Here is a 126,534-nt window from a genome sequence, read left to right on the forward strand (position 1 = left end):
CTCCTGAATTTTAAAAAACGGACAACCACCAGGATATTTACCACCAGGATGAAGAATTTTAAACCAAGCACACTTACATGCTGGTGTGTGTCCCATCTGGCAGGTTGCCCTTGTTTTTAAGAGAAAAATGCTTTCAAAATAATGTAAATGAACCTGAGGGTCTTCAGGCTCCATTAATATATATATCTTTATAAAAAAAAAGAGCAGATCCTGTAGAGGGGGCACACATCAGCATGTAAGTGTGCTTGGTTTACAATCATTGATCCTGGTGGTAGATTTCCTTTAAGGTGAACATGAGTTGGGTCATTAAAGGGTTAAATTCTTGTTAATATTTTTTTATAAATCCATCTGGGTCAGGGGCTTTTCTAGGTATAAGTCTATTTATGGCGGATTTAACTTTGTATAAGGAAATATCCACTTTTAAGATATTATTCTCTACTTAAACGGGGAAGATTCAGGACTGCCATTTCTGCTAGTTTTGATTTTGTTGCTTTGATTACACTGCCCTTTTATGATAAATTGTAGAGATTAGAATAAAGTAATTTAGAATTCTCTGAGGATCATAGACCTCTTTACCGTCCATATCAATAATTTGACAGCTGTTTTACCATCATGCCTCTGGTAACAACCCCAGAAGCCAGTCAGGCTCATTAGCATAATTGTACATGTTAATTTTAGAAGGAAGGAGACCAACAAATATAAGAAGATTACCACAGTCACAGTAAGTGTCCCTGGTTTATCATGCTTGATTTTGATGGTAGATTTCCCTTTATAGCTTTCAAAGAGAGTTTTGGTTTACCACATTTCCCACATTCCTGAATTGGATTCTCAGGAATCCTGGAATTCTAGTGCCTGATGATTTTATTTTTATGTCTATTTTTGCATCTTGCAAGAATCCAAGTTCCGCAGATACTAAGATAAATAATAAGTCCCTAGACAACAGATGGAGCCTCTTCTAGAAGGCAACAGGGGACAGCATGTTACCAAAATACCAGGTGCAGTGGAAAATTTTAGGAATGTCTTCCCTTCTAGGTAATGATACATAACTAACACATAAAACTTGTTTTGGATAAGTAGTTTTTCATATTTATTGATTTCACTATTTGTTCTTATGCTTAAAATGCAGTGGAAAGTGTAATATTGGTCAATTTATTTATCCAAGTGGTTTTCCGAGTTCTAAAAATATTAGCTAAAGTGCAGGAAATGATTAAAAATAATTAATCCAGCTCTGGCCTTCAGCTTTAGAATATTTTCACAGGGTTGCATGGGGTTTTGTGTTCCTATACACATATTACACTACAGGTAGTGGTGAAGGACACAAGACCTCTGACACCTCCCTGGAGATCCTGGAAGTGGCCACTGGCATGACAAGTAAACTAGTTGTATTATTTTAAATCAGTCCTTGCACAAAATATTTATATTACTAATATTTATATAACAACCCCTTTAATGATTAAAATATATTTTTTATTCTATGAAAACCAAGTACCGTATATTCCGGCTTATAAGACGACCTGGTGTATAAGACGACCCCCCTACTTTCCTGTTAAAATATAGAGTTTAAGATATATTCGCCGTATAAGACTACCCCTTTTCCAACGCATACAAAACACCGGTAAAAATTAAAATTATGCCCCCCTCCCAGAAGCCATAATTAATGTCCTGCCCCCCCTCAGTAGCTATAATTAATGTCCAGCCCCCCCCAGTAGCCATAATTAATGTCCTGCCCCCCAGTAGCCATAATTAATGTCCTGCCCCCCCAGTAGCTATAATTAATGTCCTGCCCCCCAGTAGCTATAATTACTGTCCTGCCCCCCAGTAGCTATAATTACTGTCCTGCCCCCCAGTAGCTATAATTACTGTCCTGCCCCCCAGTAGCTATAATTACTGTCCTGCACCCCCAGTAGCCATAAATAATGTCCCCCACCACCAAACAGGGCCCTATATATTTAAGCTAAATAAAAAACATAATTCTTACCTTATCCCGCTCCTCTTCGTCCTGCCTCTCATCAGGGGATCCGGCGCAGGCGACGGCTGATGACGCGTCTGCAGGTCAGGTGCCGGGTCATAGACCTCAGCAGACCCGGCGCAGGCAGACGCGTCACATAGCCTGCGTCAGCGAAAGTGATGGTTGTCGACGGTGGGTAAGTAGTGTGAGGTGGGTGCGGCGATTGCGGATCGGGGGCCCGTTCTAATTTTGAATTATGACAGCTCCGGGCCCTCCCTGATCCAGCGCACGGACCAGATGCAGAACAGTCCGTGCGCTGTAACAGGCAGGCCCGCGGCTGTCACAATTCAAAACATCTGCCCGCTGTGCTGCGCCGAGTTATCAGCGCAGCGCAGGGGTCAGGTGCGGGCCTCTGACTGACTGGCAGCGGAGCTTCGGTGGATCGCGGGAAAGGTGAGAAACATTACCGGCGTATAAGACGACCCCAGACCAGACAGAAGATTTTTAAGTCTTTAAAAGTCGTCTTATATGCCGGTATATACGGTACTTCCCTGCTGCTTCATGAGCCCATATTCCTATTACCAACTTCGGATCACATTGTAGCAGAAGGCAAATAGTTATCAGATATCAGAAACTTTTCTTCTTCCTATTTTTATTTTAAGTTAGTCATGTCAGCAACAAATGCATCCTTTCGTCTTTATCAATCCAAAACAGCACTTCCATGTCTAGCTATTTTGGTTATCTGTCAAAAAATAGCCAGCAAAGATAGTTCTATTGTAATGTGTAGAAATACATTATTATGTGCAAATTTAAAGGGAACCTGTCATCAGAAATTGCCCTGATAAACCACTACCAGTATGTTGTCAAGCATCTGAGAAGTTTCTAGATCATGTCTCTTTCATGGCCTGGTGTGGTGGAATCATCCGGATAATCAACTTTGAAGTTAGATGTAAATTGGTTTTTATGAAGTCAAGGAGAGTTTAACACTGAAGTCACACTTTCCCTGTCTTAGAATGTCCCTTCACTGTAATTGATGGTCCTGCCTCCAGGGAGATCATTGATCAGATCTCCTGAAGTCTGGCACATGATGTCAATCACATGATAGGAGGTTTTAGAGGCAGGGAGAGCTTGACTTCAATGTTAAACTCTCCGCCTCCGTGACTTCAAAGTTGATTTTTTTGGATGATGCCACCAAGATGGGCCATGAAATAGACATGATCTAGAAGCTGTTCAACTGCTTGACAACATACTGGCAGTGGTTTATTAAGCCAATTTCTGATGGCTTTAAAGGGAACCTACCACCATGATTCTACCTATAAAATAAGATAAGATAATCCTTTATTAGTCCCACAGTGGGGAAATTCACAGCGTTACAGCAGCAGAGAGGGTACAGAGAGTGAAGTACAAACTATGACAACAATAATATTAGGGATAAAAAGACAAAAAAGAGACAAGCAATGATCGGCAGTTTGATGTTTAGTCTGTGGATGGGACTTGCAGGGACTGGTTAGGAGGGGGGCGCAGGTTACTTCTGTTTGGGCCTTGTTTGTTGAACAGCCTGATGGCAGTGGGGAGGAATGACTTACGATAACGATCCTGGGCCGTGGAGTAGCCGGACATGAGGCTACACTTCGCGGCTACTCCACGCCCCAATAGCCTCTTTTCTCCTCCTACCCTGACATCTTCGGCGCGCAGCTCTAGTAGCCGCTTTAGAAAATTTACATATTAGGGCAGTGGTGGCGAACCTATGGCACGGGTGCCAGAGGCGGCACTCTGAGCCCTTTCTGTGGGCACCCAGGCCATCACCCCAGAATGAAGTTCACCAGACAGAACTCAAAGAATCTGCCTGCAGAATCTTCCTACAATGATAGATGAATTTGCCCTCCTCCTTTCAGCTGCGTTGGTGTCCTTGGGAGGCTGAAGGATTGAAAGTTGTCAATGAACAAGGAGAAATAAATTACTGCTTAAAGTGCTGCGCTGGCACTTTGCAATAAATAAGTGGCTTTTGGTTGAAGTTAGCTCTAAAAAGGGCTATCCTCACGTCCCATACATCCACCTACCACCCGTTCTACCTTTATAGGTAGAATTGTGGTGGTAGGTTCCCTTTAAGCAGGTCTTACATTGTAGGCCAACCCACTGACATCAACCACATAATAGTCTAAACATATACTTAACATCAACTGCATGAATAATCGTAAAGTGGACTGGTCACCAAGGACAAATTGTGGAATGTCATTACAGATGTATCTCGGATCAGTTTGGATACATATTCATTTCCTACCTATCCACCTGTTCAAAAGATTTGGCCCCTGGAAGTTTATATGTAAACTAGCTCATACTAGACAATAATGTTAAACTTTTTTTTTCATACAGCAAACAGAGAAACCCCCCTAGGGAAAGGAAAAGGTTACCACTTCTTACACTAGTAGGAGCTCATTCAGATATAAATTTCCTGGGGCCATATCTTTTAAACAGGTGGATTTTAAAAAGAAGAAATTATTATAGGCCATCAATTATAATTCCTGCACATTATTTTAAGTGATCTACTGTTAAGATGAACTTTGCTCATCTATTAAAGATAATTTGGACGATGTATTAAGACTGGTGTGTTCTGCATGTGACATGCCTGAATTTATAGGCTCCCACCTCCCACATCTACCATCAGAATGCATTATGATAAACCAGGGACACTTATAGATCCAGGAACTGTGACTTTGGTAATCTTCCTTCCTTCTAAAATCAACTTTTAAAATGATGCTTATGCAGCAGCTTCACGGGCTGTTACACTGTGTAGGAATACTTCTTCCTTACACTGTGTGCTAAAACTCACTACTGCCTTGAGCACGCAGAGGGAGGTGGGATTGTAACAGTCTGTGAAGCCAGAGAATGAGCGGCTCTGGTAATACCCCCAGAGTCCTCCAGGTTTTTTAGCATATTTTTAAAGTTGATTTTAGAAGGAAGGAGGCCCACAGTCATGGCGCCTGGATCTATGAGTAAGTGTCCCCAGTTTATCATGCTTGGCTTTGATGGTAAATTAAAGGGGTTATCCGACGGTTCAAAAAAACCCTTTGGGGGCCAAGACGACGCGGGTTAAAAAAATAAACATGTACTTACCTCCCGGCGCCTTCCGGCCTGCAGCACTGTGATCTCTACGGTCCGGGCCTTGTGTAGACAAACAGGGGCATGGAAGCCGCGTTGCGCTCAGATTATGGCCAGCCAAGGTTCCCATGCTCCTGTGCTGGGAGGAAAATACATGTTTATTTTTTTTAACTTGCCCTATCCTGGCCACCAATGGGTTTTTATACCCTTGGATAACCCCTTTAGGGTTGCAGTGCAAGAAGGCAGAAGCCTATGGTTTAGGGAATCTATTTTCTACTTTAGATCTTGAGAGATAGGTGGCTATTAGGGAGGAGATTGCACCCCAGATTTTGTATGATAAATACCATCATTGTACTGTGAACTGTTATATGTACCACTGGAAGTTTCCTTTCTGGATCATAGACTGTAAGCTCTGGCGAGCAGGGCCCTCACTCCTATTGTTTCATCTGACTATGTTATTACTCTGTAACGTCATTTATTTGTACCCCATGATCAATACAACGCTGCAGAATATGATGGCGCTATATAACTAAAGCTTTCTTCTTCTTATTATTATTTATAACCAATGTTTTACTTCTTTTTTTCAGGTTCACTTTAAGCTTTGGGATTCCTTGCATCATGCATCATTGCTAGTCCTTCTGTATTGCTGTAAGGATTGGGGTATCTAATATTCCAGAGCCTGGTTATAAAAAAAAAATGAGGTTTAGATTATCTTCCACTGTTTTACTGCAGATTGGCTTCTGAGTTCATGAAAATGTAGACTTTGGTTGTTTTTGAAGACACTTAGCAAGTCAAACCCAGACGGCATATTCTGAATACTTGGGGAGCACATCAGCTGTCAAGCAGCATTATGTCCCACTACTCTGATACTGGACGTAGTCTGTATGGGTCCTAACATGAAGCTTACTAATGCCAGCAATGTCAATGAGAAGACAGCTGGAGGAACTAAACTTGACACATTTTTTTTGCCTTTTTAATCACTGACATAATATCAGATTTTCTGTATTATGTATATCATGTAAGTATGACATGTGTACAACATGTGCATCCACAGATGATCTGAAAATAGCAGCACCCACATTATCCCTACATGGAAGTGAAAATAAGAATACGGGCCGTAAAGCAGAAGTCCGATTATGTAACAATAAATGCGGTATAACATACATGGAGACCGCTGTAGAAAATAGGCATTTCACAATTGTAATATTTTGTGTCTAAAGCAGTATGTAGGAAAATAAAGTGTCATAATTCTTGTCTGCCCTTACATAATGATAATATATCTTTATTTATATAGCGTCATCATATACCGCATTGCTTTATAAATCATGGGGACTTATACAAACTAAAAAGACACTACAGGGCAGTAACATACGGTAATACAGTAGGAATGAGCGCCCTATTTGCAAGAGCTTACAATCTATGAGGATGAAGGGGTGATACATGAGGTGACAGTGCTCATCCATTCTTTAATATGGGATAAAATAATCAAATTAAAAATATCGCTGAATGAGCCAGTCTCCAGTAGCAATCCATATACAGAAACCAGGTGCATTGTGGGCAGAGTAACCTGTTTAACCTGTTAGTTGAGGATGTATTTAGTGGCTCATGGGTTGAGCCTGCTCCATACATAGCGGGGTCATACAGTCCTAAAAATTGTATCAATGAAAATGCCAGCTTTTCCAATAAACACGTCTATACACAAAAGTATGAAAAATGATTAGCCCCAGAATATGGTGAAATTAAGAAACGTAGAAAAGGTTTTAATTTTTATAAAATACACCCAAATAAGACCTATATTAATTTGGAATTCCGGTGCAGTAACCCAAAGAATAAAGTAAAGGTGTCATATGGAGTGCACAGTGAAAGCCGAAAAAAACAGAGCCCACAAGAATATGTCGTAAATGCTTTTTCTCGTCAATTTCACAGCATATGGAATTTTTTTTCCAGGTTCCAAGTAAACGGCATGAAATACAGCCACTAGGAAGTACACAGAAAAATAATAAAATTGTGGATATTTGAAGGTGGGGAATGAAAAACAGAAACTTAAAATGGAAACGGTAAGGGGTTAATGGTATCAATGGTGAGCAATACATAGACAGCGGAAGTACACAGTGTAGGTTAGTGAAAATAGAGTGAAAGTTACTCTCTGTCCGAAGAGTTGGTTCTTTATTCTTTATGCTTCTTTCTTTACTTGAAACTTTGGTAAGTTTGATGGTACAAAATAGGACATTCCAGAGAATTGGTGCAGCTTGAGAGAAGTCCCGGAGACATGACTGGGAGGTTCAAATTAAAGAAGAGAATAATCTTAGATCATTGGAAGATGAGTCAAACAGCACAGGGTGAGTGATAGACTGAGATGAAGAAGGGGAGGTAGGGAGCTGCAACACAGCGCAGAGCTTTGTGGATGAGATAATATTAAATTACAAAATCAAAATTGGAGGATTGGTGAACTCCAGAAAATAAATGTACCTGCTTTTTTCTGCAGGAATTAAATGCTGCTGTACAAGTACCAAATATTGCATGTACATACAGTACAGGAGATCCTCAAAAAAGCCTTAAAGGGCTACATCAGATGAAAGATATATAAATCATAAACTGACTGCTAGACTTGCAATGGTTTCTGTATGGGTGAGTGCAGTGGGATAGGAGGGAGCGCTGGTCCACCCTCTGCTGCCTGGTGAGCTCAGCCTTTCTGTGGAGCCGCCTCTGTAATTGTGTTAATCTAATAAAGACTATTGGTGGGGGATCCCTGGAGAATGATGTAAGTGCAGACAGCATCTGCTGCTCAGTAGTGTCCCGCTCTGTGATGTCATCTAGTATTAAGGGGGAAGGGGATTTACACAATAGGGATGAATAAACTTCACATATAGGGATTAGACTAGTATAAATAGATCACACTTATTGCCCATCTCCGGGCAGTTTGTATTTCTCAGCAGTTTATTGCCCCCTTTACACAGAGAGATGTGCTGCCAACAATCTGATGTGATGGTCTGATAACTAAGGTGAATTTGTTCTGACAAATTTGCCCCATGGCACATGCTGGACTGAACCTTGAACCGCTGAACTGAAGCATATCTGGTAAATCTGGTACCTGCACGAAGCAGGTTTGGCGGAACAAATTCGCTAGGGGGCAATTGGCCTTTGGAGAGAGAACGATATAATCCACACATTATAAAGTGATCTATTGCCGTTACAATAACAAAACGAACTCAATGTTCTTAGTTCCATTTTGATGACATTATATAAACCACTAACCACGTCACGGTGACCTTGTTATAGTGGGTCTCTACGCTATTGGGTGCAGCTTTACATGGTGTCCAACACTGCTGAAACACAGCACCAGCAAGGACCATGACCCGGGAGCCCCCAGTACCCATATTGGTAAGATAAACCCCCACAGCTCTGGGTCCCCCCATGCAGTATGGCAACCGGGCTAAGGCCCTTCTCATGCTAGTCAGTGTAATGCGTCCAACTTGCATCACACTCACAGTACATGCTGGTTGGAACGTCTGGCCCGAATGCTGAGCAACCAAAAGTAAATTCAAGCATGTCAGTCCAGTTCGGGTTGTCAGCGTTCAGGCCAGATGTTTCAGCCAGCACATGCAGCGTGTGTGGTGCAAGCCCTGAAATTATAGCAACTACTTGCGAAACGCCAATAATTGTGATTATTTTTCCCTTCACGCCATCTCCACACCAAGTGGCCGGTCCTGCACCATGCCTGCTCACTACTTAGAACATACAAACGTTCTCCTAAAACATCAGCTTGATGGTTTTGCTTAAAACTATGGCAGCCTAAGGCCCCTTTAACACTTGCGTTTTTCACGCGCGTGTTCTGCCCATGTTTTTCATGCGCAGAACTTGCATTGCACTCTGACTCATTGTAATCAATGGGCTTTTTCAGACTTCAGAATGCTCTACTTTTGCAAGTCACGTGCATAAAAAAGTCTATAGAGACGCATCAATGCGTTTTTCACGCATCAATTGCCATAGGATAGAGCTCAGTCCTGAGTCCTTTCCACGTGCGTTATCTGTGCATGAAAAACTGAAAAACGCATTGAAAATGCATTAAAATGCGTGTGAAAAAGACACTGAACAAACTCTGACTGAAAACTGATTGAACTCTGATGCAAAATTTCAGTTTTTCACTGACCAAACCCTGATCAGACTCTGACGTGATCTGCAACGCAAGTGTGGAAGGGGCCTTATGCCCATTCTACAATTGCGAGTGTGATGCAATGAACTCACATCACACCCGCAACGCATGCTGCCGGGATCTCACGGCCCAAACGCTGCAAACCAGAACTGAACTCAGCATGTCAGTGTGAACTCAGCATGTCAGTTCAGTTCCGGTGTGCAGCATTTGGGCCGTGAGATCCCGGCAGCATGCGTTGCGGGTGTGATGTGAGTTCATTGCATCACACTCGCAAGTGTAGAATGGGCCTCAGTCTCTTGATGTATGCGGTGGTGCTGGAGGGGCGAGGCTTCTGTGTATGAGCTCCCTCATTATCTATATGATTAATTAATAATTATTATTATTATTATTAATAACTAAATTAGGAAACTGCTAGTTATGTAGTTCCCTAGTGTTTTTATTGGAGTAATTGCAGCCTCCTTGCCCATTTTTGGCCGCCCTAAGAGTGGTCATATCTGCGATGCTGCGTTCGCACAGTGTGCTTGAGGCCTTTGGATCAAAATGCAACATGTGAACGTGACCTCAGTGACTGATGACAGTAATGGGGTCCTGACTATGTCCTCACAGCTGTGCGCTTATTCATTTATAGAAATATCCGATTATGCATTTTCTAGAAGATCCAGTTGATGTTGAATTGAGGCTTCTTCTCCTGTGCTGATGTGTAATAATGGTATAATGTACAGAGCACAAGAGGAGCCTATATAACACTCCATAGGGACAGCCAGGAATGTCACCTACATAACACTCCATGGGGACAGCCGGGAATGTCACCTATATAACAATCCATAGGGACAGCTGGGAATGTCACCTACATAACACTCCATAGGGACAGCCGGGAATGTCACCTACATAACAATCCATGGGGACAGCCGGGAATGTCACCTATATAACAATCCATAGGGACAGCCGGGAATGTCACCTACATAACACTCCATGGGGACAGCCGGGAAAGTCACCTACATAACAATCCATAGGGACAGCCGGGAATGTCACCTACATAACACTCCATGGGGACAGCCGGGAATGTCACCTACATAACACTCCATGGGGACAGCCGGGAATGTCACCTACATAACACTCCATGGGGACAGCCGGGAATGTCACCTATGTAACAATCCATAGGGACAGCCGGGAATGTCACCTATATAACAATCCATAGGGACAGCCGGGAATGTCACCTACATAACACTCCATGGGGACAGCCGGGAATGTCACCTACATAACAATCCATAGGGACAGCCGGGAATGTCACCTACATAACACTCCATGGGGACAGCCGGGAATGTCACCTACATAACACTCCATGGGGACAGCCGGGAATGTCACCTACATAACACTCCATGGGGACAGCCGGGAATGTCACCTATGTAACAATCCATAGGGACAGCCGGGAATGTCACCTACATAACAATCCATAGGGACAGCCGGGAATGTCACCTACATAACAATCCATAGGGACAGCCGGGAATGTCACCTACATAACAATCCATAGAGACAGCCGGGAATGTCACATATATAACACTCCATAGGGACAGCCAGGAATGTCACCTACATAACAATCCATAGGGACAGCTGGGAATGTCACCTACATAACAATCCATAGGGACAGCCGGGAATGTCACATATATAACAATCTATAGGGACAGCCGGGAATGTCACATATATAACAATCCATATGGACAGCCAGGAATGTCACCTACATAACACTCCATGGGGACAGCCAGAAATGTCACCTATATAACAATCCATAGGGACAGCCGGGAATGTCACCTACATAACAATGCATAGGGACAGCCGGGAATGTCACCTACATAACACTCCATAGGGACAGCCGGGAATGTCACCTACATAACAATGCATAGGGACAGCCGGGAATGTCACCTACATAACAATCCATAGGGACAGCCGGGAATGTCACCTACATAACAATCCATAGGGACAGCCGGGAATGTCACCTACATAACAATCCATAGGGACAGCCGGGAATGTCACCTACATAACAATCCATAGGGACAGCCGGGAATGTCACCTACACAACAATCCATAGGGACAGCCGGGAATGTCACCTACATAACAATCCATAGGGACAGCCGGGAATGTCACATATATAACAATCTATAGGGACAGCTGGGAATGTCACATATATAACAATCCATAGGGACAGCCAGGAATGTCACCTACATAACACTCCATGGGGACAGCCAGAAATGTCACCTATATAACAATCCATAGGGACAGCCGGGAATGTCACCTACATAACAATCCATAGGGACAGCCAGGAATGTCACCTACATAACACTCCATGGGGACAGCCGGGAATGTCACCTACATAACAATCCATAGGGACAGCCGGGAATGTCACCTACATAACAATCCATAGGGACAGCCAGGAATGTCACCTATATAACAATCCATAGGGACAGCCGGGAATGTCACCTACATAACAGTCCATGGGGACAGCCGGGAATGTCACCTATATAACAATCCATAGGGACAGCGGGGAATGTCACCTACATAACAATCCATAGGGACAGCCGGGAATGTCACCTACATAACAATCCATAGGGACAGCCGGGAATGTCACATATATAACAATCTATAGGGACAGCCGGGAATGTCACCTATATAACAATCCATAGGGACAGCCGGGAATGTCACCTACATAACAATCCATAGGGACAGCAGGGAATGTCACCTACATAACACTCCATGGGGACAGCCGGGAATGTCACCTATATAACAATCCATAGGGACAGCCGGGAATGTCACCTATATAACAATCCATAGGGACAGCCGGGAATGTCACCTACATAACAATCCATAGGGACAGCCGGGAATGTCACCTACATAACAATCCATAGGGACAGCCGGGAATGTCACCTACATAACAATCCATAGGGACAGCCGGGAATGTCACCTACATAACAATCCATAGGGACAGCCGGGAATGTCACCTACATAACAATCCATAGGGACAGCCGGGAATGTCACCTACATAACAATCCATAGGGACAGCCGGGAATGTCACATATATAACAATCTATAGGGACAGCCGGGAATGTCACATATATAACAATCCATAGGGACAGCCGGGAATGTCACCTACATAACAATCCATAGGGACAGCCGGGAATGTCACCTACATAACAATCCATAGGGACAGCCGGGAATGTCACCTACATAACAATCCATAGGGACAGCCGGGAATGTCACATATATAACAATCTATAGGGACAGCCGGGAATGTCACATATATAACAATCCATAGGGACAGCCGGGAATGTCACCTACATAACAATCCATAGGGACAGTCGGGATTGTCCTGTGAGCTGGCACCTCTGCTGTGCTGGGGCTGGAGCTGCAGTTCCCGGGTTTCCACACTAGGTGACTGCAGCTGCAGGCAGAGCAGGACAGGACACTGCCCCTTTAAGAGGAGAGAAAGGCCGGAGAGGAGGAGGAGGAGGAGGCGTCTTCTCAGCCTCAGTCTGTACACATCACAAGGAGGGAAACCTTCCTGGAAGGAGCTGGGACGTGACTGTCACTGAAGGACGCAGCCCCTCACCTGCTGCCACCACCGGAGGACTGCCATAGGGGAGGCGGGGGCCATGTACCGGGAGACCCCCCAGCCCTGCACCCCAGCGCCCGCTGCCTGATACACAAAGACCTCCATAGACAGCGCAGCATCCTCCTCCCTGCCCATTGTGCCCGGCCAGGTACATGCCCTGCAGTGCCCGTCATCTCCCATCACACTGCACATGCATCGTGTCATGTATGTATGTATGTATGTATGTATGTATGTATGTATGATGTATGTATGTATCATGTCATGTATTGTGTCATGTATGTATGTATCGTGTCATGTATGTGTGTATCATGTCATGTATGTGTGTATCGTGTCATGTATGTGTGTATCATGTCATGTATGTATGTATCGTATCATGTCATGTATGTATGACATCATCATCAGTATTACACATTGGAAATCCATGTATGTATATGTGTATGTATGAGATAACCACCACCATCATCACACATTGGAGATCCATCTATGTATGTATGAGGTAACCATCATCATCATCAGAACACATTGTAGGTCCATGTATGTATGTATGTATGTATGTATGTATGACATCACATGTGTATGTATGGGATAACAACCATCATCATCATGCATTGAAAATCCATGTATCCATGAGATCAGCATAGTCTTCATTACACATTAGAGCACTATGTATGTATGTATGTATGTGTGTATACAATTATGTACTGACCAGTCCATATACTGAGCCTGACTGTGTCCTTTTGGGATCCTACATTTTGGAGTTTGGATATGATAGCAGGGCCCTTAAAAGTTATCCAGCACTGAAAACAATATTTTTTTATGATTATTATTATTATGGCTGACCATAATACCATTGGATTATCTCCTTGCTATATGTATTGAATGTGTGACCAGAGGCTTATTATACATGTATATAGATGGAGCATTAGATAGCTGGGGCTCTGGTCCAGGATAAGCTGGAAGGACACTTATCTGGGCAATATGAAGATGTTATTGGTCGTGTACACACCAGGACTACATGTGTGTATGAATCAGTAAGTCGCCGCTCCAGTATTGGCCTGTCATGTTGGGGTGAGATCTGCGATGATGATGGTTGTGTTGTTAATGCTGCTGTATACACACATCCCCCATGTATACAGTATATGAGTATATCGCCGGGATGCTGGTTCAGAATAGATTTGAAAAGGGGACTTCTTCCTTCTTATGATTATGATGTACACATTATATTTGGTTTTATTTATTTTTTTTAATTGCTACCATTATTATTATTATTATTATTGCACATATGTATGAAGTATATGGATGTTCTATCAACATAAAATCGTTAAGATGCATGTCCAGTGTATTTGGAAGGGTGATGTTGTATTTATTTCCCATACTTATTATTATTATTATTATTATTATTATTATGACTGATGTTCGACATGTAAGACCTCATGTATACAATATATAGATGCCATATAAGTGCTGGACAGCTGGGGGCGCTGGTCTGGATGTAAGTTGGGGGGTGATGTTACATTAATTTCATGCCTGATTGTGATGATGTGTTGTATAAGCACACATGTATACAGTATATAGATGCCATATGAGCCCTGGACAGCTGGGGGCGCTGGTCTGGATGTAAGTTGGGGGGTGATGTTACATTCATTTCATGCCTGATTGTGATGATGTGTTGTATAAGCACACATGTATATAGATGCCATATAAGTGCTGGACTGCTGGGGGCGCTGGTCCAGTTATAAGTTGGAAGAGCCGCTATCATGAGTCCATGAGGATGTTTGTCAGGAAGAGTGAGGGGATAACCTCAGGAAAAGCCAGTTATTGTCACACTCGCTGCCTGTCCTTGCATTGTTTACTGGATGTGTAGTCACCTGTCCAGATGTGACATGTCCCCATATCCTGGAGGCCGCTTATTTATATAATAGTTTCCTGGCTAAGACGATCCATGTAAATATTAACCTTAAGTTGTTTGATAAGTGTGTCGCTGGAATGATATTAAGCTGAGAAAACTCGCCACGAAAGATGCCCGGGATCCCTGGTGTGTAAACAAAGCGCTGAGCCGACTTCTTCTTCTCTAGTTCTTATTCAGGATCCCATTGGAGCTGGCGGCTTATATGTAGGGACCATGCACCTACCTAAAATGTACTTTTCCCACATTTCAAAATTATTTGCACATTTTTGTCAGAATTAGTCAGTAGATATTATCCATTGCAGTGCAATGGATTCAATCTGCTGCAGACGCCCCCATCACATCAGATTTTTGTGTACACGACTTTTAAGTGTCCTGTATGCAATGGCGAATAGGGTGAGTTGTGGGGCCACTAACTAAACCCCTGTAATGTAAATGTATGGGACAGTAGGAAGTGATTTATCATAAAGTATTAAAGGGAACCTGTCATCAGGAGCCCCTTTTCTGGCTCCTCCCATGTCCCCATAGAGAATAGTGGGCACATTGCCAAAGTGTTTTTATAATAAAACATGCATTTTCCGATACAAAGAAAGTTGTACAGAGAAAGTGCTACAGAGCAGTTTCCCGTGTCTCATGGGAGTTGCCAGTGAGGAATGGTTCCCCCCTCACCCTCAGGAAACCGCCCCATCATGCGTTTATTTAAAATTTTACAAAACACCCATCTCCATCCTATTTGAAATGGACGCCTGACGTAGAGGTTTCCCGAGGTTGTGGGGGAAGCCCCCACTCTTTTGTGGCCATGCTGGGGTAGTGCAGCTGCGATCCTAATGAAGTGAGGGTGATGGCAGTCAACTGATATTTGAATTGAGGACCTGTCAGTGTAATATGGGACACTAAACCATGTCCTTATGGACCGGTGTTTTAATGTTCCAAATCACACTTTAGAAAGTCCCCAGGTGCCTGCTATTAAAATAAAAAACATTGATACTTACCTGGTTCTGGTGCTCCCCACACTTGCGCCGTTGAGCAGTGAAGCCGGCGTACTATACCCCTTGCACAATGAAGTCGGGGTGTAAATCTCCGGCTTCATTGAAGTACTGCACAGACGTGGGGAACACAAGAGATGGGTCACATGTGCTTCATCAGACCCATCTCTAGGTAAGTATGAATGTTTTATTTTTTATACCGCCAAAGGAGGGACTTGCTTAAGGGCGATTTGGGACACTAAACAATCACTCCCTAAGGACCTGTTGGTGGGTCAATGTCCCAAATCACCTTGACAGGTCCTCTTTAATTCCTGCAAAAAGTAACAGATGTCTTGATGAAACCATGGACGGGGCAGAACCTAAGGTTCCTACTAACTATGCTATACATGCTCTCATGGGCCACATGGGACTATGGTTTTACGTGACAAGTCCAATTTTCCTTTGACCGGCACAAATAAATGCTTAGGCAAATTTAAGGGCAAGCCAGTTCACATTCCTGGATATTTGTACTCTGTTGGGAAAAAAATGGGCTTTCCAAAGGAAACCTGCACAAAGGGAAGGGGATTTACTGAAACGTCACCAGGTCCTGCTCTGTTTGGTATTTAAATTCATGTATAACATGAGACATTTGTTCTCTTATGTTCTCAGGATAAACAATGGGTCATACTCCGCTGGAATTCAGTGAATGCTACCTGGACAGCCCGGTGTTCAGAGAGAGTCTGAAGGGTTATGAGCAAGAGCTGGAGAGGACCAATAAATTCATTAAGGATGTGATCAAGGATGGAAATGCCCTTATCAGTGCCATTAAAGGTAAGGTGTTGGGCCTAGGACCAGATCCTAAGGATCCTGGGGGCCTTTCTTTAAAGCAAAAAAAAAAAAAATCTATGAAGTGTAATGAAAGCTAGAGTCTTGTGGTGGGATGGTGATCCCGGGCTTTACTTTGTAATATTTGGAATTTATTGCCAATTATCTTCACCCTTATGGGTTTTTTGCGTTGGTCTGGATCAACACTAGGAGTATAGGTCTTGCCTGGACTGGAAGACAACAAATTCTGTTGGTGAAAGGGGGGGGGGGGGGATGAATTGATCAAATCTGATATCTTGAGACTATGTCCTTCCACTAAGCACCACCACCTTTTCAGGAAAGTGGACATTGTAGCGTAAAAGATAACACTACACACAATTTGTGATATGCTTTCTAGGCTTGGATTCCTTAATGAATTCTTCCTATTTTGCACGTACTCTAATACAAATACATTGGAGATTGAGGCAATTGCCAAAGTTTCCCATCAACATCTGTTAGAGCGGAACAAAGGCTGCAGTGTTTGTATCCTGCAACCTTCAAATAACACGGTTTGAGTTGGCACTAGACACAGATCATTCAACCTGGCCACAGCGAGGATTTCTCCCATTTACCTATGTACACACTGGATATGGGCATCAGCGGCTGTAGGAGAGATGGTGTCTTTGTTTGGCTGGAATCACAAATCCAGTTTTTGATGCAGATTTATTTGGGCCATACACATCAGTGAATCTAAGGCTACATAAACACATTGGGGTATATGTACTAAGCCTTGTCCTCCAAGTTTCTGCAAATTTTTTTTGTGGTTAGTCCCCCATTCTACTTTGGGAGTGATGGGAGGTAAACTGGTGGGGGCATGAAGTGGGGCAGGTGTTGACTTTAAGTCCCCATTCCCCAAAGTTACTTAAGCCTGCCTAAAAAAAGCAGAGAAAACATCAGGGGAGAGCGGTGAACCACCATGCCGGATTCAAACAGTGTAAACGAGGTGTAGTCAGCTCACCTGGGAAGCAGTCGCCACAAGGATAGAGATCCCGAGCTTTGGCTATCTCCAGCTTCCATGGAGTAAACAATGCAAGTCCAACACACCGTCTCAAGGGAAAAGGCTCCACTCCAAGTATTGCAATAAAATGTAGTATTCTTTATTGGAATCTTCAATCACATCATACAAAAGGTAAAAAGTGGACACGGATGGCACGGAGTCAAAAATAATGCCTACACGTCTCGGATGAAAACTACATCCTTTTTCATGAGCCTCTTAGTAAATCCAGTGTGCGGTATGCTGATGAGGGAAGGCAATGAAGGCTGGCGTTTAAAATGCCAGTCTTGGTACATTCCCCCCCCTCCCCCGTTGCTTTTGACCATTTGGTAGTTGTTGTTGTAATGGACAACACACGACCCCATGTATTTTAATGGGCTCATGCACACGGCCAAGGTTTCCATGTCCTTGCAGTCCTTTCCTATTATTGTTGTGTGAGCCGACCACACAGGTCCGTTGTTTGCTTGCCCGATATTGCACGTGTTCTCGTACAGGTAGCCTTATGGTGGTGAAGAGGTGATCAACACTTCATTTTACCTTTTATTACTTTATGGAACAACCTTTTTGTCTTTGGCTTTGTAAGAAATGACATAAGAAATGATATGTTCGATTGGTGCTCTAAAACATACCTTAACATAACAACAAAAGCTGCTTTAATGAATTGTACAATGTGTGTGGTTGACCAAATGTCACTCTAGGGGGAGGAGGAAAAAAGCCAGATAAGTAAAGAAAGAAGCATTGTTCTCTGATAAGATATATTACACAGCTTATCATAGTCACTTGATTTATGCACACAAATAAAATTTTTTCACACGTTATCAATTCTTCCTATATAATATATGCAATTTTCAGGAATAAAAAGACAAATTAAGCCTCATATCAGGGAAAATATCATGACTCTGATGCAGTCATGTTGGGTTCTACCTCCTTGTCATTACCGACCATACCTGGGAATGTGCCTGAGGTATGTCTGGAAACAACATGTAGGTGTGTTGAAATATCTGGAACAGTGTACACAGTAAGGACTGACAGAAAGTAGGTCAGATGACTGCTCATATTTCACGTAAAAACAGCAACAATATCCATGCTCCTAGATGACTTGTGACTGTTCTGTCAGTCCTCTATGACTTTCTTTTAGATTTATTTTACCTTTTTCCATTCTTCTCAATAGTTTCTGCCGCAAACATTAGAGGATGACCTTCCCTGTTTTCTTCAGCTCATTTCTTGGCCTTTCTGGAAAGTCTGTGATATGATTAAAAATTTGCCAGCTTTTAACAGGATTTAAAGGGTATTATTACATAAGACATGTATATAATATTATTTCCTTAGGAAATCAACCATCAAAATCAAGATACACTTCCCTCCTCCCACTGTGTGCTGAAACTCTCTCTTCTGCAGTGACATTAATATTAGATTACCCCCGTCATGGTGCAAGGATCTAGGAGGAGGTGTCTCTGGTTTATCATACTTGATTTTTGATGATAGATTTTCTTTAAAGGACACCTGTCATCAGGTCTCTGCCACTAGTCCTGTCACCTCTACCTGTGGGAGCAGCTCACAAGGATCCCATCCCAGCCTTTATCTAGTTATTTCATACATTATTCATTGTAAAATCATCTATTCTTTATCATGTAAATGAGGCTGGTCACATGGTCAGAGGCAGCGATGTCACCCCTGTTCCCCCTCCCCTCTCCTCCCCCTGCTCATGTCTGTGTGTAATGTATAGTAAAGCATGGCTAGTGTGTGTGCTGCATCTGCTGACATGCTGCATCCTCCTAATATACAGGTGAGACACAGACATCAGCTACACATGAATCTGACATGTTCTGCTGTAACATGGCTGCCTGGAGCTGCTGTATCTCTCCCATATACACACACACACAGGCTGCAGGGGGCGTGGCCACCAGCACCAGGAAGCACATCATTATACAGCCTCACACCATTATACAGGCTGTCAGTCAAGCACTGGGGGTGTGGCTGTGCCTCCCACTCATGAATAAGGTGGACAGCTTGAATATGCTAATGCTTCATTGGACATTTCACAGGTCATTTGCATACAGCTTTAGGACCTCATTGCTTAGGTTTACAGGCATGTAGAGGGACAATGAAGGGATAGAGGCAATGCTCTCTAATGGCAGTTTATGAAAATCTATTTAGTTTAGGGGGTTATTTTGCATGACGGGTTCTCTTTAAGACTTCTAAGAACCCCAGTGATCGACATATACGGAAGTCCCCTTAACCTGTCCCGAATTCCGTCCATCAGTTAGTGAGAACTGGACCCCATTCTCTCGATTGGTAGGGGTTTGTTCTGTGATTTCTGGGAGCCTCAGCAGTTTTACCTCAGCCAATCAGATTGTCGTCCACTATCCTGTGGATAGGGGTTAAAGATCAGACTTGATATCAGACTTGATACAACCCCTTTAAGCCCCTTTAAGGATGATTTCCAGGCTAACAAAATCATAACTTTTCTTCTACAAACAGCGCCACACCTCTTCATTGGTTGTCTCTGGTATTTCAACTTACCTTTTTAACCGTAAAGTAACTAAGTTGCCATGCTAGACAGGATCCTTAGATGTGCTTTAGAAGAAAGCGGCCATATTTTTGTAATCCTCTACAACCTGTTCAATCTCTGTACTGTACATTGCTGCTTAATAAGATAGCGATGTGCGAAAAAGAGCAGACGGAGAGAAAAGTCAGAAGTTTGCTGTTTGGTACGACTTATAAATAGTCTATCAATCCATCCGGCTGTAGAGGAAGCCTATCAGTCTGTCACATGGCTGGGGCTGCGTATGTTACACAGCTCCGCCGCTCTCGTGTCGTGTGGGGGCTGCCGAGCAGGTGGAATGAGACACATTTTTCCATCTGGCTTTTGCATTTCTTCTTTTTTTTTATATTTTGCACAATCTAATTATACAACATAGAGAACATTGCGCAGCCAATAGGAGCCAAGATGTCATCTGCTATTTTAGATCTGGAAGCAGTTGTTGCCATGGATATTTGTACATTGCAGGTAAGTTGGAGTGATGTCTATGGAGCTGCACTGCAGTGGATTCTCACGCCTTGCGAATGTCTACAGAAATATCGGATTAAGTAACTTTGCAGTATTGATCCCACAGCTCCTCTACAGATCTATCCATGGTTACAGTCCATCCTGTTTTCGTATGGGAGCCGAATTCTAAGACATTATGCACACATAGTGGGTACGGATAGTCTTCAGACCTCTTTAAATTTTTGTCTGCTACCATATAGTATGGTACAACAGTATGGCAGGATATCGGGATTTTACTTCTCATTTATTTTAATGTGCCACTGGCACATTGTAACAAATGGCCAGATAATATACAGCCTCAGGTCTTACGAAGACCCGAGGGTGTCATGGAGACGAGGAGTCATTTACCAGTGATTTACCGTGGCTGGCAGCTTTGCCGCTGGCGAACGATAAACCCCCGCAATCAGTTCCAGCAACTTGTATTGAGAGGGCTCAGCCTGTGATACGTCACATGTCGATTAGTGTACACTCTGCACCCCATCTTGAAAGAAAAAAATCTAGAAATGTAGTTATTTTTGCTACATTTATCAAATAAGAAAAACTGAAATATCACATGGTCATAAGTATGCTGTGACACTCTAATATTGTTCATTTCTTTCTGATCCACGTTGAGATGGTTCTACTCCTTCATTGGAGTGCGGTTGTGTGGTATGTGTGGAGAAAACCAGGCACTGCTCATCACCTGCCAAATACAAACCAAACAGTGACACATGGTGGTGGCAGCATCATGCTATGGGGGAGTTTTTCAACTGCAGGAACAGGACCACTGGTTGCACTTGAAGGAAAGATGAATGCGGCCAAGTACACAGATATCCTGGATAAAAACCTCTTTTAGTGCTTTTCAAGTGCTCTGAGCCTCAGACTGGGCCAAAGCCTCACCTTCCAACAAGACAATGGGGCATATTTTTCATACGCTGGTGCTTGTGCGCCAACGTATGATAGCCCCGCCGCTGCATGTTCGGAGCCCGATACATCAAGAGGCTTCCGCCTCTTGATGTATCGGGGCAGCCGGCTGCACAGTGATTATCCTGCGCTAGGCATGGCCTGGCGTAGAAAAAAGTACAGCCGGCAACTTATGAAAAGTCACCGACAGCAGCTAGTGCACAGGCGCGGGGACAGTAACGCCCGGTGCCGGCCCACTCCTGGCCGGCCGCGCCCCTCCCCTTCACGCCCCACTGGCGTGAAGGTGGCGGATCGGGGCAAATAATCGCAAAAGCTAGCAATAAGCTAGCATTTACGATTATTTCAGGGCCTTCAGAACATCTCTGTGACCATTCCTGACTGGTGCAGCCAGAGCCCTGACCTAAACCCAATGGAGCATCTCTGGAGAGACTTGAAAATGGCTTCCACCAACGTTCTCCATCCAACCTGAGGGAACTGGAGAGGATCTGCAAGGAAGAGGCAGAGGATCCCCAAATCCTGGTGTGAAAAACTTGTTGCATCATAATAATAATCTTTATTTATATAGTGCCATCAAATTCTGCAGCTCTTCCTAAGAAGACTCATGGCTGTACTAGCTCAAAAGCTGCTGCTACTCAATACTGAGCCAAGGGTCTAATTACTTATGACCATGTGATATTCCATGTGGTTTTCTTGTTTAATAAATTAGAAAAATATCTAAATATCTTTCTATCAGGATGGGGTGCAGAGTGTACATTAATGAGCAAAAAAAGAGCCTTTTGGATCTTACCAATTGACTGCAATGTATCAAAGAATAATACATTTAAATGGGTCTGAATACTTTCTGTATCCACTGTACACACATAATTTGTCTGTGTGCCATCCGTGGATTCAATGATCAGCTCGTGAACAAATGCTTTTCCATGGGCTCGCACACACGGCCGTGTAATCTAGAAATAGTTAATCTCCCAGATGACGTCTTACCCAAGGGACACATCAGACCTTATTTGGGCACCAAAGATGATCCTTATTGCACACATCAGTGGCTTCCGATTTTCCCTTGTTCTGCTCCACTGTTTTGCAGATTTTTTTAAATGTATTACTAGACAAAGGGTTAAACAACATTCTATTCTACAAAGTTAGTAATCGGTGAGGGGTTGTGACTACCTCTTGCTTATACGCATATTAGCAGATAAGTAATGGATGAAGATAGGTACATGCAGTGAGGGTAGATTTTAGTATAAAAACCTCTAGGACTCAGAAAATGCTCACTCATTGTATTGTATATAGCGTATCTGTTTGGTCTGTTTAAAACAAATATTATTCATTACTGATACAGACGACCTGCTGCATGTTTATCTAGAAGGCGTCCAGGGCCGAAAAATTCCTGCACAGAACACTGACACTTCCCTTTGTAGGAGGCCTCGTGTGGGAATAACTTAGTTACATGTGTTCAGTACTGGGTGTAAGGATGTTCCTTTCTGCAAAGGCTGATTTCCACTCCTGCCGTGCCCAAAATCACCCCATTGTACGCTTCATTTTGGTTGGTGTCTGATGTGTGATACCATAAGCCTTTCTAACCAGTTCCTTACTGTGCTACAGTGTATATAGTGAATATACATTTTTTATAATAATAGTATATTCTATCAGTTGTCTAATTTACCTAGTAAGAAGGTTCTATCTTCCATGAAGTGTGATTCCGTTACTTCACAAAACTGCCTTAGAGAACAGATCTTTGTATGGCCATATCATCATGTCAGGGGGCAGATTCACACATAAGATTAGGGCAAATAATGACATTTTGTGTGACACAGGACGCTTGTGTCTGAACATTTCTGCTTCCTGCAATTAAGGGACACATCAATAGGCTTATGATAGAGTTACTACATATAACTGAGTAGCTGGCCGAGTACATTCTGATCGGTGGGGGTGTCAATGATGGGATCCCAACGGATCACAAGAATGGGGGTCCATTGCCTCTGGTTGCACCTGGTGGTAATCGGTCTCACATGTAGGCTGCCCCTCCATTCACCATGTAGGGAACTGACGGAGATGGCTAAGCAGGGTGCTCGTCCCAGCCATAGATTTCTAGAGCAGCTAAAATGTCACTTAAAAAGACTTTCAGTATTAGACTGATTATAATAATAATCATAATTCCTTTATTTATATAGGGAACACAGATTACGCAGCGCTGCACAGAGCTTGTCAAAATCAGTCATTGTCCAAATGGGGTTCACAATCTAATCAACCTACCAGTATGTTTTGGAGTGTGGGAGGAAACCGGAGGACCCATAGGAAACCCACACAAACACGGAGAGAACATACAAACTCTTTGCAAATGTTGAGCCTGAGACTTGAACCCAGATCCCCAGCGCTGCAAGGCTGTAATGCTAACCACTAAGCCACCATGCCGCCCTAATTAAGGGACTTGAGGCCTCCATATTGCCTCAGGTTGGCTGTCACTAGAGTGACTCAAATAATCTGATTGCAGGGGTCTGACCACTGAAAAAGTGTCACAAGTACCTTGAATTGTTCTATTCCTGCTCTGGTAGTGCCTCGGAAGTGATAGGAACAAGGGTCTGGCATGCACCCCTGTGTTCATATGTGTGTAGAGGATAACCTTATTTGTATGTAACCACTTGATATAGACTTTTATTGTTTCCAGTTATATTATTATTATTATTATTATTATTATTTAGCATCTTCTTACAGAAAATGTGTTTTTGATCACTTTGGCAGGGAGCTAAAACTTTGTAGATTTAACGCAATAAGCAACGTGGATGTCCTTCTTGAACATGTGATGGACAATGGAATTAGGCAGCAGTTCTTTCTCTTTCATGCTTTATACTGACTATTGTGTACGTGTTATGTAGACACCAATACATTACAAGAGTAATAGATTAGAACGTGATAAGACGGAAAACTAGTAGTAACAAAGTGAGATCCTGGATACCGTAATCTCGTAATCTAGTGGTGTCCTTTCCTTGTACTTTGTGTAGTATATGCAGTACATGTATGTAGTAGCATTGATGTCACATGTGTGAAGCCCGAACCTCCAGACATTACACATAAAAATTCGGCTTATATTCACTGTCAGCAAAAACACAAAGTACTTTTACTTCCTCCTTCCAGATTTCAGGCAGTTTCTGACCAATTCATGGAAATTTCAATATGTATATGTAAAGTGTTGAAAGATGCATCATATGTGGAAGGACATTGTATAGCATGCTGCACATAGAGACTTGCATGTTTATTGTAAAAGTTAGAAAAGAGTTCGGTGTTCACCTCTGTGACCCATGTTTATTGTGAGTTTTGCTGTTTTGAAATACACAAATTGTTAAGTTAGACTTGCCTATTGTACGGTGCTGTCCTTTACCTGTGCTACAGTACATGAATGGTTCTGTTCTCTACCTGTGCTACAGTACATGAATGGAGCTGTTCTCTACCTGTGCTGCAGTACATGAATGGTTCTGTTCTCTACCTGTGCTACAGTACATGAATGGTGCTGTCCTTTACCTGTGCTACAGTACATGAATGGAGCTGTTCTCTACCTGTGCTGCAGTACATGAATGGTTCTGTTCTCTACCTGTGCTACAGTACATGAATGGTGCTGTCCTTTACCTGTGCTACAGTACATGAATGGTGCTGTTCTCTACCTGTGCTACAGTACATGAATGGTTCTGTTCTCTACCTGTGCTACAGTACATGAATGGCGCTCTTCTCTACCTGTGCTACAGTACATGAATGGCGCTGTTCTCTACCTGTGCTACAGTACATGAATGGCGCTCTTCTCTACCTGTGCTACAGTACATGAATGGCGCTGTTCTCTACCTGTGCTACAGTACATGAATGGTTCTGTTCTATACCTGTGCTACAGTACATGAATGGCGCTCTTCTCTACCTGTGCTACAGTACATGAATGGCGCTGTTCTCTACCTGTGCTACAGTACATGAATGGTTCTGTTCTCTACCTGTGCTACAGTACATGAATGGCGCTCTTCTCTACCTGTGCTACAGTACATGAATGGCGCTGTTCTCTACCTGTGCTACAGTACATGAATGGCGCTGTTCTCTACCTGTGCTACAGTACATGAATGGCGCTGTTCTCTACCTGTGCTACAGTACATGAATGGTTCTGTTCTATACCTGTGCTACAGTACATGAATGGTTCTGTTCTATACCTGTGCTACTGTACATGAATGGCGCTGATCTCTACCTGTGCTACAGTACATGAATGGTTCTGTTCTCTACCTGTGCTACAGTACATGAATGGTTCTGTTCTCTACCTGTGCTACAGTACATGAATGGTTCTGTTCTCTACCTGTGCTACAGTACATGAATGGTTCTGTTCTCTACCTGTGCTACAGTACATGAATGGCGCTGTTCTCTACCTGTGCTACAGTACATGAATGGCGCTGTTCTCTACCTGTGCTACAGTACATGAATGGCGCTGTTCTCTACCTGTGCTATAGTACATGAATGGTTCTGTTCTCTACCTGTGCTACAGTACATGAATGGCGCTCTTCTCTACCTGTGCTACAGCACATGAATGGCGCTCTTCTTTACCTGTGCTACAGTAAATAAATGGTGCTATTCTCCATTTTACTTTTATTTACTTTTATAGAAGAGAACTTGCTTTGTGTCTTTATTGTGTACAACCAGCTTCTTCTCAGCTGGTAGTAGACTTTGACGCCTTTAATGCCCAATGAAGTGATGACTGTAGTCAATGAAGTATTTAGGAGGAAGTACAGAACTGTCTTCCTCAACTCAAAAGTGTTTTGCAATAAGATCTAGGGTTACAGAAGTACAAGACCAATGCTGTTAATATATTTGTTGCATTTTTTTGCTGTGCGGTTATAGAAGGGATAGGCATCGTGGCTCTTGCTTTCAGTTAATAATAATAATAATCTGTGTGTATATAGCGCCATCATATTCTGTAGCGCTTTACAAATCATTTTGTCAGATACTAGGAAAATTTCTACCATTGTGGAAAAAAACAGATACAAAAAGGTTTATAAAGGCAGATTTACTGTTAACAAAATGTTGTAACATGCAATTAGGAATATTATAATAAATTATTAACACAATGTGCCATTAATGTTCTCCTGCAGTATAAACCGCTAATACTAAGACTATAAATGGCCATTAAGAGAAAATACACAGATAATTACTAGAAATCTTTTTCACAAAAAATGCATTGGCCCAGATTTACTAAAGCCCCTGCGCCAGTTTTCTGTCGGACTTTGCACATTCTTTTTATGTGATCACCCACCCAACATAAAATATCACCTCCAAATTCATGTTAAAATGAGCTGAAAAGGGTTTTATATTTTGTCAGAGTCAAGCTCAGAGGCTGGAGGGGCTAGTTCTAGTTCTAGATTACAGGAGAGAATTTCTTCTTTCATATTGCATCTGATTGCCCTTTTAACTGCTGTATTTCCGGTTCCGTAGTTTACAGAACGACTGATGTTTTTTGAAAAAGAAAATCTCCTTTCATCTGATACCATGGTTTTGGCTGCTACAGAACCCAAGGTATAGGCATCTAAAGTGATGCTTCCTCTCCAACATCTGAATCTCTGGCAAAAAATTACTTTTCTTTATTCATTTTCGCATGAATTTGGAGAAGTTTTTTATAGGTAAAGAGGAAAGATTTTGCATAAAAAAGGTTACGTGCGGTAAAAGCTGGTGATCGGTATGTCTTAGGCTACATTCAGACGAATGTATGGGGGACGTGTATACGCCCAATATACGCCCCCCATAGACAGCAATGGGCGCACACCGCCCAAAGGGAGCTGCACGGTGCAGCACACGTGCGCCATATATTCCTATGGAGAGGGGCGGGGGTGACCGGCGCTCATTTCCTTCTCCTCTCCCCGTGCACCGCCGTGCTACGGTACGGTCGTCTGAATGTAGCCTTAGACTTGAGTTAACCCCCAGAGCTATGCCATTCCGCTGGGGCTGAGGTCTAAGGTCTAAGTTTCCTTCCATTTTTTTTTTTTTCATTTTCAAGAAAAAATATTCATGTGCCCCCCTCCCTTTTCTATTGAAGCCAGCCCAGTAATATGCTGATTGAAGAGCAATTACAATGCTATTTGGAAGCTATTCATGTATGTACGGCACATTAATAGGAATGAGTCAATAAGTGAAGCTCTACCCCTTCTATAATCCTACTCTGAATCATAGATGGGGGAGGGCTGTACTCGGAGCATATATCCACAAAGGGTATATGGACCTGTATTATTATGTGTGGGTGGCGAGTACCTATAGTTTCATAAATGTTTTAATGTAGGCAGATGAAGTGTTGATCATTGAGGTAGTGGATACACATCTAAGGGTATAGAAGTGCTCCACTGAGTGATTGGATTTTCTTACTATTGACCTGAATGTTGCACACTTATCTCTCCTAGGGGATTCCAACAGAATCTCTGCTCACACCTGCATTCAGGTTCCATGACAGAATCCGAATGTATATACAGGCAGATTGCGTATAAGATAGGTTAAGTTGGATTTGTATGTAAGTAGGAGCAGGTATGTTTTATATTTGTAGCTTGCCATAGGAACAAAGATTATCAATAAAACACCTTACAGCTAATCATTACAGCCTGGGACTAAAGTAATAGCATCTATAGAGCTTCACCAGAGGTCACAGGGGGCAGAGGGGTCCGTCTGTACCTAGGGGTCCGCCTGTACCTAGGGGTCCGTCTTTAAGTCGGGGACCACCTGTAGTTTGACTAAAGCTTTCACTTTCATTTCAGTGAACTTTAACAAAATTCAAACATCACAATAAGACAGATGTGTTTTTTTTTTATTATGGATGAAGGATTTTTTTTAGCTTTGAAAACCCCTGGGGGGTGGACAAAGGGAAAAGATGAAAAATGAGTCGTCTGCTCTGACTCCCACGCCCTAGTGTCCGTTCTATCTCACACTCCTGGCTGAGTCTGAAATGCTCCACCAATCACTGTCTGTGGCAGTTAAAGTAGTTATAAAGTGTGCAATCCCTTTAAAAGTTTCCTTAGGCCTTTTTATTTTATAACAATATTATCTCGGTATACAGCGACATCTCTGCCCCAACATAGTCACTGTTATAATTGCAAATTTTTGCATTGCACAAGAATATGCGATTATTTCACTGCTTCTTCACCAGAAAACTGGCATAGAAACCGTGGCCAATATCTCCCAGTGACTGGTAAGAATCATGGTATAGCTGGAGGCTTATAATATCACAAAGAGCGTATACAGAGTTTACTGAGTTTTGCACATGTTGCAGCAGATCAGTATTGACATATGATAAGCTTTCTGATAATTCTGTTACCGTATATACTCGAGTATAAGACGACCCGAGTATAAGCAGAGACCCCCTAATTTTACCTCCAAAAACTGGGAAAACCTATTGACTCGAGTATAAGCCGAGGGTGGGAAATGCATTGGTCACAGCCCCAGTAGTATACAGCCAGACAGCCCCCAGTAGTATACAGCCAGCCAGACAGCCCCCAGTAGTATACAGCCAGCCAGAGAGCCCCTAGTAGTATACAGCCAGCCAGTCTGCCCCCAGTAGCACACAAAACATACTTCAGGCAGGCAGGCGCATACTATGACGCGGCCACTGCTGACGTCATAGTATGCGCCTGCGGCCGGGAGATAACATGGCTGCGCCCTGCAGGCTTTTAAAGAAGACAGAAGAGGAGCTGCGAGGAAGAAAAAAACGGAGCCGCTCGGACATTGGGGGAGCCATTTTTTGTGCTGAAAAACTCGGCTTATACACAAGTATATACGGTATATGGAAAACTTCCTTTAACTACAACAAGAAAAAAGAACTTATAAGGATTAAAGGTGATAGGGAAGAATTGGGGTGGGGGTGCACCATTTAATATTTATTTAAACTGTCCTACAAATACAGTCTGTAATATGTCCAGTTTGGGAATGTTTTCTGAAACCTGTCCAGCTATATATTTCATGGTGGCTGAGCTGTTGGCAATAAACATGGTCACTACAAAGGTATAGGATTGGGACGTGATAGGCTCTTACGAAGATCATCCTGATCCATGTGTACAGAGTACAACGCAACTCAGATGGCGCCAGCAGTGAAGACGTTGTAGATGGGAAAGCAGCAGGGTAGTTCTTGCTGGTGGCAGCCCAGCGGAAGTGAAAACAGACTCTCAGCTTCACACTCAGAAAAGTAAGGTCTCATTGAAGTGGCAGAAAAAAAGGGTCCACACAAAGAAGATGTTGTATGTAGGACAGGCTGAGTCTGCTGAACAAGTATGCCCTTGTTTACCTTCGCCAAGAAAAAAAAAGTTTTGGAGGCAGCAGGGTCTGCAGGGCCAGATGTGTCCTGACATGAGCCGGGGCGCTGGCCGGTATCACACAGAGCAATGACTGACCCATCCATGGAGCTTCACAGTCACCTATACAGGATGTACTAAACCTATTACTGCAAAAGCTTTATATTATATGGTCACTACAGTTGCAGGAATAGTCCATGGATAGTATATAAGGAACACCACTATTTCTGGCCTTATATACTTAGCCACTTTACATGATCAAGATATGTCATTAACCTCTGTGGTTCTGCCCCAGACCTGGTCCTGGCAGCACCATGAGTCTCGGCGCTCCACATCACATGGAGTCACAGCCTTTGGATAGGGATTAGGTTACATTGATGCAATAACGGAATAAGCCCTTTTTTTATACAGGTTGAAAATTTTGTGACCCTTCATCTCTGACAAGTACAAGAATATCTTCCCAAATTCCTTTTTCCATTATAAGGTCAAGCAAGTTTGCTCCACACGTGTGCAGTATTAACCAGTCTGAAGTAGACCTCCTGGACTCGGCATGTCAAGTCAGCAGTTCTACCTTCGGGCTAGTAGGTCCACCAGACACTTGTCTATGTAGTCACTCTAAGGCTTACGTGATACAATATTATCTCATTGCATTTCCAAATTTTATTAGCCCAAAGCCAAAGAATTGCACCACTCTTGATAATTCCATAGAAATTATAATAGTCATAGGAAAAAAACACTGCCTGCAACATTAATCCAAGTCCCAACCCCGACCAGGGGAGCACCTGCAACACAAGAGAACTTCATGGGGAACTGAACGTTTGTGTGTGTTCACACATGGGTGCTTCATGATCAATGACTAAAGCTCACACTTTAGATGAAAACAATTTGTATTCTGTGTACGCAGAAACCAGCAGTTCTTAATAGAAATAAGATGTTATCAGCCGCAAGCAGCCAAGAGCCCTGTGCGGTGACTGTAAAGAAAGAACATGGCAAGAGAAAGTGGATATAATTTCCATGTCACAGCTTTCTTAAATCCTTTTTGGCCACCATAAAAGATAATTTTTTTTTTCCCAATAAATGAATTGTGTTAAGAAATAAAAATTTAGAAAAATACCACCTACCTTACTTCCCCTTCCATTCTGCACTGATCACTCTCTCTGTCTTAAATCACAAGTAATTTGCTGTTCAGTGCTGCTGTATAATGTCCTCCATGCTGCTATTGATGTTATGGAGAATTGAGTGGTATCTCCTTTTTCTCTGTGTGCAGTGCATGGAAGTCATCATAGCAGCTAGAATACTATATATACAGATTTTAGAATGCTTTTCCAAGTCTTTTGGAGGATATATATGGGTATATACATATGTATAGTAGTATATACATTCTGGTGTCAGTTACTTTTATGAAATAGCTTTGATGAGGTAAAACGACATAGGGTTAATGTTAAGGATGTTGTAGAGGGAACATGAATTTCCACCCTGGCCAGTTGCAGATCACGAGGTGTTACTGGAAAATCCAAATGTATTGTTCCTGTGTTAAGCCAAAGACTGCTATATACATAGTAACACCAGCTGATGTGGAAAATTGTAGGTTTATCAAGGTTAACATTTTGCTCATTTACTGTTCGAAAAACAAAATTCACCCCCCCCCTAAAAGGACATCAGAAATTCAGGAGAATCTTAAGGGAAATTAGCAATTCCTTCCTGTCTGCAGTTAATGGTTTTTCTTCAGATTTCCTTGCCCCTTGAGCCAGTTTGATACATCCTTGTAAAAGTCCCTATTCATAATGTGTTTTTCTTCTTTCCCTTTCAGTTCTGATGGTAGTTGTCTCCTAGTTATGGCCACACATGCTAGCTTGTCTTCACATGCCACCACATGCTACAGCTTCTACTAGTAAATGATACCGTTCTAGGAATAAGTTGTCCATTTTATAAAAAAACCCCCTTTCTTTCCTACCACCGGGTCTTGGAAACAGTTAAAGGGGTTTTCCCACAAAGGAAAGTTAGGCCCTATCCATGGGATATGGCCTAACTTGCTGATCAGTGGGGGTCTCATTGTGAGACCCCTGCAGATCACAAAAATAAGCAGTCCATCTGACCCATCGCCGTTCCTCAGACTAATGGAGCAGAATGGTCACGCACGCATGTCTGCTCTATTAGTCTGAGGAGCAGTGGCGTAACTTAAAGCTTTTGGGCCCTGGTGCGAAGTCTGTGCCAGGCCCCCGACTATAATGTATGGTTTATAGTACTAGTCTTCTCATATGGGAAAGTGTCACCTTATGGGCCCCCTAAGCTTCTTGGGCCCGGTTGCGACCGCACCCTCTGCACCTCCTCTAGTTATTCCCCTGCTGAGGAGCGACGAGGAGTCTGACGGACCGCTTGTTCTCGCGATATACAGGGTTCTCAGCACTGAGACCCTCACTGATCAGCAAGTTAGAACTTTCCTTCATGGGAAAACCCCTTTAAGTTACCTCTGAACTTTTGAGGGAAAATCATTAAACTACTTAGCCGATTAAATCTGCTTCCTAGTGTTTTGAGACCTTTGTGCGTCTTTGGGAAGTAATGGAAAGTCCAGACTAACTAGATGAACAGGAATTTGGAATTTCGCCTTTGATCATTTGGACACCAGGGGGTTAAACTAGTTGCTAGCATTGACATTGACTTTGCTTTTTTTTTAATGCTGCCAATAGCTAACTATAGTGCTATTCCTTATGTTCACACATGGAGGCTTATCCTAAAAGGTTATCAGAAAGGTTAGGTACACCTTAATTGTGATATGTGTTATTACTGTATATTTTCTTCCTCTTATGTATACACTGTAGAAAGTTATTTATTACTCCTTTATGGTCAATTTCAGCAGAATCTAGTACATCTGCAGGTACGTAGTATAGGAACGAAATAAGCACCGTCTTCAGCAGTTCCATAGGCAGTGAATGGATCTGCATATTATAATTTATTATTTTTATTAATAGAGCAGCATTAATTCCATGGTGCTGTACAAACAGAAAGGGGTTCACATACATTACATTAAGACAAGTGTCAGGGCTGGGAGTCTGTGGACTTTCTGGACCACCACGGGAGATGGTACTAGCCGACACCTGGGACCAGAGTCTAAGTGGTACCAGGTCTTCACCAGAGCCCGCCACAAAGCGGGATGGTCTTGCTGCGGCGGGATACCACCAGGTCGTTCCACAGGTGCAACTTGCCCGTGGTGGCTGCTAAGGCAGTAATGCAGGAGACCGTCTGTACCCGGGGTGACAGTGGGAGAACAGCACAGGAAGGCACACTAGGACTCATGTCAGGAAACACAGGAGCTGGCACACGGACCAGGAACACAGGAACGGACCGGCACACGTATCAGGAACACAGGGACGAACTGGCACACAGGACAGGAATGCAGGATACACAGGAGGGCTTCCACTTCAGGGAAATGGCTTGAAGATCCGGCGGATTATGATGGGAGCCACCGGATTAAATGCAGCCCTGGAAGTGGCCAGCGGCAATCACCTGTGCTCTGGCCCTTTAAATCTTGCAGTACCGATGCGAGGGGCCTAGTCCGGACGAGAGCGGGAGCATTGAGAGATAAGTCCATGGGAGCAAGGCCGGGGCAGCGGAAAGAGGCATGGATGCACCAGCGATCCGCGGCATGGATTGCGGAGGTGCCCGTGACAACAAGAACACATACAAAACTACAGTGATCAGGAGACAAGCAGAAGGAGGAACCTCCCTGTGAGGGCTCACAATCTATATGGGAGGGAAGATGGAGACATGAGGACACAGGCTCATTCTATTTACACAGATGAATGGGACTTCTTAGAATTACAGGCAGTCCCCGGGTTACGCACAAGATAGGGTCTGGAGGTTTGTTCTTAAGTTGAATTTGTATGTAAGTCGAAACTGTATACTTTATAATTGTAGATCCAGACAAAAAAAAAATTGGCCCCAGTGAAAATTGGAGTTTAAACATTTTTTGCTGTAATGGAACAAGGATTATCAATAAATCTTCATTACAGAAACTCTACAGCTGATTATTGCAGTCTGGGACTATAGTAAAGCATTCAGAAAGCTTCACCAGAGGTCAGAGGGGTCTGTCTGTAACTATGGGTTGTCTTTAAGTCGGGTGTCCTTAAGTAGGGGACCGCCTGTATAGATAACTTCTAGCCCTTGGCCCAACCCCTTTAACTATGGAAGCAAATTATGATCATAGATCTCTTTTAATAGAGCACTAGGGGAACATGTGACTGTGTATTCTTTCGATGACTATCCTTTCATCATTATTCATATTCATACAATTGCACTTTTTTCCAGCTGTATAAATTGTATAGTTCCAAATTTCTGGAATGTTTCTATAATAAATCACATGATGTTAAACAGAAATGAAATAGGTTTAACAGATTTTGCATCTGACCTTTGATGTTTCTTGACCGGGTTGAGGAAGCCCCAGTGTGTTCCCTCTGTTCTGCTAGGACTTGGAAGATCTTTCAGTACAAGCACTAAATGAGAACCAGGTTTCCTAATTTAGTATTTTGAGTTCTTGCTCTTTTGCAATACTTTTGGTAGACCCTTTGCCTTTCTGCTATTTGGAGAGATCACTATCAGACCAATGTTCACTGATGATGATGATGCCTGACTTTCTTATTTGGACGCTTGTCAGGGAAAGTACCACCCACACTTCTCACCGGAGACCGCAGGCGAAGCACGTGCCCCTTCATCGTTCATGGCTACATCATAGCATGTGCTCTCCACATGTAGAAATCCAGCAGCATTCCAGCGTGGATGGGCGTTTGTAATTGTGTATTTGGAGTTCATGGTAGCACAGTTTCATTGTCCTGAGAACAAGACCATATTAATTAATTTTTATCCAGGGTTTCCTAAAGAACATAATGTGACGGCTCTTTTTGGAACGTTATGTTGCTACCTTTTCCAAATTGATCTTGCGCAACTAAGTAATCAATCTGGCGGTATAATAATTGCGTACTACACCTAATAACTATTTATGGGATAACATAATTAGGAACTTCTGAAATAAGCTTAGCATTCCGGGGAAAGTGATTCAGTATTTGTGAGCCTGCCCTAATATTTAGGTGTATCAAGTAAGTAGCAGTTTCATCATATATTCTCTATAATTATAAAGGATCATGTTCGCCGTTGTATTATAGCTTTGTACAACCATGATGTACGTAAAGGCTATATGTTGCTTACTCTACTTCTATATTTATCCAGCGGAACAAAAAAACCTGCAAAAAACCTGCCACATGTTCCATCTGATACCACTAATCTAGTGGAGAATCGTTCATTCTACTATAGTTCTATGTCGCCATTCATTGCCACTCAAAGATCCTATGGCACCAGAGGCTTATAAAGGCATGTATATGAGACCAACGCCGACTCTTCCCAGCCATGAAACTTTCAGATTACCTGTTCTTGCCCTGTGTGTGGAGTCTATATTTCTCTACAAAGGCGGTCTCCAACCAACAGGCCGCGGCTCAAGACCAGGCTATGGAACTCCGACGGCAAAAGAACTTAAAACCAACAAAAATACTTTGGCACTTGCACTTTCCGCAGCTCCTCTTCTGGTCTACTTCCTGGCAGAGTGGGCAGAAGCACCCACGCACACATTATGATGATGCGGTATGTGCGCGCAGGCAGAGGTCATAGACGTGCCTCTGCAAGAAAGCTGCGAGAGTCATGAGAAGAAAAATCGGAGGTAATTTTTGAGTTTATTATTTTTAAGGGGGCTCTGCTGCAGACATTTCATTAATGGGGGGACTAAGCTGTGGACATTTCATAAGTGAGGAGGCACTGTTGGACATTTTAATAATGAGGAGCTCTGCTGTGGATATTTCATTAGTGAGGGGAGACTGCTGCTAGACATTTCATTGAAGAGGAGAGGCTCCTGGACAGTTTATTAAAGAGCACTGGCTGCATTCCCACCCTAGTCTTAATCGTGAGTCAATAAGTTTTCCCAGTTTGTTTTTGTGGTAATATTATTGGCTTATAGATGCCTGGGCTTATGCTCTGGTCAGCTTATACTCTAGTATATAAAGTATGTATATTCTATTACTACACAGTGAAAGGCTAAAGACAAGTGGATGTTATACCTGTGTGGGGGAAGCTATAGAAAAAGGGGTATTATAATGTCCTCTTTTCTGTAGCCCCACTTCTTGTAAATACAGACAAAATAAAAAGGGGGCTACAGAAAAGGGGCAGCTGTAAGAAAGGGAGCATTTTAGATTGGGGGAAATGGCACATTACAGGCGGTCCCCTACTTAAGAACACTCGACTTACATACGACCCCTAGTTACAAACGGACCTCTGGATATTGGTAATTTATTGTGCTTTAGTCCTAGGCCACAATCATCAGCTGTAACAGTTATCAATGGTGTCTGTAATGAAGCTTTAGTGTTAATATTGATTCTTATGACAACCCAACATTTTTAAAATCCAATTGTCACAGAGACCAAAAAAGTTCTGGCTGGGATTACAATGACAAAGTAACAGGTAGGTGGAAGGTCCTTAAAAATGATTTCAGAGATTTAGGCCATAAGCTCAGGGCAAGGACCTCAAAGGTAATTTTCTCCGAAATACTGCCTGTACCACGTGCCACACCAGAAAGGCAGCGGGAGATCAAGGAGGTAAATAAGTGGCTCAAAAGTTGGTGTAGGAAGGAGGGGTTTGGGTTCATGGAGAACTGGGCTGACTTTTCTGTGGGCTACAGGCTCTACAGTAGGGATGGGCTGCACCTCAATGGGGAGGGGGCTGCTGTTTTAGGGGAAAAAATGGCTAGAAGGTTGGAGGAGTGTTTAAACTAGAGACCTGGGGGGAGGGCAACTACACTTGTGCAGGGCAAATAGACGGTGTACATAGAGAGCTGGGAAGAGCCATAGTCCATGGGGGAGGAAGGGGGGCTGGAATGAGATTGGGGAATAAGGACAAAAGGAATACGGACAGGGAAAACCATATAAAGTGTATGTACACAAATGCCAGAAGCCTCACAAACAAAATGGAGGAACTGGAACTCTTGATGTTGGAGCGGAAATATGATATAGTGGGTATCAGCGAGACATGGCTGGACAGTAGCTATGACTGGGCTGTTACTATAGATGGTTATAGTCTTTTTAGAAAGGATCGTATAAATAAAAAAGGGGGAGGGGTTTGTTTATATGTGAATTCTTGCCTCAAGCCCGTCTTGCGAGATGACATCAGTAACGCAAATGTGGAGTCCCTATGGGTGGAGATAAGAGGAGGGAAAAATAAAAATAATTATTTAATTACTAGGGGTTTGTTATAAGGCTCCAAATATAATGGAGGCAGCAGAGGAAATGCTGATAAGTGAAATGGATGCGGCTTCAAAGCATGGTGAAGTACTTATCATGGGGGACTTCAATTACCCAGATATTGACTGGGTGGCAGAAACCTGCAGGTCCTTCAAAGGTAGCAGGTTCTTGTCAACAACAAAAGACAATTACCTGTCACAACTAGTCCTGGAGCCAACAAGAGGGGGGGCACTGCTGGACCTTATCCTTACCAACAGACCTGATAGGGTATCAAAACTACAGGTTGGGGGGAACCTGGGGAATAGTGATCATAATATCATTGATTTTGTATTACGCTTTACTAAGCACGTTAGTGAAGGGGCAACCAACACTCTAAACTTCAGGAGGGCAAATTTTCATCAACTAAGGGAAGACCTTAAAGGCATAGACTGGGATAATGCTCTCAAAGACAAAAGCCCCCCCCCAAAAATGGGACTTTTTCTCATATATTCTGAAAAAGTCCTGTGAGAAACACATACCTTATGGGAAAAAGCATAAAAGGAACAACAAAAAGCCTATGTGGCTAACTAGTCTTGTAAGGAAAGCAATAAGCGAGAAAGATAAAGCGTTTAAGGTGCTAAAACGTGAAGGTAGCGATGAGGCATTACAGGATTATAGAGAGAAAAATAAATCCTGTAAAAAGCAGATAAAGGCCGCAAAAATAGAGACTGAAAGAAATATTGCCAGGGAGAGCAAAAATAATCCCAAATTATTTTTCAAGTATATAAATGATAAGAAACTATAAACAGAGAGTGTGGGTCCCCTTAGAAATAACATGGGGGTCATGGTGGAAGGAGATGAGGAAAGGGCCAATCTACTGAATGTCGCCTTCTCAACTGTCTTTACCCAGGAAAATCCCCTGGTGGAAGACACAATGAGGAATAATGTAAATTCTTTTTATAATGTCAACAGTTTAACCCAGGAAGAGGTACACCCCCGGGTTCTGCATGAATTATGTACGGTGATAGACAGACCGTTATTTTTAATATTTGAAGATTCACTGAGGACTGGTTATGTTCCACAGGACTGGCGCATAGCAAATGTGGTACCAATATACAAAAAAGGATCAAATAGCGATCCTGGAAACTACAGACCCGTAAGTCTAACTGCTGTGGTGGGGAAAATATTTGAGGGGTTTATTAGAGATGCTATCCTGGAGTATCTCACTGTGCACAACCTTATAACCCAGCGTCAGCATGGGTTTATGAGAGATCGGTCCTGTCAGACTAATCTGATTGGTTTCTACGAGGAGGTAAGTTCAAGACTGGATCTGGGGGACGCTGTGGATGTTGTATATCTGGACTTTTCAAAGGCATTTGACACCGTGCCACATAAAAGGTTGGTATATAAAATGAGACTGCTGGGAATAGGAGAAAATCTGTGTATCTGGGTAAGTAATTGGCTTAGTGATAGAAAACAGAGGGTGGTCATTAATGGCGCATTCTCAGATTGGGTTGATGTTACCAGTGGAGTGCCACAGGGGTCAGTATTGGGGCCACTTCTTTTTAATATTTTTATTAATGACCTTGTAGTGGGTTTACACAGTCAAGTTTCAATATTTGCAGATGATACTAAGCTGTGTAAAGTAATAAATACTGAGGTCGATAGTTTAGCATTACAGAGGGATTTGTGGAAGCTTGAGGGATGGGCAGAGAAATGGTTGATGAGGTTTAATGTAGATAAATGTAAAGTTATGCACTTGGGCCATGGAAACAAAAAGTATAATTATGTTCTAAACGGTCAATTACTTAGTAAAACTGAAGCTGAAAAGGACTTGGGGGTATTGGTGGATGGTAAACTTAATTTTAGTGACCAGAGCCAGGCGGCTGCTGCTAAAGCAAATAAAATAATGGGATGTATCAAGAGAGGAATAGATTCTCATGATAAAGACATAGTTCTGCCCTTATACAAATCCCTGGTCAGACCACACATGGAATATTGTGTACAGTTTTGGGCACCAGTATATAAAAAGGATATAGTAGAGCTGGAACGGGTGCAGAGGAGAGCAACCAGGATTATTAGGGGAATGGGGGGACTAGAATACAATGACAGATTACAAAATTTGGGATTATTCAGTTTAGAAAAAAGACGACTGAGGGGAGACCTCATTACAATGTACAAATACCTGAACGGACAGTACAAGGATCTCTCCAAAGATCTTTTTATACCTAGGCCTGTGACCAGGACAAGGGGGCATCCTCTACGCCTAGAGGAGAGGCGATTCTACCATCACCATAGACAAAGGTTCTTTACTGTAAGAGCAGTGAGACTGTGGAACTCTCTGCCGCAGGAGGTTGTTATGGCCGACTCTATGTACATGTTCAAGAAAGGCCTGGATGACTTTCTGGAGAGAAAAAATATCACGGGTTATGGGGATAAAACATTTATTTAATTCTTGAAGGTTGGACTTGATGGACTTGCGTCTCCTTCCAGCCTTATATACTATGATACTATGATAAAATATACAGTTCCGACTTACAAGATAGGGTCTGTAGGTTTGTTCTTAAGTTGAATTTGTATGTATGTAACCCGGGGACTGCCTGTATATGGGTTAGAGTTGGATATGGAGCATTTGCAGGGCACACAATTTTTTTCCAGGGACCGTGGTAAGGGAGTTACTTGACCACCTATTTTGGGTGTAGCTGAATACAAAACTGTTGGGTGCTGCTTGACACCTGTGCTGTAAAGGGTTTTTTTTAAAATAGCAAAAAAAAAGTTTAATATAGGGCGTACATTAGTGAATTTGCAACATTATAGTAATAAGGACAACAAATCCTAACATGAAGTCCATATTATAAGGAACTAGAATCTAAATTTTGCAGCAAAATATCATAGCAAAATAAAACATTGTAGTCATTCACTGACGGAAAACTGCTCTCTTGATATGAGGCGAGGAATCGAAAAACAAGCTTTATCAGACTGTTGTAAGATTTTTATTGTAAAACTATTAAATGTAGTTTTCTCAATTTAAACTATTATTTAATAACGCAGTCCAGTAACCCCTCTGCACTTAGTAATGTAGCCCAGCATAGCCCCTCTCCACTTAGTAATGTAGCCCAGCATATCCCCTCCCCACTTAGTAATGTAGCCCAGCATAGCCCCTCTCCACTCAGTAATGTAGCCCAGCATAGCCCCTCTGCACTTAGTAATGTAGCCCAGCATAGCCCCTCTCCACTTAGTAATGTAGCCCAGCATATCCCCTCCCCACTTAGTAATGTAGCCCAGCATAGCCCCTCTCCACTTAGTAATGTAGCCCAGCATAGCCCCTCTCCACTTAGTAATGTAGCCCAGCATAGCCCTTCTCCACTTAGTAATGTAGCCCAGCATAGCCCCTCTCCACTCAGTAATGTAGCCCAGCATAGCCCTTCTCCACTTAGTAATGTAGGCCAGCATAGCCCTTCTCCACTTAGTAATGTAGCCCAGCATAGCCCCTCTCCACTCAGTAATGTAGCCCAGCATAGCCCTCTCCACTTAGTAATGTAGCCCAGCATAGCCCCTCTCCACTTGGTAATGTAGCCCAGCATAGCCCCTCTCCACTTGGTAATGTAGCCCAGCATAGCCCCTCTCCACTTAGTAATGTAGCCCAGCATAGCCCTTCTCCACTTAGTAATGTAGCCCAGCATAGCCCCCTCCACTTAGTAATGTAGCCCAGCATAGCCCCCTCCACTTAGTAATGTAGCCCAGCATAGCCCCTCTCCACTTAGTAATGTAGTCCAGCATAGCCCCTCTCCACTTAGTAATGTAGCCCAGCATAGCCCCCTCCACTTAGTAATGTAGCCCAGCATAGCCCCCTCCACTTAATACTGTAGCCCAGCATAGCCCCCTCCATTTAGTAATGTAGCCCAGAATAGCCCCTCTCCATTTAATACTGTAGCCAAGCATAGCCCCCTCCACTTAGTAATGTAGCCCAGCATAGCCCCTCTCCACTTAATACTGTAGCCAAGCATAGCCCCCTCCACTTAGTACTGTAGCCCAGCATAGCCCCTATCCACTTAGTACTGTAGCCCAGCATAGCCCCTCTCCACTTAGCACTGTAGCCCACATAGCCCCTCTCCACTTAGTAATGTAGTCCAGCATAGCCCTTCTCCACTTAGTAATGTAGCCCAGCATAGCCCCCCTCCACTTAGTAATGTAGCCCAGCATAGCCCCACTCCACATAGCACTGTAGCCCAGCATAGCCCCTCTCCACTTAGCACTGTAGCCCAGCATAGCCCCTCTCCACTTAGCACTGTAGCCCAGCATAGACCCTCTCCACTTAGCACTGTAGCCCAGCATAGACCCTCTCCATTTAGCACTGTAGCCCAGCATAGACCCTCTCCATTTAGCACTGTAGCCCAGCATAGCCACATGCGCATTTCAGGACCAAGTAGTGTGATGTCACCCCTGTCGGTCCCCTCTCTATGACAGAGGCGACACCAATGGCATCATTGTGTAGTCGATGGCGCCACCTGTCATACAGAGGGCGCATACTGCAGTGACATCATGCTGCTGGGTCCTGAATGAGAAGCTTGGGGTTGCGGAAAGAGGAAGAAGTTGCAGGGAGCTCTGGAAGGTAACCATGTTTTGTTAGCAGCGCCTTCTAATTTGCAGGGCCTGATGGCGTCCACGGCGATCACCTACCCATCTTCCTATGGTTTCATGCCATTTTGGAGGAATGAAGAATCAGGCTGTTGCATTACGACATGTCCAGACCTTTTATTCCTTAGGGAGACAATTTACTAGTAGGTGTCTAGTAGTCACTTCTACCTCATCTCTTTGGAGAATGCAGGCACACTGGGCACACTGTGTGTGTATAAGGGCATTACAAGGGTAGACCTTCAGGGAAATCTACCAGCTCTACCCGCACATAATACACATTAACAGCACTTAATATGTTTCCTGTTTCCCAGTGATCTGTCCTTTAAGAGATACATTCAGATTTTATCTTTATGCAAATTGCATTCTCAGAGTCGGTGGTTGGTGCCTGTTATTACCAGTTTTCTAACTTCTCCACCACCTGATGTCTCATAGGGAAACCAGGCTCAAATATATATACCTTGACTCTAGTAAGATGACCCAACAAGCGACTTGTCCTAGATTTCTGTGCCCCTAGAAACCATCTTTGTATGGATTTTCTATGCTGAACAGTATGTGTCCCCAGTGCATTCTGGATCTCCATGAATTTGCTCCTGCTAGCAGCTTGTCCTCTGCTCCATCATGTCTAGGAAGCAGTTCTTTATTTAGATATGTAAAATTCCTATGAATGCTCCAATTCATGGCTCTGTGTCCGGGGGCTGCTGCTCAATGAAGCCTTTCATTGCTGTGCTGTGGACATAACTGAGGGGTGTCCCCCATGTAGAGGAGGCACGGTCCTCATATTGATTTTGTCTGTATGAGGCTCGGTGCCCCCTCACCCCAATTACCCTGTGCATGTAAAGGTCCCTGTAACCCATTCTTTTCTTTATATATCTCCACATATTGTAAGCAATTATATCATATAACACATAAAACATCTTATTTTATATACAAGTATTTTTGCAGTATTTTGTTGTAACCTCTGCCTATATAGAAAATTTAGTTTTTAAGTTTTTTGTTGATCCAAGGATGAGTTGATCTCTCATCCTATGGGAAATATACAGTGGGAGAATTTATGAATAGTGTCTAAAGATAAGACAGACAATGTTCTACTGCAACCGATTTTATCATGGTGACTGACGCAGATTAATAAATTCTACACGCTATAAGTCTGTCTGGTCTGACTTTATACCTAATCTTAGTTGGCAGCACGGTGGCTTAGTGGTTAGCATTACAGCCTTGCAGCGCTGGGGACCTGGGTTCAAGTTCCAGGGTCAACATTTGCAAAGAATTTGTATGTTCTCCCCGTGTTTTGCGTGGATTTCCTCCCACACTCCAAAACATACTGGTAGGTTGATTAGATTGTGAGCTCCATGGGGACAGGGACTGATTTGGTAAGCTCTGTGCAGTGCTGTGTAATTTGTGTGCGCTCTATAAATAAAGGAATTATCATTAATATTATTATTAGTTTACACCAGAAAATCCAACAAAATTCTGATGCATGTGCATTCTTTTTCATGCACGCCTTTTTTTCTGATGAAGCTATGGCCCCTTTCTAAGGCCAAATCATTTTATCATACAGGTCTTAAAACAGTTTAAAAACAGGGCTAGTGATCCGTGAGCGAATTCAGTCCGAAAAAAAAATGCTCCATACATTAGAGGTATTTCCTGTACTGAATCTCATATCATTGGACTCGTCTAAGCAGGTCAGTCCAGTTGGTCAAGGTTTGGTCTGGGAAATCAGCACATTGAATGTTTTCTCAGGCATTTTAGTTAGTTTTAATGTTTATTTTCTGGTTCTACACAGGACACATAGTGTAGGAGTATCTGAGGTTAAAGGCTCTCTGAAGTTACCACTGCTCTGCCTTGTTGACCGGGTGGATATATTGCTCACAAATGTTTAAGAGCCCGGGAAAAAAAAGCCAATGTAAGCAAAATTCCTGATTCAAATTTAGGTTGAAGAGGATTTAGACCAATTAGCCACCCAGATAAACTACATGTTAACATCTGAACCACTTCTACTTTCAGAAGAACCACCCATAACTGTTAAACTGCGATGGGGAAATTTGCTTTCTCCATTAAAGGCAAAAAACCTACAAACAGCACTTTTATAACTCTGTGCTTGACTCTGCAATCCTCAGTTTTCTACTTTTCTTTGAGGGTTTTCCCGAGACTAATAGGGTAGAAAGATCAAATTTTGTTACATATCACCAACAAAGGAAGGACTTCTTTGTATAGTGTCTAACAAGGGAGTGTCTATAATAGTTTAAGGAGATTCACAGTTTATGTTTCTGTTCCCCAGTGGGGTATGCAGTCTAATTTCTTGAGGAATTTCATTTCTGAAAATGTTCTTTTTCTTGAGCCTTGAGCTGGTGATGGAAGGGGCCCTGGTTGGGATAAAACCATCAGTGCATCTTTCTTACATTTCACCCTTTTTGTCTCAGTGGTGAGCACTCCTAGTTATATACAGGGTTGGCACCAGGTTTCAGTAGGCCCCTGGGGGAGAGAGAGCCTCAGTGGGCCCCTTTGCAGTGCTCACATGGCGGCATTTAGAAACTAAAACAGTCTCCTGTTCCCTAAAATATTACCTATTTTATCAGACCAAACAGCCCCTCATGGTAATTTTATATAAAGCCCCCCTCACTACCAATGGATTTATTAGATACAGCTCACCTCACTACTATGGATTCCATATGTACAGCCTTATATACCCCCCTGACCCAGCAGCTCTGGGCCTGGGACTTGCCCAGGTATACCCAGTCCTGGCCCCAACTCTGGATATATAAGTCAACCATAACCATGAGGCTGAGGTAGAGGCGACCATTTATTTTGGAGACATTGATACTGACACCCTGTTTATCCTGGATAAACATATTCATGGGTGTGGGACCTATTGCTAGAAGAGATCACTAGAGTAAAGGTCCTGTGTATCCCACCGCACACATTGATGCTGAGAAGAGAAGGACCTGGAGAAAATTGCCTTTTCTCCTGTGGGGAATATATCCCTCTGATATTCCTGTGTCTCCTGAGGACTTCCTGTAGGTGCATGATGCTCCTCCTCACTGGTGTAAGGCACTGCCCTGAGCACCAATGACCAACATAATTGCTTATGGTGCAGCATATCCCATTACTTATGTCCATTAACTACCTTCTACATTATGTACCTTTCAGCTTTTTTTTTACTATATACTATATTGTTAATTGTATAATCTGCTTTTAAAAAAATAAGCCATGAAATGCTTGTTCTTCCTGCTCCAGGCAGGTTTGTGACACCTGTCAAGCTATACATAGGACAAAAACTTCCTGTTACTATGACACAGCCATGTAAATAGACTACATGTTCTCAATGCAAATATCCCTCGCTGACTCATCCGTTGACCTCCCTATGAATTGTCTAAACTTTGTGCAGCCCAAGATGCCTTAGCTATAAGGGCCGCTAGAGTGGCCTTGTTTTTTTAATGCTGTCCTATAAATGTATATCCTTGGGGCTACATTAGTAACTACAAAGAGTTTGTATGTTCTCTCCATGTTTGTGTGGGTTTCCTCTGGTTTCCTCCCACACTCCAAAACATACTGGTAGGTTGTTTAGATTGTGAGCCCCATTGGGGACAGGGACTAATTTGTGCTCTGTGCAGCACTGTGTAATCTGTGTGCCCTATATAAATAAAGGAATTATTATTATTAATTATTATTATCTGCCATTGCAACTTTTCCCTGGAAACAGATATACATAATGACTGATTTATCAGTTCATCCCCTTATACTTTTGATTTTTGCAGTTATTACCATTGTGTATGAAATCTGCTTCTAAGACAGTCCTAATTTACCCAGTATTTCTATTTGTTTCTTTTCAGGCTACTCCAGTGCCATCCAGAAATTTTCCCAAACTTTGCAGAGCTTCCAGTTTGACTTCATTGGTGATACCATGACGGATGATGAAATAAATATTGGTAAGGATTTCTGGGATGTGTCCTGTTATTGACTGAAGTTTTTTTTTAAATTTCTTTATATTAAATATTTATAAGCACAAAAACATATATAAAAAACAACTACATCCTTTACAAACAAAAAAATTAATAATGAAAACAACTCCCCCCAGACAAAAACAACAAAGAAGGGAAAAAATCTGTAAAGTATCAGTGTTCCCTAACTTCTCAGTATAAAAAGATTAATCTTTTTCCCCTAACTCTTGCCAAGACCAGATTTCCTATTTCCTATTTAATTATGAGGTTTTCTCTAGGTTCTAATAAAGGACCCCTTCCAAGATTGATTTTTATTAACCTGTTTTCTCCATAAAATCAAGTTAGGAGTGGAATTACACATCCATGTTCTAAAGACAACTGCTCGTTCTACCATGAATAATTCCTTCAATAATGCCAATTGGTCAGTAGAAAGAGCCCCTGAAAGACTACCCCCATCTTCCACCCAGGGACTCGCCACACAGTGCTGGCAGGGAGCCAAGTAATGTTAAAGAAACAATTAAAAAGCTGTGGAATTATTCAGATGCACAACAAAGGCATATTTGAAATCAACATGCTGGAGGCTATTGAAACCTGTCATCATGTAAAATTGACCTTTCTGATGACAGGTTCCCTTTAAAGGAAATCCATCAACAAAATCCTGGACACTTACTCATAGATCGAGGTACCCTAACTGTGATTATCTTCTTATATTTTTTCTCCACAGTCTCTTTCCTTCTAAAATCAACTATTAAAATTATCCAGAAGCACTTCCCCCTCCCACCATGTGCTGAGACTTCCTCTGCTATAGTAAGATTACATAAGGCAGATCATGCTTGATTTTGATGGTAGATTTCCTTTAAAAAGACATTGTGGCACTGTGCCCAACCAAAGAGCCCATCACTTAAATTGACTTTCATCACCATAGATATTTCTATTCTTTTAACTGTAGATTTATATTGATGAGCAGGTAAGATTGATAAGGATCAGCTGATCAGAAGGCAAAAACATGGTTTTCAGACTTAGTGGCAGATGGCTCTATACACCGAGTAGTGGCTGAAGCAAGGAACTGCAGCTTGGCTACCGTGCATATAAATGGGTATCTGAGCTGAAGTAACCCAGTCTGTTTCCAGCTCAATGCACTGTGTATTTGCTGGCACCGTGGCTATTAATATCAGCTGATTGTTATGGGGTGACAGTAACTGACCCTACCCTACCTCTTATAATGAGTACATCCACTCACCGGCCACTTTATTAGGTACACCTGTCCAACTGCTCGTTAACACTTAATTTCTAATCAGCCAATCACATGACGGCAACTCAGTGCATTTAGGCATGTAGACATGGTCAAGACAATCTCCTGCAGTTCAAACCGAGCATCAGTATGGGGAAGAAAGGTGATTTGAGTGCCTTTGAACGTGGCATGGTTGTTGGTGCCAGAAGGGCTGGTCTAAGTATTTCAGAAACTGCTGATCTACTGGGATTTTCACGCACAACCATCTCTAGGGTTTACAGAGAATGGTCCGAAAAAGAAAAAACATACAGTGAGCGGCAGTTCTGTGGGTGGAAATGCCTTGTTGATGCCAGAGGTCAGAGGAGAATGGGCAGACTGGTTCGAGCTGATAGAAAGGCAACAGTGACTCAAATCGCCACCCGTTACAACCAAGGTAGGCAGAAGAGCATCTCTGAACGCACAGTACGTCGAACTTTGAGGCAGATGGGCTACAGCAGCAGAAGACCACACCGGGTGCCACTCCTTTCAGCTAAGAACAGGAAACTGAGGCTACAATTTGCACAAGCTCATCGAAATTGGACAGTAGAAGATTGGAAAAACGTTGCCTGGTCTGATGAGTCTCGATTTCTGCTGCGACATTCGGATGGTAGGGTCAGAATTTGGCGTCAACAACATGAAAGCAAGGATCCATCCTGCCTTGTATCAACGGTTCAGGCTGGTGGTGGTGGTGTCATGGTGTGGGGAATATTTTCTTGGCACTCTTTGGGCCCCTTGGTACCAATTGAGCATCGTTGCAATGCCACAGCCTACCTGAGTATTGCTGCTGACCATGTCCTTCCCTTTATGACCACAATGTACCCAACATCTGATGGCTACTTTCAGCAGGATAATGCGCCATGTCATAAAGCTGGAATCATCTCAGACTGGTTTCTTGAACATGACAATGAGTTCACTGTACTCAAATGGCCTCCACAGTCACCAGATCTCAATCCAATAGAGCATCTTTGGGATGTGGTGGAACGGGAGATTCGCATTATGGATGTGCAGCCGACAAATCTGCGGCAACTGTGTGATGCCATCATGTCAATATGGACCAAAATCTCTGAGGAGCTTCCAGCACCTTGTTGAATCTATGCCACGAAGAATTGAGGCAGTTCTGAAGGCAAAAGGGGGTCCAACCCGTTACTAGCATGGTGTACCTAATAAAGTGGCCGGTGAGTGTATATCCTGGAAAACCCCTTCAAATGAGAATTGCTTTTCTCATATGATAAATGAGATTAACAGAATTTTTGGATTCACCAGTAAAGACGTTGGTATAATTTAGGGGTTAACAACAGATGTTTCAGCGCTGGTCCCTCTGTACCTGAGCCAAACAGTGACTCACCCTCAGTGATCAGCTGCAGCACAGCTCACTCCCAATAAGAGGCCCTGCCTGGGTGCCTGTAGCGGGGTCCTCCCTAGTCAGTGTGGAACACATTTAGAAACCTAAAGGGGCTTTTCCATTGAAAGAAAGTTAGGGGACATACACAGAATGTCCCATAAATCTGTAATGCATGTTCTCCCTTAAAAGACCAGCCCATGAATTTACCCCATAATTTGTAACCAAGTTAGGACACTTTTATACATTTATACGCATAATAAGAGTCATGTGTAGGCAGTTTTCTTGCATTAAACTTGGAACACATGGTTTTCCAACTCATTTGCTGAGCTCGTACTACACTAGAATCTAGTTTTTGGGAGTGAGCTGTTGTATTGCAGAACCTTCCCTACATGGAAAGCACCATTAAAATTATACAGTATGTGAAATGATGAGATTGTATCTCTGATACTGAACTGCTACTTGGCTGGGGAGGTAAGGAATGAGCTGTGCTTCAACCACTGTATTTGGGCTTTAGGTGCAGGACAGGTATATGTGTACTTACAAACTGACCAGCCATGTGCCCATCACAAGGTAAGATTGTACAGGCAGTCCCCGGGTTACGTACAAGATAGGGACAGTAGGTTTGTACTTAAGTCGAATTTGTATGTAAGTCGGATCTAAGATCGTGGTCCCGTTATAACAGTGGCTTGTAAAGCGCTTCCGTGCGCATAAAGAACAAGCCGCTGGTATATTGCGATTGCGATCTTAGTGATGCAAGTGGATCGGAGGTAACTAAGGACGCTGTTGCGCGATACCAGCGGCTTGTAAAGTGCTTCCGTGCGCATAAAGAACAAGCTGCTGGTATCGTGCGATGGCGTCCTTAGATACCTCCCACTCCACTTGTATCACTAAGATCGCGGTCCCATTATAACAATGGCTTGTAAAGCGCTTCCATGCGCATAGTTCAAGCCACTGGTATGACACAACCGCGATCTTAGTGATGAAAGCGGAGGGAGAGGTAACTAAGGACGCAGTCACACGATACCAGCGGCTTGTTCTTTATGCGCACAGAAGCGCTTTACAAGCCGCTGGTATCGCGCAACAGTGCCCTTAGTTACCTCCCCCTCCGCTTTCATCACTAAGGAGGCAGCGGCACACACAAGAGCAAGATAAGTGCAACTGCGATCTGAGGAATGGGTCAACCCTAGATACAAACGGGGTCATCGGCCGCGCATGCGCGGGTGAGGACCCCATTCGTAATTAGGGGTTGTTCATAACTCGGATCATCGTAAGTCGGGGACTGCCTGTATCTACTATTTCATGACATTTAATACATTAAGTAACCAGTTTCCTCTCCAATATATAAATAAACCATAACGATCATTCATGGTCCTTTGTGATGACTGTACAGGTAGAAGTTGTTTATAGGGTAAGTAGATGTTTCATTGTTTATGACCTGCAGTAATACATTGATGTAACCATCTTTTGTGAGAGCAATAAATTCACACATGTCTTTCCTTTCTCTTAGCGGAGTCCTTTAGAGAGTTTGCTGACTTGTTGCAGGAAGTGGAGGATGAGAAAATGATGATGGTAAGACCTGTTTTTCCTATAATGGCCTACTAGGGGTGTAAATGTGTCTTCATCCTTTTGTGTTACATTCATGAGAACATCTCATACCTGTCACTTGAAAGATCAAGATACTGTACAGGAATCCTGGGCCTGTTTGACATCTATGTGAATGATATAAAAGTGTATTAATGTCAGAAACAATTATATAAACCCACATGCACAGTCTGGGGTTTATTATAGGCTTGTGCTAAGTAACTGTATGACGATATTTTATGAGCATAATGCAATGCTTACTTCGTAGCCAAGTACAGTATGTACACTCATTCTTCTTTATAATACTGAATATCTTCCCACGCTCTTTTTTTTTCGATTTACAAAAACATCAGTTTCCTTTTGTATTTCTTTTACATTTGTACATGATTGTGAGGGGAACAATCTTGTTATATGTAACCTATACATATTAGTACATGGTAGCTAGTACGATGGCGGAAACTCCAAGCTCATGAGTACAGCGGACTCATAATCCAGGTCTACATACTCCTTATTTTACAAAAATTGCAAACTGTTTCCCTTTAGGATTTGATCCACTGCAATTGCATCCTTGTATCTGTAATATGCTGTCCTTGGAATAGACAGTACGTTAAAGGGGTTTTCCACAAGAGGTTTGTCTCTAAATTGAGACCCTCCAGACCCCATCCTGGGGTTTACCTCTTACTGGTTGAACAGTGTTGATTAAATGTGAACAGGATCTACATACACAGCACAGAATAATGATCTGCACACATATTACTTGTGAGACGCAGAAGTTCTACATGGTACAGGCGGTCCCCTACTTAAGGACACCCGACTTACAGACGACTTATAGTTACAAACGGTCCCCTCTGCCCACTGTGATCTCTGGTGAAGCTCTCTGAATGCTTTACTATAGTCCCAGATTGCAATAATCAGCTTAAAAGTGTCTGCAACGAAGCTTTATTGATAATCCTTGGTCCAATTACATCAAAACATTTTTAAACTCCAATTGTCACTTGGGCAAAAAAAAAAATTGTCTGGAGCTACAATTATAAAATATACAGTTTCGACTTGCATACAAATGCAACTTAAGAACAAACCTACGGTCCCTATCTTGTACGTAACCCGGGGACTGCCTGTATTCGGAATTCTAACTAATTTTAATGTGAGTTCCGGAATATATAGCTATACATAGTGATCTTAGAGAGAGAGATCTTTAGAGATTTTGGCCGTTTCCATTATCTGACCAGCACTTACAATCTGGATTTCAGCTACGGGACAGCAAAAGGAGACATTCTCCGATGGTTGTGGGTCCTGTGGGTTACATTTGTGTTGGAGGCTCCATCCAACCTGACAGATCACATTGTAGCCTATGGGGCTATCAAGTAACGTTTTCAGTTACATCAGGGGTCCATCACACTATTATTTTCATTGTTCTACTACTATGATAGATTAGGGCAATAGAAATAACCATTGCACATGTCAAGAAAACCTACGAAAAGGTAACATAGATGGACATTACATTTCCAATTAGAAAATGAAGTGATGATTGTGTATGGTATATGATGTTTGTGTATGAATTTTATAACCTCATGTTTTCATGAGGTTCTTGATTCTTTTAAGACTTTTCATAAAAAAAACCTGAAGAACGATATGCAGATTCTACTAAACAGCTAAAAGTGATGCTTTGATTATTTATGACATAAGTTTAAATTGGTTAATTCTGCACAGTTCTCTATGAGGATGTATGCTGTGCTGTATAATACAAGCAAACTGGAAACATTCTTACAGAATTTCTACTCAATGGACACTGTTTTACCTTTTTTTTTAGTGTTGTTTTTCCTATAGTGACTGTTTTCTCTGTGTTTCCACCGCAGCTTCAGAATGCAGATGAACTGCTGATCAAACCCCTGGAGGCTTTCCGCAAGGATCAAATTGGGCTCACTAAGGTACTTCCACATCCTGCCCGTGGGCTGCAAAGAACTCCTACAGTTCTGACAGTCTGTGTACACAGGGACTATAAATGGTGCTTCCTCTGCTTTAATCTCCACCACGACTTCTATAGAAGTACTATTTTCAAAAACATAGACGTCCAAAGAATAGAAATAAGATGACACATAAGTAGTAAATAAAAATGTTCACCGAGTTGCAGAGTAAAAGCATATTTCTATATTAGTACCTCTGTCTTCATACACTTGTGAGCAGTAAAAATACACAGTGAACAAGTCTACTCACTATACTTATTTTCACTGGAACCCAAGTAATAGAAGTCAATTACTTCCCTCCATGATGTTGCCATATCCCTCTAAAATGCCTTGTTTAAGAATCAACAGGGATAATAATATAGTCCCTTGTATAGTTAAAGGAAATCTACCACATGGATGCAGTTCTCCAAAACCAAGCGCACTTACACGCTGGTATGTGCCTCCTGAAACACAATCTGTTCTTCTTTTTGCTTCTAATAGCTTACTTTTTAAGAAAGCCGTCTCAAATGAGCATCTGGGGCTCCTGGCTACATCACAGAAGCCCCTTCTGGCTCCATTGTCTTCTAATTATTCGCGTCTCTATTCTGCGACTCTGCCAGACTCCTCCTTCCCCAGCCAGAGAGCAAATGGAAGTGTGAAGAGCTTTCTGTGATGTAACCAGGAGCCCGTGAGGCTCATTTGCGTAATTGTTTTCTCAAAACCTATTGGAATCAAAAAGAAGAACAGATTGTGTATGTGCACCTAGTCTGAGGGGCTGGAATTATGTGACTAGATTAGATGTGATTTAGATGAAAATAACCCCATGATCAGATGAAAATCGAATACTTGTTTCTGAAACAGAGTACATTGAGTGAGTGACTGCATGTGAGAGTCTAGAGGTTTTCATGTTTGCCTCGAGGTACACCTAAAATCCTAAGTTTAACTATTTCCTACCTCCTTTTTTTATGAGATCCTGATGAAGATCAGTTGATCACAATGGCCTGGTGACTTTGTATCCTGCCTGACTAGATACGTTTAAAAACTGAATTGTGTAGAAGTAGTCTCCCGAAAAAATCGAACTACTTTATTTCTCGGGCGTTGGTCAGCAAAATGGTCTAGCATAGTGGTCCTTAGACGGGACAGATAGGTTATGTTCACTGTCCCGGCTAGCGAGCCAAATGATCGGTCTAGTGGAACACAGTATTCATAGTACCACTAGACTGGATTAGAGGCACTGATGGTGTCAGTAGCCTATTCTGCATATTGTTAATAACACCTAGGTTCCTCTAGACCAGTGGTTCTCAACCTTTCTAATGCTGTGACCCCGCAATACAGTTCCCCATGTTGCGGTGACCCCAAACCATGTACAAGAATGTTGTATTTGCACCCAAAACGCAATAAAATCGAGGCTCCGATGGCGTTAGGCGACCCCTGTGTTTTGGTCGTTCCACCCCTGCCGGGGTCGCGACCCACAGGTTGAGAACCCCTGCTCTAGACCGATCATTTGGCTCGCTAGCCGGGACAGTGCACATAACTGCAATAACTAATCTGTCCCATCTAAGGACCACTATACTAGTCCAATGCCATTTGGGAGACTAGTTCTACACAATTTTAATGAAATTATTAATAAAGTTTATTTCAGATTTTTAACCTTTCTAGTCAGGCAGGATACAAAGTTACAATTTAAAGTGAAACATTAACCTAACATTATCAGTAGTGTGTGTCTGGTGTAATTTGTAGCAAAAACTGTCTGATAAGCTTTGTACCACATACACCAAGTGCTTAAGAAATTAGAGAGACTTCACTGAAAAAGGGATGTGGCTTTGGTAAAAAAATCAGTGGCATGAATTAGGACATAATTCACAAGCTTTTCAGTCCACGTTTCTGTAGTAATCTAAGCCAAAAAAATAGGAAGTTCAAAGTTATACAAGATAATCCTAATGGACTCCAGATTTATCCTCCAGCATCGGAGTGATAAGACACTGTAGTATAACTTTGCATTGTCTGACATTTTCACAATTTATCATCCCAGCTCTTACAGCACCATCGCTCCCATACCCTAGTGAAATACTCTCAATACTCTGTGTGATCCCGGCCTTACAGTACTTCATCATTGATCATTGACTGCTGTCATCTCTAGACAATATGATGACGACTTACAGAATATTTTGGCCATGTGTGAAGGCGTGTTTTTCTCATAGTTCTTCAACACACCCTTCCTGACAAGTGTCTCCTGGGAACAACCAGCCATGATATTAATATAATAAAAAAAATTACTATTACCCCGATTAGCATCTTGTCTGAATTTTGTAGCTCCTAGAACACTTTATTGAAAAAGGCCTTCTGGGAAGTTTGCCCTAAAACTAGAACGAGATGTGCTTGTTTGTGAAAGCGGCGAGCGTTGTCTCCCTAATAGGACTGTAACTACAGTCTATTGGGGTGGGGGAGGGAGCCACATGTTATAGTGAGGGGATGGATCCTCTCAGGCCATCTGGAGGCTGCCAGAATGAGTGAATTGGGAATAGGCTTCAGCCAACAGAAAGCTGGAGACTGTACAGATTGTGCTCCCACCTCCTCCTGCTTTATAACCCATTCATTCCCAGCCACACAATCCAGGGACAGGCAGCTGGGAACGGAGCACCAGCTTGCACTTTAACTACTGGCTTCAGGGAACACATTGTCATTTGGCATAATACTTTATGGGATCAAAGAAAGACTTTTGTGTGTTTTCTAAAAAGTTGAACTACAAAGTTATTCCTGGTAAATCTGTGTGTAAGAAATCATGTTTGCGTTCCCCAGAGGATGCAGAATGTCCCTGTTACATATAAGAGCTGTTTATTGTACCCCGTAAGGTCCACACCTCCTACGTACTGTGTGTTCATTCATATGACTTGTAAGTAAAAAGCGGACATGGTGGAGGGATCCCCCACACACTAGGCAGGAGGAGTAACTGCTGTGTGCCCCCTAGTGGTCAGTACGTTTACCAACATAGACCATACTACAATAGTAAGAAGTGATCTGCAGCCTTTAACTGTTTCTTATTATACACAGCAAGCACTCAGAGGTCGTCTTGTATTGCTAAATCTACTGAAATGTTTCTTTATTATTTGTAAATGGGTCACGTTTGTAATGGAAGTAATAAACAATGATACAATACAGGTAGGATAAAGGGGCCTTTAGGAATATTTTCAGCCCATCAATCTCAGACTGTGTACTGTTATATATGATACAAGGGGGAGGGGGTGGGATTATCATAATATCCGCACATGATGAAACGCTGCTCCTCTGTTGTCACCGAATCAGGAGGCCGCGGCCCTTTCACACCCCTCGATGCCCACTTGGTGTGGGGTGTTGTAAAGCGGAAAATAATTGCAAATAGCCAGGCATTACAATTATTTCAGCGCCTGTATGCCATGGAGATATGCTGTATATTTTCCCCTTTACACCATCACCACCACATTTGGTTGGTGGCGGATTGGCAAATGCCAATGTATGCCAGTGCAGCCAGTTGCCAAATACATCAGGAAGTACGCGGAGGAGCGGGGCTTTCTTCTTACACTGGTGCATGATGCGGTGGCATATGTTGAATATCCTCCTTTGACTCATATCTGTGGTCAGTCAGTGAAATACTGTTGGCACATGGTCCAGCCTTAATGGAGAAACCATGGTCATGCATCGCCATCCTGAAGGTTTGTGAACAGGAGATGATTTTGGAATGATTGGCCAATCCTAGATCGCACTCCCGTCGCAATCCCCGAGATGCGTTGTCCGACGAGGATTCGGAGCTTCCGCGATTCACTAAGATCATGCGTCCAATTTCCTGCATGTGCCGTTTCCCCGCTCAGATCCGCCGGAGTTCACATTCTTCTTCCTGGTGTATGTGAGTGCATGGCTTGCGACACCATTTTGAATGTTAAACCCCGCGCTTAGTCCGAATCAGTCAGGTTGTCCGATGGCCATGCCCCCCGATTTGTGTCGCATGGAGTCTGCGCCAAAATCCAAACGCGTGCACCAAAAACCCCAGTTAAGTGCGGCGCAAAACGGAAAAAGTCGGGAAACCCAACAAAAATGCGGTCCACGGACCCTTAGTAAATGTGCCCCAAAGTCTCTACCACTGACATGACAGTATGGGGACACACCCTATAGACTCGGAGACAGGAACCATTTTCTCGCTTTCCCAGTTTGCACCCTATTTATTTATTTTTTTACTAACTTCGCCCCTTTTGTGTTGTACTTTTGGTCATTTCCCTACATGTCTATGTTGAATTTCATTTTTCCTTTCTAAGTATAAAAGATATCTGTTGTCCATAAGCCATAAATACATTCCTTACAACTGAGTAACATTGTCTAGTTTCATCAGCTCTTTATGAGTCTCATGCATATTATAATCTTTTTCCAAGCATGACTCAGAGAAAGTTATGTCACAAGCATGAATAATACTATGTGGAAGACAAGTTCTTGCGCCTCATAGAAAGGCTTTGTCTCAGAGTTCTGGGGATTACTCCATTAGGGAGATTAAGGGTATATTGCTGCTACAGTTATTTGGATGGAGTTTGGGAAAATCCTTCACATGCTGCAGAAAGATCAGTGTTCACATGTATGAAATGGATTTTCATATGCTTGTAAGTTTTGGTATCGCAGGATTGGAGATAAGCGCCTGACTCATGGGACCCCAGCCAGAACAAGAACATGGGTCTGCAAAACTCCTGACCCGATTTGAATAGTGTGTGATGGACATTCCTTTTACTTCTATGGGATATCTCCATTCCCTGCAACCCCATAGACGTCATGTGCATCAGACATGTGCATCAAGCGCTTAGTTTTCAGGAAACTTGTGGATCCCCTCTTGGGCCACCAACAATCGGACAACTTTCTACTATCCTGTGGAGCAGGGGCGTAACTTGAAGGGGTGCAGAGGGCGTGGTCACAACCGGGCCCATGAGGCATAGAGGGCCCATATGGTGTATCTTTCCTATATGAAAAGACTAGTACTATACACAAAACATTATAATCGGGGGCCTGGCACGCATTTTGCCCAGGGGGCCCAGCAGCTTCAAGTAACGCCACAACTGTGGAGCTCTGAGAAGTGGCATTAATTTAAAATTAATCTCTTTGCTTTTGGGACTTAGAGAACTAAAATCCATTAAAATATAACATTTTAAGGAATTGTCATGCAAATATTTGTTTGTATTGTAGGAACGAAAAAAGAAATTTGATAGAGACAGTGAGAAATTTTACTCCTTGCTGGATAAACATCTGCATTTGTCTTCCAAGAAGAAGGAGGCTCAGCTCCAAGAGGTAAGACAGGGGTATACATGACAGTTTTGAGTGTATACAGACGTATCATTTCTTACCTATACGCTTGGTGTTGTGAATTGCGACCTGTAAAAAATATTTTGATTTGGAGTCTTTTTTACATTGCATTCACCTAATGCCCAAAGGTGATATCAACTCAGTATCAGACTGGTAGTGGTCCTACACCAGCATCTTAACCAGCTATAAGTTATGAAATGGCATTGAGAGCACAGCTCCATTCTTTATGGAGTGGCAGTGTTTGGTTACTGCAGCTTATCTCCTTCACTTGAATGGGCATGAAACTGCAGTGATTTGGCTCAACCACTAATGTCAATATAAAAGACCATATAGAACTTACTACTTGGTAATGGTGTTATTTTTTTCTCAGTTTATTTCTCTTTTTCATTAATAGTTTCTAATGCATCTTTCAATGCAGGCAGATCTACAAGTAGACAAAGAGAAGCAGAACTTTTATGAGTCCTCACTTGAATATGTCTATCAAATTCAGGAGGTTCAGGAGAGTAAGAAGTTCAGCCTGGTGGAGCCGGTAAATGATTTTGAAATGTATTTTTAGTAATAAAGCAAATTTTCCTGGTAAAAATGTACAATTATATTAGTAAGTTAAAATCTATCTCGTTAACCTTATCCGTATGTTTCTACTGTATATAATATGTGACATCTGGGTTTTTTTAATAGAAATTTTCATGAAATTGAATGATTGACTTTTGTACATATATACTGTATGTGTATCCAATCTATACGTTCATTGTAATCCTCACTTATAAGTCAATGAATGTTTGTTTTACCCCCAGGTTTTGGCCTTCCTGCATTGTCTATTTACATCTAATAGCCTTACATTTGAGTTGACGCAGGACTTCTTACCCTACAAGCAGCAGCTACAGCTCAGCCTTCAGAATGTAAGTTCTGTGTTTTCTACTAAGGACTTGGCACACACCGGGCTATTAGAGGATAGGCAATTTTTCATGGTCCTAAGTAAATAAAATGTGAATATATTTCTCTGGTTTTGCTGGTATTCCTCATGCTAGGGCCATGGCCGCCATCCGTTAATTGTGGCACTGCAGTCCTGGGCCTAGCCACTAATTTAGGCCCGAGCTGCAGTCTGACTCCGGCCCTCAATCAGCTCTATGTGCATCTAAGACACACACAGTGCTGATAGGGGTCGTGCGAGGGGGGTACCAGTGCTCATAAGACCAGTACTCACCTTTCCTGTGCTCCCACGCAGTGCCTCTTCTCCTTGGATTCCTTAGCGGTAGAGCGAGCAAAGCCAGGTCCGTGCGTTCTCCCCATGCACACACACTATGACACAACATGATGTGATAGTGTGTGAGAGAGCACAGAGCTGGCTCTGCTCCCTTTACTGCTGAGAAGAGGAGCTGCACTCAACTACAGGGAGAAGAGGAGCTGCTTGGGAGTGCCGGGAGATGAGCACTGATTTTATTTTATTATTTTTTGAGGCAGTGTGCGCTGGCTACCTATCCACTGGGGGCTGGAGGGCATAGTCTGCTGGCTATCTTTCTCCTTTCGGGGGGGGGGGGGAGAGTTCTGGCTACCTATCTACTGGAGGGGCAGTGTGTGCTGGCTACCTATCTACTGGAGGGGCAGTGTGTGCTGGCTACCTGTTTACTGTGGGGGGGGGGGGCAGTGTGTGCTGGGCTATGTATCCACTAGGGAGAGGGGCAGTGTGTGCTGGGCAGCCTATCTATTTGGGGACATGACTACCTATATAATGGGTGACATGTGCGGGAGCTACATATCTACTGAGTGACATGTGCTTGGCTACAGACAGAGTATACTTTATATACATTGTTAATGCATTTTGCGCTTTATATGAACACACCGTTAATTAATGAATTAGGGGGGGCTGTATGTAATCAGGTCAGGGGATGTCATATATATATATATATATATATAGTAAGTTGGTGGTGCTGTGCTCACTATAATTCATTTGAGGGAACTTTATATTGGAGAATGAATTTATGTAGCACTTGTATGCCATTTTGTATATGCAGAAAAGTAATCGATCCGGATGGTGATCATTTGTACCAGTGTCATATAGCGACAATGGTACAATTGATCCGGAGCCGAGTAGGCCCCTCCAGCTCCCCGGGCCCCAGCACTTGCCCGGGTTGGCCGGGTACTGCCGCCGGGCTTGTTCAGGGGCCCCAAGGGCCCTGGCAAGGGCTGTGGATTGTTTATTTGCAATGGGTAGGTCATTATTATGAGATCTGCTGACCCGTACCAGAAAGCTGGAATACTATTCCTGGCCAATGCGTGGTGAATGGTATTGTGTGATTGCTGGGGCTGCTGTGGCCCATACAATCATGTGTGTAGTGGGAGAGGTGGAAGTCGGTCCCCTGCTAATCTGATATTGATAGGTCATCCTTCTTAAAATATTAACTAATATGAAAAGTTTTCCTTCCTCTATAGACACGTAATCACTTTGGCAGTACACGGGAAGAACTGGAAGATTTGAAGAAGCGGATGACGGACGCGCCTATGATCTGCAAGCTAAAGGGACAGAGCACCATTGAAGGATACTTGTACTCCCAGGAGAAAAGTAATGTGGCTTTAAACACTAAGGACCATATTTTTCTTTTTTCTTGTTGTAACATTCACAATCCCTAAATTTGTAATGGGGCACAGTACACTCTTACCTTTTGGCAGATGCTGAGGATGTTGTAGGTCAATGTCTTGATGGCTTGATATCTAATGTGTATATACCCTTTCTTCTTTTCTTTTCCTTTTTGCCTACTAAGGGAGGGATGTTTTATCACTTTGCACAGGTTTAAACCTATTTGTACTTTCATGACTCTTCATATCAGTATATATTATACCATTTACTGTGCCCGTTGGTTACATTTGCTTACATTGCTTGTACATTACCATTGCTATTCCATTTTGTCATTAAGTCACCGAAAATTTGGATTTATTGGGTAGGGAATGATCACTATGAGTAATATGCACTTCTCTGTTTATGGCTTCCAGGGGCTCTTGGCCTTACCTGGGTAAAATATTACTGCAGATATGAGAAGGAAGGAAAGATCCTGGGCATGACACCAGTGGAGCAGAAGCCTGGCTCTCGACAGGTAAAAATGCAGATCTTTCTGGAAAAGGGATTCCTAATATTCTGTGGGCTCAAAATCTCTATTTTAATTTTTATTCTGGAATAACACCATGAAATCCCATGTTGATTGTACTTGTATATGGATGTAGGTGATAAATTAGTGATCACTGGGAACTACTACTGGGAACTTGTTGATAACTAGAATGGGATCCCAAATGCCCATTCTGGTAAGGATTTAATGTATTGGTGATCACACATGTGCACTGCTGCTTCAATTAATATCTATAATACTCCAGTTATAGCAAGTTAGGCCCTATCCATGGTGATCGGTTTTGGGCCTTAGTGATGGGACTTTCACAGATTTCGGGAATGAGGGTGCCTTGTACCCTTGACGTAGCTCAAGATGACCAGAGCAGTCGGGGCATGCGTGAGTGGCTGCTCCGGTCATCTCAGGTGCAACGGGGGGGGGGGGGGATTTGCTGAGATCGCATCCTCTAGATAGGCCTAACGTTCTATGAGAACCCCGTTTATGCAAAGATTGGACCTGACCAAGATAGAGGAGCCAAAGAGTCCTTTGTCCTACTGCAGACGGTAGAACAGCAGAGACCACCTGCTCCATCCCGTTACCTCATAGCCCGACAAGCCTGTTCGGAGTGAAAGGGGCACAAAGCTGAACTCCTGAAACATATTAGCTTATTTTTAGCTTTTTGATTTGCAGCAAATTTTTATCATGTGAAAGTGTAATCTACAAACCTATAGTGGACTTCAATGTAGAGAATAATCATATTCATCTCCTTAATTTATTTAGTTAATAGTTTGTTTTTTAAAATAATAATCCATAGTTACAGTTGCTTTTTATGTGGTGTTTTCAACCTGTAACATAACAGAAGTTGTGTAACTGTGTCTTTGTTTAGTGACGATCTAATCCTATTTGTCTGTAAGGAAAGCCTGTGTTATAATCTGCTGCGGCCATCTGTCACAAGAGGACACTCATTGTTTTTTATCCTCCATGCATTGCTGTTGATGTGTTATTATTGCTCCTTCTTTCTCATGGTTTCTCTCTTATACCTGCTCCTTACATTACCTTCTTCTTCACAGCTCTACTGTTCATGCGTTTAACTCTACAATTCCTCTTTCAATCTTCTCTTTCATGTACCTGCCCTTCTTCATTCTTTTTCTCTCCTCTTCTCTTCTCTCATTTTATTCCTCCTCTTCACTCCTCCAATTTTGACTCTTGGATTAGTTGTTTCTGTATAACCAGAACTTGTTTCTCGTATCTGTGTGCAGGTGAGCCAAGAACTGACCCTTAAATCTTGTACAAGAAGAAAAAGTGACACCATTGACAAAAGATTTTGTTTTGATGTAGAGACCAATGAGAGGTAAGCGTACGACTACATGTTCTGCTTTTTATTTAAATAAGACATGTCATCATACTGTCATTTTTTTCTTGATGTTTGAACTTGGCATTTTTAGTTCCTCTCTTATTCCTGAATGGAAAGCTTGGTGTTATTGATTTGATGTGTGTGTCTGTAAACTGCCTGGCAGTGCTAGAACCGGATATACAGTGTAAGGCCGCATCCACACGACCATAGGGGCGTATGTACGGCCACAAGCTCACAGCCTTATATGCGTCCCCCGTAGATGGCAATGACCTCATGCATATGTTGTGTGTATGAGGCCTTAAAGGGGTAGTCCCATTTCAGCAAATGAATGTTACTGTTTAGTATGATGAAAAATAAAACAATCTTCCAATATACTTTCTGTATCATTGTTTTCTAGATCTCTGCTTGCTGTCATTCTATACTAAGCTTCTATGTTAACTTCTAGTGGACAGAAATCTGATATAACGAGCCGTGCACCTGTGTGACCATGGTCAGATTTCTGTCCACTAGAAGTTAACATAGAAGCTTTCTATAGAATGACAGCAAGCATGGTTCTAGAGAACCATGAGGAATTGACACAGAAAGTATATTGGAAAATTGTATAACTTTTCATTATTCAAACAATATCAATTACTTGTTTAAATGGGAATTCCTCTTCAAATAGTGTTGAAACTCACTTGTCAAATTAATCCTACATTTCTTGAAGGAATGATGGAGGAACAGGAAAATATGCCTCATATTTTTTATTCTATGGGAGTTATAACACAAGTCTGGAGTACTTGTTAGGCTTAGTTCACACCTGTGTTCAGCAGGTTCACTTAACCACCTATGGTCTTTTTGTGTACGTTCCCAGCTGGGCTGTAGATGCAGGCTATCACTTGACCCCTGTGGGCAGTCAGCGCCCTGAGAGTGGTCACAGGAGGGGGATTGGTGATGCCACTGTTGAACGTCACCTCTCCTGCGCCTGTGACAGCTACAGCATCTGATTTTTTTATCTTTCCATGTCCCATGTGATCTCAGACAACCCCTTTAAATATGATATGACTTATTTCCTATTATAGGAGTGGGGAGTCTGACATTCAGGACCCCTTCTAATGAGTATGGGGGGAACCGCTAGCCCCTTTTAGCTACACTGTGGTGGTGATTTTTCGCATTGTCCTGTGAGCTGTCTTAAAAGTTATTTGTTGCTCCATTGACTTCTATAGGACCCCTAGCCCTCATCGTACTAGTAGCAAGAAGAGTGCTAAGACAGACTCCCCATGATTAGACATGTGTCCTCTGTCCTGAGGATTGGTGAAAGATATTGATATTATTAAACATAAAATAATTGTGCTTCCATATTTTGAGTAGTGATAAATGAGATTTTTTACGGCTTCTTTTAGCGATCACTTGTGTTACATCCTCCATTGCTTCTGTGTTTCAGGCAGGGCACAATCACTTTACAGGCTCTGTCAGAGGCCAACAGGCGCTTGTGGCTCGAGGCGATGGATGGCAAGGAACCCGTAAGTGTTTGGAATTTGCATCTTTATCTCTGGCCTTATGCAGCATGTGTATATCGAGATGGTCATACTATTATTATACTATTAGAGCCTACAGTATTGATGCATCCCTGCTATAAGCTCAGTATTAGTTATGGTAATGTCTAGACCTAGTAGTGACTCCAGTTTATAATTAGACTTGGGCGTTATCAGTAAGATCTATGTGTGTAATAGAGCATTGCATGAATATCATTCACCCTCTTGTCTTACATAATACCATTAGGAAACAGGAACAATCTGATTAGAAACCTCTCCCTGCGACTTCCATAGAGACCGCTTACAGGATCTTATTCAGTTGCATTATACCCTAATGTGATTGGCTTTCTGAAAATCAAGTAACAAATAAGTAAAATCAGTATTGTGCTGGCCTCTTTATAAGCTTTTCAGATATACTTTTAATGTTTCCCATGGATCTTTAATTTTAGTGAAAAGCTATATGTTTATGCAAATGAGCTGCTTGGTGCATCGGGGGCGGAGCTATGACTGCTGGTGCTCCGGTTTTGTTCTTTATGCTATGGAAGATGTTGGGCGCTGAGTAAAGGAGGGTTGTTGGATACTGGTCAGCACAGGAAGACAACTCACAGTCTCGCTAGTCCTCATGAACCTTGGTACAGCAAGACGCTCATTTGCATAATGATACAATTATTATTTTCCAAAATGACAGATCACTGGGGAACTAGCTGAAAGCTTATAAAGTGCCCTACACAATGCTGTTATTTCTTGAAGTGTGATTTGGGAGGAATTGAACTCTTTAAAGGCTACGTCCACATATTGTACCAGGTTTCTTTATTGTCCCAATGCATTTAACATGAAAAATCTACTGATTACCGGTATGTCCGTTCTAGCAATTCTTACTTTCCTGGTGGGTTAGGTAGAAGATAAAATAACTACAAGATCCGACCACTCAGGAATTTGATTGTTACCTCCTATGGAAACACACTGGGGCTCATTTACTAAGGGCCCTGCGACTATTTCCATTTTGCGCCGCTGGGACAGGGATTTAAAAGGGGTTTTTGACACACACGATCGGATTTTGGCTTTCATGCATCACAAATCAGGGGGCGGGCCATCAGACGATCCGACGGATTCGGACAAACCGCTGGATTTAACTTCAAAATTGTGTCGCAAGCCAAGCACTTACATGCATCGGGAGGAAGAAGGTGAACTCTGGCGGACCTGAACGGGAAAGCAACACATGCAGGATAACGGGCGCCACATGCAGGATAACGGGCGCATGATCTTCATGAATCGCGGCAGAGTTCATCCTCGTCGGACAGTCCGGATCGGAGATCGCGCAGGCAACGGGTAAGTAAGTGTGCCCCAATGTATAAGAATAGGGATTTTTTAAAGCCAAAATATTCCAGTCTCTTCTACAATTTGTAAAATTCACACTTAAAATGTAACACTGCCATCTGCTGGTCATCACGTTTTTTTCAGGTATAATTACTATTCACAATTTAATTGCTACCAATTGATAAAGCAGGAATTGGCTGAAAATGGAGATTATACAAGAGGGTATTACTTTGTCTGACAATGAGAATGATTCAAAAAATATTTTCCATAAAAGTAGCATTATAAAAAGTTTCCATAGTAACTGGTTCAGATAATAAAATATTATCTGTCATTTCAATTGTATAGTACAGATAAATATAGGTGTAACTGGTGTAGAGTAGTGCTTCCACACTACCCTCTTACATGCCTATTAGTCTGTCTGCGTTCAGATGTAGCAGAGCTGAGTTGCATTTGGCCCCATATGTTATTCCATTGTCAGTGAAATGCACAATGTAATAAGAAATATTTGCATGATCTTTTTCACCATTTTTGAATATAAAACAATAAAAACAAAGATGCTGCACACACTTTCCTAATGTGCAATGGACTCTGCTTACATTGCAAAGTTCAGCCACAATGAAATGAGCAGATTGCAACATCCAGTGTCTGGACAGAAGCCGAGTATATACAGTTCTCCAGAAAAGATAACATCTCCTAGGCATCTAATGATATGCCTCCATTACGGATCACTTCTCTTGGCATGTCTGATGCTTTCTCAATGATTCCTCAATGTTCTTCCTTTTTCTCTCCCACAATAGATTTATCACAGTCCAATAACAAAGCGCGATGAAAGTGAGTAACGCTCCATCCCCTGCAATTTATATGTTATGGCTTATTGTGTTACGCTATGTTCTCCTCTTCCTCGGAGGCTCAATTAGAAGTTCCCTGTAGAAGACGGTGTTGTTTTTAACAGGTTAATTTGTTGTGGTCTGTGTGGATTATGCAATGGGTTTGGCACCGTGTTCTGTTTATATCAGCGAGCACAATGCAGATGTGAACAGAACCTCAGGATGAGAATAACATGGCTCATCAGGGCACACCATGGATCTAGTACTACAGCTCTAAGCCTGAGCCACAGGACCACACACATGGCATTTCTAGGACTTTCATATTGATGATCTATTCATAGGAAACATCAATAATGTGGGGGTCTGAACCCTTGCAACCAAAGAGAAGACCACATTTGTGAATAAATGCAGCTCCATTCATTGTCTAGAGGTAGTGAGCGGTACTGCAGTTCCCTCCTATAAAATGTGAGAGTAGTAATTGATATAAAGCCTGAAATCTAGATATAACCATAGCCTTAGCTTGTATGTTTCCATGATATGATGAAGTGTGCATTGTCATTCTGCATGTTCTGCACTCCGTTTGACTGACCGACATCTGGCTTTATTTTAGTGGAACTGAATGAAATTGGATTCAGATTTGTTCGGAAGTGTATAAATGCCGTGGAGGCAACAGGTATGAAGAATTTTATAAAATAGTGTTAATATTTAATAGAGACATGAAACTAGAAGTGCATTCTCAGGCCACTTAAAGGACAGCTATTACCAGGATGAAGGACATTATGCAAATGAGCCTGAGGGGCTCCAGACTCCATTAACACTTAAAGGAAACCTACCACTTCCAATGGTGCTTCTAAGCTGCAAATGCTGTGCACCAGATCAGGGTGAGCTTATTTTCATTATGTTTTCAAACAGATGTAAAGCATTTAAACGAAGTGCACCAAGTGGTCGCGCACATGGTGTGCCGAGCACGTACCACGGTGCGGTGACTCTACTTGGTATATAAAGATTACTAAAGAGTTTAAACGCTTTAGATCTGTTTAAAAACATAACGAAAATAAGCGCCAGCACCAGCTCACCCTGAGCTGGTGCACGGCATTTGCAGCTTAGAAGCACCATCGGAAGTGGTAGGTTTCCTTTAAAGAGAACCCGTCATGCAAAATAACCCCCTAAACTAAATATATTTTCATAAACTGCCATTAGAGAGCATTGCCTCTATCCCTTCATTGTCCCTCTACATGCCTGTAAACCTAAGCAATGAGGTCCTAAAGCTGTATGCAAATGACCTGTGAAATGTCCAATGAAGCATTAGCATATTCAAGCTGTCCACTCTATTCATGAGTGGGAGGCACAGCCACACCCCCAGTGCATGACTGACAGCCTGTATAATGATGTGAGCCTGTATAATGATGTGCTTCCTGGTGCTGGTGGCCACGCCCCCTGCAGCCTGTGTGTACATGTGTGTGTGTTTAGGAGAGATACAGCAGCTCCAGGCAGCCATGTTACAGCAGAACATGTCAGATTCATGTGTAGCTGATGTCTGTGTCTCTCACCTGTATATTAGGAGGCTGCAGCATGTCAGCAGATGCAGCACAGACACTAGCCATGCTTTACTATACATTACACACAGACATGAGCAGGGGGAGGAGAGGGGAGTGGTAACAGGGGTGACATCACTGCCTCTGACCATGTGACCAGCCTCATTTATATGATAAAGAAAAGATGATTTTATAATGATTAATGTATGAAATAACTAGATAAAGGCTGGGATGGGATCCTTGTGAGCTGCTCCAACAGGAAGAGGTGACATGACTAGTGGCAGAGACCTGATGACAGGTGTCCTTTAAGGAAACAGTCCGCATACAGTCCTTCATCCTGGTGGTAGATGTCCTTTAATATATAGTAAAAAATAAAGAATAAAAAACGACTGGCACTTCACACCAATATACAGTATGATACCGTACAACAGCTCTTCAATCGACCTTGCATGCAGCGATATAACAATGGGTGTGACAGCGGTGGGGCTCTGCTAGTGAACCACAGGTCACTGTAGAAATTATGCTTGCAAAAGGATGACAGCGGCGCTTGCCATAAAAATGTCTTCCTTTCCGCAGATTTGTGTGGCACTCATCTCCAAGGCCCCACATAATTGCATGAAATTGTAAGGTCTTGCAAGCCAGCGCGTCATTCCTATTGTTTGATTCTATTGTTCTGTATATGTACCCCATGATCTGTAAAGTGCTGTGGAGTATTATGGCGCTATAAAAGTAAAGAATTATTTTTATTACTATTTACTACACAGATGCCGGACACACACAGACAAGCTTTCTCAAGCCGTGTAATCCACAGCGTGTTGTCTGTGTGCGCCCGGCCGCCCTCCCACTTGCCCTATGATCCCTACTAAATAAAGGTTTTCTGGAGATTGCCGCTTTCATCTTTTTTCAAGTGCATTCTTAGGCCGGTTTCGTCAGAGAAAAACGTATGCTGTTGGGATTTCCCAGACCTTATTTCATATCACTGAACTGAACAGACATTCCGGGGGAGATTTATCATGAAGTTTCTGAGGTAAAACTGTTCTAGTTGGCCATGGAAACCAATCAGAACTCAGCTCTAATTTTATAAACAGTTGTGGGAAAATGAAAGCTGAGCTCTGATTGGTTTCCATAGACAGCTAGAACAGTTCTGCTCTAAGAAACTTATGATAAATCTCCCCCTCTGAGTTCAGTCCAGTGATACAAGACTCAGTCCTGGAAATCCCTTTTTCGCACGGTGCGTTTTCTCAAACTGAATTCGCTTGTGGGTAACTGGCCTAAGTGTTCTAAACATTCCTGTGCCTATGACTTCTTCTCCTCCTCCTTAAGGCCAAGTTCATATGTTGCATATACAGTGGGGCACGTTTACTATGGTCCATGTGCCAGTTTTCTGGCTGCACTATTCTTCACGTGACACAAATTTTGTCATTAAAATGGGCGTTCCAGTTTCTCGAATCAAGATGAGGTTGCACAGTCTGAGCTTTAGAAGTGTGTCACATGGCCCATGTTAAAGGTGCACTAAGGGGCGCCAGATTTATGAAGAAATTGCGCAACAATTCCTGAAAAGCAGTTTGAAGTTTGCAATGCATGAACAATGTGTTTACAATGTGTAAATATTTAGTTACGTTAGCATAGCATTTAGTGTACATGTGATGTTACCACAATGTAAACGCAACATGGACCTCATAGTCATGGCTGGTTTTACTAGCCTATGCCTATATCTCAAATCAAGATGAGGTTGAGATGAGTGCACAACATGTGTGCTACTAGTTATACACATCCTCGCTGCTTCTGCTTTATATCATCTCTAGACAAACACGTTTTCTATTCCCTCTGATGGCTTAGAAATTGTCTGGGTCAGGACATGCTGGTGAATTAGTGTACAGAAATTCCCTTTAAAGGGTTTATGTCCTTGTCTATATTTTATCCTGCAAGTAGCACTCTGGCCACTAGAGATATGTCCACATCTGCTCTAGAGCGCAATTTCCATGAAGCAGGACAGAAGCAGGACATTTGGGTAAAATGACAGACAATCCAACTAGACTCCACTCTAGTCCTTGTCATCTTTTGGGGCTTTTATTATGTAACTTTTCCACTCCTATTACATTATTATTATTTTGCAGCATTGATCTCATTTACATCACAAACATGGCAGATCAATTACAATAACAGATATCAAACACCATCATTACATCCAATACTGACAATAGATGATGTCACAATGTATCTACACCTCCTATCTGCACAGAGCACGTCTAGAATACTCTCTCTAAACCCCGATGAGCTCTAAATTATATCTGCCCATGGTCACGAAGCTGCTGTAAAGCAGATCACTAGATGCTGTTACCAGAGCTGAAGAAAGCAGCCAGCATATTATTTGATGTTATCTGTGGGTTGTCATAGAAAACCTCTCCCTGATGTAAATCTAACAAGGGCGTTTATCTTTGTGTTACCTTCTTCTTGTAGGAATCAGCTCAGAAGGCATCTACCGAACTGTGGGAAGTAACATCCAGGTGCAGAAACTACTAAATGCATTTTTTGGTAAGAACATCCCCTCCTCCGATGGATATTGATATGAATTTACATCAACATTGAGACTAAATTAATTTCTTTTTGTCAGAAACGTACGTTTTGCTTATTGATCATGTGCTCAGTTTTGAGCTCTGATGAACTTTGCCCCCAATAATCAAAATTCCTATTTAGGCCGGCTGCAGACAAACGTATTCATCCCGTGGCAATGGTCCCATATTCAGCTCAGATCCCATAGACAGAACACATTGCACAAGATTCCCTGTCTCCCGTCCGATCTTCATCTCTGATACTGTAAGAACAGTAGCTGTGCTGTTGCCGCTGTTTGCTCAACAGACAAAGACTCCTTGCATCATTACATTTATTACAGAATCAAAGCTGATGTCTGGCCGGCAAACTGGGAGTCCTTGCATATTTTTGCATGATGCAAGGACTCCTGTCCTGTACAACGGGGCTCATTTACTAATGGACTGCACTATCGTTGGATATTTTAACGATTTCCGATTTGTGCCCCAATGTGTTTAGTCCATGGGAGCATACAGATCTGTTTCCATTGGCTGAGCACTTTCGTCTGCAGCTGCCCTTGCTAGAATAGCAACCAGTCACAGTGCTACCTTCTTACTACTTCTAAGCCTTTCCCATCTTCTCCACACAAATATACAGATTACTTGCATGGTTCCCATGCCAGAAAACTAAAAATTTCTGTAGTTTCCTTGATGACACAGTGTAAAGTGCCAGTGGGATGACTGTCTTTGCAAGAATTCACTGCATATCCCTGCAGTCACCACCAGGGGGGGCTCGGTGCAAAGAGTTTTCAGCTTCTATTGAATTGAATAGTAGCCGTAAGAAATTCTAGCACTGTGACCCCCTAGTGGCACATTCTGATACATTGCGCCCTATCCTATGGTCTAGGAAGCCCAATAAAGCCCCATGATGTCTGTGTCTATCCCGTCACTTCAGGATCTGCTGAAACTAAATAAAATATTAGACTCCTAAAGACAATGCAGATAAATAATCTTTATTTTTTAATTTTCTTTATCTTTATCAGCATGTAGTGGCGTTTTTTTCTGCTAACTTGTGTGACATGAGTGTAATGGAGAAAACTGTACAGAAAATACCACCTACAGGAATAATTTCATATGTTTTACCTTTTCTTTTGTAGATGTGAAATGTCCTGGAAATGTGGACTTACAGACTAGTGATTGGGACATTAAAACCATTACCAGTGCATTAAAGTTCTACCTCAGGTATCTATGACCAAAACTGTTTCTCCTAGGATAAGTACAGAACAGTTATACGACCTATCTTGTAATGGTTTCAGTGGGTGCCCTTAATGCAGATGCTGTAGTGATGGCTCTTCTCTGCAGTCTGTTGTGTGTAATATTACAAATTGGTTCCACTGGATGCAGGATCTGTTACTATCAAGTCAGAAGTTGTAGCCAGAAGTTACTCTATTCTAAAGGAACCTGACTACAGAGGAGACTGTTTGTAGTCAGGAAGCACAGGCTGTAGGATTCTGATACACCCAGGAGTCAAACAAGACAAAGTAGAACGACTTCTCTCTCCTTTTATTAACAAATACTCAGATGTAAAGTAGAGCAGAAAACAAGTTCTTGCTATAAGAATCCCTGTTCCTGACGATAATCACAAAGATGTAATAACCATGTACCCGCACTGAAATGCAGTTGTGTTCTATAAAAGTGCAAAACTACTTACACAATAAGATACCTCAATATTATACATAATGGGGCACATTTACTTACCCGTCCTGTTGACGCCGCCGATCCAGAATGTCCGATGAGGAATCAGAGCTGCCGCGATTCACAAAGATCGTGCGCCCGATTTCCTGCATGTGTCGCTTCCCCGCTGAGGTCCGCCGGAGTTCACCTTCTTCCCGGTGCATGTAAGTGCTGATCTTGCGACACAATTTGGTTTTGAAATTCCGCAGTTTGTCCAAATACATTGCATTGTCTGACGTCCATGCCCCCCGATTTGTGTCGCATGGAAGCCGGCGCCGATGCGTCACAATCCGATCACGTGCGCCAAAAACCCTGGCCAATTCAGGGCAAATCGGAAAAAAAATTGTGATTTTTAGAAAGCTGGAAAAATACTACCAGATGCAGTTGTGTTAAACTATTGAGGGGTCTTTACCAAGTTCCCCATCACATAATAATACACATCAACTTAACTCCGCAAGCTCGGAACGCGTCAGCCCTCCTGTGGGCGCTTTGATGGATGTTTTTGTATGCTGACCACTGTATGGTGTTGGCATTTCATATAGGCCTACATTTACTAAGGGCCGTGCGCCAGATTGCTGTTTGACTTTGGGCCAAACTGCTTGCACAGGTATTTAAGAAGTGTCTGAGACACATTTCTGGCACACGCAACACTTTTTTGGCGCACCCTGCATTACACACAGGCAAACACTTTTAGTGCGGTTTGCACTACTCTTCGTAAATGTGCCCCATTGTCTACCTAACTTCGGGATTGTGTCTTTGCACCATGGCAGTTCATGTAAGTATTGTGAGCAGTAGGGTGAGCCGGCTTCTATCTAATTTTGTATAACTCGCTTACAAAGTTATATAGCATGACATAATTGCAGTATAATCCAGCTGAATAAGCTACTATATACTTAGACCCTCTTTTTGTCTTGCAGGAATCTCTCTGAGCCAGTTATGACCTACAAGCTACACCGGGAACTCGTATCTGCTGCAAGTATGAGCTAGTTTTATATACGGAGTAAAGAACATTGTAACATATAATTATGTTTGGTTTTATATTCGCTGCCAGTTACTTTATGAAAATGTTCAGTTTACATATTAGATCCTGGACACAGTGCATTACTTTCCTCAAATGCATCAAAAATATTGTTCTCTTATTAAGATGTCGTACAGAACACAATAATGGCAGCCTTGGCCAAATTGTAAACGGAGACATCTCCTCTCAAGAAATAATGAGATTGTGTGGCTTCCTTCTTCCAGACATTTAATGAGAACTTTATAAAACACAATTAAATGAAAAAACAGTGTGATCTGTACATAGAATAAATATTAGGAATGTGTGACAGCCAGGAGGGGGCGCCATTTTCCAGAACATTGTGTATCTTGGAGAAGGTCCAATTATCAGAAATGTGTTAGAGGATGGAAGCATGTGCTGCAACCAGGAGAGCAAGCGAAGCTCGGGCATGTGCTCCAGCCACGAGATGAAAGAATGAGGCAAAACGTCTTACTTAGGCGATTGTGAAGATCAAAGGAGAGGGCCTGGTGAAAGATGTGATGTATGTAATGTCTATAGCAACTTGTTTCCCATTTGCATTGAAACGCAACGCAGCAGGGGATGATGTTTGCCACACTTAAGCTTTTCATTCTCTTAGAAAAACCACTTTGCTGTATCACATAATTGAAGACAGGCGGAGTATTTGAGATTGTATTTTTTTTTTTTTACATACATTTTTTCAGTGCAAAACATTGATTTAATTATCATTCCTATATCAAACAGAATCTGAAAATTTGGATTACAGACTGGGAGCTATTCATTGCTTGGTGTATAGACTGCCAGACAATCACCGGGAAATGCTGGAGCTTATAGTACGGCACCTATCCAGGTAACTACAGATGATGCTAATAGTATGTGTTACCATTAAGGATTTCTAGGCCGGTTCCTATAGCACATACAGCTCTGGCTGTATTAAAGTACATCCAGTATCCCCTGTGCAGATGCTCTGAGCTGGTGGGCGGGGCTTTCTCCTCTGAGCTTCTGCAGCAAGGGCAAAGGGTTGGGCCCACCAAAGGACTCCCTGATCCTCCGGTGGACCAGTCCAATACTGTGTGTATGTATAATAACTTTTTCAGTTCTGAAGGGGAGGAGAGTTGTTGCTATGTGCTGTACATACTGATATCATTCTGTCTAGTAATATCACACATGTGACAACCTGTTGTGACTTGTTGATGATGTATTTGTGTTCGTATGCTTCATTCAAAAGCCAGCAATAACTTTGCTATAGACGCAATGACAGAATACAAGCTAGGTAAATGATGTTAGTGTTCTGGTACCAGAGAGAGCAGCTTCTTGGAACTTGATTTCCTCACCTCTGCTCTCTGCAGTTACTAGGATTTTCATCATCTCTAAATACTGTAGTTAAGGTAATAACTATATTGGGAAATTGCTATAAATGCCATTTTCTAACATATTCTGTAGCTGCAGTTTCCTAAAGGTGATCCTTTGCATTAAAGTGGACACATAGTTCCATGTAAATAATTTATAGACAAATAATATAGAATTTAACCTGTGCCTCTGAATAAACAGAAAAAGGTCATACAATGAATACCAATTGGATTCTCCTAGAAGCGCTCTGTATGCGCAATGCAAATGAGAGTCTGCCTCATTCTCTTCTGAATGAATTTCATTTAGCCCTGTGCTAAGATCAGGGATGTTTTTGTCTTTGTTGTTTATGAGCCTTTTTTGTAGATATTTTCACATTCACATTCTTCTTTGGATGGTTCCTTCTAGGCTAGCACTGTCATCAAAAACATTGGGGCTGTTGTATCATTCCTGAGCCTTTTTTTTGAGTCATGAAAAAGTCTCAATTCGTGGTGTACACCACAGATTTTGGGACTTTTTGGCCCTTTTATCCCACGCGAGCCATTTCTTAAAAACAGTGGCTGCAGCAGGGTGGTGAACAAGTTTACTAGAATGGGCAGCATGGTGGCTAAGTGGTTAACATTACAGCCTTGCAGCGCTGGGGACCTGGGTTCAAGTCCCAGGGTCAACATCTGCAAAGAGTTTGTATCTTCTCTCCGGGATTGTGTGGGTTTCCTCCAGTTCCTCCGGTTTCCCCCCACACTCCGATTGTGAGCCCCGTTGGGAACAGGGACCGATTTGGCAAGTACTGTGCAGCACTGCGTAATCTGTGTGCGGTATATAAATTAAGGAATTATTATTTTATAACCTGCACCAAAAAAACTGACCCGACCTAGTGTAGATTTCAATTCCATTGTAAGAGCGCTGCACCAGAATTACTAAGAAGTTGGTAACTCTTTGTGAACCTGGCATTTTGCGCCAATGATTAGGCCTGGAGCAAATAAGCCCCATTGACTTGCTTTCCCCATTATTTGCTTGGAAAAACATCTCATACATTATCCTTGTGATCACTACAGCTAATCACTGATCGCAATGGCTATGTGCCATGCAAGCAAGTGTCATCGCTGTGATTATTTGCATTAGTCATGTGAATGACGCATGTGAAGCTGCAGGGCCAGTAGAGACCAGCTAATTTGCAAAGTTGGTTTTCAATGGTATTGAATTGGATGAATATATCTTAATTTCTAAATTTTCTATTGTAGCTACACAAAGTCACATGTATTCAACCTACTTATTTTATCTATACACTTTACATGGTGTATCTGCTGAATGCCTGATTTAATGTGTGTAATCGCATTTTGACTCCCTGGTCCTTTTTGTTTTGTATAGAAAAGTCTTTGCTGGCTTTGACAACAGTTTTCATCTACCATCTTACATGCAGTGTTCATCCAAGCCAAGTATGCATGTGTGTAGGGGAGTTGTCTGAATAGACATCATTAATGCTATTCATGTGTGGCTGAGAAAGGTTCTAATGGCTTAAAGGGGTTGTCCACTTTACCTCATGTTTTTTGTAATGTGTGGGGGACAGGATATTAGGTAATTTACCAATATTCATCTAAAGTGAAGCCTCATGTCTTTTACTTCATCAGCCAGACCTTCCTGACAATAAAATGGCTGCACATGGAAGGTCATGTGATCTCTGAACAATCTCCTGTTAGAGATCACTTGACCCATCATCTGCCGCCATTTTATGGACAGGAAGGTCTGGCTGATGAAGTAAAAGACATGAGGCTTCACTTTACATATCAAGAGAGCGGAGCAGAACTAATAATGAATTTATATTGGTAAATTACCTTTTAACCTACCCCCCACACTTACACACACATTATACAAAACATGAGGTAAAGTGGCCAACCACTTTAACTCTTCACGGACCATCACAGTGATGGTCCTATCTTCTTACAGAACTGAATTATCAAGTGGTATATTCTCTCTGTATGGAAAGAGTTAATGATAAGTGCCCTGTCCCAATCTAACTGCTATGCAAGGCTTGATAAGGCTTTACAGATACACTGCTCACTGCAGGAGAAAGAAGAAAAATAGGAAACTTTCACATATACAGTACTGTATTAAGAAATAAAAGGCTTTTGCACTAGTTTCCATTATGTGTACATTGTATTCCAGAGTATGTGAACACAGTAAAGAAAACCTCATGTCTCCTTCTAATATGGGGGTTATTTTTGGACCAACTTTGATGAGGGCCCAGGAAGACACAGTGGCCGCCATGATGAACATCAAATTCCAAAACATTGTGGTGGAACTTCTCATAGAACATTGTAACAAGGTATGTAATGCATTCACTGTAACCAGAACAGCAAAACTTCAATAAAACTGCATGTTCTATTTTTCTGATGAACACCTCAATCCACTTTTATAAATGGGCATTTGATACCAGTGAGACTTGGACATCTTAGAAGCTGTTGTCTAAATACAGTAGGCTTGTAAATGGATGCTCTTCCTCCCTATGGAGGTAAAACTAAGTTTACACATAAATTGCATTGTCATATAAATATGTTTTATGCAGCATTGGCCCATGTATCTTAGAGCACAGTGACCAGTTGGTAACATTGCCAAGTGTTTTAGGTCCAAAATTAACAGTAAATGCTTTAGTTTAGTCCCTAGTGGACAGAAAATATATTAATAACATATGGGAACTGCATCTACTGTCCTTACTTTGGTTATAAATTTTCTGATACTGGGAATGTGCACTTTAGCTTAACAGATAACCATGAGTTTTCTTCCGTAACCCAGACAAACATCTACAGAACACACAAGATCTATTCTTAACAGACCTTTAATGCAAGAGGAACTTGTACTGTGAAGCCCTAACTTTTCTCACGTGATGCGTTGCGTCACAAGGAAAACCCCTTGGGTGCGACATCACATGGGAAAGACCCCATAATGCAAAAAGTATTGCAACAGTTATGTATCAATGTAATTAGTGATAGTTTAAACAGAAAAATGATAGTATACTAAGATGTTAAAAAAGTACACTGTTCAACTATACTACCAACCGATTGCCCACCTCAAGATGCTTATCATATATCTCCTGTCTATAGGCCTATCATCTAACGTCTTACTATATTCATCAACTTATCCTTTCTCTTGTATCTGACCCAACCGATCTGACGTCATCCAGCAGCATTTTGTATATGTAAAGTTAACATATATTTTGAGACATATTTGGATATACTCCATAAAAGACAGAAACCGGTCTGTGTCTTTTCACTTTCCTGTTCAAGTTGCTGTCCCCTAACTTGCCATTTTTACTGTGGAGTAGTAGTACTGTGCTGTGACCATTGATACAGAATAGGAGGAGTAGGTTGTACTGTGCTTATATATATCACAGCACAATACTACTACCCCCTATCCTGTGTGATATGTATGTGTGTGTGTATATATGGGTAGTAGTACTGTGCTGTGACCATTGATACAGGATAGAAGGAGTAGGTTGTACTGTGCTTATATATAGATATATAGGATAGAAGTAGTAGTATTGTGCTAGGCTCATATATATAAGTGTAGTAGTACTGTGCTGTGTCCATATGTACAGGATAGGAGGATTAGTACTGTGCTGTGTCCATATGTACAGGATAGGAGGATTAGTACTGTGCTGTGTCCATATGTACAGGATAGGGGGATTAGTACTGTGCTGTGTCCATATGTACAGGATAGGAATATTAGTACTGTGCTGTGTCCATATGTACAGGATAGGGGGATTAGTACTGTGCTGTGTCCATATGTACAGGATAGGAGGATTAGTACTGTGCTGTGCCCATATATACAGGATAGGAGGATTCGTACTGTGCTGTGCCCATATATACAGGATAGGAGGATTAGTACTGTGCTGTGTCCATATGTACAGGATAGGGGGATTAGTACTGTGCTGTGTCCATATGTACAGGATAGGAGGATTAGTACTGTGCTGTGTCCATATGTACAGGATAGGAGGATTAGTACTGTGCTGTGCCCATATATACAGGATAGGAGGATTAGTACTGTGCTGTGTCCATATGTACAGGATAGGAGGATTAGTACTGTGCTGTGTCCATATGTACAGGATAGGGGGATTAGTACTGTGCTGTGTCCATATGTACAGGATAGGGGGATTAGTACTGTGCTGTGTCCATATGTACAGGATAGGAATATTAGTACTGTGCTGTGTCCATATATACAGGATAGGAGGATTAGTACTGTGCTGTGTCCATATGTACAGGATAGGAGGATTAGTACTGTGCTGTGCCCATATATACAGGATAGGAGGATTAGTACTGTGCTGTGTCCATATGTACAGGATAGGAGGATTAGTACTGTGCTGTGTCCATATGTACAGGATAGGGGGATTAGTACTGTGCTGTGTCCATATGTACAGGATAGGAGGATTAGTACTGTGCTGTGTCCATATGTACAGGATAGGAGGATTAGTACTGTGCTGTGTCCATATGTACAGGATAGGAGGATTAGTACTGTGCTGTGTCCATATGTACAGGATAGGAGGATTAGTACTGTGCTGTGTCCATATGTACAGGATAGGGGGATTAGTACTGTGCTGTGTCCATATGTACAGGATAGGGGGATTAGTACTGTGCTGTGTCCATATGTACAGGATAGGGGGATTAGTACTGTGCTGTGTCCATATGTACAGGATAGGAGGATTAGTACTGTGCTGTGTCCATATGTACAGGATAGGAGGATTAGTACTGAGCCTTACTTATAATCTACAGAATAAAAGTACTACTGTGTTTTGTCCAAAGTAGGAAACAAGTCACAAGAGAGACATACAGACAAACACGCATTGACATACTGACAAAAAAACACGCACACAGGTAGGCACATAAAACCTGTACTTACCTCACACATGCACTGGATCTCCTTCCCCAAGGCAGTACAACTAGTTCAGGACCTTTTGGGGGACTACAAGGTAGATGCTAATGTCTGTCAGACGATGGGTTCAACTGTATCCATCTGTGTTTTTAGGATCCCCCTAATGTCCCGTGGCCTGGAGTCTCCGTTGCCCCCTGGTAGCTTTGCTATAGTCACTGTCTAATAATTATACATCTTGGTGTTTCGCTATCAGGCGTCTCTCACACAAATGCATGAAAACAGACATATTCTACCCGTACCATACCGTTTACATATGGCCACATTTGTTTCAGCGGGCTATATGTTCATCCATTTAAATGGCTATATTGTCCACCGTACTATACAGTAAACGGGATGCAAAAAAATGTAGAAACTAACCTATTTTTCCACATGTTTCTGTTCTGTACACCCAATTGAAGTCTATGGGAATGTATAAAAAACCCTGTTGTATATGGTTGTGCATCGGATGCTGCTGTATATATGGGATTTTTGGGTTGAGCAAGCCAGTAACTTTTGCCAACCTGCCATATTTTTAGGGTTATGGTGACATACATGTACCTACAGAAGAAAAATATGGATTTATACAGCACAGAAGTACAGGACTAGAGGAATAGTACGTTCATGTGATACTGCAGAACCCTGCAGAGATCAGGGAAAGATCCCACTACCCAGATATTTCTTAATTATTGTCTACTACAGGGGAAGACCATGGTTTGACCCATAGTTTGGAGCAATAATCCAAGAAATGAACCCCAAACCATAAGGAGAATATTTAGTGCTCCATGTTTAGAAGAAAAATGAGCAGTTACTGTATCTAGTAATATTCTAATTTTATAAATCCACATTTAACAACCGCCAATCCCAGAACTTACAGAATACTTGTATATATAAAATGAGGGTTTTGTAAGAAGGGGAATCTTAACTGTACTTATTTACAAATGGATTTAAGGTGAAGTCTTAATTTTCTATACCAATTTAACAAAGTTCAGGACGATCTTTAACATTTCATTGGACTTCATATGGGTCTTTTGGGAAACATAGTCAATAGGAAATGAGCAACTAGCAGTCTCTAAAGTGCAAAATCTCTTGTTAATAGGAACACCAGAGACACTTTGTCCTTTTTTGCATGTCCTATTAGGACGCCATCATATATCACCATTATATTAGCAAAGCAAATACATAAATGTATGTGGGGTTTTTTTCTTAACTGCAAAAAGATCTGTGTAAAAATGGCAAATATGAGTTTGTTAGATCCAGGATATTGGGGCCAAAAGACAATGGGGGTCATTTACTAAGGGCCCGATTTGCGTTTTCCCGACGTGTTACCCGAATATTTCCGATTTGCGCCAATTTTCCCTGTATTGCCCCGGGATTTTGGCGCACGCGATCGGATTGTGGCGCATCGGCGCTGGCATACACGCGACGGAAAACGGGGGCGTGGCCGAACGAAAACCCGACGGATTCGGAAAAACCGCCGCATTTAAAAAACAGAAAGTGTTGCGGAGCTTGCACTTACCTTTACCAGGAATAGGCCGGTGTACTTGAGTGCATTTCAACACACTTCAGCTGGATCGCGAATGGACCGTGTAAGTAAATCTGCCCCAATGTGGCACATTTACTAAGGGTCCCGTGCCGCACTTTTGTCAGACGTTTAGCCACGTTTTTCATGGCTAAAATGGTTTGCACAGGTATTTAAGAAGTGTGTGCGCAAATTAGGGGGTGTGCCATTGGGCGGTCCGACTGATTCGAATGGAGCGCTGTATTTAACTTTGATTGTATCGCAAGCCCTAAGTTAAAGATGCACCACAAAAAAGATGGTGAACTCTGTCGGACCTGAGCGGGGAAGCAACGGATTCATGATTTCTGGCGCATAATCCTAGGGAATCGCCGCACACAGCAGAATAGACAGCCAATGCGCTTTTAGTGAACTGTCCGAATTTGTAAGTAAATGTGCCCCAATGTGCTTTCACTGCTTTGTTAGGACTGCAGATAAATACGTTTGCAGTGAAATGTCACTCTGCACAGAAGAAACTATTACATCACTTATTCATCTCTGTTACATTTGTATCCAAGGTGATAGAGGAGCTCCAGCCTCTTGAAGTCTAACATTTGAAGTTATGACTGTATTGTGAACAGCACAGATCTGATACAGATCTGTATAACCATCAGAGCTATTATTTGCCAAGAGGAAAAAGTGTCATGTGAATTAGTCCCTGGAAGAGAGGGGAATTGTTCTCAGAATCTCCTAGAACATTACGTGACCTGAAACGTCCCCTGTACAATTAGAAGAAGATCAGGGTCAGGTTACAAGTCCGGTTCTTTTCCGGTGATGTCCCCTTTTGCATATGTAATTGTCTAGTCTGGTGCACCGAGTAACCTCTTCACACAGGGATGGATATGTCTGCTGTGTAACCACAGATAAGCACCATAGTGGCTGGAATATGTGCAGTTATAAATGAAATGCATACTATAACTTACAAGCACAAAGCATTCTTCTAATTCCATGGCTCGGTACATGAACCGTCTTCACATTACTGTAATATGAGTCATTACTGCAGCCACTTCATTGCTGTTATGCAACCACTTCAATCAGATTTGTTTCTACACGATGGAAATATTAAGGCCGAGAACAACATGTGCAGCTCTGATCCCCATTTTCCAGTGTATATACGTATATATAATATAGTGACATCACTGGAAGTCTTACAGCTCGTAGCTTGTCCCGACCCATTGAACGAACACATGATTGTGTTGCCTAGTAACTGATCCTTAAATAGGGATGTCCATTTGGAATCCTTATTTTTCACCTTCTTATAGACATCTATGGGTACACCCAAGCCACAGACGCAGGCCTGCTCTAAATTTTCAACTTTCTCCAAGTGAGGTTTGTGAAAAACACATTCATGTGCAGGTGGTGTTTGGTAGCAGCCAGGAGAGCTGTGTAGCTATACCTTTGTGTTGGTAGTAGCAACAGGACTGTGAAAGTGAAGTTATAATCTAGCGATGCAGCTCTTGCAAGGGCTCTGGGCAGGTCTTTCAGCCTGAAGAGCTTTCTGCTCTCTGCACTGTGCTGCTCCATCACCCCTTCCCTCTGCTATGAGTAGGAGCTGCATCAGTGATTTGGTTGAATACTTACTACAGTCACTTTATATAGCAGAGCGGAGGGGCTCTGGAACAATTCATTGCAAAGTGCAGAAAGCTCTTCAGGTTGAAAGCAGTGGTGTGCAGTCGAGCTCTGGTTGGCAGTTGAATCATTTGGCTCAGCTCAATAAAACGAGACTGCTTTTTCCAGCTTTTGAACATCTCCTAAAGTCATTTCAGATGGCAAGCCACCCATCCCCGCTGCACTTTTAACCGCAAATTTTAAGGTTAAAAGTGGGCTTGGTCAGTGTATGGGCTGTATACAATTTTGGATGATGCTAAGTGAGCCGTGGGGAAGAGCCGACTCCTGACCCATCACTAGTTGAAAGAGACCTGCACAGGGAACTTGAAGAACCTGCAAACTTGGATTAAAAGTTCACAGTCCTGCTGCTACACACTGCACACGCAAATGTACACTTACACAGATCTCCAGGGGCCATACCTAGCACTGTCTGCAGCATATTGTGACCAAAACTAATGACGGATTCCCTTTAATGTGCGCCATCCACAAAAGAAAGCAGATGGCAAACGGGCAAAAACAACGTTCATGTGCATGAAGCCATAGGACCTGCGTTGTTCCTAGTGGAGATGATAAAGCAAATCTTGAAGTTGAGGTAATGATCCCTGGGGTAAAAAGAACATGCAACAAATGTATCATCTAGGAAAAACTATATTAACATAAGGAATTTGCAGTGTGACTCTGACAGCGACTCGCAGGCAACTTCTACATTTCCTCAGGAATGATATCGCTGATGTTTCCTTAGCGCTGCCTTTGCAGATATATGAATTATACTTCATTATCCATTTTTGTAATTTTAAACCTTAATATGATGATTGTAACATCAACAAAATAACTTTTCTGTAGGTCTCTCACCACCAGGGGGAGCGTGTAGACAAGGTTTAGTATGACCCTGGTCCTAAAGAAACTATTTTGCAGTTTAATGTTGATATCACTTTGGCTAACATTAAGATTCTTATCTGCTATATGTTTCATTTTTCTGCATACACACTTTATTTTGGCCTAGAACTTGTTTACGGTTCATTTGCAATCCATAGACACTGGCGTAAGGTCAGACTCTTAATTGAAAGTTGGTAAAAGTTCAATAAAATAAATGATCTGCAGACGTGTGCAGTGTTTTATGTCTTTGGATTGCTGGAAATATACTATTTTGAGCAATCTGGTGTTGTCATGTCTCAGTATTTCACTGCACGGCTATGTGCAATGTGTATGGTATGTTATATGCATATTGTGATATAAGTAGGAGGTTGTTGTTACACTTTATTTATTGACTAATAAGTTTGATGTACTGAGACTTCCAGCCAGTGGCTTTATGTTGTATCATTGCTTTGTCTATGACAGAGTATGTTCATCCAGTTCTCTGTATTGTACCATGAAGACTCATTCTTGTAATCCCATTTGTTTCTTTTCTTATTATATTGTACGGCACAGACTTCTCACTTGAATTAGTTTTTGGCTATCTAATAATGTGTGTATTTATCTATGTGGTTTATACGGATAAACTCGCTTAGGAAAGATGTTGTAAAGGATCCATCTGTCCTTTATTTTCCCCTTGCTGAAATCTTTTCCTCTACTATGTCTTTTTACAAGTTTTTTTTTTTTTTTAATAATACTGTAGATATTTTCCGGCCCTCCTGAAGACAGCGCTGCTCCTCCTATCCCTCCACCTAGAATAACACCGCGCACCCACAAGCCCATAACAATCTCCAAAAGACCGGTTCGAGGAAGAAATGCCTTGTATCTTGGACAGAGTGAAGAAGGTAACGTGTGATATTTAATTTTCAGTTTATAACAATGGAAAACAAAAGTATCCACTCTAGTATCTTACCAACATCAAACACCCATTCCTGTCTCAAGTTGAAACAAAAGTATTTTGCTAAGTAACAGGCGTACAGAAAAGAGATCATTCCTGATGTTTCTTTCCATTCCGCAATATATGTCAATAGCAAAGTAGAGGCTGAGTTAAAGGGCTGTTCCCATTTCTACAAATAAATGTTCTTGTTTGTATAATGAAATGTTATACAGTTTTCTAATATAGTGTCCGTATCAATTCCTCACAGTTTTTTAGATCCCTGCTTGCTGTCATTCTATAAGAAGCTTCTTTCTTCACTTACCAGTGTTTAGAAATCTCTCCATGGTCATTTGCTGTCATATAGGTGCACGAGCCATTATATTACAGAGAGTTACAGAGAGCTGTGTGTTATAAAGAGCCGTGCACCTGTGTGACAGCACATGACCATGGACAGGTTTCTAGAAGCTTCCTGTAGATTAAGGCAGTGTTCACACAGTGCTTTTTGATGGCTTTTACCAAACACAATAGAAAAACAACCTTACTGCAACATGTGATTACTGGGGAAGCCTTTTGAATCGCATCTTACAATGCACCATGTGAAAGCGGCCTAAGAGCAAGCAGAGATCTAGAAAACCACGAGGCATTGATACAGAAAGTATTTTCATCATACAAACGGTAACAATTACTTGCTGAAACAGCAACTTCCCTTTAATCTCCGCATTGCATCATTATTAATGACGACCTCTTGGGTCAATCTCTCCACTCCACCGGTCAAATATTTTGAGATGTCCATCCTGCAATATTTGTGTCAATGTACTGTCCAGCGACTTGTAAAGATTGCCTGTGGGAGCCAGGAGCGGCTGATCACAGTGTAAATTCTCAACAATCACAAGTTACAGTGATCTGTATCTGTACCAGTTTGAATAATGAGGTTGAGGGCTTATTCAGATGGCCGGAATTGCGGGCAAATCACAACTACAATAAAAGTCTACGGCTTCCGGTCACGGTGGGTGGCTGCTCTTCTGCAGATAGAGGGAGAAGGGCTGAGGAGTGCTCAATCCTTCCCTTCCCCATGCATCTCTGCCCTGTGCTCGCACGGGATCCAATCCGGGTGAACACATGGCTGTCTGACTGTACCCTCTCGTTGAGGCTCCTCAGTTTGGTGGAGACACAGTCAACACTGCTTTCTATTATAGAAGTCCATTTATGGAAGTTTTTTTAATTTTCCCTAATATTGCCAAACAAACAAATGCCAATGGCAGACAGAGAAGGAGTCGGCGAAGGACTAAGTGACAGGAAGAGTCCAAGCTGATCAGATGGAGTTGCTGCCCCCAAATTTTTTAGCATGAGCAATAAAGTGTATAATAGAAATAAAGAGAAGCTCTTGGATAATATTAAACTTGTATACAAGGGAAGCAACAAAAGTCTAGTATCCAGAGTCACTGGGAATGCTGTTATGCACGCCAACAGATGATCACATTTTTCAGTATTTTTATAACCAGTATAGAACCAATTAATGAGAACACCATTAAGGATGTCTTCATATATAAATGTCTCAACTTTCCCATTTTTCCACCTTTAAGCAAATAGAACTGCATGTTAATTAGTAGCAGAAAAAAAACTTAATAATTAAGTGGTTAATGGTTTAATTATCCATTAGTTCATTTTTATTCAGATGATGGATCCATACAGAACGGGAATGGTGTCATCACAAACAGTGACCATCCTCTACCATTGCAACGGAAGAAGCCGATGCCTCGAACAGATACACAAAGTTCCACAGAAGACTGCCCCGAAGTGGACGTTGCAAAAATGGTCTCAGTGATGCAGGGGAGAGGAGTGAAGGCCAACACAAATCACACAAATGGGGATCTGCCTATATATTCAGTGCCAAATAAAGTATCTCCTGTGTATTCCAAAAGGCCTATTGTCCGTCCCAGAGAAGGTTAGATTATCTGCATTATTCACTGCAGCATCTTGGAATTGTGCCCAGTTAATAAACACTCCAATATTTCATAAGTGCTTAAATCTGTAGGTGATTTGGAGAACATCAATAAAGTCCGTTCACCAGGAGAGAGGCCAGTCATTTCTCGTCCTCCAGTGAGACCACCTGATCCGCCATGTAGGACGGCCTTGATGCCAAAAATTGAGCCCAAGACAGATGTGAACTCTGGTGTCAAAGAGGATATGCCCGCATCAGTGTGAGTAACAAAGGCATAGTCAAAAACCAAATGAAGGGAAATAGAAGGTTTCATCCCCTGATATTAATGAAATTTCCTTTACATCCTAGTGTTGCCTCTCGTACCAAATTCTTTGAGAAGGCATCACGGCCAAGGGGAAGGTAATGTATACATTAGTACAAAGTTTCACAACATATAGCAAAGAGTCCTAAAGTGTCCTATATACATTCAAATGTGTTTTCCAGGGCGGGGAAAGGAAAACAATGCCTCTTTTTGCTACCTTGAAAGGCAGCCCCCTTAACACCAAGCATGACTTACAAAAAGCCTAATGATGTGATTTTGGATTAAGCCAAACCAGTATATCTATTCCAGAAGGAACAGGCTCCCAACTGTAGACCTGGTTGGGTCTCTTCAGTACAGTGTAGAGATCTAGTTTACCTGAGTGAAAGGCAATTATTATTATTTTTTTTAATGATTAGGGTCAGGAGGTAAGGGTTCTCCTTATGGAGAGTTTGCCAATTATAGCAGCCTTATAGGCGTGTTGAGACTTGTAGCCATAGATGCTCCATGAGGGGATTCTGGGAAATATGCAAACATGTTTAACCCAGTCTGACTACTAAACCAATGATGGAGCTTTTTACTTCCCATTTCATTCTCTATTTATCCACCCTGAGAACCCCCACTGATATGATATAAAGTACCTATTCTACAGATATTGTAGCAATATTTCTAGCCTGAAAAACTTTTTCCCCCCCAGAAAACAGCTGTCTTGCATGCAAAACTACACACAACCGAATTGCAGGTGGCAAAACAGCTATTGTCTGTTGGAAAGAAGCCACTTAACCATCAACCACATAGGGAAAAAAGAGACTGTATAGACTAGATGAGAGTGTCTCATTGTACAGGCAGCATACATCCTACACTACACTGACAACAGAGTAAGAATACCAGATTAATAGGGATATAGATGGCTCATAGAGCTTTACAGCTTCACTGCATCCAACATTCCTTTATAAGTAATAAACATTTAATGTGTCTCCAGTGTAAAGACTCAGGGAGTAATAATTCTCCTCACAGAGACTTTGCCAATTAAAGCCGCCTTGCAGGTGTATGGAGACTTATAGCCATTGAGACTCCACTTTGGGATACTTTGAAATATGAAATACATTTTCCAGGATAGGACAAGGAAAACCATCCCTCTTTTGCTACCTTGTAAGGCAGTGCCCTTAACATCAAGCATGACCTTCAGGAAGCCTAATGACATGACATGGGATTAAAGACAAACCAGTACATCTATTCCAGAAGGAACAGATTCACAACTGTAGACAGCGCTGTTTTGACGTGGTTGCGTCTCTTCAGTGTAAAGATGGAGACATCTGGACCCACCGTATTGCTCTGCTGGTACTTCTCCATCTTCTGTCTGTCATAGAAGTACTAGTTTTACTTTATTAACAATTGTTTTTTTCATTTCCCACATAGTCCTCCTTCACCTCCCCATCGGATTCTCACAGAAGAAAGCTGAGTCTTTAAGGTATAAAATCTTATTAAGTCTCCTTTTTTGTTTGGCTGCCCCAGGTATAGGGACATATTGGACATGCATATTTCAAGGGGCCGAAGCAAGTTCCTTTTACTTGTTTGACATTGTTACATTTACAAAGACAGTAAAGTATAATTCATCTTTGTACACTGACAGTGCAGCACCTATATATACTTAACCGATTGTGTATGTTCACATACAGTTATAATGTATTCTGCATCTCAAATACACAAACCAATTCCAATCAGAGAATCCCCCAGCCCTGTATGGTGACAACTGTTTCAGGGATTTTGCCCCTCATCAGTACACAGCAGGCGCATGGACAGCAGTTTTCCTCTCTGTATTAGGTCATTCTTATTCCTTGCAGGGTTGTGAGGTATCGTCTGTCTTGGCGTGGGGCCCTTTATTCAGGGGTTGGTATAAATATGAGGAATTGTAATCTCGGGCTACCTGTATTACACTTATAAGAGGGGTCATGGGTTAGCTGTATTGCATTGTGCACGCTTCTACCCACTAGTACATTTAATCATCTTAGAAGAAGGAATCTTTCAGGTCTTTTCACGGATTATAGGATCTATGGGCATCAAGAATAGGTGGCATTGGTGTAAATGGCAATGGATATTACTGAATAGAATATAACAAGATACAGTCCTGATGGGGCCTTTTCTATTATTCTTATATTTTTAGTAAATGATGGTTCTGACCATTGACAATAGGAGGTGCAAAAGTCACAAAGCACTTTGAAAGGAGCAGAGAGGAGAACTTAGAGAAAAATTTCCAACTTCTTCATTTCCCCTAGACCAGGCATGTCAAACTTATTTTCACCAATGGCTGCATCAGCCTTATGGGTAACTTTAAAGGGCCGGACGTATACAATATAACTTCTCCTTAACAGGAATAGGAAGGTGTATTAAGGAGTAGTTGCAAGATGTTCTATGAAATCTACCATCAAAATCAAGCATGATAAACCAGGGGAATCAACTCATAGATCCAGGCACTATGGTAATCTTTATATATTTGTTATCCATGGCCTCCTTCCTTCTAAAATCAACTTTTATAATTGAGCTAATGATCCATAAGGACTCTGTGCTGTAGCTTCACAGGGCTTGTTACACAGTTTTTACCATCCCCCTGGTCCCTCAGCACTTCCGTCCTACGCAGAGGAAGTTTCAGCACATAGAAGGAGGGGGCAATGCTCTGCACAGTGTAACAGCCTGTGAAGCTACAGCAAAGAGGGGCTCTTTGGATCCCTTCTGGGTTTTCAGCATCATTTTTTAAAGGTTGATTTTAGAAGGAAGGAGGCTATAGATAACATTTAAGAAGATTACCACAGTCACAGTGCCTGGATCTATGAATAAGTGCCCCTGGTTTATCATGTTGGATTTTAATGGTAGATTTCTTTTAAAGAGTAGTTACAAGATGTTGAGCTGTGGGGAGTTCCAGAAGTAAGTACATAGTTTGTTATTTTTCAGGGGGCTCTTATGGACATTTTATTGATGAGGGAGCTCTGCTGGATATTTTATTGATGAGGGAGCTCTGCTGGACATTTTATTGATGAGGGAGCTCTGCTGGACATTTTATTGATGAGGGGGCTCTGCTGGACACTTATTGATGAGGAGGTTCTCCTAGACATTTTATTAAATTGTAGTGGCTGCATTTCCCACCCATGGCTTGTACTCAAATTAAGTTTTGCCATTTTTTTTTTGTGGTAAAAGTAGGGGCCTCGGCTTATACCGGGGTTTACTTATATTCAAGTATATATTGTACTCGGTATTGGACGTGCATCCGTCTAGTAAATAATAAATAGCAATTGTGATCCATAGAAGTGATTTATGACAGCTGGTTCTATTATATTTCCCAGGATCCTTCACTGTTCCATGGCTGGTCCAAGGAAAGATGCAGGAGATGTTACCAGTGTGATTCCCGCTGGTGTACATAGACCGGCGTACATTCCACGTGGGGCTTCAGTGAACAGGATTCATACCGAGCCACTCCATCCGTATTCTGCCATGAAGTTTGCAGAAAATGACTTTGTCCTCTGTGCTGTACCCCTGCTAGAAGTGATGTCTGCAAACACCAGCTGAGCTTTTACCACCGTCCTATTTGTACAAGGAAAATATTATACATGAAGACAAATACCTAGTCGGAGGTCTTTGATCTGATAATTTGGGGATCAGCAGCTTGTGTCCCCTATCTCTGCCCATATCATGGAGATCTCACCAGACGGTCTATACATGGAATAAGCTGAAGGCATTGCTCATGACAATGAGGCATCTACTAGAAGATTTAGAAGAAATGGATGGGTATAAGAAAGTACATAAACCTGGATGGAAGAAATGAGGGAACGGATTCCGCACTGTATTGTATTATTTATTATCTGGTTTTAGGAATATTCGTTTTAGTTGCAGCTCTTTACCAGTATTTTATGTAGTTAGTATCAAATGATCAACGGAGATAATTTTCCATCATGAATGGACATTTAATGGCACGGTGTAGATGAAGGGCAATTTTATACTGACACGTGAATGCATATGTACAGTGCCTTGTTAGCAGGAGAGGGGGCGCCTAGGAGGGTGCAGGCTCGCTGACCACTCGCTGGGATGTGGCTGTGCAAGGTCTTGGAGGAGCAGTGATCCTATGAATGTCTTCTCGCCTATAGTTTAGAGGCGGCTGAGGATGGGAACAGTCCCATAGTCTCTTTTAAAGCCATTTCTAGGACAATAGCATAACCTACAATACATATGTGATGTAGGGGTTACATAATACCCAGTATCGTCTGTACTGCTAGACTGGATCTACAGACGCACATTAGTAAAGTTAGAAGGGATCTCCATTGCCTTCTGCCTTCACCTTACGTTGTGTTGCTGCAATCTGATTGTCATAGATTTTCTATATTGGATTTGTGATCAAAAACTCTGCAGTATATTACACTGGTTCACTTTTTGTATTGGACCGAAAATTGCAGAATTCTGACACCAATCAACTGCAAAAGAACAATAGAAGTTTCGGTTTCATTTACGTCCTGTATGGATATGTACTTAATACGGATTTTTAATTTTTAGAAATATCTCAACTTTATCTGGGATTTCAACTTATTGACATGAATGAAGCTAATTTCATGTAGAGCTTGAATAGGTTCTGCGGGTATATATGAAGGACACAGGGCATCCGAGCTCAAAGTAGGGGGTGGCTCCTCAAACAGTCTTACAATGTGCCATTCATTTCAAGAAATGGTAAAAAAAACACTAGTATAAAGTGCACTGTTTTGGTTTATATGAAAGTGTGTGCTAAGTCCTTAGTAATACTAAGTAATCGTAATAATAATACAGACATCGGCAATAAAGCCGTATACTTCATCATTGGCCCAGTATGACAGAATCTGGTCACGTTTTGTTCACAGCGAGTCGCTATCTATACGCAGCCGGACCCAACGTCTTGGGTCTTCCGTTTTCACAGAATTGAAGGTGTTGTAGCAATGTATTGTTACATTTCCTGCCCCCAAACGGTATCTGCCTTTGTCTACGTTGTCTCATCCCACTGCCGCTTGGCTTGGAAATGGTGCATAGATCTGCCATTTCCCACACAGTGCTCACTGCTAAATACACCCTGCAGCGAGAGGGACAGCATTCTGGTAGGGACAGGAAGAACACTTCCTGCTGCTCAGGTTTAAAGAGATATTGAGCTGTTAGTCAAAAGAAGGAGGCGGACTTCACTTGCAGCTAGGAGAAAACTTGACTCTTTTCTTCAGAACTTGACTCCCATCAGAAAATCATCTGTAACTGAGGTTTAGTGCCTTAGGTGCAGATACTTTTAGGTGATAATTACTGGGGACAGGTCTCCTTTAATGAAGCTGTGAGAGATCTTGAGTTGGAGCTGAGATGAGACTGCACTGTCCTACAGAGGATTTTTTTTTATAAATGCCCTAATGATTAATCCTGAACACCTTGTTACTTTACCTGTACAAAGATCTCCCCCCCCCCCCCATTAGACTCCACTGACAGCAACTTTCCTGGATGTTGTGGTGAGTGATCAGCGGACGCCCTTTTCTACTCTCCATAGTCTTACGTTACGTTCAGTGATGTGCAGGTGACAACATCAGGGTGTTTTATGCTCTATAGATGGCAGCATTTAATCCTGTGACCTTTGGTGCACTTTCCATTGTCTTGTAGCTTTTTGTGAATAGTTCTGTAAACTACTCTGTAAATATTTCTGTGTCATTCCTATTTTATGAAGGGTTACATTTCCAAAGTATTTCAACCTATGAATGAATTGGACAATAAATGTCATGTTGCAGGTCATAGTCGTGCTTCTTTTCTTTCATCGCTAGACAATGTCATAGATGTCTCTATCGATTCCTTCATCACGAACATTAAACTTGCTACATAATATGAGGATCACACACAAAACAATAGCTAATGGAACCAATTAGACTAATGGAGTTGTATCAATTTAATAGTAATTGTGGTTACAGAAAGTCCAGTCTCCAGAAGGAATAACTCCACTACATGTTAAATTAAATCTACCATCAAAGTCCATCATAATAAACCAGAGACACTTCAGGGCTCTATCATATTGGCGTTGTTTTTCACATCCGTGGTTCAGTGCTTTCCACGGATGCCTCACAGGGTCATTGGAGCACATTTGCTTACCTGGTTCCTGCGCGATCCCCAAGGTGCGTTGTCCGCCGGGATGCCCATCTGCCGCCCATCATGAAGATCATGCGCCCAATATTCTGCATGTGTCGCTTCCCCAATCAGGTCCGCCGGAGTTCACCTTCTTCCTCCCAGTGTATGTAAGTGCATTGAATGCGACACAAATTGATTTGTTAAATCCCGCACCTTGTCCGAATCCGTCGGATCGTCCGTCAGTTGTCCCCGATTTGTGTCGCGTGAAAGCCGGTGCGATTGTGACACAATCTGATCGCGTGTGACGCAATTCCTGAAAACGTCGGAAAACCCGATGGAAGTGCGCTAGCAGGACCTTAGTAAGTAAGCCCCATTATTTTCAATGGGTGTTTTCACATTGACTTGTAATACATTGACCTGGGAAAAAAATATGAAACGTCCTATTTTTTTAACTGATGCAGATCACGGAGGGCAAAAAAAGTTTATGGGTTACAAAAAAAAATAACGAATGAAACAAATATAAGAAGATTACCACAGTCAAAGTGCTGGTTTGTAAGTGTCCCTGGTTTTTTATGCTTGATTTTGATTTCCTAGATTTCCTTTAAAAAGATAGGTCCCTATTTAAGCTTTCTCTGTCTATGGTTGCACCATCCTCCAAACAAGTTACATACCTCTTTTAGGAATCAAACATTATTTAAAGGCAGAATTAAAGACTCCACATAAGGTAGACCCATATGTCAAATTCAAGATAAAAATTCTTAAAAACTCATAAAAAGAGTATAAAATAACAGCATATTCATTCATTAAAATCACAGCTCAGACATATACACGCACAGCCTAGGGTTTTGTGACGCCACAGAAGAAGCCAATAACCCTGGGTCGGGCATGTAAAAGACTGTTTGTACCTGCTGTGAAGTACTGATAATTTATACTCTTGCAAGTCTGCAAGGAGATGAGGCTCAGTACTGCGCTTAGCCTCCACATGCCTGTTTGACTCCCATACAATTTGTGTTGCTGAAGGAGAGACTAGATGCATCATTGAAAAAACATTGACAGGAAGTTAAAGCTTGGGCACAAATGGGACAATGATCGAAGTGGACAATGATCGAAGCTACTGCCAAACTGGTTACTGTGGCACTTTAAATGGAACTTGTCACCAGGGACCTCATTTTCACTAAAGACAGGTTGCAGAAGCTTATTTTACCTGCAGTGCAAATCTGCCTTTTCTAAGCATTTGCATTACAATATAATTGTGTGTTATAACTTACTCTTGCATCCTGACAAAATCCTGGGGTAGTCACAGGGGCTGGACTTTGGATGCATTTCAAAAAACATGTGCCTTTTCTGTGTTACTCACTCCTCAAATCTTAGCCCCCACCTTTGTGCTCCTGTACAACTCCTCCTGCTCATTCTGAGATGTCACAGCCTCGTCAGCCTGACATCAGTGGGGGAGGGACAAGCAGTACAGGAGCACAAAGGTGGGTGTTAAGATCTGAGGAGTGAGCAGCACAGGCAAGTCACATGATGTTTTTTTTAAATACATTCAAACCAAAGCCCAACCCCTGGTAATACCCCAGGATTTTGTCAGGATGCAAGAGTAATGGCAAACAATGATATTGTAATACAAATGCATAGAATAGGCAGAGAGGCATTTTTGCACTGCAGGTGTCATGGGCCTTTAAAATCTGTCTTTAGTGAAAATGAGGTACCTGGTGACAGGTTCCCTTTAAGGGCAATGGTACCAAACACTATATGAAATATATTTAAACTTTTTTACTTTTTTTTTTTTTTAATGATTTGCCAAATATACATAATTTTAGTAATTCTAATTGACCTACAACAAGAAAGGGTTATTCTGTCATTTTAGATAGTGAGAAAACCTGCATATGTGTCTTTTTATATAGTGTATGTAAACTTGGTTGTAACCATAGAGTTTTTCTGAATTTGATAAAATACAAAATCATGGCATAGGCCATTTTCCATCAAATACATTTTTTAATGAGAATGTCCCTGCTAGACTCCTGTACATATGGCGGTAAACTGAAGATACTGAGAAAAAGAACTGTGCATATTCTTATGTGAACCACTTTTCAATATAAAGATCTTTTAATCTCTCAGGAAAAAAATTCAATATTTATGGGGAAATTTATTTTAAGATTTCCTCCACTTCAAGCTGAATTTCCCATTCTGAATATATATGGATATATTATTTTAGGTTATCTGCCTTTATAATGTGCTTTTTTTAATCTTTATTTCTATGCCGTTCCATCTCTGCCTCCATCACTTGTCTCCAGTGTCTGCTGCCATTACCCATCACAATAATTGGGGAATAATTGATGAATATGCTCCCTTACAAGGCTAATGCAATGCCCGCTTACACACCTCTCTCTGGTGACATCCTTAAACAGCTGGGGATCTACAACGCTTTTACTTAAAGTTCCTTGATTTCTGGTAAGGTCAGGACTGTTGCCTGTAATACACATCCTACCAGGGCCATATGTGCCATGAAACAAGATGAGAATCTCTCCTCAGGCAGCAGATGTCAGAGACCTGATGGGAGCGGCAGCCTGGGTAAATTAAATGTGGGTCATTTGGGTGGCCATTGCTGTCCAATTCGTCCACCATGAAATTAATTGTATCTGTGTCTTTAAGAACACAGACGCGATTAACATAAAAAGCGGCACAGGCCTGTTTGGCTGCTCTGAAGGGTGTGTGTTGATGTCACACCGCCTGCGTCCCTGCACAGAGCATTCGGCGGGACAAGAGGAGACAACGGCATCTGCGTGGGAGCATAACCAGAGGTATGTAGCCGATTAATTATTTTTAGTTCATTGGAGTGCTGTGTATACTTGTGGGCGTGCTTTATATACAGGGGGAGGTTGTGTATAATTGTATAATTGGGGGAGAATGTGTAAATATAGTGGAGGCTGTGTATACATCGGGGGGGGGGGGGGGGTTGTGTATACAGGTGGAGGCTGTACTGGGGGCGGCTGTGTATACTTGGGAAAGGGGGGTGTTGTATTTACCGGAAGAGGCTGTGTATACTTGGGCAGGCTGTGTGTATATAGTGAAGGCTGTGTATACTTCATGGGGGTTGTGTATACTTGAGAAAGGGGGGTGTTGTATATATTGGGGAAGGCTGTATATACTTGGTAAGGAGGTGTTATGTATACAGGGGGAGGCTGTGTATATACTGGGGGTGACTGTGTATATACCTCTGTGGGATCAGGATTGAGGATTTGAGGAGTTTTGGAGTTAAAGGAAACCTGTCACCAGGGTCCTCATTTTCACTAAAGACAGGTTGCAAAAGCTCATTGTAGCTGCAGTGCAAATATGTTTTTCTAAGCTTTTCTCTAAGCATTTGCATTACAATAAAATTGTGTGTTATAACTTACTTTTCACCCTGACAGAATACTCTGTATAGTCCCAGGGGTTGGGCTTTGGTTTGGATGAATTTCAAAAAACAGCATGTGACTTGTCTGTGCTGCAAACTCCTCAGCTGTCAGCCCCCACCTTTGTGCTCCTGTGGAGCATTTTCAAGTTTCGCCTCAGGCAGCAAAAAGGCTGGAATCAGGCCTGCATCCTACATTATGGCTGCTGTGAAGCTACTTGTGTCCAGTGGTGGACTGGGAATTTAAAATGGCCCCGAAAAAAAAATCTAAAGGTGGCCCCATGCTTTAGGTTGGATATGTGCAAGTGGGTGGGGCCAGTTTAAGTGGCCGGGGTTAGTACATGTGGGCCAAGTCAGTAAAAGTTTTTTATATACATGAACATAACCATTAGAACACTGCAAAAATATAACTACTATAATATTGCTCCTATGTGCAAAAATTATAATTATGCCCCCTATGTACAACATTTTTACTATGAGATTTAGACAGGACTGCTGCATTCTTTAGCTGCACATTGTATATTTTAATAACTTGACGGAACGAGTTGGCAATTTTTTAGATGTCCTGTAGAACAAATTACCTAGAAACTGCCCTGTGAGGGGGGCATGCCCAGTGGCAGAGTGGGTCAGCATAGGGCGTTCCTGCCCCCTGGGCCTGAGCACTAGAAATAGCCTGTGCCCATTCAGGCATGAGTGGGCACAGTTTAAAGCACAATTCTATGTCAGGTCCAGTATTGTATACCACTGCAGCCACCGAATATATATCAGGAGGCCAGAGCCTACTGATATATCTGGCGCGGCGTTGGAAACAGCGACACCAGCGTTTGATAAATCCCCCCCCCCCCGTAGTACCAGAGGGTGATTGAAGAGTAATACTGTCAAAACCTATGTGTTAATTATTGAGGACCAGAGCATCGCTTCAGGTGGCTGACGGGTGTCTTCAAATATCACTCAAGGTAGCCGGCAAGCATAAACCAGTGTTCACACTAGCAATGTCAGAGTGAAACACAAAGACACAAACAGCGCATCCTCAGCCATACTTAGGATGATGTCGGCACAGATGTTACACCAATATCATAAAACCCTTGTAGTGTTTTTATTTTGGGCTTTCAAGGACATACTTGTCTGCAGGGGAGGAAAGGTCATTGCTTCTACAGAAAGAAATCCTGGTGGGTCAGTTAGTCATAATACCAACTGTGGGGGGATTTATTAGGTTCCTGATGATCCATAATGTACTGATTTTGTTGTTCTTAGTCCTTGTGTCTTCAAGTAGCAGTAGAAGATAAGACACCAGCAGAGAGAAATCCAAACACGTAACCTAGAACACAAATAGATCCACTTTAAGTTCCTGTTCCGACCCCACTTCTTAGGAAGCAGAATAAGCCATAAATTAGACCTCCATAAGGAACCTTTCCAAATCACACAGTAGATCTGCCCATCGTATACCATTTAGGGGGTCTGTGCACCTATTGACATGCAAATAAAGTAAATGAAATCTTCCTGCTAAATGACGAAGCAGGGGGAAGGATGAGACAGTGTAACCGCCTGTAAAGCCAAAGGGGCTACGGTAGCCCCTTAGGCTCATTAGCATAACTTTAAATGTTAATTTTAGAAGGGAAGAGGCCATTTATAAGAACATCTTAGAAGGAAAGTGGCCATGGATAGTAAATACTTTTATAAAGCTTTGTTAGTCTTAGACAATCCCTCTGGACAGTAAGAGGGGTGCTCTAGTCTAGTGCACCAGGAATGCAGATACATAAAATCTGCACAATTTTGGTTGTTGACCTACAATAGTAAATTAAAGAAATAAATGTTTTTCTTTGTTTTGGTGCATTTTTAAGATTAAATAATAACCATAATATCCAGAACTGAGGCCCAGGAGCTTGGTACTTGTAAGGTCTTTCCAGTACACACTGGACAGCCTATCATTCAACAGCTAGTTAGACTATGAGGAAGTGATATCTCATTCATACCGTCATGCTGGGCAGTAGTAAATGGAATTGCTCAAAAGGAAAGACCTGTCAGCACATTACCCACTATAATACCGTATCAAAAAATGTGGTTAAAGTCACGGAAAAACTCAAATCAACTGAAGTCAGTAGAATGGTACATATGTTCTGTATTGTGTGAGGCTTGTACGTCAACAGGAGAAATCCCTGGATGTAGACTGGTCTGTATGCCAAGAGATTTTATGGAATTAACCTTTAGTGGTCATGAAATGTTCATACAAACTCTAAGTACTAGGGACGTACATTCCAATAATGTGACTTATTAGAAGAAGTTCCTATTAAAGACAGATGGAGCTGGACTTGGATCCGTTCAAGACTAATAAACTGAAAACATCCGTATCCATCACGTTCAACCCCTAAGAGATAAGAACTGAAGGTTTGCATCTCTGTAGGATTGTAGGATATGTTGCTTCCAGATATTTCTATATACTGCATAGTGTCATAGTGTCAAGAACATAGTAAAGCTTTCTACCTTTGGGACTTCGCCTGTCCTGCAAATAACTTAGAGGTGAAGAAGGAGCCATTAGTGTCTTCAGGCTGGAGGGAACAGTCTTTCTTAACCACCCGTTCTAAACTATTAAAGGGAACCTGTTACAGCATTTTCACAAATACAGCTAGTAATCGGTTCTGTAGAGACACTCTTCATTTTGCAGAAAATTATAATCCCATCGCTGCCAGTTGGTCCGGTAACCCCCCTCTTGCTTGTGCCACGGCAACTCCTATTCCTCTTCCTCCTCCCGGCATGTTTGCAGGCACTCCATCCATGGCTCTGCAAAGCACTATTTCAGAAGCCCCGCTGGTTCGAGTTCCTTAAGGAGATCCAGACGATCCAGGTCATCCTGGTTATACATAATATGGTGGGTCGACTGGCACTTGATGAACCTGCAATCATCTATAGTCCTTCAGAAAGGCTGACCTGGTTCCTCCTCCTCTTCCTTCTGTTCTAGTCTCATCATCAGCATCGGTGGATCCTCTATCACTTTCGGTTCCGACTGGTGAGTTCCAGTATGGGTGGGAATGGGCGGATGCATGTGGTTCCTCGATGGGATCTCACCTGGTAGTGCCCCTTAAGGCCCCTTTGGATAAGTACAACCCTCCTGCACCTTCAGCAGCCTCCAGAGTTGTGGGTTTGGTTTCGTTTGATTTGTTTTTTTCATATGTATCATTTTTGACCTGAAGGTTCATTTGCTAACAATTTGAGGTCTGAGAAAAGAGGTGGCCCCAGGCCGCATTGCAGGCCCCTTTTTCTCCCCCTCCCCATTTCCTTTGACCGTGCGTATTTCTCCTCTGACAGGCGGGCCGTGGTGCGCTGATGGCGAAGTCGGATATTGAATCTGCTTTTTGCCTTTTGCCAGTACACCTGGATTGTTATCGCCTCCTGGGCTGCTGTGTGGACAGCTTGTATATTCATGATACTTGCCTGCCCATGGGTGTTTAAAGCTTTTAAGTTCTTTCCTGGAGTGGGTTGTCTGATATGAAACTGGCTTTTGTTCGGTCACTCACTACCTAGGTCATATTCTGTTTGTCGCCCCTTTAGATTCCCCTATTTAATCGCACCTGATTTTCACTTTTCAGTTTTTCATGCAGCGACTACCCCTCTTGGCAGAGATAACAAAAAGGCCATGAATGGTCCTCTCCTTCCTCTGTATTGCACTTGATTTTGAGGTGATGGTTTTCCATTTGCCTTTGGATAAGTTGGAGAAGCTCCTGGAACACGTTAATGGTTTTTGTTCCATCAGGAAGGTTACCCTTTGTTAGATGCTGTCCGTATTGTGTTTTTCTGCGTGTAGTGTAATACAGATTGGCAGAGTTTTATTGTGTCGTTTGTCCTTGGCCACACGGTGGTTAGTGAGTCTGACCACCGGATTACCGACCAATTACAAGCGGACTTAAAATTATGGCGGCAATTTTTTATGTTTTTAAATTTTGGCTCTCACTTCTTGGTGCATATGGATGGATCACCGCTTACCCGTTACAGTTTTAGACTGTTTATCCTATGTGCCTTGGGGTGCTGAAATGAGAGTGTCAGAGACACCCGAATGAGTCTCAGAGACATTAAATGGAATGAGAGTGTCAGAGACAGTCATCAAATGATAGTGTCAGAGACACTCAAATGAGACAGTCACAGGACTTTTTCGGGGATTACACGGCCTGCACAAGTATTTAAAAAGTGTCTGCATCAGGATTTTGGCCACTCAATCTTTTTTTGGTGCAGCTGCGCTGGCTTCCAAGCTTCAACAAATTAGGGGGCTTGCCATGGGACGATCCGACTCATTCGTACTGAGCGAGGTATTTAACTTTCAAATTGTGTTGCAAGCTCAAGTACTTACATGCACCACTAAAAAGATGGTGAACTCTGTCGGACCTGAGCGGGGAAGTGACACTTGCAGGATATCGGGCACACGATCTTAGTGAATCGCGCCACAGTGCATTATCATCCGTGAACTACAGTGAACTACAGTGTGCCCTATTGTACTTCATGTTAGTTGAAAAATTTAAGTGGTCAGTTTTGCGTTTTGTATCTGAAAATTAATGAAAATTTGGCAACAGTTTGGAAAATTTTTTCAATTTCAAAGTTTGAAAAGTTCTCGTTCCAGGCAGATAGTTAAACTACCCAAAAAAACTAATATTTCTGGAGTGTCTGCTTTATGATTGCACGATGACAAAGTGTCCACTCATTTTTCTAGAATGATATGAGGCTTAGAATTTAGGTGCAATTTTTTTGAGGGAGAACTCAGCTTTCAAGTGACTTCCAAAGGCCTTAATTATAGTATCACAGAGCGTCTGGAGAAGTAATGGATGGGGTATACATTTTCCTAACATCTACACGTTTCTAGGAAGCAACCAGGATTAATCTCAGTTCTTTGCAGAGTCCACTGCATTTAGGTTTTGAGAAAAACCTACTCGGGACCTGTGTTGCTGGAGTGGGGAAGAGAGAGTGAGCCCCAGTCCACCCGGAGAGTGCGGGTCTTAGCTGTCCTCATTTACTGGTCTACAGGTGTACTGGGCTAATTTAAGGAGACCAGTGATGAAACCCAGGGCTCTCTCTAACTGGGGAGACTGTGAGTTTTACTGCAGTGTTTACTGCAGTAGAGGCAGTCTCTGTTAGTCAGCAGCGTGATGTATAGTTAGTGGCCAGACGGCCTAGGATTTATATTTGTTTGTTTTTGCTGCCATATTTTTATTGAAAATAAAACTGGTTGCAGACAGTTGTACCTGACAACCTAGGAGACGACTACCCCGCTACCTAATCCCTTACCATATTACCCCACTATAGAAACTACACCCCTCTACACATGTAAAACAACTTTGTATTATGTCCCCTTTATGGGCCGACGCACACGACCATATAAAAATGGTCATATATATGGCCGTATATACAGCCTGGAATACAGCTCCTTGCATTGCAATGGGCAATACGGCCATCCATCTACATGACCGTATTGTCCACCGTACTGTACTGTACCGTAAACGAGCCGTATAAAAATATAGAGCATGTCCTATTTTCCACCATATTTCCATTCCGTACGGCCCATAGAAGTCAATGGGAACGTATAAACGGGTTAAGGGTTCATTCAGACGACTGTCTGGCGGAACGTACACGCGGCAGCAAATTTGCATGTGAATGAACTCTAAATACGTGCTGCATACGGCTATGCACCGTATGCTGCCGTATATACTTGCAGTATCCAGAACTAGTGGGAGGTTCTTTCTGTCATCCCGCCAATAGCCAGCCACTGTATTTTATACGAATACGGCGCAATACGTTGCATACTGATGATGAAATCTTGCTATAAAACAGACAGCCGGGCATAGAATGGAAGGAGGCGCCATTCAGAGCAAATTTATATTGTCACATTGTACCATAAATTTTAATTTTTTTTGGTGAGGGCTTTGCGGGTTGAGGTACGCTGTATAGAGAATTCTTTTTGGGGGTCTATAGCTTATTCACAAGAATTTAATAACTATTTTAAGGGGGACACAAACAAAATGATCAATTTATATTTAGGATTTTTAGCACTTTTTTTTGCCTTCTCACCAGAACATAAAAATAATATTTTAGCTTTATTCTCTGGTTCACTACGATTCACTATGATTACGGTATTTATATTCTTTTTGTTATCTATGCTCAATTTAACTGAGCAAAATCAATATTGGAGAAATTCTTATTTTTATTTTAGTATTGACAAGTCATAACTTCTGTATTTTTCTGTTGACAGAGCTGGTTGAGGGCTTAATTTTGGTGAAAAGAGTTCTTTTTGGTCATATCATTTTAGGGCACGTAACCTTTTTTGACTGCTTTTTAGAACATTTTTGTGTGAATGAGTGAAAAGGCAGCCTCGGGGCATACACGGGACCCAGGACTGCAGCAGGAAGGATCAGATCCCCGGGTAAGCTCACCGGGGTGGGCATGGGGGATGAGTCCGAGCCAGGGGCATTACACTCCAAGGGTTTAAACACCCGGGATCTCAGTTTTTCCAATCCTTGGTGTTAGTGCCAGGCCAGGACTGTGATGACACAGCCCAACACCGGCACTTACAGGCCCCGTTGGTCCACAATCTTCCTCTGACGCCCCTACGTAGAATGGCGGCGCGTCATAAGAAGTACCCTTAATGGCCGCTGTAAAAACCATATATGGCTTTTATATCGAAGTATCTGTCAATTTTTATCGTTATAACTGTCTCTAACTGTGTAACAATTGCCAGAACACTATGTACAAAATAATCTCCTACTCCCCCCCCCCCCCCCGGGGTTCAATAAACTTGTATTGTATTAAAGGATTAAAAACTAATTTACGACATACACTGAATGCCCAGAGACAGACCACCTCGCTCCAATCTAGAAGTTGGTCACATATTACCCTCCCCCTGCTCCCTCAGCACTCCTCCCCTTTGCCTGATGTAAATTAATAGCAATAGAGGAAGTTTCAGCAAAGAGTGGGATGTGGAAGCTCTCCTATACATTACAAAAGCCTTTGAAGCTACAGCATGGAAGGGCTCTGTTAACTCCCCCGGGAGCCCTTTTGCTTCATTAGCATAATAGTAAAAGTTGATTTTAGAAGAAAGGAGACCGTGGATAATAAATATAAGAAGATTACCACTGTCAGAGTGCCTGTATCTATTAGTGTCCCTGAAATATCATGCTCGATTTTGATTTTCTTCAAACTTACAACTTTAGCAACGGGTGAGGAAAGGGATGTTTTTATTGGTTGTGTATGCGCTCTGTATTGTTGGGGTGAATTTTTAATTTGATAAAATGTCAATGAAATAAATACTTTGCAAATAGAGCCTGGGCAGAGGAAAGGTTTCTTGTTCTGTTCACTATTCCTATGTCTCCTTCCTCCGCTGCACTGATCACACAGATCAGGAAACAGTAAGTGACTGTGAGCCTCTGATTCAACCACTCAGCTTCAGAGTTCTCTCTACTCGACTTCTACATCTGATCCGTCTTAGAGACTCAATTTGCTTTACTGTAATACAGAACCAGGATCCCAACCGGTAATAGAGGTCTAGTAAGCAATAGGATACACAGTGTGTAAAAATAGTCTGTCCTTAGCTGTCACATCATTGGACTGTGGAGTGATAAGGCAGTCACAGTTCATCACCTGTCAGTCTAACGCCTTGGCACAACACGACACGTGGGCACGGAATGTCTTATGTTAAAGACATTAACATCAATGAAATCAAAAATGCATAAAACAATGGGCAATTTACAATTTGTTATAAATTTTGGGTGAACAGATTATATACATTTCCATAAAACGTGATTTTGTTGTACATAGAAATGGTACTACAATGCATACAATCTATACTGTTCTGCATTATTCATACCTAACTGTTGCATAAAGAGTATTTGTTGGTTCTTCAAAATTCATTCATATACTTTTTCATAATTCAATTTATTTTGAGATCAATTGCATTGACATTGGCTTTAGCACTAGAAATGCAACAAAAAAATAAAAAAATAACCAATCCCTTGTTCTATAAGTATGCTAGAACAGAAAGGATTGTGTCTTACTGTTCCAGGAAAATGAAAACCTTTCACTAGTTGTTACTCCATTAAACTATCAGCCCTTCAAGTAGGGTGGGAAATGTCCTGCTAGGTACCTACCTACCTACAAACACACTCCCCTGCAGCCTCTAAACTTGACTCACCCCCAGGTAAATATGACACTTCTGTGCTCATTTTTCAAGCTGATTTTTTTTTTTATTAGCGAATAGTGAAATTTCAGTAAAAAAAAAAATTATTATCTTTATTAAGGCAAAAAGCCATGAATACATTTTTTTTTTAATGAAAAGGGGATTTTAGAAAAGGACATTTCATAACTGAGGTGACTAGTAGTGTAATAGGCACTTTATGCTTCTTTCTTAGCAGCTGTGTTACTGTATCAGCTTGTTCCCGTGGCTGGGGGAACAATCCACCAAGACCTTTGTCATTTTTTAGCCTTGAAATTTAGTGGCCTGTCAATATTTCATATGCACAACACAAGAATTCACTTTTTGAGTCCTAAAATCTTTGAGATGATCATACAAACTCCAAATCTGCAGCACATCCATGGCAGTTATTCAAGGGTCAATCTCCACTTTCTTCCTCTGAATTTTTTTGCTTGTGTGAACACAGTCCTGTATCTCTGCACTCCATCCATATGTAAAAGTGCTGTTTGGCGGACTCATCCCTTATAGCTCTTATAATGGGGTAATACAATTCTATTTCCTATATTGATACCATTCAGGGAAATGGATGGAATACTTGGAGCTAGTCACCCATTGTGTTAATATACATCTGGGTTGCCATCAGTCCAGCAGATGGTGATGATGCACAGACAGTTTGTAAGCCAACAGATGACAGTATACATGGGGAGATCGGCGCTGTACAGCAGAGTCTGTGCTTAAAATAAAGATGGTCAATGTATGTCTTAATAAGAGAATGCAGAAAGCTCTTCAAGGGAGAGGCCTGCCCAGAGCCTTTGCAAGTGACGCAGAGCTGGATTATAACTTCACTTTTCACAGTTCTGTCACTACTAACAATGCAAAGGTAAGGTCCATCTCTCCAGAACTTCTACCTCAGGGCTGGCGACAGCACTGGGCATACCCGGGCAAGTGCCAGGGCCCAGAGCTGCTGGGGGGGGGCCCATTGAAGGCTGTATATAAGGAATCCATCAGCTGTGAGTGTGGCTGTATATAAAATAGCTATGAGGGGGCTGATTGGGATGATAAACTAGGGAATATTTTAGGGAACAGGAGACTGTTTCAGTTTCTGAATTTTTAATGCCGCCATGGGAGTCACTGTAAAAGGGCCCACTGAGGCTCTGTCATCCAGGGGCCTATTGAAACCTGGAACCGGCCCTGTCTGCAGCTTAGTGTGGTCAAAACTGCTGACAGATTCAGGACATTTAACGGTATTACAATTAAAAATATAAAAATTAAAAATGTATGTAACCTTTTCCAGATCCCCATTCCCCCACGGGTTCCATTGTGGCCGATCAGGAGGAGGATTTGTGACATCACCATTATGGGGAATATAGATATAAAAGGCATTTAGTTTGTATCTATTATTTCCAATGTGTTTTCAGTAGCTGTAGACGCACTGGAGGTGACCTGTGAACTGTGATGACCTGTAGTATTCTGGCGCCTTACCCTATTGAACAATACTGCAACTGATAGAAGCAGCTTATTACAAAGGCCTTTTAAAGTAAAAACGTGCCAGGTTTTGTGTCTCTGTACAAAATACCCAAAGGGTAAAATGATGCCGGTAATTGCAGGTTAAATAGAGGAGCACAATAACATATTTAAATACATTTACAAGATGCAACAGAATAAGGGCTCCGTTCCAAAATCTTATTAACTTTTGCTGACAGCTATTAAGCCTTATACTGAATATAGGACATTTACCTCTGTAGTCCTATATGTGAACCTTGATCAGAGAATGGAGATCATTATTACACGCAAGGTGCCGTAATGACATGTAAATGGACCATCATGATCTGGTAAATGCCCACACTATACACATCCAGGATCAACCTACTAAATTCACACTTGATCCCGGCAATCCGATATCCAAATTGAACCTCTTTGAATGTGACAAGTGCTGGTTGTGTTGGCTTTGTGTGAATGATGCCTTCGCTGGATGGTGTGGGGTTTACGATGTATGGTTTAGAATATAAATAGGATAAGTGTAGAGATCCCTTATTGATGTCTCATTCAGCGATTCATCCGGTGCTTGAGACTCAGGTTATAGTCCAGTCCTGCCAATACTGCAGCTTTACAAGCCAGCCTGTGCATTAATTGAAGATTACAGCCGTATTACCCGGCATATCTGTAATTTTATATCATCAGTGGCGTTTATTGAGTATTAGGTTATACTGCCTAGTAAAGACGTCCAATATGTGAGTTTGCAGAACATAATCCATACAAAGTGTTGTGTCTTCTTGTTACAGAGGCTAAAAATTATAGTGAACTCAAAGTGAACCTCTTTAGGACGCCGTTCTCTATGTGTGGAATTTACACCGTAATTAGAAGCTTTTTCTTTATATTTATAGGGAACATTATTTGTGTAGTTAGTTGTGTTAGTTGAAATTGATGCTATTAAGTTTTATGGAATTTGGCTGCAGGTCTGATGAAGAAAGTTAAATGCAGTCGCCTCATACTTTCTAATTCAAGGCAGCCAGAACTTAATGGGTTCCTAACCTTTCACTTATGCACTCAGAAGTCCAATGTGTACATGACGAATATGGTTCTTTGGGGCTCATTTACTAAGGGTCTACGGTCCTCACTATCGTCGGCGCACACGATCGGATTGTGGCGCATCGGCACCTGCTTTCACGCAACACAAATCCGGGGACGGGCTGTCGGATAATCCAACGGATTCGGACAACGCAGGGGATTTAACATCTCAAATTGTGTCGCAAGACATGCACTCACATACACCGGGAAGAGGAAGGTGGACTTCAGCAGACCTGGTCGGGGAAGCAACAGATACAGGATCTCGGGCGCACTATCTTGGTGAATCGCACCAGACTTCATCTTCGTCTGACCGTCCGGATCGGGGATCTCGACAGGACCAGGTAAGTAAATGTGCCCCATTATGTGAGTTGTCTTCTCCATTTCCTAGAATTCAACATGCCATTTTGTATACAGAACTCCAGAAAAGTTGCAATTCCTGGTGGGGCGGGAGGGGGGTGGAGTGAGCTGTGAGAGTGCTCACTGACTGGGCGCCGGTTATAGTGTAGGGGCGGGACCTGCTGTAGAATTGGTCCAGCTAGAGCCTTTTGGTATATCCAGCACAGTTGGGGATACACAATGGTTCACCATGATCTAACTCTTGATAAACCCCCCCATGTACCAAATAAATGGTTGAATGAATTTAACACCCATCTTACCAAAATCTGATTTTTGCTGATTGACATATTATTTGGATCACAGAGACTGGGTTGGCCATCTTAGCAATATTTCCATATACCCAAAAAAGGAGCTATGGATGCCTCCAAGATATTCCCTAGAGGAGCAGCCTAATGTTGGGTCTTGGAGTTTTTAATAAGTCTAAGTTCATATATAAGGCGCACCAGATTATAAGGCGCACCGGATTATAAGGATGAATGACCAGCAGGTGGCAGACCTGTGCACAGTTCAAGGTAGCTGTTGTCTGTAAGTATGGTTCATATACAAGACGCACTGGACTATAAGGCGCACCTTTGATTTCTGAGAAAATCAAAGGATTTTTGTGTGCCTTATAGTCCAAAAAATACGGTAGTTTGAAGGACAAAGACAGGGCCAGAACAATGTATTTTGGTGACTGAGATAGACAAGACCTTGGTTACTTCCCCCTTCCCTCCTACCCCCTCACATAAACACATAAATTTGCTCTATGACAAAACCATGCAATATACATGTTACTATTTAGAAAACACATATGTATGTGACACTGCATTTTGCCTAATGCAAATGGAGAAACCTTGCTTCATTTAAAAAAAAATAATTGAACAAAAAGCACAAAGCCCCCCCACCCATTTTCTTCAAACAACCAGGAACAATAAAGCAGCAATAGCCTGACATTACTAGGGTGATTAACTGTCCCTGATTGGTCACCTATAAATCGTTGAAATGTACAGGGACCTGAAAAAAGTAAAGGAGGTAAAAAAAAAAAACATTCATTAAAAAAAAAAAAACCTTGAAGGCCTCAACCTTCAACCTGCATCCAGTGCTGCTTTCTTATAGTAACCTGACAGGGGTCATAGCTTGAGGCCATCCATAGGGGGTAGTACAAGGCATCTTAGACAGTCTTTTAATACAAATTACTACAAAATGCATGAACAAGTTTCCTTATGAACCAAATCTCTCCAAGAATGGAGACTCATTAACCAATAAGTGCAGGAATGGGCTATATAGTTATCAAGTAAATTTCTTTCAAATTTTAGCATAAAATCTACAGAATGAGCAAGTAAATACTGCACAATGTAGTCAAAGGTTTCTCCATGAAGGAAACATTTTTTTTAACGTGAAATGGATTGATATGTAATCTTTTTTCAAGGATCCGAGCTGCTGGGGAGATAGAGAAGGCGCAGAATACTATTCCCACATTACTGGACAAATATTGATTCAATGCACTTATGTCCATATATACGTTTTACCTTACATTTATTTCTCAATGCCATTATTTACAAAATGCCGATATACATTAACCCTTAAGCATAGGCCTATTTTGTTCTGGTGGAGTCAGCATTTTCTTTTATTTTTCTGCAAATCATTCTAAGAGCAACAACATTTTTATTTTTCTGTTGGTAGAATTGTGTGAGGACTTGTTTTTTGTTTTTTGTACTACAGGTGCCATGTGACAGTGTTTACAGTATAGTAATACCGAAAATACTCCTGTTATAATGGGAAGTTTTCTGCTCAAATGTAGCTCCTCCTGAAGGCCTCAGGCTGGAGGCAAAATACCTTTGGATATGCAAGACATTTTTGCTAAATTTTGGAATTTTTAAAACCATTTCACCACAATTTTACCCATCACACCAGTACCAATACCTACTGGTAAAGGGTTAAAGGCTTACCCACCTTATATTATTTGCCGCTGAGGCACTATACCTTAATTACAGCCTTTTTTCTGATATGCAAATGAGTATAGATGAGATGACTTTTGAACAGAAGAGTCATGTTTTCTCCTGGCTGCCAGTGAACTCTGCCTCCTTCTTCTGATTGACAGCTCAGTGTCTCTTCAAACCTCGGACTCAAAAGACAGGAAGTCCTTTCCTTGTGCACTTCCTGTCTTTACCAGTTCACTGCATGGTGAATTTAGCAGTGAGCAATGTGCAGAAAACTATAGTGAGTGGAGCCATTTACCAGTGGGCAGAGTCAACCTAGACAAAGGCAGAAAAAAGATTGAGGAACAATTCTGCTGGTGAGAGGGGGTAGATTTAAGCAGGGGCACCTCACTGCACTACACTTTTCAATATCGGCACTTTGGGGTGGGGGTGGGGGTTACTGTTCCTGATGACTGGTTCCCTTTAAGACATAACCAAACTATATAAATCTTGTATGGATACAGGGCATTTTGTCAAATGAGCCACACAGTGGAACCCAGAAAAACTGCATTTTCTTCATCACTCTTGGAATTGTGGGGCATTTTTCAGCCATGATAGCATTATTGCTAAAATAGTGCACTTTTCCATCCTTGTAACCTGGATGAGTCCTTTTTTTTTTTGCTGCGGATGTCCTCATAACACACAGTCCCATATGTCCTTATAGTATAGATGGAACAAAAAGGAGATACATATCGCTCCCTGTATATCATATCAAACCCAGGGCATGTTACCCAGATAAGAGCAAGTGAGGTGTAAAACATTGGGGTATTATAGTATTTTTGGTGGCACCTTATAACTCCCATATAAGTTACATGTAATATGTAGCAATGGTTGGAGGATCAGATATATTCAAAATCAGCGAGTGTCCAGTGAATACACAACATGTTATAGCACAAAGAAGACGGTAACAATTGGAGTTTCGATGATTAAAGTGCACATAGAGCATTTCCAGGGTGATATTACTTGACAGCTCTGTCTAGTTGTGTTCTCTCTGCACAGATTGCTCCTCAGCCTGGTAGATGATGAACAGGGGGCAGTGTTCGCTAATGTTTTAAGAATCCACAACTGTTATTTCCTTCCTGACTTATCATTTTTCATAAACAGTTTTGACCCTGAACTTTCTCAGAGTTTAATGAGAATGGGTCAAGAAATAATAGCAAAATATGCTGTGGGAGGGAACATGACACAGCAAGGCTGGGAATCTCCTCCTGTTGGCATCTCTCAGTCTCCAGCCTTCACTGGGCAACATATTCCTAGTGATTCACTGAAAGCTATCTCATTATCTACTGTCACGTAAAAACACATTGTATTGCTTGACTAATTGAAGTCACCAAAGATTAAAGACACAACTTGTAGTCAGATATTAGACACATTTTTTGTGTTTGCATCAAAATGAAAATTCACTATAATCCTTCTGTCTCTAGAAGAAAGGCTACATTCAAATGACCGTGCGGGGGACACATGTATTGTCGCAAACCTAGAAAGCAATATGTGCATGGAGCAATATGGTGCCGCACATGTGTGGCTCTGTACACGGGGAAAAGATAGAACATGTCCTATGTTTCCCCGTGTGTACGGCCGTGAGCAGTGCATCTCTATATAGAGAGGAGGGAAACCCTATATGGTTAGGCATCACCCCGAAACATATGTCAGGGAGGTGTTCTCTCCCTAAAACTGTGGTCTTGTTTGTTTGCAGTATTGGAGTATAATATATTTTTGAGGCCGTTCTTTGCTTCTTTTTTTTTTTTAATAAAAGTTACAAACGGTCCCCAACTTAAGGACATCCAACTTACAGATGGACCTCTCTACCCACCGTGACCTCAATTGATGCTTTACTATAGTCCAATGATGCAATTATCAGCTGTAAGGGGTCTGTAATGAACCTTTATTCAGAATCCTGCCCATGACAGCACAACATTTCAATAAAAAATCCAATTGTCACAAGGACAAAAAATACCTTGTCTAGAGTTACACTTACAAAATATACCTGTTCTGACTTACATACAAATTCAACTTAAGAACAAACCTACAGAACATATGTTGTACATAACCCGGGTACTTCCTGCACTGCTAAAATTATACCTGTTTATCACAAAAAGAAATTCCCTGCAAATGGTTAATCTCAACCTTGGCATCTAGTGGTTGCACTTATTAATCTTATGGGATGTTTCCATGGCATTTATAAGGCTTTTTGTATACTATCCTTTAGAGGAGCCACCTTTTTAGCCTCCTGGATTTCTTCTTGGTGCCGCCATTATTAAAAAAATGTTTATCATTGTGTGTTTTTGTCTAATTATGCACATAAAGTTGATTTTGGTGCATGTTTTGGGAAATCAGATGTTGTTTTGACTTTTTAACCTGTGGTTTATCGGTTATGATGATAAATACCATACAAATAATTATTTGCCGTTTTTTATTAACCTTTAAATGAAAAAATGAAAATGTTATAGTTCTTGAATTGCCTGACACAAAAAAAAATGTAAGTGCATAATAATAATGCAATTATAATGTTGGTGCACGGAAAAAGCAACCTTGAAATATATTGTATTAAATATAAAATAGCAGATGTTCTCTCTGAATGTCTTTCAGAAAACTAAGCGTATTTATTGTCCAGGATCTACAAAATAAACTATACAAATTGGGTATCATTGATCATTTGAAACATACACAATCAGAAACAGAGACAAAAAGTATTAGCAATGTTCTATATTCCCCAAAAACTTTACCCCAAAAATGACACAATCATTCCAAACAAAAAAAGCCCCAAATCATAAAATTTGTTACAAAAGTTAATATTTTTTTAACTACACAAGTTTGGTATCACAATGACCTGTAAAATTAGGTGATATTTTTTATCATATTTATTTGGAAAAAAATAGAAAACAAGTCATTAAAAAACACAAAACCTCTACAGGGAAATAAAATCATTGTGACGTGAAGGTCAAAACCGACTTCAGGGTTAAAGGTCTCTAGTTTGCTGCTACTTTATTCTGAGCTCTGCAGAAGTATTTTACCTATTAATCTGCAGTATGTGATCTAAAGAAAAAGTTACGGTAATAAATTACAAGCTGACCCAAATACATCTTTGTGACATTTATTTACTAGGAATAAGTCTAGAGAAGACGGAACAACTGTCTTCAATTTACCATTTCTATGACTTGTATGAGCTGTCACATCTTTAAAGACGCAGAGGTCAAAAGCAACGTGTTTTACAAGACATCGGTTAAGGAGAGGCATCTGTGCAGGACAGGCATATGTGGTAGGTTAAAACAAAAAATATTAAAGACTTTTGTAAATTTGTGATTCCGTGAGATGTTCACAGATAATGTAGAGTCTCTCGAAACTGGATTGTAACCTGCACACCTTACAATAGTGTAGGTTGTCACAGTAATAGTATACAGATGGGGCTTCATGGCGACAAGTGTTACAATCTTTAACCCAAAATTATAGTTAGAAGGGACAGATTTCAATTGTGTTTATTCAATTATCGCATAGAGTACAGCAATGGCGTAGACATACATATGTGAGCATATGGATGTGAGCTGCTGTGGATCTGTAGACATAAAGGTCTACAAATGAGAAGTTGATTTCAGTGCAACCACCTAGCCACAGTTTGTGGAGACTTTCTTGACTTTCTCTCAGGACTCTAAAGGAGTCTTCCCACCTGACCCCTAAACTTAGAAAGAGAAGGTATAAACAGTAGATGACATATTAGGGCTCACATTCATAACAATGGTTCCCAACCATTTACAGCCGGCACTGACAGACCTCAGATAACACAAGGATCCTTTACCAGTGAAAGGGGCTATAATGTACATACTTCAATTTCAGTTGGTTGGTTTTCTTGATGAGAGTAGCAGGTAGACTATACTACATTTTAAAGAGAACCCGTCATGCAAAATAACCCCCTAATTTAAATATATTTTCATAAACTGCCATTAGAAAGCATTGTCTCTATCCATTCATTGTCCCTCTACATCCCTGTAAACTTAAGCAATGAGGTCCTAAAGGGGTATACAAATGACCTGTGAGATGTCTAATGAGTCATTAACATATTTAAGCTGTCCAGTTTATTCATGAGTGGGAGTCACAGCCAAACCCCCAGTGCATGACTGACAGCCTGTATAATGATGTGATGCTGTATAATGATGTGCTTCCTGGTGCTGGCGCCCCCTGCCCCCCTGTGTGTGTATAGGAGAGATACAACAGCGCCAGGCAGCAGCCATGTTATAGAAGAACCTGTCAGGTACTTGTGTAGCTCATGTCTGTGTGTCTGTGTATTAGGAGGATGCAGCATTTCCGCAGATGCAGCACACACACTAGCAATGCTTTACCATACATTACACACGAGACATGAGCAGGGGGAGGAGAGGGGAGGGGTAACAGGGGTGACATCACTGCCTCTGACCATGTGACCAGCCTCATTTACATAATAAAAAATACATGATTTTACAATGATCCTTGTGAGCTGCTCCAACACGTAGTAGTGACAGGAATAGTGACACAGACCTGATGACAGGTGTCCTCTAAGGGTGTCACCAGATAATGCTGCCTTCTTCCAAAAATAGCACCACACCTGACCATGGTTTGGGCTGGTACTGAAACTACTCTGCATAGATATAAATGGAAATTTGTTTTAATGACTACCAGTGATCAACCTTGGATCTATTTTTGGAAGAAAGTTGCAGCGTTTTCAAACCCTTTAAACTTATTTTAAAAAAATTGTCCATTTAAATTATGACTACAACCTGAAACTTTACCTATAAGGCTAAGTAATATCATGACCCTTGTTAATTTTGTAGGTGCAATCTATACACCAGTCGCCTTATTTATACCACAGACAAGATTAGAATAGAAAATGACACCTATATAGAAAGGACAAATAAATCTCATTTGATTAGCACATCAATGACACAAACAATATAAATACATTTAAAAGTTAGGAGACACATATTGGCACACAGCAAAATACTTCAGAGTTCAGAAATTAAAAAAAATACCCATATAGAAAACACCATGCTTGGCCGCGACTATGGCTGTAACAGTGGCCGTCTATGTCTATCACAGGCAGTCCCCTTAAGGACACCCGACTTACAGACGGCCCCCTTGTTACTGACGGACCTTGCTGCCCACTGTGACCTCTGGTGAAGCTCTCTGGATGCTTTTCTTTAGTCCACACTGCAATGATCAGCTGTAAAGTGTCTGTAATGAAGCTTTATTGATAATCCTTGGTCCCATTATAGAAAAAAATGTAGAAAATCCAATTGTCACCGGGACAAAAATTTTTTTGACAGGAGCTACAGTTATAAAATATACAGTTCTGACTTACATACAAATTCAACTTAAGGACAAGCCTAAGGAATTTAAGCTAAGTAAAACAAATAATATTGTCACTTACCTTGCTATGGCATTCTCCAGCGTTGTCCTGCTCCTCTTGGGCAATCTGGCAGCCTTTTCTTAATCTTCTGTCTATTTTTCCTTGCTGTTCATCTGGGCCGGCTGTCATGTATGCGCAGCGTGTACATATGCAAAAAGAAGATAGCACCCACTGATCCTGCCCAGACTTGGGCAGAAAAAAACAGAGGAACCAGGGACTCCAAAAAGAGGATTGCATTAATCACCCTAAAATAGGACTTGGGAACTAATTAATAGTTTTTCATAAAGTGGGGATAATTTTATATTTTTATTATGAAGGTGAGCAACCCCTTTAAGAAGGCAATCAACTGTATTCCATTCACATACACTATGGGAAACACTACTTTCTTCTGTGTCACCTCGGGTTCATGGCTCTGCGTATTGCCATGTATATAGCTTTATTTTCATGGATCTGGATCTCTAGGATCTCTAGGAACCTGAGAGTTAACATCACAGTGTTAATTTCCATTTACTCACACAATTGGGGCCAGTTCTATCGAGGAGTCACGGTGGACACAATTTATGGAGGAGAGTTGAAATGCACAAGGGGAGTTATCCGGGCTTTGGACGACAAATAATGATTAATTTGAACAAAATCATTTTAATGTCTAAGAAATGAAATGAAAGAGATTCCATCTTCGTTTGATGGATCCATTTATGGCTCAGGAAGGCAGATTAAATAGCATTAAATGTCCATTGTTACCAGTAATTCAGGCGTGCAACTAGTGATTGATGGATTTAGAAAAAAATGGAGCTTTTTATGTTTGGTTTTTGGCAAAGCAACAGTCATTCCTGTTCTTTATTTATCTTTTTTTTACTAAGTGCGTAAAGTTTTCATGACATGCCAAAGAACCTAGCAGAAGTCAAGATCCCCTTCATAAAAATGCTGCTCAAGTGATTGTATCATCCAGGAACCAATAACATTGGCTCCAATAACACTGGGGGCAGCTGTCACTTGAGGTAATGAAGTTTATTCATTGCATGTAGATGGACAGTGCAGCTAATAGAGAAGATATAAACTTGGAAGTCATAACAGAAAGTGAACTGAATTCACCTTTGCAGAGCTAACCATCGCTGGGAGAATTCTTAGCACTGCTTCCCATGTTTTTCTTGCTATTATTTAATTACTACGCTCTATCTTGTTATTGAATACTCTTCCATGGTACTGAAAAAAAAATCTCAAAATGCCAGGTAGTATACACTGTGCATGCCAGTCGGTGCCGGAGAGAGTACAATGGTCTTTTAGGGGGTTTTGGGTACACTTTTTCCACCCTGTCCCATTACTAAACCAGGATTGATCGGGTCCTTGCCTTTACATAATTTCTTCCCTCAGTTCCAAGGTGGACTGATTCTCTGAATCAAGGGGTGGAAGAAGGACACAGGGCCCAAAAGACTCAAGTAACGTTTAAAGGAAACCTACCATTTCAAATGGTAGGTTTAAGCTGTAAACACCGGGCACCAGCTCAGGGTGAGCTGGTGCCGGTGCTTAGTTTCGTTAGTGTTAAAACCGCGGTATCGCGGTTTTAACACTTTTTAAACTTTATAGCAGAAGCCGCTTCGGCGCTGCGCGCGACTGTGCGCGCGCAACGCCTGCGGCATTTCCTATGTAGGCGCGCGCACGATCGTGCGCACGCAGCGCCGAAGCAGTTTATGCTATAAAGTTTAAAAAGTGTTAAAACCGCGATACCGCGGTTTTAACACTAACGAAACTAAGCACCGGCACCAGCTCACCCTGAGCTGGTGCTCGGTGTTTACAGCTTAAACCTACCGTTTGAAATGGTAGGTTTCCTTTAAGATCTACCACGTAGAGAAGAAGGTAGGGGTGCTATCCTTAGGTGTGTCTTGGTAGCATAGCCCGTAGTATAGAACCTTTGAGAAGAGCTGCTTGTGGAAGGGAGAAGCCACGAGGAATCAGCGTCCACTGGTCTATCCCGTAGTCTTGGATGTATCAGGTTAGCAAGAGGAGGTAATCCACATCATCAGCGCATCTTCATTATTCATAAAATCTTTTTATTATTCTTGTTTAAAAGTAAGGCAGAAACTACGCGTATTGGTGCTGGACTAGCACCTTTGTCAGGTTTAGCAATAATAAAAATTATGAATATCTCCTTCCCTTTGTTGCCCACCACCGCTATATGCCTACCACCAAGCAGTGTAGACTTGTATCGTGATAGCCAGAAGGAGAGTGAAGAAATCAGGTGATACCTTTTTTGAGGCTGAGTATATTTGATGGTGAGATTATTCACATATATACATGTATATGACAGCCGGCCTTGTGGCAAGTGTGCAGAATTGACAAGTTCTTGGTCGTAGAGATGGATCTTAGCTCCCCGAAGACATCATGAGGAACGACGATCACAGCCAAGATGGTGGCACCCATGCACTTAGCCGGCTGCATGTAAAGGATTAGCAATATGCATCAATATGTAGTTCAATATGGAGAGGGCTCGTGAAGGGCCAACGACCTGAGTGAAGTTGCCCCCCACTTATTCAAATCTAAAAAAAACTGGTGTCAAACGTTTGTGCTTCGTTTGTGCTCTTTTGTGCAGCAAAAATTTTCGTTTGTCCTGCTATCATTTTAAATGTATTGATAATACCAGAGGTCCTTTTTTCCAGAGGTCACTAGAGTTTATCCTTCCTACCAAAGTACAATGTGTTTGCAACTCCCTCTGGTGATCAAACCAGAGAAGTGTCACTTGTTTTTTTTTAGAAGTTCATCCTAAACACCTTAACTTATCCAAATACCTACAAATATCTTAAAAATTATAGCAGCACAATATGCTGCACAAACGTTTAACACTACTTTTGTATGATTCGGTTAAGGGGGTGCTGGCTGACCTTTTGACCTTTACAAATTAGTTTATATATTCAAAACAAAAGCAGCACAAACAAAAATGTGAGCAGCACAAACGTAGCAGAATTGATTGGTACCAGTTTTGTTTGATTTGGGTAATAAGGGAGGCATGATTGACCTCTCATGACCTCTGGAAACTTTTATTTATATCTTAAAAATGAAAAATTTCTGCTGCACAATCCAGCACAAATGTAGCACATACGTTTGACACCAATTTTGATTTGAACAAGGTGGGGGGCCAACTTCACTCAGGTGGGTAAATGCCTTTGTCAATTGGTATCAGACTTTCTGGGTCATTGCCTTTTTCTGTATCAACATCATAAAATTATGTAAACTATACTTATGAAATAAATAGCTATCCCATAATCAGACGGTACCTCCCTTTTAAGATAATCAAAGCATCACCTTTATATTGTTTTTTTCCTTTAAAAAATATCAGACCAATTCATTTACCAAATATTACAACATGATTTGCCAGAACAAGGCTGTTATAAAACACACTTAACTGTGCCATGCCTCACCATATTCCTATATTAATTGGGTTTGTTTTCCATAGAGTGCAAATTAAGTAGAATATAAAATGTTTTTATTAGAGTTTTTTGTATTATAGTAGTCATAGAATGAGAGATGGGTGTAAATAATGATACATAAAAGAATGTGATGCTATAAAGTGAAGTCATGGAGCATGGATATGAGCACTATGAAAGATAGACAGTGGGCAAAGGTTCCAACATCTGGATGAAGTTTTCTATCAAAGAGCTAAATGTTAATTTATCGATAGGAAAGATAGTTTCCAATCATAGAGTTTACAATCTATGAGGAAGAAAATTGGAAAGGAAATTATTATCTGGTGGGATAGGGCCTGAGATCTACTGTTAACCCCTTAAGGACGCAGGGTTTTTCGGCTCATTTCTCACTCTCAAACTTCAAAAACCCATAACTTTTTCATTTTTACGTGTACAGACCTGTGTGAGGGCTTATTTTGTGCGTAACAAATTTTACTTTCCTGTAATGTTATTTATTTTAACATGCCGTGTACTGCAAAGCTGAAAAAAAATTCCAAATGTGGAAAAATTGAAAAAAAACTGCACGTCACGTTCTTGTGGGCTCAGTTTTTACGACTTTCACTCTTCGCTCCAAATAACATGCCTACTTTATTCTTTGGTTCGGTGCAATCTCGGTGATACCAAATTTATATAGGTTTTATTGTGTTTTAATACATTTTCTAAAATTAAACGAATGTGTACAAAAAAGAAAGACATTTTTTTGCCATCTCCTGACGCTAAAAACTTTTTCATACTTTGGCGCACAGAGATGTGTGAGATGTCATTTTTTGCGAAATGAGGCGGCGTTTTCAATGCTACCATTATGAGGTCTGTGCGACATTTTGATCATTTTTTATTTCATTTTTTTATGTTATGTAAAAAGGTGTAAAAGTCGCATTTTGGACATTTGGGCGCCATTTCCCGCCTCGGAGGTCACCGCCGCCCGTAACCGTTTTTATATTTTGATAGATCGGGCATTTTGGGACGCGGCGATACCTAATATGTTTGTGATTTTTACTGTTTATTATGTTTTATATCAGTTCTAGGGAAAGGGGGGTGATTTGAATTTTTAATATTTTTTTTATTTTTGAAACTTTTTTTTTCTTTTTTTTTCCACTATTTTTTAGACCATCTAGGGTACGTTAACCCTAGATGGTCAGATCGCTCCTACCATATACTGCAATACTACAGTATTGCAATATATGGCATTTTTGCAGGTCATACATTACAATGAGCCTCGTGTCAAAAGAAGACCCGAGGCTACCATGGTAACCGATCGCCACCCCCCCCGATGACTTTCAGGGGCGCGGCGATCGTAATAAAGATGGCGCCGCCCGCCGCCGTCTTTTAAACGCCGCCGGCGACTTTGCCGGCGGCGTTGAGAGGGTTAATAGCCGCGATCGGTGCAAGCACCGACCGCAGTTATTAGCGGTGGGGGTTTTGTGCAACATGCAAAAACCCCCACCTTTGTATGAAGAGGACTCAGCCCGTGAGCCCTCTTCATACATCCCTTATACCTCTGCGCCGTAGAGCTACGGCGCAGAGCGTTAAGGGGTTAAGAGACAAGTTACTCATGGGACAGATAGTGACATACTACCCTGTAATCTGAAATTAACAAAACTAGCAAGAAGCATAAAGGAAATCTACCATTTGATTTCATGCACATGTCTTGTTTAATCCATGAGCTGGGTGGTTTTGCTGAAAAAACAATGATAACATTCAGGATCTTTGGAAATCTGGATTGCCTGCAGCCTGCACATTACACAGCTTCCTGAACTGTCCAGACAGGACTAATCAACGAGAGCTGGATGACTCGTTCACAGCAGCTGGGTGCAGCATTTGATTACTTCTGCCTATCAGGCACAACATAGTGATTACATTATTCTTGCTGAGCCCCAGCACATTATTTTAATTTAATAATTGTTTTTTCAGCAAAACCACTCAGCTCAGGGATTAAACAAGATATGATCCTGCATCAGTGCAGCTACTGCATTCTCAAGGTATGTTTGCTTCATAATGCATCAAATCAAATGGTAGATTTCATTTAAAAGTTAGGACAACAGGGGCACCATTTAATACTAGATAAGCTGAGAACAGCCACACATTCAGGTTTCAATATTGTGTATAAATTAACTGCAATTTGCTGGAAGACTGAATGACATAATTAACCACGATTCATAAGATCCATAAACCTGCATAATATTTATGCTACAAAGAATTGATATACAACAAAGATTAGATCTAGAAAGATAGATATAAGCACAACATAAAAATTGTACGACTTGTACTACACAATCAATAGCAGACTGGACGAAGAAGGTGTCTGTGGAGATTTATCATTTTTATTTCTCCTATAAGCAGGGTAGATACTACACCTAAAATTATAAACTGGGAGTGCTGCCTGATACTACCATAATTTATCATGTCTACTTTTCTAAGCATTGTCAAGCCAAATCCATCAAATCTTTTGCCAATAAGCTCGGACACTGAGGCTCACATGTCCCTGGGTGATCTACTTTATAGGTCCTAAAAAAACAAATACTGGTAGTGATAGTGTATGTACACAGAATGTACATGTAGAGGATCGGTTCTACAGCTATAAGGAGAACATTGGGTATTGATAACAGTGGTTAGAGACCAGCCTTAGCCTGTCAGTAAATAACCATGAGCTGTCTGTGATGGACCATGATTACAGTTTGGTGCTGCTGTTTTATGAAGAAGATGGGACTTCATACATCATATATCACTATGATACACAGAGTACCGGACTCGACTCAGTGGTCGGTCCGTGAAATCAGGTCAGAAAGGTCAGGCTGCCAAGCTCAGCTAGGTTATCCTAAGTAAGTGGAAAAAATAAGAAGACACAAAGATGGAGCAATACCCTGAAGGATCCTGACTATTGATTTTAGTTTACTACAAACATATTATGCTCGTAAGGCTAATTTCACATGATTGTATGTCTGCCGGTGCTGTAGCCAGGCGGCATATGGGAGGAGGAGGGGTGACACCTCCCCTCTCCATAGTGAACCATTGCTCACAGCGTCGTAACACGGGGAAAGAAAGGACATGTCCTCGCTTTTCCCCGTGTACGGAGTGGTATGGTGCCGCACGTGTGCTGTGCCGTTATGCTCCGTGCACCCAATGCCGACCTATGGGGGACGTTGTGGCCAAAATTATAACCCCTACGGTCATGTGCATGTAGATTAAATGTGAGGTTATTGTGCATGATGATCCTTACAATAAACAGAGACCCTGCACAACAGAAAGCTTACTACTTGTTAGCCTTCCAAATGACGGCAGGAAAAGTAAGAACCAGATCTATTCTAGAAGTGCACAACCAAAATGGTGTGGGTGCTACCATCTTGGCTCAGATCGTCACTCCCAGTGACATCATGATCAGTAAAATCCCCATATACTGCACTACTGTAATATTAAACACGTAAAAATCAAGCCCACAAGAAAATGTTGCAAATGTGTTTTCCACCAATTTCATGGCATTTGAATTTTTTTTCCGCTTCCCAATATTAATTCGTCACACGTCGGCTGCAAGTGTGTGGAGAGGGCTCATGGGCTGAGCCCTCTCCATACAAGGTGGCTGATTGTTTCTTATTTCAGCAAACAAATCGCACATCGTAATAAATGGTGTAAAACAAGACAGCCTGGGGTCTTTGTGTGATCCAAGGCTGACATAGCAGTGGTTCGCCACATCCCGATGACATCACAGGAAGCAAGGATCCAAGACTACATGGCGGCGGGCCATGTCTTTGCTGGTGGCGATGTCAAGGTTAACAAACGCTTACTGGCTATAGAGAGAGCTCAACCCTTGTGCCTTCTACAAACACCTGCAGCCGACGCGTCGTTGAGGGGCTAACCCCCTAATGGAAAATAGTTGAAAAGGCCCCTTTTTCACCATTTTGCAACATATAAAATTTTTTATAAAAAGTAATCAAGAGGCCATACATTCCTCAAATTGGTAGCATTGAAAATGTCATCCCATCTCATGTCTATGGACCCTCTGGACCACCGCGGGAGATGGTACTAGCCGACACCTGGGACCGGAGTCTAAGTGGCACCTGGTCTTCACCAGAGCCCGCCACAAAGCGGGATGGTCTTGCTGCGGTGGGGTACCACCAGGTCGTTCCACAGGTGCGACTAGCCCACGGTGGCAGCCAAGGTAACAATGCAGGAGACAGTCCGGGTGACAGCGGGAGAACAGCGCAGTAGGGAACAGAAGGACTCACTTCAGGAACCCGGAGATGGCACACGGAACAGGAACGCAGGACCACGGAAACACAGGAGGGGGAGCTGGAACACAGGATACACTGGAACACACAGAATTGCTGGAGACACAGGAACGCTGGAGACAAAGAAGGGCTTCCTCTTCACAGGAATGGCTTGAATCCCCAGGGGGGAATGAGGGGAGCTGCCAGATTAAATGCATACCCGGAAGTGGCCAGTGCCAATCACCTGTGCGTTGGCCCTTTAAATCTTGAAGTACTGCCGCACTCGCAGGGCCTAGTCCGGACGGGAGCAGGGACATGGAGAAGTAAGTCCATGGGAGCAGGACAGGCACCGCAAAGAGGGGCACGGGCGCACCTGCAATCCGCGACATGGATCACAGGGGTTCCAGTAACAACCTAGCTCAGTACACTGAAGTATGAAAAAAGATTTTAAGGGGAATAAGATGCCAAATGAAGATTTTTTTTTTGTATAGGAGGTTTTAATTTTTGTAAATGTAAACACAATAAAACCTATACAAATTTGTTATCCCCATTATCATACAGACCCAAAGAATAAAGAAGACATATCATTTGGGGCGCACAGTAAAATCTGTAAAATCCAAACCCACAAGTCAGACCATGCACCATATTTAACATGGAAAGTCCGACAGAAATGTGCTGCACGCCCCAAGGTGCACAAAATAAAATTTGTGGACTCTTTTGGGGCAGTGCAGGAAGAGTCAGATTCATGAAGAATGTGCACCAGAAATCATGAATCTGGCGCACCCTGTACCAGGGCCGGCATTAGGGGGCGGCAAACTAGGCATTTGCCCACTGACCTCTGTCCTAAAGGGGCCCCCTGCATTTGGAAATTTGTGGGAAGAGGATGAATTCCTCCTTTAATACACCTTAGTTGAATGCCCTGGTGAAGATTCTTATTGTCTATTTATTTATTTATCTTCCATTTATCTACCTATCTATATCTTATCTATTTATCTATCTATCAATCAATTGATCAATCTTCTATCTCTCATATGTATCTATCCTCTATCGAGCTATCTATATATAATCTACTTTATATTCATGCATCTCTAAATCTATCATCTTTCATATTTATCTCCTTTCATCCATCTACCTATCATCTGTCTATCTCCTATAAAATTTCCATATTACAGATTGTCTTTCCATACTACTGTGTGTAACTACAAAGTGTTATTATTGTGCAGGGCTAAAGGAGCCTCTTACTGACTGTTCATAAAATAGTTTTACTTTGGGACCTCATTGTTAGTATTGCTTAGGGGCCCACTTTATCTACAACTAGCGCTACAATGTGCCCCAATAAATGCAGTTTGCCTGTCTAGTGTGCAGGGGCGCCAGATTTGGCAAGCTCTGTGCAGCTATATAAATAAGGGAATTCTTGTGCGTGTTCTTCATGAATCCCCTGCACTGCCCCGACAGAGTGCACCAACTTTTTTTGGTGCAACTTTAACATAGGGCTTGTGAAACACTTCTGTTGGACTTTGCATGTTAAATATGGCGCACAGTTCAACTGAGCACCAGAAAAACACCCTTAATTGTGTCACATGATGCCTAATGCAGCTGTGCCACAAATGGGTCATGTGTGACACAAATGTGGCACAGACATTTCTTAAATACCTGTGCAAGCAGTTTACACTAGAAAGAATGTGCAAAGTCCGACAGAAAATTGGAGCAAGGGCCTTAGTAAATGTTCCCCAATGTGCCAGGCTGATTTACCCTGTATACAAGTTAGACTGGAGGTACGGTTTTGCTAGAATTTCTGTATTTTGAGTTAATTATATATTTCTTCCTGGGGTACCATATTTTTTGGACTATAAAGTGCACCAGATTATAAAGCGCACCTTCAATAAATGCCTGCTAAAACATCTAGGTTCATATTTAAGGCGCACCGGATTATAAGGCGCACCTGGTTATAAGGATGAGTGACCAACAGGTGGCAGACCTGTGCACATTTCAAGGCAGCTGTTGTCTGTAAGTATGGTTCATATATAAGGCGCACTGGACTATAAGGCGCACCTTTGATTTCTGAGAAAATCAAAGGAATTTTTGTGCTCCTTATAGTCTGAAAAATACGGTATTTGTTGGGGTGTTACAGGGAACCATTTTCCCATTTGTTGCATTGACATATTACGGTATCTATTTTCTAAATTCACCAAAATTGTAGGTTTATGTTTTGTATATTATATTCTAGGAATGAACCGGGTATGTCCTTTATCGTGAAATGGATTGGGTCATATTTATTGGAAGAGATCAATGCCTTCCATGCTTGATCTGCAGCCTGTATTGTGCTAACCTCGGCTGATGTGTTTGGAATCTGCCACATGGAGTTTACTGAGAGCAGCTGGAGAGGGAGGTTATAGTTATAATGATTTATAATAGTGCACCATTTGTTTGTCATTTGCGCCATGATCTTACGTGACTCAGAATTAATGCTTGTGATAATATTACACCAGGTTTACAATTTTCTGTACTTTTTTTTATTGACCTGGGCCCGCATGCTCTCATTTACTACCCCTACTTGAGCTTGTCCACATCCATTCCTCCACAAGGGGTAATCCGGTGGAGAGAGGGACCTCAACCGTATCTGCTTTTATTCAGCTAGCACCAATGTTCACATTTCAGGAACAAAGAAGCCGCATTAGTATGCATTATTTCCAGAGGTACCTTGAGCAGTGTGTGCGCATTAGGGGAGGATTTGCAGCCTAGAAACACATAAAGGAAATCATATTTGTCCTATAACTTCGACACAGCTAATGGTTATGACTCCTCAGTTACACAAGAGGGTTAATGGGTTATCCAAATCCAAATCTTAGAGCATAAATGGGCAACAATAAGCCAACCATGAACAGTATGTAAATGCAGGGACGATAGGGGGAGAGTATGAAAAGGTTAGGTCTCACTAGTCTTCATCCAGGGATCTCAGGATTACGGTATGTTGGATCCAGTTTTGGCCTAGTAATCCCGATTTACTCTGATTTCCTGGATGCCGACGCCGTACTCTATACCTAGCGATTAGGTGTACGCTTGCTTTTGCTGGACGAGCCACTGCCCGGTTTCCAGTATGTAGTGAGAGCTAGCACATATAGCCCACTCAGAAATAGCAAGTATATTAGTACCTATTTTATCGTTTGTATCCCCTGATGAGTGTAAGTTAACCCTTGCACGAAACGCGTAGGGATTAGATGTAAATATTTGTCTTAGCTGTAGGGCATAACAGCTACTGCAGGGGCAGATTTGGGACCGTGGGTGGTGGCAGTGTGTTGTCTTGGTGTGTGGTGTGATTGGGGGTAGTTTTAGTGTAAATATGCCATCTTGTGTAGGTGGGTGGAGCTGATGGGCTGAATTGGGAGGACTCCCTAGTGTAATTGTACCCCTTGATTAAACTTGAGAGTGGGGGTTCATCACAATGCTCTATAATAATCTTTTAATTCTGGGGCTCACAGTCCTTTGGCCGATTTGGGTTTAACTAGTTTGTGTAGAGCTACTTTGGTTTTAGTACCCTTCCAAATGAACTTCCTCAGTTGTAACCTGTTTGGATTTCCACAACAACGTTGTTGTTTTAACCTTTCTACTATCTCTAGTTATATTCACCTTTGGGATTTTGTTCTATTTTAATTTTTAATATGAATTTTTTTCAAATACATTAAGCTTCTTAAAGGGGTTTCCAAGAAAGAAAATTCCCAAATCTCTGATGTTTACACAATACAGATCATTTTAACCCTTTAATTTACAATGTGCCTCAGTGTTATAGCTGTTTTAGCTCCTATTACTCCCTGGGCTGGTCAGCGCAACATTCCAGAGTGTGGGTGGGGACTCTCTAAGCAGACACATCATGATTTATCAAGTTCTGTGAGCTGACAGTGTGGTTAGATTATCATGGTACAGGTTTATATACACTTTAATTTACCTTCAGAAAGAGAGATGAGACAGATCAGAGATGAGAGATGACGAGATGCATGAGATGCCTCAGCTCTGCTACATATCTTTCAACTTGTCTCCCCCTTTCCCCGGATAACGAATCTCCCTGTAGCTTGCAGCTTCTCTCTCCTCACTATGTGTTGTTTAATGGCAGGAAGTGAGTTAGTGTCTGTGAGCTTCGTCCTGGACTGCAGGGGATGGTGCTAGAGTGCAGGGAGCTGAGAGAGAAACTCAGCTCCATGGCTGTCACACATAAATCAAAGATGGCTTTCCCGACCCTAAAGTCCGAAGTTACAGAGTCGTGTCTAGGATTAACTGAAATTGTGTACACCAGGACTGATAGAGACAGGTTGGGATTATATTGGTGAAATGCTGTATTTTTGTTAACAGTGAATTAAAGAATGTGTTATTTTGTTATCTTGAGTATATTTCAGAATCTTGTCTTCGTAGGAATACCTCTTTAAGAATGTGATGGATGGAAATTTCTGGTTTTGTGGTCATTAAGATAACTTCATTTGCAAAAAGAACTATTTTGTGCTCATGATGACCGACTTAAATAACTGTTATCTTCTGGTGTTTTCTAATAGTTTCTGCAAGCGAAAATTGTTGGGGATTGGGGGCAGCCTTACCTGGTGCCATTTGATAGGGTATACTTTTGGAACAACATGCTCTAGGATTGGAGTAAAGTGCTTTAATAGTGGTAAAATATGTTCCTCCAGTCCAAATTTACGTAAGGTCATAATTGTTGCTTGATGTCCCAGTTGATCTATCAAAGGTTTGTCTGTGATATTCAAATCTATGTGTGAAAACCACATAAACAAACTAATAAACATGAGTTTTGAATACCATCTTAAATGTAGTACTTCAGATGGGGATCAACTCTCCCAGTGGAAATGTGAGGTGCGAGAGACTGGTCCTCTTTTCTCTTCTGTAAAGGCGTTGCAGGAGATCATGGATTTAAAGGATCATCTTGAGAGCCAGTCTGAACGGTTTTGGCGGGATGATCTTGGGTGCATCAGAGAATCTTCTTTGGGTATTCCTCATGATTCTAATACCAGAATTTTTGTGGGGAAACCCCACCAGTAGGGAATTTTTTTCTCTCTGAGAATGGTTTGATTGGATGTAGCTTACATATTGCTTTGTGTTGCTAGTTTTAGCAGAGTTGGGACCAGAGCACTTCTCTCACATGGCCATCTTCTTCAATGGCCAAGCCACACCCCTTGCCTCCTTGTTTATCAATCACATACCTCGTCTGAATGGGATGCCTGAGAATATTGTGGTCATCTGGGTGTCCTTTTCCTCTGCCTTCCATCCTGAGACAAATGGCCAAACTGAGAAATTAAATCAGACTCTGGAGTGATTCCTGAGGTATTACATCTGACTCTCCGGAGAAATGGAAACAATGGGGGACATGGATCAAAGTTTTTTTCTCTTTGGTGAATTTTTAAGACATTTGGCAGCTCTTCTTTGCACCTTATGTATGATCATGTCTTTTTACTTGTGACACATGTTCAGACTTTTTATTATGCAAATGTATTAAATCCACATGGACACAAGCCATG

The 126,534-nt window shown here is 41.9% G+C and overlaps 1 protein-coding gene across 7 annotated transcripts; it reads left to right on the forward strand.

The window, feature by feature from the left end:
- Nucleotides 1-7,023: 7,023 nt before the first annotated feature.
- On the forward strand, nt 7,024-91,177 carry OPHN1 (oligophrenin 1). 7 transcript variants are annotated; one of them, XM_072124424.1, is made up of 26 exons: nt 7,024-7,104; nt 16,345-16,506; nt 45,486-45,581; nt 49,713-49,774; nt 51,643-51,714; nt 56,926-57,027; nt 57,461-57,571; nt 57,837-57,941; nt 59,473-59,602; nt 59,802-59,828; nt 60,031-60,131; nt 61,397-61,488; nt 62,915-62,993; nt 65,120-65,153; nt 65,760-65,822; nt 69,145-69,219; nt 70,370-70,454; nt 71,864-71,922; nt 72,706-72,811; nt 75,472-75,631; nt 82,989-83,130; nt 84,823-85,107; nt 85,183-85,363; nt 85,453-85,503; nt 86,822-86,873; nt 88,741-91,177. In XM_072124424.1, exons 2-25 carry the CDS (start codon nt 16,353-16,355, stop codon nt 86,862-86,864), a joined length of 2,415 nt encoding a protein of 804 aa, XP_071980525.1. In that variant the 5' UTR covers nt 7,024-7,104; nt 16,345-16,352; the 3' UTR covers nt 86,865-86,873; nt 88,741-91,177. The 7 variants fall into 7 exon arrangements, with proteins under 7 accessions (XP_071980525.1, XP_071980524.1, XP_071980528.1 ...); XM_072124423.1 differs by lacking the exon at nt 7,024-7,104 and adding an exon at nt 12,686-12,952; XM_072124425.1 differs by lacking the exon at nt 7,024-7,104 and adding an exon at nt 12,687-12,952 and having other exon boundaries at nt 85,198-85,363.
- Nucleotides 91,178-126,534: the final 35,357 nt, after the last annotated feature.

Source organism: Engystomops pustulosus, chromosome 9, assembly GCF_040894005.1.
Source record: "Engystomops pustulosus chromosome 9, aEngPut4.maternal, whole genome shotgun sequence".
In the NCBI taxonomy this organism is placed as follows: Eukaryota; Metazoa; Chordata; class Amphibia; order Anura; family Leptodactylidae; genus Engystomops; species Engystomops pustulosus.

What these genes read in the sequence shown, in the direction of transcription:
- OPHN1 (XM_072124424.1), top strand. Translation starts at nt 16,353, where the DNA reads ATGGGTCATACTCCGCTGGAATTCAGTGAATGCTACCTGGACAGCCCG. An exon ending in ATCAAATTGGGCTCACTAAG is followed by an intron (nt 51,715 to 56,925) that starts GTACTTCCACAT and finishes TTTGTATTGTAG; the next exon opens with GAACGAAAAAAGAAATTTGA. An exon ending in TCTTGGACAGAGTGAAGAAG is followed by an intron (nt 83,131 to 84,822) that starts GTAACGTGTGAT and finishes ATTATCCATTAG; the next exon opens with TTCATTTTTATTCAGATGAT.